This window comes from Budorcas taxicolor, chromosome 20, assembly GCF_023091745.1.
Source record: "Budorcas taxicolor isolate Tak-1 chromosome 20, Takin1.1, whole genome shotgun sequence".
Taxonomy (NCBI): domain Eukaryota; kingdom Metazoa; phylum Chordata; class Mammalia; order Artiodactyla; family Bovidae; genus Budorcas; species Budorcas taxicolor.
This window is the reverse complement of record NC_068929.1, coordinates 38,375,763-38,497,658: the sequence shown is the minus strand read 5'-3', so window position 1 is coordinate 38,497,658 and position 121,896 is coordinate 38,375,763. Positions and strand designations below refer to the sequence as shown.

Genomic DNA, 121,896 nt, shown 5'->3' with positions numbered 1-121,896 from the left:
CAATTTTGTAAGCATTTTGGTTATAGGATGTGGAAGAGTAGAGAAATACTGTAGAGAGAATACAGTCTGGGTAAACATGAGACATGCCAGTCTAAAGACAATGACACCAGTTTTTGGAGGGAGTGGGGTGGTTAAGTGGTTAACTCGAAGTTAAGTGCAAGGGCACTCGGCCCCGGGGTTAGGTTTCCACTTCAGCCACTTACTGGCTATGCGACTTTGGGCAATGACTCAAGTTCTTTGTGCCTCAGTGTCCTTTTCTAGGAAATGTTCGCAGTCAGTAGCAGCAGCCCACTTCATAGAGTTAATATGAAATTAAATTGTTTATTGTTATACTCTCAGAAGAGCTTCTGCCTGTGATAAATGCTGGGTAGGTGTTTTCTGTTATCATTCCATGACTTCTGTGGACCATCCCTGAATCCACTACTCTTGCTTTTCAAATCTGGCAGTGTTGTGCTTGCAGTGCGGTAAAATGAAGAATTGTAAAGCCGTTTAGAGAGTAATTACTCAGGAGTTTCACAGTCCTCCCCTCAGGATCCCTTCAACTGAAATGGCACATCCCTTTGAGTTCAAATTAGGTTTGTATTAGCATTAAAGCCTCCCATGAAGAGACTTGTAGTTCCCTGCCCCCTTCTATTTGATTCTGTTTCGTAACCTCCTGGCATTAACACACAGAGACTAGTCCTCTGCATTCTTTAGCTTCTACTTGCTAGTCAAAGTGCCCCACCATTAATTTTGCTGAGTATGCTCTACGAATGTGCTTCTCTTCTGCCCTTAGGGTGTTGTGGAGTCAAAGACTGCCTCCATCTGCGTTGGGAGGTCAGCCAACTTGGGGTTAAACAATGACCTGGGCTTGTGGGAAGCACATTAGCTAATCCATCATCCATTTCTAAGTTCTCTGGCCAGGACTGGCTTCAAGACCATGTGAGATAGCCCAGGGGTCAACACTCAGGCTTGGTTTAATGCTCAGGCAGCTGCCATCTTGAAATTCTGAAATTTGTGTTGGGACTCTTGTTTTGAAAGTTAAGTTGGATGGTAAAGTGGAACATGTGCACAAGCAGAAGGAATATGCACTGTGCATTCCTCCTTCCATGGCTCCCCATTTGCACAGAGTGTTTATGTTGCCCTGTGAGCATAGGATTCAAGGATTCAAGTGGATTTACGATGTGCGGGAGTTCAGTGAATCAAAGCAACAGTGAGTATAAGTTGAGACATAACGCACTTTACACTTAAAACTGAGTAAGTGGGGGGTTAAGTGAGGGTGGGGGCTAGGTGACACTGACAGCCCTGAGAAGTCACACTCTCTGAACCAGAACTTGCTTCCAACACACACCTGCATGTGTGCTCAGTCATGTCTGACTCTTTGCAACCCTATAGATGCCTCTGTCCATGGGATTTTCCACACACAGAACTCCACAAATGACCAGGAAACATCAGTAAAGGAACACTTTATTACTAGTGTTCCTTCTGTGCATTAGCATCCACGTAACGCTGCAAGTGATGGTTGGGTGGCATCACCGACTCTATTGACAAGAGTTTGAGTAAGTTCTGGGAGTTGGTGATGGACAGGGAAGCCTGGCATGCTGCAGTCCATGGAGTCGTAAAGAGTCAGACATGACTGAGTGACTGAACTGAACTGAACACTGAAAGCAACAACATAGAAGGAAAGAAAAAGATAGGGCAACACTTATTTTCTTTTCTTCTATCTGTTTTACTCATAAGTGAGATATGCTGGTGAGATACACATGCATGAAGAAGTGAATTAAAGACAATCGAGCTAATTTTGTGCAGTGTTTCTAATGGTTCTGGTAGGAATGAAATGCAAGAGGACAGGAGGAGAAGAGGCAACAGAGGATGAGACAATTGGACGGCATCACTGACTCAATGGACATGAGTTTGTGCAAACTCCAGGAGATAGTGAAGGACAGGAAGCTGGGCGTGCTGCAGTCCACGGGGTCACAAAGAGTCAGACATGACTGAGCGACTAAACAATAGCAACATGTGCATATATGACTTATGGAATATAAATTGTATAATTTCAGTGATTCCACATATGAATAGGTAAAATTCATACTAATATTTTAACATTTTAATTTTTCTTTACTTAAAACAACATTAAATGACAAACAAAATACATCATATTAAGAGAGACATTTCATAAGAAAGGAGAGAGCTTTATATTTTACTGCCTTTAATAGGGTTTTTGCCCTGCTTTGAGCCATGGAGATTCCTCCATCTGTATTTTGGCCTGGGGCGCACGAATGAAACAGCCAGCCCTGCCTCTTCCTTAACTCCCTTTACTCTGTTTTGTGCTCAGTTGTTCGGTCATATCTGACTCTTTGTAACCCCATGGACTGTAGCCCCCTCCAGGCTCCTCTGTCCAGAAGATTCTCTAGGCAAGAATACTGGAGTGGTTTGCCATTCTGGTAAAGCTAAAAACTTGGTTTCCCAGCCTCCCTTGCACCTCAAAGTGGCCATTTGACCACATTCTGACGAATGAGCCATAGTTGGAGTCCACTAGAAAGCCTTGGAGAAAACCAAAATGCTTGGTATGAGAAGCAGATATTGATTGCACCACCTTTCCACTTCTGCTCTCCTTGAATGGTTAACATCCCATTCAAGAGCTACACGGCCATCTGTGACCATTAAGAAACAAACTGAAGAACAGAAAGCCAAAGCTACAAAAGTTGGAGTGAAAAGTTAAGAGTCTGTGTCCTTGAGGGTCTTGTTGAGTTGCTGAGGCTGCATCAGCAGCCATCAATCTAGACTTTTATAGGAAAAAAATAACCCCTACTAATTTTAGCCACTATGAGCCTTTCCATTACTGTTGTCTGTTCATTATGAGTGGACCTGTGGGCCACAAACTGCCTGCCTTGCCCAAGGTCTTTCATCAGAAAGAGGCAGTTCCTCCTGTTTTTAGCCCTCTTGTTTCCACCATCAAGACCCAGTGAACCAGGTTCACTGGCCAGTGAGGGAGACAAGAAGGCACATGTCACATTGACCCTTCCTTCTCTTCCTCCTCCTTCTCTGCTAGCTCCTGTGCTCCAGCACCCCTCTTAGCTGCCCTCAAACAACAGGTTCTGTGATGATCCATCAGCGTAAGTAAGTACCCAGTGGAGGCAGCCTCAGACATACTCCAGAAACATCCCAAATCCAGCCTCAGCCCAGTTGGTTGACCCTGTAACTTTTGGAACAGCAATCATTTCCCTTTCTTACAGGTAAAGTAAGATAATAGGGACTGAAGTCAAACATACACAAGAATACACATAAGAACTATACAAAAAATATCTTAATGACTCAGATAACCACGGTGGTGTGATCACTAATCTAGAGCCAGACATCCTGGAACGCAAAGTCAAGTGGGCCTTAGAAAGCATCACTGCGAACAAAGCTAGTGGAGGTGATGGAATTCCAGTTGAGCTATTTCAAATCCTAAAAGATGATGCTGTGAAAGTGCTGCATTCAATATGCCAGCAAATTTGGAAAACTCAGCAGTGGCCACAGAACTGGAAAAGGTCACTTTTCATTCCAATCCCAAAGAAAGACAATGTTGAAGAATGCTCAAATTACCGCACAATTACACTCATCTTACTCCCTAGCAAAGTAACTCTCAAAATTCTCCAAGCCAAGCTTCAACAGTACATGAACTGTGAACTTCCAGATGTTCAAGCTGGTTTTAGAAAAGGCAGAGGAACCAGAGATCAAATTGCCAACATCCACTGGATCATTGAAAAAGCAAGAGAGTTCCAGAAAAACATCTACTTCTGCTTTGTTGACTATGCCAAAGCCTTTCACTGTGTGGATTACATAAACTGTGGGAAATTCTTCAAGAGATGGGAATACCAGACCACCTGACCTGCCTCCTGAGAAACCTGTATGGAGGTCAAGAAGCAACAGTTAGAACTGGACATGGAACAACAGACTGGTTCCAAATAGGAAAAGGAGTACATCAAGGCTGTATATTGTCATCCTGCTTATTTAACGTATATGCAGAGCACATCATGAGAAACGCTGGGCTGGATGAAGAACAAGCTGGAATCAAGAATTCTGGGAGAAATATAAATAACCTCAGATATGCAGATGATTCCACCCTTATCTCAGAAAGCAAAGAAAAACTAAAGAGCCTCTTGATGAAAGTGAAAGAAGAGGGTGAAAAAATTGGCTTAAAACTCAACATTCAGAAAACTATGTTCATAGCATCTGGCCCCATCACTTCATGGCAAATAGATGAGGAAACAATGGAAACAGTGAGAGACTTTATTTTTCTGGGCTCCAAAATCACTGCAGATGGTGACTGCAGCCATGAAATCAAAAGACACTTGCTCCTTGGAAGAAAAGCTATGACCAATCTAGACAGCATATTAAAAAGCAGAGATATTACTTTGCCAACAAAGGTCCATCTAGTCAAAGCTATTGTTTTTGCAGTAGTCATTTACGGATGTGAGAGTTGGACTATAAAGAAAGCTGATCATGGAAAAACTGATGCTTTTGAACTGTGGTGTTGGAGAAGACTCTTGAGAGTCCCTTGGACTGCAAGGAGATCCAACCAGTCCATCCTAAAGGAAATCAGTCCTGAATATTTATTGGAACGACTAATGCTGAAGCTGAAACTCCAATACTTTGGCCACCTGATGGGAAGAACTGATTCATTGGAAAAGACCCTGATGCTGGGAAAGATTGAAGGTGGGAGGAGAAGGGGAGGACAGAGGATGAGATGGCTGGATGGGATCACCGACTCAATGGACATGAGTTTGAGTAGGATCTGGGAGTTGGTGATGGACAGGGAAGCCTTGCGTGCTGCAGTCCGTGGGGTTGCAAAGAGTCAGGCATGACTGAGTGACTGCACTGAACTGAACTGAACTGAACTGAAGTCAAGCAAATAAAAATGAATTGACAGAAAACTCCACAGCTAATGTTAGGGAAAACTCAGTCATGTAGACTCAGAGATGATTTTTGTTTTTATTTTTGTTTCTTTTCTTGTATAACCACATCATCTTTGGTCATGACAGAAGCCCAGTTTCTTTGCCGCTGAGCAGCCACCACGATTGTCTCCCTGGAGACTGGCACTTTTATGATCTTCAGCACGTGGTGAGTGAGTGAAGTTGCTCAGTTGTGTCCAACTCTTTGCAACCCCATGGACTGTAGCCCACCAGGCTCCTCCATCCATGGAATTTTCTAGGCAAGAGTACTGGAGTGGGTTACCATTTCCTTCTCCAGGGGATCTTCCGACCCGGGCATCGAACCCGGGTCTCCCACATTGCAGGCAGACACTTTACCTTCTGAGCCACCAGGGAATCCTCAGCACATGATAGAGGTCTAGTAATTAAGCACATTCAGAGAAGCAAGGGAGAATGAGGGGCTAAGTCCCTCATTGAGTGAGATGATACAAGGCTGAGCCTTGTTCATCAGCACTACTGTAATTAGGACCCATTAAGAGAGCTGCTGCCACCACAGCCTGTGTGTGTCCACATTTGGCATAACAACTTAGAACATGAGACTTAGTTGTTTTTAACAGAGAGAGTTTGTTAAAACATAGCATTTCCCAACAATAATCTAGCATTTTATTATTTAGCAATCTCCTCCAAAGGTTACAATAGCTTAAATATTTACCAAGGACTGTTGGGGAGCTCTTGTCTTTCACTAGGAGACTTTATATTGAACCCATTCCAGGAATACGGGTCAGAGTCCTCACTCATCAGTTTATTGCAGAGTCAACCAAATGGCTGAGTTAGCTACATCCTCTATTCTTTCCCCTCCCTGCTGTCAGCACAGAAAGACACAGAATCACACTCTGGTTCTTGAGACACAGTGTTAATATTTTCATGGAGGAATTTGAAACCACTAACTGAAAAGATCTCCCTACATAGCTGAATAAGACCTCAATAGCCAGAATATGGTCACATGACTACTGCTAGGTACAAGGGAGGCTGGGAGATCAAGCTTTCAGCTTTACCAACTTCTATAGTAAAGGTAGTTAAGACAAACAGTTTTACGGTAATATACCATGGAAACCACTCACTTCAAGAATTGAAGCAGCTTGTAGCCATTTTAAAGCACAATGCCATTCTCAGATGAGCTGGAACAGTAATAGATCCCATCTTGCTGAATTACAGTGGCAAGAGAATGAAGTTATATTGTGTAAATGGTAAAGTACTTCACAAATGCAAGATTATTTTGAGAAAATTAATACCTTCTCTCTTTGTATCGGTTACGTGTGAGAGATTGGAAGGCACACTGGCTGTTGAAGTTCAGCTTTTAGCTTAGATTTATGTGATGCTTCAATGAAACCTTCTCCCAAGGATAACAGTTTTACCGTAAAAGCTGAGTTCCTGGCTTACGGGCTTAAACACCGCTGCTACTGTGCTGCGCTGTGCTGTGCTTAGTCACGCCATCAGGTCTGACTCTTTGCAACCCCCTGGACTGTAGCCCACCAGGCTCCTCTGTCCATGGGGATTCTCCAGACAAGAATACTAGAATGGGTTGCCATTCCCTCCTCCAGGGCATCTTCCCAACACAGGGATTGAATCCAGGTCTCCGGCATTGCAGGCAGATTCTTTACCATCTGAGCCACCAGGGAAGCCCAAAATCCCGGAGTGTGTAGATTATCCCTTTTCCAGGGGATCTTCCTGACCCAGGAATCGAACCAGGGTCTCTTGCATTGCAGGTGGATTCTTTACCAACTGAGCTACCAAGGAAGCTACTGCTGCTACTAAGAGACTCTAAAGAGGTCTGTTTCCACTTCACAGGGACACTTCAGGAGGCACCTCCCTCTGCTTGGTTAACAGCAGTTACTACTGCACTGAAGTGAATGTCATCCCCTTGTACACACGAGCAAGGGTCAACCTCTGGTGAGAGCTTGCTTAAACCACATGGAAATATCACACAGGTTCAATGGGTTAGATACACTGCAGAACATTTGGATACGCCATGTAATTTGTGCAACATATTCTTATCAGCAGCCCTTTCCAGCTCATCTGTGGTTTACTGGAAGCTGCTTACATGTGGAGTCTGTTTCTCTATATTCTACTCAGAAACAGATCAAATGTTTCAGTTAAAAGGAAAGGTAAGGCAATACTATCAAATATCCCAGAACAGTAAATGCCAATCAATGACACTTATTCTGTCAAGTTCATCTGATTACCTGGAGATGTCAAGTTTAACACCAAGACTTCTACACTCAAGGAGTGTCTGCTTTGGGGTCATCTGTTTTGTAGCTCTTGGTCTTGAAATGAATGAGAGCCTTGAATGTCTTTTTAATTTTTTTTAAATAAGGGAGAGTGTTTAAGAGTGTCCTGGTGCTAAAGACATTTGACCATTAGCTTGCCCACCTCACTTAGAAGCTCTTCTGAGTAGCTTACAGAAGCTTAAACCAGTCCACAGAGCTGTGTTTTGATGAAGTCAAACATCACTGAATAAAGAACAGGGGAGGAAAGGGTAAAAGGCATGAACCAATAGTTTACTAATGAATGATTTTTATACTAGACATAATTGAGGTTGTTCTGGCATAGGTCTTATCCACTGGACTCCCATTAAACTCCCAGGAAAGGAGAATGTATAGGTCTGAGAGAGGAAAATTGAGTCTTGGAAAGCATCAGATATTAATTTACCTGTGGTCCTATTTCACAGATTTCTACTTTTTCATTTTGGTGACAATCCAGAATGTGCCATAATTAACATTTGCTCACCTTACACTAGTATATGTTATATCTTGACCCTATCACATCAACCCAAAGCAGGGGTCAAATGAATTGACAGTAACACATGAGATTCTGCTATTCCAGTTTATTGAAATGAGTAAATTTATAGCTTTCTTTGCATACAGAAAAGTGCACAAGGAAATAAGTATGTACAAAACAATTGTGTGGCTGGTCATCAGTTTCAAAAAATTGTCTACTTTCAAAAATTCAAACTATCTAGAAATAATTGCCTCCAGTTTAGCACATTTAGGTATTTGGACATACAAAATATTATTTCAAGTCTGTTGATAATAACTGAGTAGAAAGTCAGACATTGCCATACATGATCAGCTATTACCATTCAACATAAAACCATAGGACTTTAGCTTGGACTACTTGGGGCTAATCAACAGAGGTTCATGAGGCCACCATCTTGTTTTGATCCTGAGCAGTCATCCTCTTCTTCCACCTAAAGATAACATTGTATGTGGTTGATTAACACCCACAAGAACCTGAGCACTAGGGGTCAAGAAATAACATTAGAAACCCAACATAAACAAAATAAAACAAAACTTATTATGGCAAGAACAAACCTTTCAGATCTGTGCCAACAACAAGACTGAAAATGAGCTGGAAGAGTTTCCAAGATTGTGAGGAGAAAAATACTGCCTACATTAAATTTTTAAAGATAACACCAAATACTTGCTCTACAGAATCCACCCCCCGCCCCCATTTATCTTCTGACTGTGAGACGGTGGCATCAAGAAAGCTTTCCAGTTACTGGATAAAGGTCTGGCGTGACCCCAGATAAGCACCTATCATGTTTGGCACAATCACATTTAACTTTGTGATCTGCTTCTCTTAGGAATGCAGTCCTTCATTGCTGAGTCGAGTTCAATTTTTCCTCAACGTGAACTGTTCTGAAACTTCAGCTCGAGAAGATAGCCTCTTATTCCATAGAAAGGATAAAGGTGGTGTGCATTTGCAACTCTAGTTACTGAGATTAGCGATTACTGAGAAGGTAGAGCATAGTGGCTTCAGACCTGTGAATCATTAGATTTTTTTGCCCCATAAAACTCTATTGTTTAGGAAAGAGAGAAGCCTAGGAGCAAAAATCACTGAAAAGAGAACTGGAGGTAAAAGAAGAGGAGAGATGAAAAATGATTGTTCCCTCCTTCGCAATAGCTAGCAAGAGGTAAGAGAAAGGACAATCTCACCCTTGAGAGAAAATGTATCTTCAGAAAGAAAAGTTGCATCCTTGAAAACAGTCGTAGGTGTGTCAGATTCCAAGGAGATTCTCCTAAGGAGAAATTGAACTTGCTTCCATTTTACTTTAAAAATGCTCTGTAAGTGACGGTCTGAAGCAAGATTTAAGAAGGTGCCTTGTTCTACAATCTTTAGGTTTAATGCTCTGAAACAGAACCCCCAACCACTATGAACAGTAGGGATTTCAAAATTTATTCAAAACAGTATAATCTGAGGGGTTGTGGTGGCTGCATCATCCAACCAAAGGGTACATGGGTCACATGGGTTCCAGAAGGTTCTAGGGTCACAATAGACAAGGGTCCAAGTAGGAAAACTACTTCGCTTACATTCGGCTAGGGAGTTTAGGTTCTTAATTTATTTAAAGCCATAGATTCAGTTTAGCGAAACAGAAAGTAGAAGGTATTCTACAAGTGGGCGAGGCAGCAAGAAATAAGGCGATTGATAATATGTCAAAGCTAAAACAAGGGCAAAGGTCAGGACTTGTCTGCCAATTAGCTTTGTCCTTGACGACCAAGGCCAACCTCTTTGTTTCTCTGGAGAGTCAGCATGCCAAGTTCCTAGAGAAGTATGGAGAAGAAAAAAACCCATGGTTAGAATTCTGGGGTCAAATATTTAATGTGTTAAACATTAAGTTATTATCTATGTTAATAATAGTATCTCCTAGGACTGATTCAAGAGGATAAAACAACTGATGTAGAATCTGTAATACAGTGATTAACTCAGGTGCTCAATAATGTTGGCCATTTCGTCCCACGGTAGTTCTTCTACTCACTCCCCAATCTACCATTTAGTAGGGTAACTAGAATTCCCCTTCCTTCATGACCTAAAGAAGGACGTGCTTCCAGAGAGACCTCTAGTCAATTCAATTAGATGCAAACATTCCTCCTAGACTGTTAGTGCATGTTATTCCTTCTGCTTGGTTCATGGGTGCCTCTCCGGGAGAGGAGGCAAGAGTGAGTCCCTGTTAAGATTCAATATATCATACCATTTTATTACATTGCAACTCATCTGGATACTTGCTAAAATAAAGCTTTTCCTCAGCACCAAGGGGGATTCCTCAGGGCTAGGGCCTTTTCAATTGAAAATTTGCCTTTTCAATCATCTCACTCACTGTAGCCTATTTAATGGGAAAACATTTTCAGAAAGACTGTAATTATAGAAGTGGAGTGAGGGAGATAATCCAAATTGCAAATAAACTCAAATCTTATTGTTAGTATCAGACTTAAGATATGTATCTATTTAAAATAATTAAGTTCTACGTGGGTTGAGAGAGAGTTGGGGTCGAGAGTTTGGTAGTCCCACGTGAATGGGGGCCAGGGGGCAAAACTGGGAAAAAAAATGGGTTTGGGTTCTTTTAATTCTTCCTATTTTTCTCCTCTTCCAGCTATCCCTTACTTCCTCTAAAATGCAGATAAGCCTCTTCTCCTCCACAAACTGCAATCTTTTAAGATCAGATAAAGTTGCTTCCACTAACTGATGAGAAAGAAACACACTCCCATCTTCACTCCCAGATCTCAATCTAAGGTGCTGGTGGTGGTTCAATTGCTAAGTCGTGTCCGACTCTTGCGACCCCATGGACTGTAGCCTGCCAGGCTCCTCTGTCCATGACATTCTCCAGGCAAGAATACTGGAGTGCGTTGCCGTTTCCAAGTCTAAGGTGGTAACCCACAATAACTGACTGAGGATAAAACCCACCAGTGGACTCATCTGAACTTGCCTTTCAAGGGGTTACTGGAAGCTGTCACCACTTTGAGATTTAATACCACCAGACGATTTCAGACCAATTGTGAGGCTCCCTTACAAAGAAATGCATATTGAATTGGATGACAGAAGTGTAATCATGATTTGTTTGGCTGACCTCTTTGGTGGTTTCAGAAGGCCTTCAGAATTTGAAGCTTCTATAGAAAACTGAGTAGTTACTAGGAAACTTTGCAATCACTTCAATATGAAGATCAAAAATCTAGAAGGCTGTTATGTGTTATATGGAATTTTACTTCTAAACAGAAGTGAAATGTTAAAAACGCAGGACAGAAACCTATATCCATGAGTATATTACTATTTTTTTAATATGTGTAAGAACTCTATTCATAAATGCTCAGCTTAGTCATTATTGAATTAGTTAGGCATAGTGTTCCATATCTTTTACTTCTCCATTTTAGAAGAACTTTTTCTTTCCATTTCTAAAATTCAAATTTCACCCTTATTCTCTGTGCCACCCTTTCTTACGAAGCCTAAGCTTAGCAGGATCTTCTACTTACAGAAGTTAGGCAAAAGGATTTCCAAATGGATCTCTATATATATCGGATGATGTGGGTTGAAGAGAAGCCATCTATGGAAACAAAACCACCTAGTCAATAACTATAATTACAATGATAAGAAAATACCTATAATTAAGACTTCTCAGATTCCTTTAAAAATCGCTTAGGTCACAGACTAATCAGATATTGTATGGGTTTACAATGATTTGTGTTTTCCTGCTTGTGATTGATATATATTTAATATTTACATCAAAAGCAAGATTCAGAATTATGTTTGGTCCCCCAAAATGCAAAATATTATTTTTATGAGCTAAGTAATTTTGCGTTAGGAAATTAAACGTTTGAAACGTTTTCAAGCATAGTGTTTTGGCTCAATTTTCTTCCAAAGGGCTTTCCCAGGCTAGATTAAGTGAGAGACAAAGGACTTTTCTATATGATATTTGCTTCTCAAATTCAAGAGAGTAGTTCCTGTAAAAATAATCTTTCCCCAGTTTGAGTTGAGGTTTACACTGCAGTGGTTCTTAGTGATAAATCTTATTCAAATGTCCTTTACTGTCAAAGATAACAAGCAAGGTTAATTCAGGAGGTGATAACTCTATGTGGCATGTACTTTGGAATATCAGCTTCTAATAGTTGGTACTTACAGAGGCTGGTGATGAGCGGAAAGAATCTTTAGAGAAGGGGTTCTCAAATGCATTGTCAGCAGATTTGGTAACTGGCGGGGCACTGTGTCGGGGAGCTGGCTTTGGTAGATCTAGAAGGTGAAAAAGTGGTCAGTAAACAAGCTTTCCTCCAATGCAAGCCCAAGTCCTCCAGTCAGGCTTATCTTAGCAATTAAGTTCCATATTTTTGAAACTGACATTGACCAAACAAAAATTATCACACCAAATACCAGGACTTCCAGTGATGATTACAAGCAAAATTCATCCCTTCTTGGAAGAGGAAGCCAGGCATATTCACTTGAAGTGGAAGAGATTCAGAATTCCCTCACTTAAAAACACCTACATGGCAAAACTTCATTAAGCCTTGAGGCCAACACAGAAATAAAGACTTCTAGAGATTCAATTACCTGATAGATTAACTAACTAATAAAAGTACAGCTAGCATTCAAATACTGGTTGCATTTCAAAGCTCTTTCTTTCTACCACGCCTTTTAACATCCCTCATTAGATGGGTAGTATGGTCCATGCATATCTATTAATGAAAAAAATGAGCCTACAGCCCTACATACCTACCTGCAATCCTCCGGGTGCCACAACCCATTGAATTTCAATAGCTCTCGGCAGCCCTTTTAAGAATTGTCACAAGAGGGCAGCACTGGGCCAGTCCTTAGAAATAGCTAACCAAGGTACCCTGTTAACTCCATAAGCTAAATGGTTAAGTTGTCTCCATAACCCCTGATAGATGAAAAAAGCAAGAGTACAGCTATGAGGGGTCTGGAGAGGGTTCTGAGAGACTCTCTGGATTCATACGACTGAAATCCTTGTGGGTGCAGTTGCCAGAGAAGTAGGTAGCTTACCATTGATCTTTCTCAACAGTTGATTAGCGTCCAGATCATCATGGTCTGCGTTCTCCTGAGGAATGCCAACTTTGCTGTTGAAATAACTGGAGAAGGCGCTCGAGGTCCCAGAGGAGTTCTGCTCTCCCTTCCTTGCCGGCACAGTAGGTGGCTGCCGCAGTTGGAAGTCCTTAAACATTTCTTTCACTTCCTTGACTTCTCTGTCCCCAAGAGGGTCCAAGGCAATGAAGGCATCGCTGGGGACATCCTTTGGAGGGCCAGTTCTGGGAGGTGGTTGAGGAGGAGTGACCAGGAGAGAGGAGAGCATAGAGGGGGGCTGGGCGGACACAGCAGGAGCTGGAAACACATTGCTCTGAAAAGGGTTCCCCAGAGGGCTGTTTGCTGACCATGTATTGGGTGTTATGGATGCTGATGTGCCCCAAGCTACAGGGGGTGGAGAGGAAACTGAGACCGCGAAAGAGGAAGGCTGGTTCCAACCCGGAACACTTGGGCTTGTGGTAAAGACGATTGGCTGACTGAATCCTGAAGGCTGACCAGCCATCATAGCGCCCGGGACCACTGAAGGGGACTGACTGAAGACTAAAGGTGCTGGGCTCCATGGCGCTGCCTGAGCGGAGAGAACTGGCACACCACCTGAAGGAAGGAAGCGGGATAGAGGACTTAAATCAGAAGACCAGCTTGAAGCGGATTCTTGAGTTCCAGAAAGTCAGCTCTCTGGAGAGCATTGATAGAGAGCATCTACATGCCAACCTTTATTAAGCCTTGAGGCTGACATGGTTCTTATTAGATTAAATCACTCTAAAGATGAATTGGGCTTCCCTGGTGGCTCAGACGGTAACGAACCTGCCTGCAATTCAGGAGACGCAGGTTCGACCCCTGGGTCAGGAAGATGCCCTGGAGAAGGGCATGGCTACCCACTCCAGTATTTTCACCTGGAGAATTCCAGGGACAGAAGAGCCTGGTGGGCAAAGTATCAGACTTGATCGAGCAACACTTTCACTTTCTTTTCAAAGATGAATTAGCTGTAGCACATATTCAAATGTTTGTTGCACTCTGAAGTCCTTTTTTTCTACCACATGTTTTTAAATTTTCCTCATTAGATAGGTAATACAGTCCACAAGTACCAAGTCATAAAAGAAAATGCCCTTTTCATACCTACATTGATGTAATTCAAACAGCTAGAACAGAGCCTGTCAGTAGTATGAATCTACATGTTGAGTAAATACATTGACATATATAAGCCATGCTTATTATGAGGTAGTTAATTACGATAATCCATTGGATACTCGAGTCACTGATGTAATCTTTTCATTTGGCAAATGGCTCAGGTTTGGAGTCTTATGGAGACTAGCTCCTAGGCATATGCATTAGGCTTTAACATGCTTACATCCTGAAGAAACCATTTCAAAGTTTCTTTTCTTTTAAATGTTGCCAAGGTTGACACAGCTATATAAAAGGATAGTAAAATTTGGTTTATGCCAAGATAGTTTTAGACTTTTACATACAAAAATGGAGGAAAAGCTGGTTATCCTAGGAGAGCTGTTTCAAATAAACATGCTTCCTGCCATGTGACACTCACTAAACTGCAAGAAGTTAAGAGGGAGAGGAGATAACGTGAAGGAAAAACAAAGACAAAACAAAACAAAAACCCCCCAAACAAACAAACAAGAAGCAAAAACACTTCCAGTGTGAGTAACTATACCTGTCCAGGCATCTGCTCTTTGTGGGGAAATGGCTCTATCACCAGATCCCTGCCATTGCTGGTCTGTAATTAATTAAATCACTAAAATCTAGGTCTCTTCAGTGCTCGCCCTCCTCTCCTTGAGAAGCTCATTCCTGACATCTTGTTCTAATACGTAGGACATTTTCTTTTTTGTGTCTTCCCAAGTGTATTACTAATCCAGTTAAACTGTCACCACTAACAGAAAACCTAAATTCAGCCTCATACTGCTTCACAAACGATGTTCTGCTCTCAAAAACCTACTTGCTTTGGGCTTTGGAGCAGAGCAATTCTTTAGTAATGAATACTTTCTAACCAAAGAAGGAAAAGGCCTTCAGACTTGGGTTAGGAATGTTTTTGTTTCCAGAGGGGGAGATATTTTGAAATGGTGTTCAGGGGCTGATGGAGCAAGATATTCTATCTCGAATTTTCTTAGGATTGGAGCTTAATTGATTGGTGTTAATTGATTCAGCTCTGTCATCACAAACCCCCTCCATCTGACCATGAACACACAAGGTGTACTCATGAAGAGTGAGTGGCTTTCAGTGGTGGCTCATCTTATTAAATTAATATGCTTAGTTTTGAGGTGAAGAAATTGGGTAGAAGAATATTAATTATTAAAATTGGGAAGGTCACAGTCTGCAATAGAGACCAAAACTCACGCATACCACTGATTCCAGTCCCTGCCCTCCTGTTCTGTCTCCTTGACATCAAGGAACAGAACTATATTTTTTATTGGAATGTTAATTAAAATGCTTATTTATTATTCTTGGCCACACTGTGTGGCATGCAGGATCTTAGTTCTCCAAGCAGGGATCAAACCTGTGCCCTTGCACTGGGAACACAGAGTCTTAACCATTAGACTGCCAGGGAAGTCCCTCAAATACTTATTTACATGTATACAGAAATTAGACTTCATTTACACCAAAGAATATGCACACAGGCAGACCCTGGAGATATTTCAAGCTTGTTTCCAGACTGTCATAAAAGGGAATATGACAATAAAGTGAGTCAAGCAAGCTTTTAGGTTTTCCAGTGCGTATAAAAGTCATGCTTATATTATACCATAGTCTAGTAAATATGCAATAGTATTATGGCTAAAAAAACAAAGTACATACCTTAACTTTAAAATAATTTATTGTTAAAAATGTTAACCATCATCTGAGCTTTCAGCAAGTTATAATCTCTTGGCAACAGTAACATCAAAGATCAGATCACCATTTAAGAATAAAACGTTTGGAATACTGCAGAAATTACCAAAATGTGACAAAGAGACAAGAACTGAGCAAATGCTGTTGGAAAAATGGTGGTGATACACTTGCTTCACTCATGGTTGCCATAAACCACCAATTTGTAAAAAAAAAAAAAATCCACTGTCTCCAAAGTTCAATAAAATGAAGTGTAATAAAACAAGGTATGCCTGCATTCCTTTCACAACCAATCAAGGGAACGGTTCTCTTAGATTTGATAACACAGGCTTCTCGAAGTAGGTTGAGTTTGAACAAAGTTATTGCTATCATTAAAAAAAAGTAATTTAAACTTTATTAACTGAAGCCAGAGTCACTCACTAATAATTTACTCCAACTGGATGTACAAATTGGGTAAAACCGTACATGCCTTTCTCACAACTACCACATGCCGAAGAACAGAGCTGGGTTCAGAACCCTGCACTTTCATTCAGTGACTTACACTTGATTCAGATTTCACTTACATCCCCTCTGAGGTGTGTATCCCTTCCAAGAGGGGCATTAGTTTAACAGGGGATAATAGGGCTTTGATTTAATAACGACAAGATTACATGGAAGACATGCATTGTTATTACTTTTTCAAATGGAGATGATCTCAACACCATTTCTCCAATGAAACCGGTCTGAGCTTCAGAATCCCTTACAACTGTCTTCAGTAAGCCATGACAAGTTAGTTCAGGTAGGTGCAACACTTGGAAACGGATTTCTTCTCACATGCCAACTCAAGTAAAGAGTTCTGAATGGAGGTGGATTGTACAGAAGTAAAAGTGGAAGAAAGGCTCCCTAGGATGAGGAACTCCTATGGATATGAAGTGCTTTCTTCTGTGAATTACCATCTGATGAAAGCAACAGAGCCAAACCTAACTCCATCTCTAAACACCTACCTAGACCCGGGAGGGGCCCCAGTGGGGCAGGAGCACTTGTTTTGAAGAGATCCAGAGGGTTGGTCTGTAGGGTTGCAGGTTGTCCTGTAGATTGTCCTGGAGGTTCTGAGATGGGAGGAGCAAAGATGTCTGCTGCAAGTAAGTCTTTTGCTGGAGACTGATGGGACAGAGAGGGATATGGAGGAGTTACTCAGGAACAGTGAAATACAGCTCTATTCGGTTTCCTAGTCGGTAACTCGACTTTGGGTACACAAAAAGAAAAGAAAAACTTTTTCCTATTATTGATAAATTACTACCAAAAAACCCCCAAAGACAAAACAAGACAAAAAAGACACAGATCTGGGCAATGGACAGAATATTGGATCTTGGTGACTAATATAATGGAGGAGACTCAAAGTGAAATCTAATTTGCTTGTTCACACATTTGTATCTGTCTGACCTCCTTATCAGCTAAAAGCTGGAAGCTGGCAGTGAAAGGACAACTGTAAGTGAGGAGCTTAAATATTTCGGTCATTCTCCTGGATTTAAATCATTCTGCATAAAGATGACACAGTAGTTTAATCATTGAGCCAGCTTGCATATTCCAATGAGATTTTTAAAATGAAACTTACATAAACCACATTTTAAATTGCTTTTGAATGAAGTGGTAATGGTAAATATATAAGTTTCTTTTAAGACATTGGATTATTCTGGCATTAGTCAGAGGAGACAGACTTGAGAATTTTATACCACCACCTGGACAAGAATGCAATACAAGGGGCGGGGGATGTGTGGGGGGTGTGGGTTAGTATGGGGAGGGTACAAAGGGAATCACAGGAACCCTTGTCCTCCCCTCCCATAACATGACGATCAAACTTACCAGAGGTACAGAAGCATAGCAGCATTAAAAATGGAAAAACTTGTGTTTAGTTAATAATACGTGACAAGACATGCAAACGGAAAGCAGAGGGTGACAAACACTGCCAAGTGAGAAGCTTAAAAAGGATGCCGATTAGAGGAAAGTGTTCCTGGAGAACGATGTGCCTTATCCCACCTTCTATTTTACAGCCACACAGGAAACTACAAGAGCAGCAGGAAAGAGAGCTTGCATCACACCACCCTTTGGTACCGCACATGCATTCTGCCAATGGCTATGTGGAGAAGACAATTCACCTTAGCAGTCCTTCTGCCTCTTCCGGGTTTGGTACTTTGTGGAGGTGGGATAATGGCTATGGAGTCATGTGGTGAGGACTGGACAGAGCTTTCCAAGTCCTGCTTTACGCCATTCGGGATGGGCAGTCCTTTGGGAGGGCTTCCCACAAAAGGGTTCTGGGAGGATTTGATATGGAAGCCGTTCTGTTCTCTTTCAGATACCTCATTGTGAGTTCTCACTGCTGGCTGTGTTTGCGTACTTGATAAGGGCCATGGGCCTGCCTGAGCTTCCTGCTTGCCAGTCCGGTTAGAGATCTGGTCAAATTGCTGACCAAAGTAATCAACATCCCCATTCAGGGGCCCATTACTCAGAGGGGTAGACGAGCTACTCAAATTCTCTTTCTTCTGATCTGGAGATTTGAGAGAATCAGACGAAGAGGGTGTCGATTGGTCTGGCTGTGCAAAAGGATCATCACGGAAAGGATCAGGATTAGGGGTGGGAAAGAAGTTGAGATTGGCAGAAAAGGCATTTTCAGGCAGGAAAGATGCCTGAGGCTTTGGTCGAGGAAGAGAGCAGGAGGTGATGCCATTTGTTAAGAACAGATTTTCTTGTAAAGAATTCTGATTGGTGTCGATTTCAGAGTTTAGATCCACTAACAGGATATCTTTGCTTTCCTATCACATTTGGAAAGAAAAAAAAAGAGAAAGGGTTAGTCCATGGTGCGACTTCAAATGAGAAAGCTACATACTGATGACCAGGATTATAACAATTTCCATTATATTTCAGTCTTACTGGTTGACCCTTACCTCCTCCCATCACGCCCCTGAATATATAGAATAGGTCCTCCTTGCACCTCTCAGGCCCTTTTAATTACGTTTCCACTTCATTCACCCTTCATTCAGTGAAAACTTAGTTGTTTGTTTTACACGTCTCCCCTCACCCTTTCAGACTAACTGAGCTCATGATCATTGTTTCAATTTATGCCTTTGAAAGTCTTAAAGGGAACTGATTGCAAATCATTCCAAGTGGCTAAGTATAATTGAACTTGAAGGAAATGGCCTCAGACACCTAAACCCACTTCATACCTGATGTACATTCCTATTATACCGCTAGAGTCACCTACCATCACCTTTCTCAATAAGTGAATTCACTGGCTTATATATTCATATTTTATAGGTTTGGCTGTGATAAAGTTTAAAGTTAATATATTTCTCTATAATTGGGTTTTCTTCTGGGAGGGGGTCAAAAAAGATTGTCCCCTCCCATCACAGCAGGCTAGGTATGCCTCTTTAAATACTTAAGGATCTTTTTGAAGGTGCTGCCAAGTTGGATCTCTCATTCTCATCATATGAGTCTCTCTTTTGGACATAACTTTTTGTCTACATCCTTCTCAGAACATGATACTCAAAATACTGATGTAATCTAATAATTATATATTTTGTCATAATACAGCTTAGCATTGCTTGTGTTGTGACAGTAATCTCATCTCTTTTTGTTCAGTTGCTAAGTCGTGTCCAACTCTTAGGGACCCCATGGACTGCAGCCCACCAGGCTTCCCTGTCCTTCACTATCTTCTGGAGTTTGCTCAAACTCATGTCCATTGCTGTCAATAATACCATTAAGTAATCTCATCTACTCAGTGGATAAATTCAACTAATTTTAAAGTCATCTTTAATTTATGTATAAGGTGGAGACGTGGGTTTAAGAGTTAATTTGAAAGACACACCAAATTCTATTCCTTCTCTATCATTTTTTCAGATATGTTAATTATTTGAGTTCTCAATTGTCAGATAAGACATTATTTTCAACATAAAAGCAGCAAATTTGATAAATCTGACATATCTTTATTCAGGTCAATGACACAACTAATTAAGATTCACCCTAGGATACAGATGGCACACTGATAGACCTTCCTTCTGATTGACTGATCACTTAAATACTTAACTATGCTAGCCATAGAAGAAAATAAACAATAAAAATTGCCCAACTGAAATGGAAGCTAATTTTCTATCATTAGCCTGGGCAGATTCTTAAATATTTTGGTCATTGGGACAATGATCAAGACATCCTCAAGGGAATATAAAATCCTCAAACCAGCAAATAAAAACGGAGATTGAATAGGCTTTCTCAGCTTTAAGAGAAAAGAATACATTTTAAAAACTTTTAGGTCTAATTGGTATTTATTTTTTGGCTTCCTTTACTGTTAGGGATAAAGATACAATTTGTAAAAAGCCATTTTTTTCTCCTGATAACCAGAAGAACTTGTCAGAAGAGATAGCTTGTGATTAAAAAAAAAAAAAAAAATTAAAAAAAAATCAAAGGAATTGATTGGAAGATCTCAATGTAGGGATCTTTAACAATCAAAAGGTAGGACAAAATGTATTACAAAAGCTTGTGATTTCAATATTTATTCATTTATTCTGAGCCACCTCTGGATTAGAACAGTTGGGTGTTCACAGCTGGTAGAGTTCTCCTTCAAATACTTCAGAAGAAGTTCTGAGGACACGAAACAGGAGCCACAATGTTAGACTTCTGAATAGTCACCCTATAAGTAAAATGTATAAGGCTCTCCTCAGGTTGCGTTTGTCGTTAATTCAAAATTAAAAACCCACTTCATAGACTACAACGGAAAGATGTAAGACTCCTCATCTACGTCCTCCGTCAGCATTTATTTGATTCTGCATTGGACTGTCAGCTGTAAACACTTCATCCACTTGGCTGTCACGTGGGCACCTGAGAGATAAGAACTGGTGATATGAACATGGAATATAGTCCCTGCTCTTAAGAGGCTCCAGTGAAAAGGGCAAGCAGGCAACCAAGAAGGTGTCTGCGCAGACCAGGTTTTAAATATTGAGTTCAGTAGACTAGCTTTCCTTCAGGTAATTCATCTTGCCTAACCATTCCAGTCTACCAAACCCTGGGACTCCCTGCTTAAAGCCTTTGGGGACTTCCTGCCGCTCCCCTATATCAAAATAAACTTCATTAACCAGACTTTCAAAATGACCCACAATGGAGGTGGGTCACTTGCTTTTAGCCTAACTATTACTCTCTACTCTCCTACACACTTCAAAGACCTAACTCAAGTTCAGATTCTTTACAAAGCTTTTCTCCACTGATCCTTCTATTTCAGCTTCACTTGTGCCCACCCATTGCCTCTTATATATACGTGACACTGTGTCTTGTGCCCTGATCCCATCCCCATATCAGATTTGATGGGGGAACCACATCTTATGCCTTTTTTCTTAATAACCAGGCTTTCAAATGGCGAAGTTTTTAAAGTTAAAGGTCTTTTTTTTTTTTTTTCCTTTCCTTCTTCTTTTGAGATACAGTATGGAAAAATATTGTTCAAGTGATTTTGTGATAAAAATTATGTTGTAGGCATGTTACTTAGTTTGCAGCATGAGTTTTACTTGAAATGCAAAAAACTATTTCTATAAATGTTGGAGGGAGGCACAGATGGGTTAAGAAACCATTCATTAAGTCTAGGTAATTTAGATTTCTGCCTCTCTTCATCTCTTTCAGAGCAACTGCTGTGAGATTTCAAAATTTTTAAACAGGTTGGTTTTATCGAGTAGAAATAAATCTATTCATGACTTATGAATATGGAGTCATATGTAGAAACACACTGGCAAAGTCTAATGAGCACATAATTAGCACCATTAACATTCTTTTAACAGATATGATCACTTTGATGTTATTTATCATTTAAATTTACTGTTAGTTTAACTAAAACTTGCATTTTATTTCTACAAGCCAAAAATTCCTAGAATGCACAAAGTCTAATATAAACAAGACTTAGGATTACTCCTGTTTTTCTTCATTTTTTTAGAACTTTGTAGAAGTCTACAGAAGCACATTAAACATTCAGTGCTTCCCTGCCTATCTCATCTCACTGGAATTCTACATACCTTGAGTGTTTTGACCTCTTCCAATATACTAGCTGTTTGAACGTTGTTGGAAAGAAGGTTGTTCAGATGTCAATTTACTTTGGGAAGGAGCTTTTCATGAAGGAGGGGCAAAGTTGCCTAGCAACCAAACAGCCTCAGAGCAAGGATGGACCTTTCAGGATTATCTAATCTGGTATTTCAAAAAATTTATCTTTACAATAGTAACAAACATTACAAAGGATGAAAGGTTTCACAGACAAATGAGTCAGGACTTCTTACCTGGAAGAATATTAAATGAGCTTCTCTATTTCAGGTTTTTTAGGGTTGCTAAAATGCTATGCTATGCATTTTGATTCTCATAAAGGTTGGGGTAGAGATGAATATCTGCAGCCTCTGCTCCTTCCCATCTCACTGGGCTTAGGTATTTGTGTGAAATTTCATAAGCATGCCATTCTCTACAGTACTCCACCAAGCAAGGCGTTTACCACTTCTCAATCCGCTGTTGCTCTAGTTCCTATGACCTTCTTGGTCACAGAGGTTTGCTTGACAGTTCTACAGGAGACTCCCAGATAAACATTCTTCCCATCATTCTAGACTGACACCCTTTTTCTTGAGTTATCTCTAAGTGCTTTCTCATAATTTATGTTCAAGTCCAGAAACTCACTTACTCAGAGGCATTATCTGAACCTCTAAACTAAATAAAAACCTTGTAAGTAACATCAGCTATTAGGCTTTGTGATTATTTTAACATTGATCTCCCTGCTAGACATTAAACTCCATGATGTCACTGAATTATGAATCTCACTTCTGTGCCCTGCAAACAGCAAATACTCAAGAAACTGTTAAATAAATAAAAAAGTTTTAAGAAGTCATTCAAAATTACAAGTAATTTCACTTGAAGCCTGTTTTGGAAGGTCTGAGACTTAGGCTTAAGTCTTAAAACTGAACCTCTGCTTGGGTAGATGAGAGGTTTTTTGAATCACCATTTCCTTGTTTGTAAAGGAAAAAATCGCTCCATTCTCAGAGTTGTTACAGATCAATCATAAGATTTGATATACTTAATATCCTGTAAAGAATGAGCATCTTTTTAAACAAAGACAAGCTTTGCTTAAACATAACTGAGCCTCTTAACTGTTTGTTTGGTTTTACTTTATACCAAGCTTATGCTACCGAATTACAACAAAATAATTAGAAAAAAAAAGAAGAGGCCAGGAGTCTATACGATCAGTCATCTAACAGACATATTTCCTTCAAGTTGGCTTACACAAAGGATTAATATTCAGCTCCTCCTTCTGATGCTAAGTAATACAAACATGGACTACATTGCCTGACCTATTGCTCAGATTTAACTTCTAAGCAATATTAATGTATCTGATGTAGTGTTCTATGGTGACTTAAGATGCAAATTTGTTCTAGTAGCCATTTATACTTTATGCAGAAAAATCAATAGTCACCTTCCAAGTTTCAATGAAATGCTCAAGATTTCTGGTTAATTGCCAATTTGAGTTATAGATGCCATTTCCATTACATTGCAAATTTAAAAACAGACACTTACTGTTGGACTACTTAGGTCAGGAGGTGTAGACATGTCCCCAAACAAATCCATCTGGTCAACACCCTTAAAAAAGTATTTTGATTAGATTCAGATGTGTCTATTAAAAAGGATTATTTTGTATATTGTTGTAATTGTTTCCTAAGCTAAAGTTTAGGAAAACAGTTGTCACAATTGGATTTTCACTTATCCAATATAGATTTGATATTAGGTTAGTTAGGTCCGGTAGTGTAGACAAGTCCCCAGACAAATCCACCTGATGCATACTTTTAAAAAAGTATTTGGATTAGATTCAGAAGTTTTTACTAAAAAGATTACTTAGTATACTGACATAAATGTTATGCTGACGGTTAAAGAGTTGTCACAATTGGCTCTTCATACAGATTCCATACCTATTCGGTATTAGCAACATCTTTAGGAAGTAAAACCTGTGTTCAGGTAAGTAAGAATCACAAAAATTCACATACATACCAATTTCAATTTGCAAGGTGGGTCATCAAGATTCATTAGGGCATCACTCCCATTCTGAAAAGATGGCAAATATTAAAGATTCAACTGGTGAGTTTTCTCTATGCAATTTAATTTCCTAGTGTATTAACTTATTAGCAGTTAAGATTTTGGCACTAATCATTCAACTGTGCATCTTCTAAGACGAGGGGTCATGAACGCACAGTAATAAGCCGGGGGGAAGTCTGCTTGGGTAGATGGCAGATAGGGCTTATACATACGGCACATGCAGTTCACAAGAACAAGAGATGCTCTTTTACCTCTACTGTTTTGTTGGCTTCTTCCATCTAAAAAGAGAGACACAAATTCAATCCTCTTAATAAATTATTGGTGAAATGAGTTCAAAGTGAAAGCGACAGTTGCTCAGTCATGTCTGACTCTTTGCGACCCCATGGACTATACAGGCCATGGAATTCTCCAGATCAGAATGCTGGAGTGGGTAGCCTATCCCTTCTCCAAGGGATCTTCCCATTCCAAGGATCACACCCAGGTCTCCCACATTGCAGGCGGATTCTTCACTAGCTGAGCCAAAAGGGAAGCCCAAGAATACTGGAGTGAGTATCCTATCCCTTCTCCAGTGGATCTTCCTGACCCAGGAGTCGAACGTGGGTCTCCTGCACTGCAGGAGGATTCTTTATCAACTGAGCTATCAGGGAAGCCCAAAGGAAGTTCAAAAGGAGAATAAATATACCTATGGGTTCACAGGCATAAGGCATAAGAGAGTCTTGCCTTTGATTTCTGCCCACATTCCCCGCCCCCCTCATATCAGTACTGGATTTAAAAAGAGCTATTACACTTGGTACTCATGTACAGTCCTTGGGATCAATGTGAAACTTATAAAGAGAAAAGACAAGAGTCAGGGACTGGAAATCAGAAGGGCCTAACTATAACACTCATCCAGTACTCTTAGGAAAGAAGAGAAATGCATTTCCTTACATTTTACACGTTGCAGAGCCACAGAGAAGCCAACTTTCCAGAGAGGACATATGTTCACATAATGTTAGACACAGTCTTGAATATTGTATTAAGTTTAATAAGATCTGTATGAGACAGTACTTGCCTTTTTCTTTTCTTCTTCCTTTTTCTTGGTATTATAGATAACTTGGAAAAGGTCTTTCAGATCAATGACTAATGGCTCGGCCTGAAGCAAGACAAAGCATCTTTATCAGCATTTTAATCTATTTTCTTCCTTTTGTTCCCTATCACTTCTGCTTAGTATTAGTTTTTTTCCTTTCTCTTAAAGGTCTGTGGGAGGTCTCCACCACTCTCACCCCTATCCCCAGAAATATAAAGTATACAGATAAAACAGGAAGTATTAATATAATCTTCCAAGTCCTTTCAAACTTTCTGGGAATAATTCTCTATTGTTCTAAACTCAGCAATGACCTTATGACAATGACAGCCCTGGTGCCACACTTTACACGGGTATCAGTGACACTGAAAGAAGATCCCTTAGACCAATTATAGAGAGTCAACCTTTGAAGCACCGTTTACCTTAGACCAATTATAGAGAGTCAACCTCTGAAGCACCGTTTAGTCCTCCTACATCCAACTGTTTCCAGCAAGTTCTCTAGTTGACAGACAGACACCCTCATGCTTAAGTCCCCCTCCACGCATGCCTCAAGGATCAGAGCTTACCTGTTGCCCCGTTTTTATGGCAAAAAACTGGTGTTGGCCTTCTCCTCCGCACACGTAACCAAATGCTCGGTTGTCTGTCACATCACGGGCAATGAAAGAAATCTTATTTACTGGATGTTCATGTTCTATTACCTTAAAAAAGGAACATCAAAAATGATGTATTGAGAAAACTAGAATCTATTTGCAAGCAAGCAGAACTAAGTATCAGATACCTAGGCATATATGAAAAGACTAAAACATCTGAATATTTTCCCCTCCTAATTGAAGGCTACATTTATCCTTGCTAGGAAGAGGTCAAAATGGGAAACAAACAAATAACAAACAACCAAACAACAACAACAAAAAAGGAAACTAACAACAAAGAATAGAAAACAGAAATAGAAAGAATGATCCTTCTAATACTTCTATACTTGAGACTCTCTATCCCAAAGACATGATGCCAAATTGCAAGGAAGAACTGAGGATTAGAAGACCAAGATTTTCTAAAGCAAAGATGGGGCATATAACCTCTAAAGCATTCCAAGTAGGTCTACTTTCCAAGTTCAGTTCACTTCAGTCGCTCAGCTGTGTCCAACTCTTTGCGATCCCATGGACTGCAGCACACAAGGCTTTCCTGTCCATCACCAACTGCCAGAGTCTACTCAAACTCATGTCCATCGAGTCGGTGATGCCATCCAACAATCTCATCCTCTGTCCTCCCCTTCTCCTCCCACCTTCAATCTTTCCCAGCTTCAGGGTCTTTTCCAATGAATCAGTTCTTCCCATCAGGTGGCCAGAGTATTGGAGTCTCAGCTTCAACATTAGTCCTTCCAACGAGCACTCAGGACTGATTTCCTTTAGGATGGACTGGTTGGATCTCCTCGCAGTCCAAGGGACTCTCAAGAGTCTTCTCCAACACCACAGTTCAAAAACATCAATTCTTTGGTGCTCAGCTTTCTTTATAGCCCAACTCTCACATCCATACATGACTACTGGAAAAACCATAGCTTTGACTAGACAGACCTTTGTTGTCAAAGTAATGTCTCTGCTTTTGAATATGCTGTCTAGGTTGGTCATAACTTTCCTTCCAAGGAGCAAGCGTCTTTTAATTTTATGGCTGCAGTCACCATCTGCAGTGATTTTGGAGCCCCCCAAAATAAAGTCTCTCACTGTTTCCATTGTTTCCTCATCTATTTGCCATGAAGTGATGGGGCCAGACGCCATGATGTTAGTTTTCTGAATGTTGAGTTTTAAGCCAACTTTTTCACTCTCCTCTTTCACGTTCATCAAGAGGCTCTTTAGTTTCTCTTCACTTTCTGCCATGAGGGTGGTGTCATCTGCTTATCTGAGGTTATTGATATTTCTCCCAGAATTCTTTATTCCAGCTTTTTCTTCATCCAGCCCAGGGTTTCTCATGATGTACTCTGCATATAAGTTAAATAAGCAAGGTGACAATATACAGCCTTGATGTACTCCTTTCCTGATTTGGAACCAGTCTGTTGGTCCATATCCAGTTCTAACTATTGATTCTTGACCTGAATACAGATTTCTCAGGAGGCAGGTCAGGTGGTCTGGTATTCCCATCTCTTTCAGAATTTTCCACAGTTTGTTGTGATCCACACCGTCAAAGACTTTGGCATAGTCAATAAAGCAGAAATAGATGTTTTTCTGGAACTCTCTTGCTTTTTCCATGATCCAGTGGATGTTGGCAATTTGATCTCTGGTTCCTCTGCCTTTTCTAAATCCAGCTTGAACATCTGGAAGTTCACAGTTCACGTACTGTTGAAGCCTGGCTTGGAGAATTTTGAGCATTACTTTGCTAGCATGTGAGATGAGTGCAATTGTGCAGTAGTTTGAGCATTCTTTGGCATTGCCTTTCTTTGGGATTGGAATGAAAACTGACCTTTTTCAGTCCTGTGGCCACTGCTGCATTTTCCAAATTTGCTGGCATATTGAATGCAGCACTTTCACAGCATCATCTTTTAGGATTTGAAATAGCTCAACTGGAATTCCATCACCTCCACTAGCTTTGTTCACAGTGATGCTTCCTAAGTCCCACTTGACTTTGCATTCCAGGATGTCTGGCTCTAGGTGAGTGATCACACTATCAGGGTTATCTGGGTCATGAGGATGTTTTTTGTACAGTTCTGTGTGTTCTTGCCACCTCTTCTTAATATCTTCTGCTTCTGACTTTCCCAACTCAGACTCAAGTGAATGGCATTTCTAAGCTAGAGGGATGTTCATAAGGATCCTTTGACAATGGCTCAGACAGGTCAGAGAACCATCCTAAGTATTATTGGGACAGTTACCCCCAGGACATTCTGGAAGTCACCAAATTCTGTCACAGTGAGACAGACTGTCCTCACTTAAATGTTCATGTCATTATCCAGGAGTGTCATATGAAGGGGGCTTATTGATTTAGTAGTGCCTTCCCCTCAGTTCCCTACTCTCATTTATCTTGATCCTTTCAAGTAGATAGTAGGGCTCAACTCTTGAGAGATATTTGTAGGTGCCCAGGATGTGTCTTTGCTTTTGTTTCTCAGTAACCAAGGCCACTGAAAGTTTATATTGGGCATATTGGGAGGTTTGGGAATAAGAGAATGCTTGTGAGGGAAACCTGTCACTATTCTCTGTCAGGCTTATGAAAACAAGAGTCAAAAGATCAGGGCAGTAGAGACAGCAGTGCATGAAGGTAGCAGGGTGGCTAAGCTGTACCAGGATTCCAGGGCCCTAAGTCTGACCAGTGGATTTCTGCATATTAAATAATGGGAATCTCTAGGAAGGGTTGAATAGCAATGGAAGATCTCTGCACAGTGTCCTGATACAATAAACTATTGTGTAGCAATGAAAACTCATTTTAAATCGATGAATCTGATGTTATATAGAGTAGAGGGAAGAAAAAAAATCCCAGAACACTTGAAGTATGATAGTTTTTTGATAAAACTCAAACAAACCAAAATTAAGGAAGACTATTCATGTGATAGAATAACGGCAACCACAGAAAATGAGCAAGCTTATACCTATGGGGTGAGAAGGAAGGGGAGAGGGAAAAATAAAGGAAGATGTTTTGTTCATCAAGTTCACCCATGACCAATATATTAAAATAGACCTATACACAGATCTATGACAGAATCACAAACAAGGGGTAAGGATTAATCTCTTAGTCCACAAAAATACCTGACTGATACTGGTATCTATGGTATACCGGTGTTGAGGTTAGACTTATTGACTTGAGGTTCACATCTATTACAGGAAATAAATTTCAAAGTAAAGTATCATGCCTCCTCACCTCCCACCCTGTCTGTTTTTTGCCTGTTACTCCTGGAAAAGTGTAGCAATATGTACTTTTTTTTTTTTCCTACAGAATTTTGAAAAGGGAAAATGGCAGCTGAAATTTATGCCACAAATTATTTGTCAGACTCAGATGGTCAGAAAGGTGCCAGTGAAAGTGAATTCTTACCCCAGTTTTCTCATCAATGATCTTTATTCCAGAAAGGGAAATGTTGACCCAGATCCTTTGCTTGTGTTGTCCCTGAGACCGAGCAGCTGCCGCCATTCCCTGATGGGATTGGGAGAACAAGAAAAACTCTAGTTAAAAGCACCCTATGATGCCTCTGATTCTAAAATTTTAAACGACAATCAGCTTTGTTTTTAGCTTGGTTTACCATCTATGAAGGGATTAAGCATCCTTCATAAGAGACAGCAGGATTAAATGGAGAACAGCAAGCTAGGAGATCACTAGTTAGCTATATGAACTTGGGCAAGTCCTTCTAATTCCCTTCCCTTCTAATTCTTCTTGTCAAAGACAAGAAGATTGGACCAGAAGATCTTCAAATGTCTTCAAAGATGTTTCTTCTAGGCCTTGTCTTATTTAATGAGTATTACTTCCTTAATGGGGTTCATGCTGCTGCTGCTGCTGCTGCTAAGTCACTTCAGTCGTGTCTGACTCTGTGCAACCCCGCAGACGGCAGCCATCAGGCTCCCCCATCCCTGGGATTCTCCAGGCAAGAACACTGGAGTGGGTTGCCATTTCCTTCTCCAATGCATGAGAGTGAAAACTGAAAGTGAAGTCGCTCAGTTGTGTCTGCCTCTTAGCGACCCCATGGACTGCAGCCCACCAGGCTCCTCTGTCCATGGGATTTTCCAGGCAAGAGTACTGGTGTGGGGTGTCATTGCCTTCTCTGAATGAGGTTCATAGTGCGGCAGTATTAGAATTTAAAAATTTAAATAAACCTAAAGGACTAACACTAAACAGCATTAGTTTCAAAAAAGAGTCCTGAATTTTACCCAAATACCTCCAGGCTCTGAAATTTGGTCTGCTCAAAGGAAAAGGCATCTCGGGTCCTGCTGTACATGACTGCATGCTAAGCTGCTTTACTCATGTCCGACTTTTTGCAACCCCATGGACTGTAGCCCACCAGGCTCCTCTGTCCATGGGATTCTCCAGGCAAGAATAATGGAGTGGGTTGCCATGCCCTCCTCCAGGGAATCTTCCCAACCCAGGGATCAAACCCCAGTCTTCTGCATTGGCAAGCAGGTTCTTTATCACTGAGCTACCGGAAAAGCCATAAGTAAACACAAACTTCTAATATCACTCCCTCTGTTGGACATTTGCTTAACATAGCAACAAATTATGCTTTCCTCTCTTACCTTCAGTTTCATCATAGAATCTTGGCTCATTTTATCCCCTCTTGCATCTGGCACATCATCAATGCCAATTAGCTTGGCCTTGTATTTCACACCATCACCTTTGAATCTTGCCAAAAGATATTCATCTGTCTTTTCAGTGCCTGAGAAAAGAAAAAGTTAGAGGATCAAGTTTATACATGTGCTGAAATATCAGCCCCAGTTGTGACCAAAAATGTCATAGAATCTAAAAATCTGAGTTACATAAATCTTGATTATACTACAACTGATCAATGCAACATTCTACCATTATCCTTATTTCCTCTGAGTTAAAAAAAAAATCTCAGTGTGTAAAACTGTGTTTGGCATTGGGGTGGAGAGAAAGTAAACTCTTAATGATGCAGAACAGGCTGAATTATGGGAAAGTTATGGAAATATGTGAGATAGGATTGGGTGATATTCTGGGACATTCTTCATCATAGTTGTAAAAATATTTTTTAAAAAGAATATAAGAAGGATAATACTTTTTCTAATAAAAGGAAAATAAGCCACTGCACAATTTACTAACATTTTCAAACCGTCAATAAAGCAGAAGAGAACTGTGGGTAAATTCCCTTGAAAACCATAAAGATGATTATTTCATCAATATAACTTCTTTTGCTTCTCTTCTCATTCCCATTTCTAAAGCATGGATGTGAAAGGCAAAGAAATCATGGCATATTCTCAAACTATGTATGATTAAGGATGCTGACACTTTCTAGGGGTACTTTTGCATCAAAAGAAGAGGGTCTTATAAAATAAGGATCTTGATTTTTATAAAACAGCTACTTCAGTAAAGCAAAATCATACATAGGTTACTGAAAGATAATCATGTAATACTTAACAGTTGCATTTCCCAACTGAATAATATCTATGAAAGTTTCCCAGCAAGATCCAAGTTGAGGCAATTACTGGATTCATATATATATATGTCTTATCATAGAGGAATTGAACCAATCTCCTCTGCTAAAGTCTTACTTTCATGTTTAGGAGAACTTGAGACTTGGCTGAGATTGAATCAAGGCAAGGGCCAAATCTTACTCTCCCTTGAACTTCATCCTTCTTCACTGGTAACCACCACTAGCTCCCCTCACAGGGCTCAAGAAGATTTCTCCATACCTTTCTTCTTTTCCTTCTTGGATGGAGCCTTTGGTGCAGCCTGTTGGTCAGGCTGACCATTAGTTGCGCTCGTTTCTACTTCGTTAGACATGGCAAGAAGGCAGACGGCCAGCTCTAGCACCAGCAGACTCTTAGTGACAGCAGGCGATCCCTGATGGAGGCGTCTCAAACAAACATAGCCTGCTACAGACGCCTGTGGGCAGAGTTTAGAGGCACAATGAGATCACAACACAGCGAACCCAGACTTTATGTCCTAATAGGCCCACAACCAGTGGCTGCTGAGTGTAGCTCTGCAGACTCATTTTGTTCTTACTTCTCTGTTAGACTGAACTCTGACAGCACGGGAGTGGGTAGGACTGTTTCCTTTGTAGTTTCCAAAATGGAAAGAAGGCATTTACTAGATTTTTCTTTAAGTAATTATTATCTGGTAATGTGATTATAGGTACGACTCCTATGTACAAAATACACAAGCTACAGGATATATTGTATAGATGGGAAATACAGCCAATATTTTATAATAACTATAAACAGTATAATCTTTAAAAATTGTGAATCACCATGCTGTACATCTTAAACATATAATGTTGTAAATCAACTATATCTCAATAAAATAAAAACTGTTATTATCTGGCTAAGAAATTCATATCGGAACTTTGGATAAAAAGTTAGTGTTAAAGACAGGGATCAAAATATGTCACATGTAGGGGCTTCCCTGGTGGTCCTGTGGTTAAGATTCTGGGCTCCCACTGCAGGGGGCACTGGTTCGATATTTGGTCAGGGAACTAGATCCCACATGCCACAGCTAAGAGCCCACATGCTGCAGCATGCCGCAACAAAGATGCTGCGGGCCACAAACGAGAACCAGCACAGCCAAATAAATAAAAATTACAACATTTTCTTAAATGTCAAAAAAATGTTCTCACTGAGTGAACATACTTTGTGCTATTATTTAGCATTATTATCCTCTAAACAGCTTCCCAGGTGGCACAGTGGTAAAGAGTCAACCTACTAATGCAGAAGTCATGAGAGATGTGGGTTTGATCCTTGGGTAGGGAAGATCCCCTGGAATGGTAACCCACTTCGGTATTCTTGCCTGGAAAATTCCATGGACAGAGGAACCTAGCAGGCTATAGTCCATTGGGGTGCAAAGAGTCGGACACAACCAAGCACACAGAGGGGTGGGGGCCCTCAAAACAGTTTAGTTCTCCATAAAGCTCCCCCATGTATCACAGCAGGTAAAACAAAAAAGGGAAGTCATTGTAAGCACACAGATGTGAATTAACATTTCAAAAGGTTCTGTCACTTCTCAGGAGTGAACATTTCTATACTGCACCAGAGAGCTAGGGAAGGTTAACTTTCTATGTGAAGACAAAAGGCAAAGAAAAGCCACTCACAGTGTGTAATCCTGTGAAGAACACTTGTGGGCTCGTCCACTAGTCTCACCCCAAAAGCTAGTTTTATTCTTTGCAATTTTAATAGTCTTTTGAAACACAAACACACAAACATAAAATCTATGTATGGTTAATGTTATCTGAATTATTGTATTTGACGATTTAATAGTTGATTTTGCTCAAAGACACCTGACTGGTAGGTACCTGGGGAGACAGTCTATTTACAGGTAACATTAGCGGACTTGAAGTCCTGTTTACCCATGACTCAGTTGGGGGCCAGGCACTATTAGCTCTTTAACTTCATTAATTCCAGAACTCATGGTAACCCTGTGAATAGTATGATGCAGTATTATTTCACTTTTCCAGAGGGAAAGCCAAGGCACAGAGGTTTTAAACAACGCAGCTGCTGAGTTAAAACCAAGTCTCCAATCCAGGCTGTCTGGCCCCAAGCCAGAGTTCCTCAAATGCTACACTGATGAGTCTCATACGGGAAACCTCATGTTGGCCACGGAGATGTTCTATTATATACTTGTAGTGTCCCTCACCTCCCTGTAAAAAAGATACACCCAAGTCCTGACCCCTGAACCTTTGCATGTGACCTTATCTGCGTAAAGGTTATTTGTAACTGTCATCAAGTGAAGGCTCTTGAGTTGGGATCATCCTTGATTTGGGAGGGTCCTAAATTCCATAACAAACGTCATTACAAAAGAAAGGCAAGGGGAGATTAGAAGCACAGAGACACACTGCAGAGGTGAAATCAGAGGTAGACACTGGATTGATGTGTCTCCAAATCAGGAATGCCAGGATGGCCGATGTCCCCCAGGTGCTGAGAGACAGATGTACAATGAGTACTCTCTCAGCACCTTCAGAAGGAATAAACCCTGATGACACAATGATCTGGGGCTTCTGGCCTCCAGGACCATGAGAGAATAAATTCCTGTTGTTTCAAGTAACCTAGTTTTTGGTAATTTGTTACAGCAGCCCTTGAAAACTAATACAACACCTCTGTTTTTGTGTGTGTCTTAGTTGATTTCGAGTGGTTCCAAGATTTATTTTCCAGCAATGTGATAAATCTCCTAGTCATATTCCTAGTCTTCTAATTTCAGGAAGCCAATAATAATGCTCTTCTTTCAAATCAAGAGGATATTTCCCCATATTAACAACATCAGACAGTGAGACCAAGCTCTGATCTAAGGAGAAACATCAACATCCATCCTCCTGCATCCCTTTCCTTTCTTAGTTGCTCATCGTATCTTAGAAATAAGGAAAACACTTCATGTGACCCCGTAGTCCTCCAGTTACCACTTCATGATTTAAACAGCTAAAATTGGTGCTCTCTTCCTCTCAAAGGACTGTTCATCTTGATGCTAATCTCAGAAAGTCAGCTCCAACTGCTAATGGCTCTTCTGACCAAATCCAATTACTTTGCTTTCATTCTTTTGAGTGTATCTGACTGCATGCATCATACACCTGCACCTTTTTGTGAGCCCCTTTCCCCCCATTTTTTTGCTCCTATGACAATCTTGAAGCTCCAGTCCATGCATGGCTTATGTTCATTGAATTAGGATAATCTGAATTTTTTCTTAATGATGGCATCCTACATTTTAAAGTAAAGCTTTCCCACTTAATCTTGGGGTTCCTCTTGCACTTAGGACAAAGATGAGACATTGTCATTTTATATTAAATATTTTACCCCTTGTTTCTGTCGTTCAGTCGCTAAGTCGTGTCCAACTCTTTGCAACCCCATGAACTGCCGTACACCAGGTTCCCCTGTCCTTCACTATCTTCCGGAGTTTGTTCCAATTCATATTCCTGCATATCTTTAATATTCTTTTCTTTCATTGTTATATAGAAACCCCAATATTTCTCATCTCTTTCAGAAATTTTTTCCTTTTTGACTCCTTTCCTTTTCGAATTAGCAGAGCTGCCTTATCTCTCATTTTCCTATCCATTCCTGTTACTTGTTTGTCCCTGAAGACTTTCACTCCTTCCTGCCCAATTCCGGTAGGAAAGAACCTGGCATAAGAATTTGTTGCCCCATCTTTGAAGTCTAATATCATACTTTTCTGTAGGATATTATTACTGACAAGAAAAGTCTTAGCTCATTAAACATGGCGAATTTTATTCAAAAGTGAGTATTTTAAAGGAATTTGAGAAATGCCACAAAGCATTTTGAGGGGGCCTGGGAGAGGGAATGGTGGTGTGTGGTTTAGTCATAAAAATGATACAAGATGTAACAACTTATAACTCAAGACCAGGCATTAAATCTGGTGTCAGCAGACAGCTTTCAAATGGAAGAGGTCTACAGTGGGTGGTGCTACCATGGTTTTACAGCAAAAACTTCTTTTGTTAGACACTGAAGTTCAACATTCATAGCAGTAGGATTGTTTTAAGGTACTTGGTATTCTTTGACTATATCCTTTCATGGTTTGGGGATGAGCAGTTACAAGAAGCAGGGGAGGAAAAAAAGATATAAAATGTTCCTTTAGCATCTTGGCGTATTTTTTGAAGAAAAGGGATGTGTATGTTGGGTTGTAATAGCCAAGGGCAGGTCTCTATTGCAGGCTATACAATTTAAAAGTTATCTGTGCTCCCTGAAATGATTGGAAGGTAGATTTTGCCCACAGGCTCCAAGACTCAAAGATAAATCTCTTTATAAAGAAACATTAAAGGTTTACCGAAAAACTTTTAGCCAAAGCGTACAACCAGTTATATGTATAAGAGAGTGATAAACACTCACCTTTCTCCACAGGTTTAAAGAGAAATTCCCTCATCTCAGACCTCCCAAATGCCCAAGTTCCCATTTGACCTGCAGGGAAACAGAGGAAGTCTTGCTTCCAGACTAAGGTCCCTCTGTACGAATAATCAACTTAAATCCAGTGTTTAAAATTCAAATACATACTCCTTCCAACAGTGTTACAGAATTGTCAACTGTGCTCATAAAATCTCTAATAGGTTTTATAATGAATTGATTTTGGGGAAGGCTTTGGGTCTGAAAAAGGAAGCGGAGGACCAGAAGAGGCCCTACCATTTCCTGTGACTACTTTCCCAAATTAGGCTATCATTGAAAAAAAAAAAAAAAACCTGGCATCTATTTTAAAGCTTTAGTAAGGTAAAAGAGATTTTTAACTTTTATTTTTAAAGGAGAACCACTGGGTGTAGGACAACCACCAAGGATAGCCCTTCTGACTAAGGACCAAAACTGACTGAGGAGCAGGAAACACACACAAAGGATGCTATCATAAAACATGGATTACTAATAAAGTCCAAAAACATAATCAAAAAGTCACATGGACTGCCCCCTCACACCATCTAAACCTAGCTGGTTTGTTATTCTAGTTCTTAGGAATGATCTGTTTACTTCTTTAGAAGCCTGAGAAGAGAAAAAAGATGATACATATAAAAACAGATGAGAATCTAAAGTTACTGTATATTTTGACCCCTTTTTAAGATCTAATACAGAATAGAAAGTTGTAAATGAAAACTATGTTAAGTCAAAAAATGAGCTTCATTTGAGTGAAGATCTCTAACTTGGACTTTGGACTTCATGCAAACCATGTGGGGACTTCCCCTTTTTTGCCTCAAGGATCAGATGATCAGGAGACATTTTGCAACATTTTTTTTTTTTTTGGTTTCTGAGAAAGTTTTGAGAAATGTATACCAGAAGACTGTGTGAGTCACCTTAAGATGACTATGTCCTTTGCACTAGAAAACAATCTGTTATAGTTTATTTAGCACTTAAAGTGATTCATGCAAGTATTTAGAACCTTGGAAAACTGAGCATAGGGACACACTTGTGCAGGGACAAATTTGGCTGGTGCCTCCTTATTCTTCCTCACCTTTTCCATCAGGAGGAATAGTACTGGCATCAGCAATGATTCTAATGAATGACTACAGGGTTCTAAAGCAACATCATGACACAATTTTGCCACCTCCCTCTCAGTCTATCTTTTTACCTATTATTCGGAGCAGATAGGAATTTTCCTGGCCAGTCTCAATGCTGGTAAAAGGAATAACTTCAGTTAGAAACTTATTTAAAGGTGGCTCCATTCTACAAATGATAGAGGACCTGTTTTTAATGTTAAGGGGAATAGTACAAACCCCTAACCTACCAAGCCCTTCGAACACTTGTCCTGGCAGCTCTGTGAAGAAAATGTATCTCCATCTTATGAATACTGAAATAGACTCAGCAACACAAGATCAATCACTAATTAGCTGATGGGCTTTCATTGAACATGATCTGTGTTCCCTTTCTTTTTATATATGCTGCTGTTCTTATCTTTTTTTTTTTAATTCCACTGATGTTAACCTGTATTTTTCCGGCTGCTTTCAGAGTCATAATCCCATGGATTTTCACATATCAGCTAACTTTCCAGAAAGAGACACATAAAACAGACACAGGAAAGGGAGTTAAGGAGAATCAAGGACAAAGCAACGTCGATGTCTTTGCTAGTGTCCAGCACTTTGGAAGGGTCAGAAGTGTGCTTCCTTGTCCTTTGGAACCTTTTGCTTGTCTCAGCTGAGATACTGAACTAGAACATGTGAAATATTAACCTCTAGGGCACATCTTGGGGTCCAAGAGGGCAGCAAACAGCCTTCAGCACTATCTTCAAAGCAGCCTTTTGAGAATAAGGGACCTTGCCAGAAATGGTGCAGCCAAGTTTCTGATATTTGGTGCAAAACTAGTCTCCCTTTAAGGAGTCTCATTAATGAGACTCATAGTCTCATTAATGAGTCTCATAGTCTCATTTAATGCTTGAATCCCTATGCTTTTAGGAAAACTGATCCTACCCTGCAAAGACCAAACTGAGTAGACAGTAAGATTTTGCAGACTATTTAATTGTGGAAATGAGACTATGTTAACACACGTTGAAAAGGAGTCCTTAGGAGATTTTCTTGTAAATGCTGACACTGCTGTAGGGGCCTCAGGAACAAAACGTGCCTGAGTTGAGGAGGTATGTACTGGTTAGGCATTTACAGAGAGCACATATCATTGCCTGTAACCCCTGGGAAGGATGCTGCAGAAAGATAGGACTTAGAAAGCTCTGAACTGGAAAACTTCTCCCAGCCTTTGAAACCAAGTCAGACCAGAGTTAAAAGTTCCCCAGACAGTTAATTTGGGAAAGAGGCCAGATAGTGTAGCAGGTCAGAGTTCAGGCTAAGAAGGCTTTCACATTTTCACTACTTTCTAGCTCTGTGGCTTGAGTCAATCTATCTAATATTCATTTCTTCACCTGTAAAATGGGAATATAATTTATAGTGTTGTTATAAGAAATCAATAATAACTGATGTAGAGACCTCAGTGCCTTGAATACAGAAAGCTCTCAACAAGTGGCACCTATGATTAAATCATATCTAGGTTTCATGGACAGTTCAGTTCAGTCACTCAGTCACGTCCAACTCTCTGCAACCCTATGGACTGTAGCAAGCCATGGATTATGTGTCAGGTATGCAGTCTCATATTATAGTTGACATTGCTTTTCCACACCAAGTGTTTAAATGATTTTAGAACAAGTGGGACCGATAAGTAAATAGCTAGTAAGTAGAAACACTGTTAGAACCACCTCCTGTCCAACTCTGGCTTTGTGACTGTAGAAGGTAGGTTCTGACAGGAATGGGATTCCCTGGTGGCTTGATGGTAAAGAATTTGCCTGAAATGCAGGAGACCTGGGTTCAATCCCTAGGTTGGGAAGATCTCCTGGAGAAGAGAACTGTACCCACTCTAGTATTCTTGCTTGGAGAATCCCATGGGCAGAGGAGCCTGGTGAATTACAGTCTATGGGGTCACAAGAGTCAGACATGACTGAGCGACTAACATACGCACCTCTGACAGGAATAGGACTATGGGAATAAAAACTACACTAAGTTACCCAGAGGGGCCTGTTCTAATGAATTCCGAGTCAAATCTAGGCCTCCATTATCACCACTGGCAGTGTAAAAGGTCCACCTCACATCCCCTGGGAAACTTTTATGAGGAGGTCTTAAGATGTCCAAGTCCGTGACACACCCAGATCCATTAAGTTGGAATCTATGTGGAAAGAGATGCGAGCACCAATATATTTTAAAGATTCGCAGATGATTCTAATGCACTGACAAGTTTGAGGTATAAGTCTAACTTCCACAATCCTTTGTTGCCTTAAAGAAATAAATACCAAGTGGGTTAGACTACTGAACTGCAAGAAACCTAGCGAATAATTTTGTCATACTCTTTCATTATATGGATTAAGAAACCGAGGGCAAGAAAGAATATGTAACTTGTCTAACTGTTAAACAGCTGGTTGTAGGTAAGAGTTGGTACCAGGAAAAATCTAGATCCTAAAATGAGACCAGAGTGTCCTATTTTTAGAATGTATGAGTCTTAAAAAAAAAAACACAACAACAAACTATTTTTAATAAGTCCATACAAGGCCCATTATATTGAGACTGAACCAAGAATTAAATAATAGATATAACAAAGAACAGAAAGATAAATTAGCAGAATAGCTTGAATAGATGTTTTCTGAACCAAAACATAAAAAGGAGTTTATGGGGTCTAATGATAGGGTATCACTAGATCCTCTTGCTGGGTAGCTGGAGTCCTACCTGGTCAAACTAGCTCACAAATGCTAATTTGGTTACTTGGAAGAAAGTATTTGGCTAGGCTTGAGACGCAACTCACAGATCAAAGAATTCACATTATTTCAGTACATTCTCTGCTACTCAGTACTTGGCCTTATAGTTATTTTTTCTAAAGCCTGATAGGAAGTTTGAGTTCTTCAGATGGCAACTTCCAATATTCTTGACTCATTGTGACCTCTCAATTTTGTACCCACCTCCACCCATTTTGTTTTTAAAATAAGTTTTTATTAGGAGTATTTCCTAGCAGAGCCTAAAGAACAGTCATCATAATAAAAGTGTTTAGGAGAGATTAAGACTTTAAAAATAGGCTTGCATGTGTCACTTCAGTCGTGTCTGACTCTTTGTGACCCCAAGGACTGTAGCCCTCCAGGCTCCTCTGTCCACAGGATTCTCCAGGCAAGAATACTGGAGCTGTTGCTGTGCCCTCCTCCAGGGGATCTTCCCAACCCAGGGGTTGAACCTGAGTCTCTTATGTCTCCTGCATTGGCAGGTGGGTTCTCTACCACTAGTGCCATCTGGGAAGCCCCTGAAATAGGCTTAATGTTATTATCTGAATAATAACAGATATGTAATATCTGAGATGTTATTATCTGAATGAAGGCCTATTCCTTAGACTGTGCAATGCAACCAATTCACTAAAAATGTCTAAAAATTACTCACAAGGTGAACTGAAGTATTGTAGATGATCAATTTTACAATCACATTACTTAGTTGTTCAGTGCAAAGACTTATTTTGAAGACTTTACTAGGATTAGAAAAGGTAGAATGTGTAGATTCACTGAGTAACTTGTGCAAGCTGGGCACAAGTTAATATGCTTGTGCAAACAAAGACACAGCAAACTGACTCTAGAATCTCTCCTTACACTTAGTCAAACTCTAGGAAAGAAGGTACTGTTGGAATATCTCTATGGTCTATGGACCGTGTAGAGTTTTCATGAATACAGATACATGATGCTTAGGATTGGATTAATTGACCTTACAGAGTATGCCTGTCTCAATGTTAACATCTCCTTTTACTCATGCCTCAGGAGCTATGTGGCGAAGAGAGGTAATGACTGCATCCTTGAGTCAAGTTCATAGATGGTTCATTAAGCACCATCTTGAACCACCTTATTAGCTGCTTCTCTATTAGATAACGAATCACCTATGGAAGGGGCCATGAGTGATTCTCATTAATTCTAAGGAAAGGGATTCTCCAGGCAATAATACTAGAGTGGATTGCCATGCCCTCCTCCAGGAGGTCTCCCCGACCTAGGAAGATCTCTTATGTCTCCTGCATTGGGAGGTGGGTTCTTTACCACTAGCGCCACTTAGGACTCCATTGTTCTGGAGGAAAGGAAATTATGCCTTTTGAGGGGGTAGGAGGGGCTTGGAAACAAGGTTACCCTTCTCCATACACCTTGGGCTTTAGGCTCAGAGGTAGCTGGCAACTCAGTAGGTAAATTTGTTTATCAAGGTAAGACATATCTGGGAAACGGCCAGTGGATTGAAGTGGTCCAACATGGAGTGGGAATGTGGGGGGAGTTATGGGAGGAAGGGGAGGGAAAACTCCTTATGTTTGAGGAACAGATAGCCTTCATGCCTAGAGGCTGTGCTCCACAACAAAGGAAGCCACCACAATGAGAAGCCTGTGCACCACAGTGAAGAGTAGCCCATGCTCTCTACAACTAGAGAAAGCACAGCAATGAAGACCCAGTGCAACGACCCCTCTCCCCCACCCCACCCTTCAGGAAAGACCGGGCTCAAATGTCAGGGTCCTTAGCTAACCCAGTCAAGTAGACATGCTGGCACTTTGGGGAGGCTTCAGTACCCTGGTTCAGGTGGCGCTAGTGGTAAAGAACCCACCTCCCAATGCAGGAGACATAAGAGATCTTCCTGGGAAGGGGAGATCCCCTGGAGGAGGGCATGGCAATGCACTCCAGGATTCTTGCCTGGAGAATCCTGTGGACAGAGGAGGCCGGCGGGCTATAGTCCATAGGGTTATGACTGAATAGATTTTTGAACACACAATACCCTGGCTGGTGGGTGGTACGTATGAGCACACTGAAAGAGCTGTGTGACTTGAGGGCCTGTGGGGACATGATAGAGCCCTGCAGAGCACTTCTCCCCTGACCCTGGGACAGCCTGGCGGGACCAGAGACAGCAGCCCCTGCCTCAGTCACCAGTGTACTTGCTTCAGGGACAAAAGTCATCACGGTGTCGTGGTAGCACAGTAACTCACCCTGGGTGTAGTTTTAAAATCTGAATTCAGAAGAACTCTACTTCATACTATTAGATAGTAAAGGATACTATATTTCATTCTGCTTTCCTCCCATCCTAAAGGCAAAAGAAGAGAGTAGAATACTCTGTTTAGAATAGAGAATAAACAATCTATGAAATATTTTTAAGGTTTTTCTTTTTTTATTTTTTCCTTTAAGGACCAAACTACTAACATGGAAGCCTCTGAAATTCTTCTATTGCAGGGCCTCTGGGGCAGTAATTTGAGAAGCATGATGGAGCTGATACAAAATCACAGAAACATATGATTTTTACTTTGAATTTGGCACCTAAATGCACAGTGGATATTATGCTTGTCCCTTGCAAGAAAATGTAGTCAAAATACTAATAAATCAGAACAAGGGAAAAGGACTGTTGTACATTCGATTTCTAAGCCGATACACTAGCACTGTTCACACTTTCTTCAATAATCTTCCCTCATATCTACATATACTTTTCCCAATTGACCAGTAAATACCTCACTGCTCTCATATCTATCCTTCCCAAGTTCATTTAACAAAACTCATCCCTCTTCCTAATTTCAAGCTAGCTTTTAAATAAATCATACAGATGAAACTTAGCAGTTTGTTTCCTAGAACACACAGCATCAAGTTGTGCTTTCTCGTTCCCAAATGAAGTAATCCTGAATGAAGTCAGCCCAGCACATGGACTTCAGGATACCTGGTTTATACATTTGAGCCCCTCTGTGATTTCACCTATGATGCTTGTACACATAAATCTTAATTGTTAAACAGGTCCCACTTTCTACTTGAGTGCCATTACAACAGTCACCTTGAAAGTTAGAGGAGTCATTTTGAATGTTAGAAGAATTAAAAAAAAAAAAACATTATTTAGAAGCACCTGTATTTTATTTATCTACTTTTTTTTTTGCTTCTGCATCTGCTTTATTTTATTCAACATAATATTTATGAAGTTCCAGCTATGTTGTATCTTGTTCATTATCATTACCACATATCTCATTATATGAATATACCACAAATTTTATCCAATTTGGAGCTGTTATGAATTGTGCTTCTGTGAACATTCTACTACATATCATTTGATGCATATATGTATGCACTACTTTTTACATTGTTTTATTTATTGTAATATAGTTGATTTACAATGTGGTGTTAGTATCCGGTGTATAGCACAGTGATTCAGTAAGTTAGCTTACCGTTAACTATTACCTGTGTACTTGATAGATTAGTTATCACTCTAAGGGTGGTGCTTCATGATTTAGCTGATTTCCTTTAGGAAGATCTGGTTGTTTTAAATAAGATAAAGGAAAAATGAGTCATTTAAAAATAAAAAGGAATTTTCTATCTATTAATATTTGTTGAATTTCTGGTTGACAGAAAAACAGCAACCTGATAACCAGCCTTCTCCTCTCCCAACATCAGTGATCTACCTTGCTGAAGGTTAGGAAGTCACCAGAATGAAATCTAAAAGGTCAGGGGAACTCATCTGGAAGAAATATGCATTTGCACTCATTTGCTTACTTCTTGGTTACTGGCCAAATTAGATAAGTTAACAGATAAGAAATCCCTAGGTAATTGCAGGTTCTGTTAGATAAGCAGAAAGGTGAATCTACCAACTTGCTTTCTTGCTTCTTGCAATGATATATTAATATTACCTAAGTGTTGAAAATTTAGGTGACAGGTTCTAAAAATGGTCTGAAATAGCTAGACCACCTGCTTTGAACTTGTGAGCACACAGATATTCTAAGAAGTTGCTGCAGAGTGAGAATGGAGGAAGTAGTGGAAATGCACAAGCATCCTTGAACGAAGCTTCACACTCCATCATTATTCCCTCATCTTTTGGGAAATGGTATTGGACCAAATAAGTATATGGGGATAAATCAATGCATTTTTAAGCCAAGGGGTGGAAAAATTCTAAACAGCAGCACACTAACTCATGCTAAACAAAACAGTTTGGGGATTTTAATTGTTGTGCAGTTGAAGCAACTACATTGAACAATGTCTGTAATAAAGTGTTCCAAGTATCAAAATATGTGTATATGGTTCATTCACTACAGAGATAGATGAACACAGGAAGTTCCAATTACAAGAAAAAAAATCTACCACTTAATATCAGACTTTCACTTCTAAAGTCTAAGTAGGTGAGACACTTTGTTTCATGAATTCTATACATAAATCCATGTGAAAGCAGCCAAATTAAACCTGTTACTATTAGGTAAATCATCACCATTAATTGGTCCTCCCTTCCCCAAACATTTCTAGGCATCTACCTTAGCAATCCTGATGTATAATTTGCACGTTGTGAAGAATAATTCATGGATACTTGTACCTACTAAAGCCTTTAGGTAAAAGCCACTCCTATATATTCCAAACATTACATGTTAATAATCTAAAGAAGTTTTCAGGAATTCAATTTCTATTCCATGTTTGGCAATCATTTAAGTGACTTCTGCAAATTAAGTTAAAATGGAGGTGGTATTTCAATGAACTAAGTTAAAGAGTTGTTAGAAAATGAAGATACAGGTTACTAGTTTTCTTTCTGGGTTGTAACCATCAAGGAATACAAGGAAAGATCTCAAGTATCATCTTTATCTGTCCAGATGTCAAAAAGTTTACTCTGGGATTTAAAGAGTGACTTTGAAGACTTTTTAACACATATAGTCCGCTGGATTGTTTCCTTAAGTCATGTCTTCTAATATTAAAAGCATCCCAGAGCTCGGTGGGTGGGGAAGGAATGGCAAATTTGTGCCAGCTGCATTAAAAAAATGGGTACTTAAGAAAATTGTCCTGGTTATGTCATTATACATATTTTCAAAAGCTCAAGTCTTGAATATTTCATGTACTATTTTCTCTTTTTCAAAAGATAAGTTCCTGAGGTGGCATTAACCAATGATATTTTTCTTGTCCAGTTCCAACATGATTGGTTTTTACTGTTGATCTAGATATTTATCTGAAAGATTGAAGAAGTAATCAGTGTCTTAACTTTATATTTACATGAAGTAATATTCAATGCAGTATGTTGTTTCCTATAAACCTATACTATTAGCCTGATTAAACAGCATAGTTTGGGTATCTAATGGGCCTTCTCTGGTGGCTCAGTGGTAAAGAATCTGCCTGCCAGTGCAGGAGACACAGGTTAGATCCCTGATCCAGGAAGATCCCACATGCTGTGGGGCAACCACTGAGCCACGGTGGCACCATGTGCCACAACTACTGAGCCTGCGCTCTAGAGCCAGGGACCTGCAACTTTTGAAGCCCAGGAACCCGAGAGCCTGTGCTCTGCAACAAGGGAAGCCTGGACACCACAACTAGAGAGTAGCCCTCATTTGCCACAACTAGTAAAAGCCCTTGGAGCAATGAAGACACAGAACAGTAAAAAATAAATACATTGCTTTAAAAAATTTAAAAAGGCAATAAATGCATTAACTAAATAAACCATCAATTCGTATACAAGCAAAGGAATCGCTATTTCCCAAAGAGCTTAACATATTTGAAATGATAAATTTATATACTAGGACAATCTACGGAGAAGGCAATGGCACCCCATTCCAGTACTCTTGCCTGGAAAATCCCATGGACGGAGGAGCTTGGTAGGCTGCAGTCCATGGGGTCGCTAGGAGTCGGACACGACTGAGTGACTTCACTTTTATTTTTCACTTTCATGCACTGGAGAAGGCAATGGCAACCCACTCCAGTGATCTTGCCTGGAGAATCCCAGGGACAGGGGAGCCTGGTGGGCTACAGTCTATGGGGTCACACAGAGACAGACACAACTGAGGCGACTTAGCAGTAGCAGTAGCAGCAGGACAATCTATATAATTTTTCTGGCTTTCTGGACTATAAAGACATTTATTAGATCTGTCTCTGTGTCTGTTAAAATGTGTTATTCACCTGCAGCTTAAGATAGTGTGAATCTAACACTGGGTAACCCTCTACTCCTTTTCAATTAGATGAATTTGACAAGTTAATAGTGGGAGTACTATATTGTCTAACAGTTGTGCTAAAAGCCTGTGAACTGTATCTATTTTCTAGTTCTCAGAGCTTTGACTACAAATTTTAAGAAATTAACACAACATTGTAAATCAAGTATATTTCAATAAAATTTTTTAAAAAGGAAACTGTGTTGAATATTTGTCCTTTGCATTAAGTTATCATTTATAATCTGCCTAGCACTCATAGTTACCAAGTATCGCCTCATGGTCAAGCCTTGACTTTAAGGCAAATAATTGGTCAAAAATTTAATTTACTATGGGAAGACTTTCCCAGAATAAGCTGATGAGATGGGAATCCTCCCTGCTCCCAGGCCTGTTGCGTGTACACCATCCTTGTTGGTTTTCATTGCCTTCTTAAGATGACAAATCATGGGTGTGCCACACAGCTATACAGATTTAGCATGAGATGCATGGGTAGACTAGAGCTAGTAGGGCTTCCCAGGTGGTGCTAGTGGTAAAGAACCCACCTGCCAATGCAGGAGATGTGAGAGATGTGGCTTTGATCCCTGGGTCAGGAAGATTCCCTGGAGGAGGGCGTGGTAACCCACTCCAATATTCTTGCCTAGAGAATCCTATGGAGAGAGGAGCCTGGCGGGCTATAGTCCACAGGGCCGGAAAGAGTTGGACATGACTAAAGTGACGTAGTCTGCACGCACAAACTAGTGGACATGGTTCCTTATCACCAGCCTCTTTGCTGGGCTTCCACTGAAACCTTCTGACCCATAATAAGGTATATTTATATTCAACTACAAAAGGTTCTGATTAGTCTTCACTGTCAACATCAATGATTCACTGAGCAAGTGGTTTCATTAGCATTTAGAGCGATCTCATCTGTTATCTGAACCATTAACGACCTGTTGCAAAATTGTGTCTGCTAGGCAATTGACATTTAAACACTTAAGGAAATGGAGAAGGAAATGGCAACCCACTCCAGTATTCTTGCCTGGAGAATTCCATGGACAGAGGAGCTTGGCAGGCTAGAGTCCGTGGGATTGCAAGAGTCGGACATGACTTAGCTACTAAACCACCAACACCGCTTAAGGAAAACATGAATGGATACAAGTGATTAGAAAGGGACTCCATTTGTGGCTTCTCTCTATGATCCTTATTATACATGGTCATTAAATAAAAGGAACTTTAGTTGGTCCTTGAAGCTTTAGAGTCACTCCACAGTGGCATCTGCTATTTTCTAGTCTCATTATGTAGGCATTTTTAGCATGAGAGAATGCAATTAGATCATTTGTTTCCTTAGCCGAACTCTATAGCCCTGTGCAAAGACAAGTCTTTGAAAGCCACTATTAAGTTCCTAATCCAATCTTTATTAAAAAGACTCAATATTGTACACAAGGAGGTTAAGACAAGTTCTTTTTAAAAAAGCAATGATCAAGCTTTTCTATAATCCAATGATGTCTTCTACTGCAGTAAAACTTGAAATTAGAAATATATTTATAGTTTTAATCTTTTTTATTTTCCATTATGGATAATTACAGGATATTGAATATAGTTCCCTGTGCTCTATAGTATGACCTTGTTGTTTATCTATTATATATATATTAGTTTGTAATATAGTTGTAATCTCTTTAAAAACCAGAATGTATAGAGGCATGTAGACAATGAGTTTCACCAAAGAAAACACTGAGAAGAACAACAATAACATGCTTTCTTAGTCTCTCTAAGATAAGCAAAGTTTTACTTTTAAGATTAATTGTCAGCTCAGTTGGTAAAGAATCCACCTGCAATGTGGGAGACCCTGGTTCAAGCCCTGGGTTGGGAAGATTCCCCTGGAGAAGGGAAAGGCTACCCACTCCAGTATTCTCCAGGCCTGGAGAATTCCATGGACTGTATAGTTCATGCGGTTGCAAAGCGTTGGAAACAACTGAGTGACTTTCACTTTCATCACAAGTAGGATGTGAATAACATACCTGGTCATTCTCTCCAGAGTTGAGGCTCTCTAACTGAAATTTCATGCTACATTTTCATCTTTAACTAAGAAATTCTCTTAGGAGTCAAATGCCACCCCTGCTGACTCTTAAGAGCGTTGTGCTTACTCAGAGTGACTCCGCAGACGGTAAATCATTGGCTACCCTAGATTTTGCCCTGAAGCCGTGCTACTAGAAAATTCAAAAGGCCTTCAAATACAAGCAGCTTCTTCTTCTTCTTTTTTTTTTTCTTTTTGCTATTGTTGAAAGCATAAGGGTTTAGTGATTGATACCTGCTCAAAACCATTACAGTTTAGAGCCTGGAAACAAAGTTAACCCCCGAATGCCAGTGATTAGTGCCAACAAGTTAATTCACGTAATAAATCTACATCCCCACTATGTGCCAGGCACTCTTCTAGCACTTGAGATACATCAGTGAGTGAAATAAAGATCTATTCCCTTATTGAGTTTATTTATTAAATTTCTTTATTTTTAATTGGAGGATAATTGCTTTACACTATTGTGCTGGTTTCTGCCATACATCTACATGAATCAGCCATAGGTATACATCTGTCCCCTCCCTCTTGAACCTCCCTCTCACCTCCCATCCCATCCCACCCCTCTAGATTGTCAGAGTACTGTGCTGAGCTCCCTGAGTCATACAGCAAATTCCCACTGGCAATCTATCTTACATATGATAATGTATATGTTTCAGCACTCTTCTCTCACTTCTTCCTACCCTCTCCTTCCCGCTGCTGTGTACACAAGTCTGTTTTCTGTGTCTGAGTCTCCATTGCTGACCTGCAAATGGGTTCATCAGTACCATCTCTCTAGATTCTATGTATATGCATTAATAATGCAATATTTGTTTTTCTCTTTTTGACTTACTTCACTCTGTATAATAGGTTCTAGGGTCATTTACTTCATTAGAACTGACTCAAATTCATTCCTTTTTACTTACGGGGTTTACACTCTAGCACAGGAAACCCATAAATGGACTGTGGGTTTCAGAAGCTGACAGGTGGTCTGGAAAAAGATAGCAGACTAAAGTAGGTTGGGAGTTCAGGGTTGGGATGGCTTTAACAGGCCTTTTAGAAACACAGAAGGAATACCATATTTTTAAACATTAAATTTATCGAATATTTATTACTTGCCCAGTGTGAAGCTATGTATCTCTTATTTAGTCCTAGAAGAAAGTATTGTCATCTCTATTTGACAAGCGTGGATGCTGAAGTACAGAAGTCAATCAGCTCCCTGAAAGTCACGTGCGTCTAATATCTATGCTCTGAATTTCTTCGTTTTAGAACAATACAGGCAAAAAGAGAGAATTTTGTAGCTCTTCTGATAGGTGGAATGCATGTTAGCCAGATAAGACATTTGGGAAAGAGGAAGTGATATCAATGAGAAAAGGATATTTATGTCATCTTGGCTAGAATACTGGACCCGTGCTGGGTTATATTATGACAAAAAGGTTGAAAAGTCAGATTGGATTAGAGTGGATTTACAGAACTCTCTTTTGTCTAGACGGCGCTGAGAAGACTTGTAGATTTTGAGCAATGGTGTGGAGGTCGAGGTGGTGACAAGTCTGTGTATGGAGCCACGGCATCAAAGAGCCAGATAGCTTTGTAGTAGAAGAGTTGCATGAACTTGCCATTTTGAGTGATTCAGCACTGCCGGTTTCTTTCATTTATTTATGTGGCTAATCTTTTGGAAACAAAGCCTTTTAATTGAAAGGTTAAGGTCTAACAATCTTAAATGTCAGATTCAAGGTTATCCCATCTTACCAAGCTAAGATGCTTGGTGACCCTCAAACTTCAAATAAACAGTGTGTCCTAAAGATGGCTTTAAAAAAAAAAAAGGGCAATACGTCTTATAACTTTCATTTTAAAACCTAAAAGAAGAATTCTCAAGTAAGTTTTATAAAAATTTATGTAAGTGAAGTGATATTTGCAATTTGAGCACCTAAAGGGACAACTTTTGTAAAAGGCAACTGTGGACTGAAGTAGTCATGTCATTATAGCTCCTTGTTTAAAGCAGAATATATAGCATTTTCCCATTGTGTATGTTTCTCTATAAAACTGCTGAGAGACTAGAAGGATCAATACCAAGGAAATGCTGGCTAAGAAGAGTGATAGTAGGGTGAGAGACAGATTTCTGCTTCTAACAGACTTAGAATAGTGATAGGGTGACATGTGCCTTTCTGTATTTCTAAAATGAAATTCCTTAGAGAAGTGCTAATTTGTCATATAGCAATATTTAAAATGCAGGCAAATCTATAGTCTAACTTGGGCTAAAGACAGAATCATGAAGCTACTCTAGGATCAGTCACCTGAAATTAAACTCAAAAGCTAAAAGAACCTACAAATTGAACTTGAACATCTCTGGAAGCATGTGGAATGCTGCCCACAGCAAGCTTTCCATAATCTTAGACTTCATTAACTGATGTTTACTTATCCAAAGGTGTTGAGGAAAGCTCTTGATACATTAAAACAAATGAACAGTAAGTTTTGAATCAAACGCTCACTATGGCTTGACAAAACTCCTATGCTAGGATTTTTAAAGTTGGTCAGAGTATGGCCTAATGCCAATTTCCAGATTCGTTTCCTTAGATCCAGTGAGGTCTCTGTAGAGATCAAAGTCAGCATTTAAAGAACCTGCTGCTGCTGCTGCTGCTGCTAAGTCGCTTCAGTCGTGTCCGACTCTGTGCGACCCCATAGATGGCAGCCCAGCAGGCTCCCCCATCCCTGGGATTCTCCAGGCAAGAACACTGGAGTGGGTTGCCATTTCCTTCTCCTTTAAAGAACCTAATGGATATCAAATATTTACCTGTAATATAGTTGCACACACAAATTAAAACCCAGCTTTCCTTGATTTGAGCAGAAATCGTGCTGTGAAAGAGATAACCTTAATTACCCAGTACTGAGCCAACAGTTTCATTTATTTTTCTCAATTTCTATTAGCTCTTTAGTAAATAGTTTGGTGGATGCTTTTAAAAGGAGAAACAGGAGAAGAATAAGAAGCTGTCCTTGGAGGAAATACCAGGTTGAGAACTATTCACCACTATGATTATTACCAGCCAGTGATTGTGTTCATGGGGTCAGATAGATTTGAAGGCCGTGATGAACATTCCAGTGGTAGAAGTTAAACCAAGGACTTGAAAAGACTACACTATCTGTTAAATTTCAGTAACAGTTTGTTGGCCTTTCTCAGGCCCCGTGCTGATATAACTTAGAGGAACCTAGGGATATTGCTTATTATAAACAACCTTAAAATTAAAAAAAAAAGACAAAACTATTTTGTTTATACCAAATATAAGGCAAGCTGAAGCTCCCCACTCTGCTCAATTTATAATAAATTCCAAATAATGTTGCAGATGAGTAGCTTGAGTCACTCATTCACCTGGTGAATGTTTATTGAACACCTGCTGTGTACTAAGCACTGTATTATGCTATATATACAGTGACAAAAATAGATACGGCTCTCAAGGGGCTTACAGTGTAGGCAGGAGAGAGAAAATAAGCATGTAAAATAAGCTGAGTATTTTAGATGAAATACTTCCAATTAGACTATAAAGTTTTACTGCCATTAATAACGTTTAGTAAAAGAAGGTAAAATTAGACTACTTCAAGGAATTCTATAAATTGCTCTCTTTTAAATATTGACCATGGAAAGATGAAAATTTTGTCTATATTTTTCCTTTTCAAGACAGTTTAACATGATGACATTTACTTAAAACATTAATTAGATGGAGGATATTTACATTGAATATTAGAGAATATTCTATAACAATATTGGGCTTTCTTGGTGGCTCGGATAGTAAAGAATCTGCCTGCAATGCAGGAGACCCAGGTTCGATACCTGGGACAAGAAGATCAGTTGAAGGAAAAGAATGGCTACCCACGCCAGTACTCTTGCCTAGAGAATTCCAAGCCTCCTCGACAGAGGAGCCTGATGAGCTATAGTCCATGGAGTCCCAAAGAGTTGGGACACAACTGAGCAAATAACACTTTTCACTATAATAATATTGCAATCTGGAAGACAATATTGCATCTCTGTGACAGAGCCAGTGGGAGGAAAAAAATCTTGTGATATGTTAGATCATTAAGGAATGTCAACAATGTTTCTTGCAAAGTTATCTTAAAACTAGAGCCCTGAATCAACGCTGTTTTCATAAACATAGGAAAGAAACACCATGCTCCTTTGACAGCAGTTTTGTCACTTCAGGAGCACAAGCAATTCAGAGATGACACAAACCACTATATTCCAGAACCAAAAATAGTCTGTGTCACTCTTAATTACAAGATTTTTCTAAGAGTACAACAGTGTCACTTTCAGATCAGGCCAAACAACTGAACTGTGGATGTAAATGAATATTTTGAAAATATAACCATGGGTCCTTACTAGTATCTTTGGTTCTTTAAAGAGCACTACCTCGTTTACAAAAGTATTAGCAAGAGAATATTAGGTAACATTTGGTTAAGGTCAGCCTTCATTAAGAAAATGGCTTTAGTATGACTCAGGGAATTCAGATCAGGGCTTGGTAAGAACCTAGAGAAGTGAAAAGGGGAGGGAAGCAAGAGGGATGTTCAAGTGGGAGGGGACATGGATAAACCTATAGCTGATTCATGTCGATCTTTGGTAGAAATGAACACAATACTGTAAAGCAATTATTCTTCAATTAAAAGTAAATAATTTTTAAAGGAAAATGGCTTCCCATCACCCTGAATAGCGAGGCCCTCAACAAGTGCTGGCTGCATGAAATATAAGAATCTGGATCCTAAAGCAGTGCACAGTTGCATCCACTGTTTCTATTAGAGCATTACAGAGTTTTTGTATGGAAAGCTGAACATTTGTGTCTCTACACACTATCTGGAAACAGAAGTACAGATTTTCTTTTGTTCATGGATATACCTAAAAGATCCACAATGAAACTAAGATTGTATCTTAGACTGTTCACATATCCACTGAATGTGGCACACTTCTGGCCTTCTATTTTCTATAAGTGCTCTTCATTTTCATCTCTCCTCCCTCTCCACCAAAAATGAATTTGTTTTTTACTTACTTCTGGCTTTCCTTCCCAATCTTTCCTCATCACCATTCTGAACTCCTGCTTCCAAAGAAGGTGTACTACCTTGTGTCACATACCTTGCTCCTCAAAATTAGCCAACTCTTAACACAGTGCTATTTTGATATTGTTTTATACACACAGGACTATGTTTTTCCAGTAGTCATGTATGGATGTGAGAGCTGGACCATAAAGAAAGCTGAGCACCAAAGAATTGATGCTTTTGAACTGTGGTGTTGGAGAAGACTCTTGAGAGTCCCTTGGACTGCAAGGAGATCAAACAGGTCAATCCTAAAGGAAATCAGTCCTGAATATTCATTGGAAGGACTGATGCTGAAGCTGAAACTCCAATACTTTGGCTACCTGATGCGAAGAACTGACTCACTGGAAAAGACTCTGATGCTGGAAAAGATTGAAGGTGGGAGGAGAAGGGGATAACAGAGGATGAGATGATTGGATGGCATCATCAACTCAACGGACATGAGTTTGAGCAGGTTCCAGAAGTTGGTGATGGACAGGAGAGCCTGGCGTGCTGTAGTACATGGGGTCGCAAAGAGTCAGATATGACTGAGTGACTGAACTGAACTGAACTGATACACAAAGTACAGGTATTTCATAGTAGTAGAATATATGAAGTAAAGAAGATTTATGTGGGGTGACTTCTACCTTTCATCTTCTCAAAAGGATCCAATGAGAATCCAAATTGTAAGAGACTTTAGTTGTCCCTGACCTATTTTCATGGTTGAATTCTTGTAGTGGTGCCCTATCAGACCTCAGGGTTTCCTGATTTTGTATTAATCAGGCATTACTGTTCAATTCCTCCATTCAAAGTCAACCTGAGATTCAAAGCCTTGCATAATTAGAATGCACACTAAATATATACATAGCCACCTGTTCCCTGGAGAGGCTGATCACTTCCATTTACCATGGACACTCACACAATGCCTTATTACCTCCCTAGGCTGTAGCATTTGCTGCCTTCACCTACTTGTATTCTTACCCATCATTCAAAGTCCCTCCAAGATGTGTCTACTATGAACAAAATAGATAACTAGTGGGAAGCTGCTATATAATACAAGGAACCCAGCTTGGTACTGTGATGACCTAGAGGGATGGCGGTAGGGTTGGAGGGAGGCTCAGAGGAAGGGGCTGTTTGTTGTTCAGTCGATAAGTCCTATTTGACTCTTTGCAACCCCATGAACTGCAGCATGACAGGCTTCCCCATCCTTCACTATCTCCCAGAGTTTGCTCAAATGCATGTCCATTGAATTGGTAATTCTATCTAACCATCTCACCCTCTGCCACTCCCAAAAAGCAGAGACATCACTTTGCTGATAAAGGTCAGTATAGTCAAAGCTATGGTTTTTCCAGTAATCATGTACAGATGGGAGAGTTAGACCATAATGAAGGCTGAGCACTGAAGAATTGATGCTTTTGAACTATGGTGCTGGAGAAGACTCTTGAGAGTTCCTTAGACTGCAAGGAGATCAAATCAATCAATCCTAAAGGAAATCAACTCTGAATAATCATTGGGAAGACTGATGCTGAAGCTGAAGATTCAATACTTTGACCACCTGACGCAAACAGCCAACTCACTAGAAAAGAGGACGAGGGTATATATATATATAATATTATGATTGATTCATGTTGTACAGCAGAAACCAATACAACACTATAAAACAATTATCCTCCAATTAAAAAATAACAACAGGTCTTCACTGACCTCTCACTAGCCCTACTATTTCTCTACACTTGACCTATTGTTGCCCTCTGATTCATGTAGAAATCTTCCCCTAATTCAACGAAATGTTGAGGTCAGGGAATTATTTATCCTACTTTCCTAGCCCCACCCCATCCCACTCAATATGCCAGCAAATTTGGAAAACTTAGCAGTGGCCACAGGACTGGAAAAGGTCAGTTTTCATTCCAATCCCAAAGAAAGGCAATGCCAAAGAATACTCAAACTACCACACAATTGCACTCATCTCACATGCTAGTAAAGTAATGCTCAAAATTCTCCAAGCCAGGCTTTAGCAATACGTGAACCGTGAACTTCCAGATGTTCAAGCTGGTTTTAGAAAAGGCAGAGGAAACAGAGATTAAATTGCCAACATCTGCTGGATCATCGAAAAAGCAAGAGAGTTCCAAAAAATCCTCTATTTCTGCTTTATTGACTATGCCAAAGCCTTTGACTGTGTGGATCACAATAAATTATGGGAATTCTGAAAGAGATGGGAATACCAGACCACCTGACCTGCCTGTTGAGAAATCTGTATGCAGGTCAGGAAGCAACAGTTAGAACTGGACATGGAACAACAGACTGGTTCCAAATAGGAAAAGGAGTACGTCAAGGCTGTATATTGTCATCCTGCTTATTTAACTTATATGCAGAGTACATCATGAGAAATGCTGGGCTGGAGGAAGCACAAGCTGGAATCAAGATTGCCGGGAGAAATATCAACAACCTCAGATATGCAGATGACACCACCTTTATGGCAGAAAGTGAAGAACTAAAGAGCCTCTTGATGAAAGTGAAAGAGGAGAGTGAAAAAGTTGGCTTAAAGCTCAACATTCAGAAAACTGAGATCATGGCATCTGGTCTCATCACTTCATGGCAAACAGATGGGGAAACAGTGGAAACAGTGGCTGACTTTATTTTTCTGGGCTCCAAAATCACTGCAAGTGCCAATTGCAGCCATGAAATTAAAAGACACTTACTCCTTGGAAGGAAAGTTATGACCAACCTAGATAGCATATTCAAAGGCATTACTTTGAATTACTACATTACTACATATTCAGAGACATTACCTTGCCAACAAAGGTCCGTCTAGTCAAGGCTATGGTTTTTCCAGTGGTCATGTATGGATGTGAGAGTTGGACTGTAAAGAAAGCTGAGTGCCAAAGAATTGATGCTTTTGAACTGTGGTGATGGAGAAGACTCTTGGGTGTCCTTTGGACTACAAGGAGATCCAATCAGTCCATCCTAAAGGAGATCAGTCCTGGGTGTTCATTGGTAAGACTGATTATGAAGCTGAAACTCCAGTACTTTGGCCACCTGATGTGAAGAGCTGACTCATTGGAAAAGACCCTGATTCTGGGAAAGATTGAGGGTAGGAGGAGAAGGGGACGACAGAGGATGAGATGGTTGGATGGCAACACTGACTCAGTGCACATGGGTTTGGGTGGACACCGGGAGTTGGTGATGGACAGGGAGGCCTGGCGTGCTGCAGTTCATGAGGTCGCAGAGAGTCGGACATGACTAAGTGACTGAACTGACCTCACCCCCACCCTTGCCCCTCCACCCCCAGTCTGGTAAACAGCAGTGCCGTTAAAACATTAGGGGTAATACAAGGATGCCATTTGTTCCTTAATATTAAAATCTTTACTTTTCTAATTTTTCATGAAATACAGGTTTTTTTTTCAACTGCTGAGCAATCGCCACTCAAACTCTTACTGCCAAGATAGCTAGCTAGGTTAATTGATCTGAGTCAGCATTATGGTCTCCTGATTTAATAAAGGAATCTACTGCTTAGCAGATAAAGACCTAAGTTCTTGCCCTGACATCCAAAGCTCAGTGCAATACAGCTCTTGTTTTCAAATCTATCGCCTCTGACCTCTCTACCATTTTGTACTTTCTGTTGGTCTGGCCAGGCAGTATTCTTTGGGCATACATCTGCATGATATATTTATGAGCTTCTGCCTAGAATGCATTTTTCTTCCTCGCTTTGCCGATCTGACTTCCACCATTCGTTTAAAGGTCAAGTCCATCATCACATGAGTCCTTTCCTTTCTCTGGACTCTGCTGTATACCATTTAATTATAATAAAACAATATATTACTTGAGTGGTTGTCATTTTTTCTTAATTTCTTGTAGGAAGCAATTGTTGACAGTTATATGTTCCCTAGTGGGTGTTACCGTTTAGATGCTAACTTTAAAGTTACCATTTAAAATTACCACTAGAAAGTAAATGCAAATACTTTTATCCAAATTTCAATTACAATCAACAAAAATTTCAGACCAGCTGACAAATCAAAAACCCCAAGAACAAGTTATCAGGCAGCCAAGCAAATATCTATGCATCAATATATCCTTCAGAAGACAGGTTGGACATTAAATAAAACTATCATTTCAATTCAAGTACATGAACACTTCTGAAAAGTTTCAGCTAACAGCTGAACCTTGGTCCAGGGAGCAATCAATATTAAATCTCCATACTGCAAACCACCTATGGCAAAAGAGCTTGTTCGATCAGTTACATATTTGTTTTCTACTTTGAAGTTGGGGTTTTATTTAAGATGTCTGACTTCAGAGGCAAAGGTTTGAAAAAGAAATCCCCAAAAAAAACTCCAAAATCACACCACCACCACTCAATGCTGATGTAGTAAAGCACAGCTGATTATTTTCTTTGAAAGGAGATTTGAGCACCTACTATATGTACCATTCCAATTTCTGATCCTTTGGTCTACAAGTTAAGTTATATGTTTTCCATCAGGATTAACATTGCGTCCCAAAGACAGACTGGTTCAGCAATCTTCACAGGACTATGTGAACCCTCTGACAAATATTCACACACATGTGGCTTATTTCTGCTGCACTAAATGGTAACAAAAAGCATGTTAGAATCTGCATTACATATTATAGAAGATTAGAACAGGTCTTGTTCCCTTAAAAGGGCACTTAAAATATGAAGAATAAGTGAGGTCACTGGGTGAAATGTTTCTTAATAGAATAAGGAGGGCAGTTGCACTCAGCACAGATCCATTAATGAAGTTATTCTTCACTTTCTAGTTCTTTGGGCATAGATTAATGCTAACCTCAGGAGGACTCAACTGCCCTGCCCAGAGAACATTTGAGAGGTGCCTTAAGAGTTAACATCTGTGTGCCTGTACTGGTCTATGAAGCGTTGCCACATTTTCTTGCTTGACCCTCACATTTAATAGTTTCACGGTATATAAGAAAGATGGGCTTCTCGTTTGCAGCCTGATTCCATTCATCTGTAGATTTTAGTTTGCCTAAAGACCACAAACAATGAAAACAGGACCATTTATATCAGCTTAGTTACTTCAGACACAGTCATTTGTGGTTCAGAGCCCAGGTTCTTAACCACTAACCTCTGCTGCCTCTTCAGAGTTCCAGTTCTCTCCTACATCACACCCTTGTATCTTTCAATCTAAGAAGCGACCTCTGCTAAACACCAGTCTCTCTGATTAACGCCAGTCAGTCTTAGGACTGTTGTGCAAGGTGAGTGAAGTGACTCCGGGTCAGAGACATTGAGTATCATGCCTAAGAAACAGCCATGCTGTCGTCATTCCACTGCAGGACTAGAGTCTACTGTCTTTCCTTTACGTAACTCAGACTTTCTTCTAGATTCTACTCACTGGGAGTTCTTCCATTGCTAGCCTCGCCACATACTTCACATAAAGGTATTTACTAAGTATTCTGATAAACATCAAGATTTTAATCATAAAGATTCATGCTTTTATTCTGACTCTACCACTTAACTGGAATGACCTTGGGCAGGCTGATATCTATTGATCACACTGGAGCAAAGAAATGGAGATATTGTTTCTACCTTAAGTTATTTAAAGTGAAAGTCAGACGGGAGAAGAACAGTACTGCATTAACCATAAAGCACTATAAAAACCAAGTGCAACAGATTCATTTACCATGATGGGCAGGGCTTCATCTGTACTCTGGGCATGGCATGAAAAAACAAAATAAAATGTTTTATAGGTTAGAGAAAACCATCTGGCTCAAGAAGAATGATCTAGTTTGCTGAAATCTTTTTTAAAAAGAAGTAACTGGGACAGTTCTCTAATAAATGGAGATTAATTATGTTCCTTTAAAACCCCAGAAGAGGGAAAAGAATTTGGAAACGAGGTGGTAATATAGAGCTAAGGAGTAGATCGGTTTTCCTAGAATCAAAAAAGCAGTACTTGAGATAGCAGGAAAAAAATCAGGATCTGTGTTTTTTCATCTTTTTAAGATTCAGTTAAACTGCTGCTGCTGCTGCTGCTGTTGCTGCTGCTGCTGCTGTTGCTGCTGCTGCTGCTGCTGCTAAGTCGCTTCAGTCGTGTCCGACTCTGTGCGACCCCACAGACGGCAGCCTACCAGGCTCCGCCATCCCTGGGATTCTCCAGGCAAGAACACTGGAGTGGGTTGCCATTGCCTTCTCCAATGCATGAAAGTGAAAAGTGAAGTCGCTCAGTCATGTCCGACTCTTCGCGACCCCATGGACTGCAGCCTACCAGGCTCCTCCTTCTGTGGGATTTTCCAGGCAAGAATACTGGAGTGGGGTGCCAAACTGAGCTCTGTTTAAGTGCTTTGCTTTATTATTTCCATGATTGTAGGAATTCAGTTACTTTGTTATGCTTTCCACTGAACAACTGAGTTATGAAAGTTTCTCTTAGATCATGTGAAGGGTTTGTTGGAATACAGCTGGATGGACCCTACTGCTCATATTTGGTTTAGTGGGTCTGGGACAGGAACCAAGAATTTGCATTTCCAACAAGTTGCCAAGTGATGCTGATGTAGCTGATCTGGGGACTACACTCTGAGAGTTAGTCTGAGATGAGTTCTTTCTAGTGTGAACTACACACTCTAGCGAAGTGTCCAACACTGAAAGAATGAATGAATTTAACTGTTAAATGAGAACTTCCAGCAGTTTACCTGTCACACAAAGATCTAAGTCTGTTTCAGAGTAACACATTGCTAGAGAGAAATGGGGTCACTTTTTAGCCAGAGGAAACATTCAATCATAAATTCCTCGCCCAAATCTCTTCCAGGTTGGAGAATGTTTCAAACCCAGCTTTTCCAGTATTTTTACTTTCAAACCCAGCAGCTCCTTCTCCTTTGTGGTTACCTAAATATCTAAGTGACAGCCTTTATGCATTCTGCCTCCTGGTAACTTCCCTGCAGCTGAACATTCATTCGGGCTGCTCTGTTGACACAAAGTTCTTACCAGTTTGAAGAAGTTAAAGGTCACTTGCCTCTAGCTATCCTAGAGGCTAAGTTATAACTTATAGCAGCAGAGAGACACTGCCGGGCTGCTTCTACATTGAAGCAGCAGCTTTTATGTTCCTGAAATTTTATAAGTCTTAAGGTTGTTTCTTTACTGTGATGATTTAAGTATGAGCTGGAGTTGGACAATTAGGAGTAAAGTTTTGGATTAAAATAAATTTAGAAGGGAAAGATGAGGTAGGTAGAGAGGACATTCTATCTCACATAAGAAAAAAAAGTAACTTCCATTTTTAGACCAGGAAGCAATTTGTTCAGATTTTGCTTACCCTAAGGTAGCTGGGAGAAATATCAATAACCTCAGATACGCAGATGACACCATCCTTATGGCAGAAAGTGAAGAGGAACTAAAAAGCCCCTTGATGAAAGTGAAAGTGGACAGAGAAAAAGTTAGCTTAAAGCTCAACATTCAGAAAACGAAGATCATGGCATCCGGTCCCATCACTTCATGGGAAATAGATGGGGAAACAGTGGAAACAGTGTCAGACTTTATTTTGGGGGGGGGACTCCAAAATCACTGCAGATGGTGACTGCAGCCATGAAATTAAAAGACGCTTACTCCTTGGAAGAAAAGTTATGACCAACCTAGATAGCATATTCAAAAGCAGAGACATTACTTTGCCGACTAAGGTCCGTCTAGCCAAGGCTATGGCTTTTCCTGTGGTCATATATGGATGTGAGAGTTGGACTGTGAAGAAGGCTGAGCGCCGAAGAATTGATGCTTTTGAACTGTGGTGTTGGAGAAGACTCTTGAGAGTCCCTTGGACTGCAAGGAGATCCAACCAGTCCATTCTGAAGGAGATCAGCCCTGGGATTTCTTTGGAAGGAATGATGCTAAAGCTGAAACTCCAGTACTTTGGCCACCTCATGCGAAGAGTTGACTCATTGGGAAAGACTCTGATGCTGGGAGGGATTGGGGGCAGGAGGAGAAGGGGATGACTGAGGATGAGATGGCTGGATGGCATCACTGACTTGATGGACGTGAGTCTGAGTGAACTCTGGGAGTCGGTGATGGACAGGGAGGCCTGGCGTGCTGTGATTCATGGGGTCGCAAAGAGTTGGACACGACTGAGCGACTGAACTGACTGACTGACTGACTGAAGGTAGCAGGCCTCCTTCCAAGGTAGGAAAAAGATTTGGGAAGGGGAGTAACCATGCCAACCTGCCCAGCTCTGTGGGCAAGGACAGTATGGGGCCCTAGGTACTTAGAAGGCTTTTTATTTCTAGTCTAGTTCCTCAGTTTAGTACAGGGGTCCCTCCCTTCCCCCTTCCTTCTGCTCCAGTGCTGACTTCTTGGGGAAAGACTGCTCCCCCTCTGTAGGGAGTCTGGGGGTGGGAGGAAAGACTGAAATGAGACCAGAGATCAGCTTGACCAAACCAAACTGCAAGCTCCAGGCAGAGAACAGAGAGTAACTCCCAGTTGGTTTAGCGTAAGCACAGCAAATTCTCTGGCTTTGTTCATATGAAGAGCTTAAGGGATTAACATTTTTCAGGTAGATGAGCGGTGTCCAATTTTGACAAAGATATTCCCCATTCTGCCTATAATTTTCACTAAAGATATGTAATTCAGCAGTTCAGGAGGCAAAATGAAAACAAAACAACGGAATAAAGGAGTCTAAGCATATTAGATTAACGGTCTTCTCAGCAAAACTGTGGGTAGGTATTATTCTCTTCGGATAAGAAAGCTTAAGTACAGAGAAGTGATGCAATTTGCTCAAGGTCGCACAGGCAGCAGTGCAGTCCCTGGGATTTGAACTGAGGCCATAGGACTGCAGAACCCACTTGCTTACCACCACTCCCTGGCTTAGCTAGGTGGGAGGCAGAAACGACCTATGGGCCAGCGCTTTGTGTTCACTCTCAGCATATTTGTTCCTCTCACAGGAAATCAGTGTGTTCTTTGTAGAAGAAGGGGACTCCAAGGCCTGCTTTCCTTCTGAGTCACAGGATTAATCCGGTCAGGATACATAACCATGAGTTAGGTTTCCCTTAAATACAGAGATCTGGGGTTACAGCTATTTCAGCTAAATGTGATTTTGGCCAACCTCTGTGCAATTCAGTGGCACAGCTTCAACTTTAGAATTACACAGCAACACCAGAGAATTTTTAGATATCACATCCTGTTCCTCAGGTGTTTCATACTGCCAGTCCTCATTCTGGTTCTGCTTGGAGGGTGTGTGCATGCTCAGTCATGTCCAACTCTTGTGACCCCATGGACTGTAGCCCGCCAGGCTCCTCTTGTCCATGGAATTCTCCAGGGAAGAATACTGGAGGGGGTTGCCATTTCCTACTGCAAGGATCTTCCCAACCCAGGGATCGAAACTGTGTCTCTTGCACTGGCATGTAGATTCTTTACCACTGAGCCACCAGGGAAGCCCCTGGAGGGTAGAGAACCCTAGAAAGTGAAAGAAAGAAAGTGAAGTCGCTCAGTCGTGTCCGACTCTTTGCAGCCCCGTGGACTGTAGCCTACCAGGCTGCTCCATCCATGGGATTCTCCAGGCAAGAATACTGGAGGGGGTTGCCGTTTCCTTCTCCAGGGGATCTTCCCAACCCAGGGATTGAACCTGGGTCTCCTGCACTGCAGGCAGACGCTTTACCCTCTGAGCCACCTTCCTGGGCCTTAGAGAGCCCTAGGCATTTGGTCAGATACCAAAACTTCCTCAACCAGAACACTTTCAAGTCTTTTCTCCTTAGGGCAACTTAGCGCCCTGGAGCTCTGTCTTTGGTGGCCTTTTTAAGTATTTAAGTATCTTAGATTTGTCTCTAAGAAAAACACTGATTAAACCCTCAAGTTAGGAAAGACTGAGGAAGGGAAACATACGGAACCTTCAAAACTATGGCTTCCCTGGTGGGCTTCCCTGCTGGTCCAGTGGTTAAGAATCTGTCTGCCAATGCAGGGGACACAGGTTCGATCCTTAGTCTGGGAAGATCCCACATGCCACAGAGCAATTAACCCCATGTGCCACAACTAACTGAGTCCACACTCTAGCGTCTCTGTTTCACAAGAGACGCCATTGCAATGAGAAGCCGACACACCACAAAGAGTAAGTAGCCCCCATTCTTTGAAACTAGAGAAAGCCTGCACGCAGCAACAAACATAATGCAGCCAAAAACAAAAAAAAAACAAAAAAAACCAAAAACACCCAGGTGAAAAATATCTGTGGTAGCTAGTGTAGGTTTACAGACATATGAGGGTAGGAAGAGAAATAAAACGGCACTTACTGGCTCTACCACCAAGGGTCCACGTTTCCACAAAGCCTCCTACTGACCAGGAGCCATGACCAAGACTTCCGTCTTCCCCTCTGTAAATCCTCAGGTAACAGAGGCATGGCTGAGCAGGAAAATAAAGGTCACCCCAACCGGCTGGACAGCCGCTTCCTGGGGTCCCTTCATGCCAACAAGCGTCTCAAAAGCAATTCTGTTCAACCCAAACAAGGTGGTTGAAAGTCATTTGACCTTTCAGGCAAAGCAAGGAGCCAGCCTAAGGCACAGGAATTTGGACTTTTAGTTGAATCCACAACTATAAAAAGTCTTGAGTGGAAATGCAGATCCTAATTTCTGCCCTTAACAATGAGGCAAGGCCTTGAACAAGCAATGGGACCCCCTTCCCTCTCTCACATCCTAAGGAGAAAATCAGCTTGTGTCTAAGACCACCAGAATGGCAGCTACCTATGTGTCAGAGCTGGAAGCTGGGAGACAGTCCTCTACCTTCTATTTTGAAATGGAGGAGGGTAGAGCTTGAGAAGGGCATCCATTCTAGGGCATCCATTTGGATAAGAAGGAAGAGAGCTGGGAGTGGGAAGGGAAGGGAAAATGAAGTTATTCACCATCAACAGGAAAAAGAATCCAGTCTGCCTTAGGAGGAGACTGACGAGGGATTTAGAAGTAATCTGTCCCAGAAATACACACTGGAAAGAAAACCACCAGGCCTCTTTTGTGCTTTTCTGACAAGATTGCACATTATATTTGGTATAGCCACATACCTAGCACTTCAACCAAAAGGGGTGAATTCTCATGGCAACAAAGTTTCTTACAGTGTCATGGAGGCCAATCTCCCCTCAAAGAAGAAGAGACAGAACCTGGTGAGAGGTAGGGTGGGCACCGGGCCCGGAGAAGAGTAGCCTACAAGGTCTGGCTGCTGGTTTAAGAAGCCAGGTGGAGGTGAGACCCAGAGCAAGGGAGACAAGTCTTTTGATAGCTGTCAAGCTCCCCCATTCCCAGCTAGTTTTTCCCTCACCAATAGCCAGGAGACGCTCCTGTGTGGGGAGCCAACCTCAAGCCTGCAGGAAGATCAATTAAAATCCCGTCAAAGCCATTTCGAGAACCTTATTGGACATCTCGAAGGCATTTTTTTTGCAGCTGCTTTCTCTTCCTCAGCCATTCCTTCTATTTGAGTTACTTCTGTCTCACCTCCTTCTACTCCACTCCCCTGCTTTGTCTGATTAGAGCCAGAAATTTTTTCATTAAGTCACTTTATAGTGCAATAACAACATTTACTATTCATGAAGTCGCCCCTCCAGAATTTTTAAGTCTTTCCATGTGTCTGGAAGCTGATTTCTGCTCTTCTCGTTTTACAGAGCGCCTCTCTTCCTTCCAAACACAAACTTAAAAAAAAAAAAAGAGGATAAGGTGGGGGTGGAGATAACATCCAGATTCTTTAAGCATTTTTAATCCAGTTAGATTTCCCTTTGGACTCAAAGGGCTCCCTGCTAAAACTGACTGCGGACCTGAATTCCTTGCTAAGAATTAAGTCAAGAGGGAAGGACAGCCCGAACAAATAACACAGTCAGCTCCATGCTATGAAACCCGCTATGCTGACTGGGGCTCCACGGTGTTAACCCATTCATTCTTTTCCCCCCTTTCCTAAAATTCATCCTTAATCTTTTTAGATTACAGCAAGCAGGCAAACACCTTTTAAATCCCCAGAGGATTTCAAACAAGTTTGTTCAGTCTCTTGGGCAGATACTTTCTTAAGAATGCGGGTGTAAGACAAAGTTCACATTTTAACGCCACACGTTGTCAGTCACTGGGAAAAAGCTTCTGGTGGGTACAAACCAAGTCCCCAGCCTTTGTCACACGGCAAAAATAAACACTCTTAGAGGAGTTAATTAGGCGGTCAGTAGCCACACCAGTGGGGCTTTTGAACAAGCAGACAGACAGACACGCACACACACAAGGGAGGCGCTTGTTACATGTCACTAGCTGGACATCTGGAGTCCGACCCCAAAGGTAAAGGCTTTCCGTGGAAGCATTCCTCGGATGTCAGGCCACAAAAGCGCCTGTCTGCCCAAGTACGCCGCCGTCTCCTTAATAAGACGCCCCAACAGTCCCAGTTTTGCATCCCAAGAGGGGAAAAGAGCAAAGGAGGGAGGGAGGTCGCCAAAAATGGGGCCAAAGGGAAGAAGGAACCAGAGCTACTCACAGTCTAGCTAGCGCCTCTGCGATGCGAGCATGACTCCTCGGTGCCCGAGCCTCCTGGCTGCCGCGCTGCCCACACGGCTGCCGCGCTTAAATAGCCGCCGGCCCGGGAGCCTCGGAGCCGCGGGCCACTCCCGGCGAGATATGGTTCTAATCAGATGCTGGCAGCTTTGGACTCCCCAGGAATGCGCCGGGATGTTTTTGCTGCCTGGGTTGGGTAACTCCCCCTCAACGTGTCTGCTGAGTCTTCCAAACTTAACTGTTTATTAACTCGAGCTGGGGCCGCGCAAAGTAGCCGGCTCCGGGGAGCCGGGAGCCCCACCAGCGGGGGGCGATCGCCCCGAGCCCAGCGAAGGGGAGGAGTAGGGAGTCGGGGCGCCGTCCGCAGCCCAGGCTCGCGGGGCTGAGGCAAGGGACCCGGGAGAGTGCGCTTAAGGACAGGAAAGGGAAACCCCGCAGGAAAGGGGTGGGACCCAGCGACCTTCATCTCAAAAATTCCTTCTCTGGACTGCCGCTTCCAGTGATGTGGCTTCCCAAGTCATCCGAACCCGATGGGGCCCTTGGAACAAAGGGCTGCCTTTACTCCTGACTTTCCTGGCTAGAGGCAGTGGATGCTAGCTCAGAATCTGCTGTCTCTACAGTTGCACGTGTGATCGCACTCCCACCCCCGTTAAAGGAATTCATGTCTCTTTCATGGCAGATGTGGGTAATCTGTGTGTATATGTAAATTGGTGGGTAATCTGTGTGTATATGTAAAACACACTGCATTTGTGTGTGAAATATAATCCTGTATATACACATAAAATAATACTCTCTCTATGAAATTGATACAAACAAAAATGTGCAGGTCTATATAACCTATCTAAGTAAGCTATATATTCGATGTAAACAGATTATTTCCTGGCTTCCCCCACAGAATGGGCATCCCTGTGTAGACACTTTAATATGACTTTATCTGATTTCCATAGTGTTTCCTATACCTCTAAGAAAAATCTGAAATATGAGAAATAAAATACTTGAAAAGGGACTTCCCTGGTGGTCCAGTAGTTAAGACTCCACTTTGAATGCAGGGGTCACAGGTTAGGCACCTGTGGGGGAACGAAGATCCAGGAATCCCACATTCCTGGTGGGGGAGCTAAGATCTCACAAGCCTCCTGGCTTGGCCAAAAGAAAGAAAGAAAGAAAGAAAAAGAATAGAAAAAAACCTGAAAATATTGATATGCATTACTAAGCAGTAGAAGGCATTCCATAGTTGTATCTTAGTGGACCTTAACAAGCTGGGGATTCATCTTTTCTATATTTTAAAATCATGAACAATTGTAAAAATCCCAGAAGCTTTGCTGCTTTTTAAGAATTATGAAATTATCCTTGTGAAAATGTATGTTTCCTTCCTTTTTTAAAAAGTCTGAGACAGTGTTTGGCGTGCTTGCTCAGTTGTGTACAATTCTTTGCAACCCCATGGCCTGTAGCCCACCATGCTCCTCTGTCCATGGGATCCTCCAGGCAAGAATACTGGAGTGGGTTGACATTTCCTTCTCCAGGGGATCATCCCCACCCAGGGACTGAACCAATGTCTCTTGCATCTCCTGCATTGGCAGGAAGACTCTTTACCACTGGCGCCTCCAGTGTGTAGTAAATGTGAAAATACTAAACTGTGACTTGGATGGGAGGGGGTAATTGATTTTATTGAGTAAGCAACACACTGGATTTGCATTTTATCTCTGGAAACTGGGGGCTCAAATCGGGCTCATGGGACACCAAGGATGTATTTTGTGGTTCCAGCTTAGCCCTGACTGCAAAGCCACTGTGTAATTTGGGACAAATCTGTATGAGTGACAGTCCCTGCTCTCAAGTAGGTCAGATTTGGAACCGCCTAGGAGCTAGGGGTGCAGAGCAGCAAAACAATGAGAACACTACCTCTTAGGACCTTTACTGTTTCCGCCACCTGTCTCACCCCCTCACATCTGGGGGTGCAGGGGAAGGGAGGGTGGTGATGACAGTTTTCAATATTCCTCCGAGGTAATTTACTATTATTAAGAAAATGATTTTGTGTGAATGACAAGAGGTATATAAAATTCAGTCTTGGGACTATTTATAACTTTTATGCAGAGAACTTTAATTCTGGTATATCTTAGGACCTGGTGCTTTATTTCTAAGATTCAGGAGTGCAGAAGGTTGGTTTCATTGCCCAAAGCTAAGTAGTTAGAAAAGTGAGAGCAGATTTCAGGCACATACAGGCTTTGATAATTTGAGGGGGAAAAAAGTTTCTCTCTTTTAACCTCACTATGTAACACTTTTTCAGAAGTGACCACCCGCATCTATTTTTTTTTTAATTAAAAGACTCTTATCAAGAAATGTTGATTTATGTTTGCTCTACTCTACCAAATGGAAGGGATTTGTCTAAGAGGCCAGAGAAAATGATTTCATCTTCCATGAGTTGCAGTTTCAAGAGACGATTTTGATGAAAACAATTCATTTTTGAGCAGTGGGCTCATACATACAGCTTCAAGTGGACAGCTCTATCATTTCATACAGAAATCTTGAGTCGACAGTAGAGAACTCTGATTTGATTTGAAGTGTGTTTTTATATTTCTAGGGCTCTGATATTGCTTCTGGCAGTAATTCAGTGTCCTTCTCACATTAAGAAAGAAAGAAGAAAAGACAGAGAGAAGAATGAAAATAAACACAACCCTTTTTATCCCTGGTAGGACAGGGTCCCCTGTCCCATGGAAGCTGTTGGCTTTTCAGTGGATCTAAAATGAACACGCTCGCAGCTGGAGAATCACACCCAAGCCCACCCTGATGGTAACCCTGCATAAACCGTGGTCTTTTCTTATCACTCCTGAAATGAATGTTTGGAAAATTAAGGTGAGGAAACTTGAGTGCAGTGCTTGAAAAGCTATGGTCCTTGCATGACTCTCCTTGCACAAAAGCTGCTTGGGAGGGAGAAGGAAGAAAAAAAAAAAAAAATCCTAAACTGACGACTGTTCCCAGCTGAGGAAAGGGGTAGTTAATCTCGTGATGGCTTGCTGAAGAATGCATGGTTTATTATTAAAGTAATCTCTTAAGATTTTCCTGGAATGTGCTTCCACAGCAACTCTGCCTGTGTGAGCTATCCTATGTGTATGTGTCTTTTCTTCCATAATTAAGCTGGCTTTTTCCCCCCTTCAACTCACAGACCTAAGGCTTTCTTTTTCCTTTCTCCTGGCCTTCTTCTATCTGCTTTCTTACTGTTCTCATCTTCCTTAAACATTCCATTTGAATCCTGCCATTTCCCATGAATTGTAAACAGTTCTTTAGACTTGGCCATGGGTAAGCCATCTGTGCATCTTGGTGCCTTGCTGGATGCTTCCAGATAGTCTAATCAAACACGGACTGGTTGATGTCTGTGGCTCTAACAAGGTCACTTCTTTTTTTCCTCCCCTCCTCAGTGTTGTAAAAAAAAAAAAAAAAAAAAAAGAAAAGAAAAGAATGGTTATTGTTCCCAGAAAATGTTCTTTGACCTTCACTTGTTCTGCACCTTCATAGATGCAGATAAACTGGCCCTATCAGATTTGGCTGTTGGCAAGGCAGGGCAAATATTGGAGAGTTTTCCGTATTATCTATCTCTTTATCTAAAATCTAAAATATGCGGAGGATAGTCTTAATGAAGGCAGGCTATTTCTGCTTTGCTTTGTTGGTTGCTTTTACTTGTTTTCTTGGTTATACCTGTACGTGTGTGACGTGCGTGCTCAGCTGTGTCCAACTCTGTGTGACCCCATGGACTGTAGCCCACCAGGCTCCTCTGTCCATGGAATTTTGCAGGCAAGAATACTGGAGTGGGTTGCCGTTTCCTGCTCCAGCATCTGTATAGCACCTCACAACTCAATATTTGTTATTTGCTTGTGATGCGAAACACTAGTGAAATGCAATTGTTCCTGGAAAGCTAGAATGATAACGCGAAGAACATTTAAAAATTCCATGTGATAGATTTACATAGCTTGTTACATTTTGCTAATAATATAAATTTTTATAATGAGAAGTTGTAAAAGGAAAAAGAGTTCTCATGTGAATTATGCATTAAAATACTACCTTATTTGGAAAATAAGTTAGAAAGTTGTTAAAAATATGTGTAATCCTGCAAAATGCTAATATCAATTATTATTGTAGCAAATGCTTATACAACTCTCTATCCTGTGAACAAGAATCCAACCCCTAGAAGTAAAACATACCTAAAAAATACAAACACGTTAATTGGTGCAGTGTCCATAGCAGCTGGAATCTAAGAAAAAATTACGTCTGTCAATAAGGGAATGAGTGAATAATTTATGATTCATCTGCACTCTGAAATCATATGCAACCATTTAAAAGAATACATTGGAGCTGAACCTTGTAATAAGAGAGGATTTCTATTAGGCAGTATTAAGTGAGAATTGCAAATATAGAAAAAATGTAAAATATGTTTCTATTTTAGTAATACAAAAAGCAACATTCATCTATGTAGATTTGAGTGTGTGTGTTTGTGTGTCAGTCTGCATACAGGGTTATCAGGGAGACCAGATACTGGACTGCAGTACAGATTACTGGGGACCCAATGGAGATGAGGATAAACAAGGAGAGGAGATAGGGAGAGTGCTGCTAAAAGGGAAAAATAAAAATAAAAAGAGTCTTTATGCAGATATAGATCACATTTGTGCATTTAAGTGAAATGATATATGCATGGGCTTCGCTGGTAGCTCTGACGGTAAAGAGTCTGCCTGCAATGCAGGAGACCCAGGTTCGATCCCTGGCTCGGAAGATCCTCTGGAGAAGGTAATGGCAACCCACTCCAGTATTCTGGCCTAGAAAATCCCATGGACAGAGGAGCCTGGCAAGTTACACCCCATGGGGTTGCAAAGAGTCTGACATGACTGAGCGACTAACACACACAGTAGATATGTGTGTAGATTTACACAATTAAAAAACATGTACTCCCGGTGGACCTCCCTGTTGGTGCAGTGGATAAGAATCTGCCTGTCAATGTAGGGGACACAAGTTTGATCCTTGGTCCCGGAAGATCCCACGAACAGTGGAGCAACTGGGCCTGCTCTGCCACAGCTATTAAGCCTTTGCTCTACAGCCTGCGAGTCACAACTCCTGAGTGCTTGGCCCAGACGCCTGGAGCCTAGGCACCATAATGAGAAAATCTTAAACCACAACAAAGAGGCTGTAGCCCTCGCTCACTGCAACTAGAGAAAGCCCGCGCAAAGCAAGGAAGACCCATCGAGGTAAAAAATAAAGGTGAAAAAAATACACCAAGTATTTTTCAGGTCAGGAAAGAGGAGAGTTGTAGAAGAAACCCTATCAAATAGGATTTCTCTGAGGCGTTTTCCTCAAGGTCTTTCAGAAGTGGGTTCTCATCAGTGTTTTCCTCGTCTTTGGCCCCTAGAACAACAGTTCTCAAACTTTAAGGTTTACCACCCGCCTCCTGGGGACTTGCTCCAGGGAAAATTCCTGGGCCCAGCCCCAGAGCCTGGAAAGGTGTGTGGGTGGGTTGGTGGGGGAGGCGAGGCACTCAGTACACGCGAATCTGCATGTTTAACCAGCTCTTCCTGGTCATTTGGAGGCTGTGGTCTTGGGGACCCTCTTGAGAAACACCGTTTTTCTCCTTTGGTCAAGAAGACACTCAGTTTGTTCCTCTCTGAGCCCTGAGAACTGTGTGTCAAGGGAAAACAGTGAGGGTGAGAGGAAGCCAGTGCTATTGGTCTTTTCATCTCAGTTCAGTCGCTCAGTCATGTCCGACTCTTTGCGACCCCATGGACTGCAGCATGCCAGGCTTCCCTGTCCATCACCAACTCCTGGAGCTTACTCAAACTCATGTCCACTGGGTCGGTGATGCCATCCAGCCATCTCATCCTCTGTTGTCCCCTTCTTCTCCCGCCTTCAATCTTTCCCAGCATCAGAGTCTTTTCAAATGAATCAGTTCTTTGCATCAGGTGACCAAAGTATTGGAGTTTCAGCTTCAGCATCAGTCCTTCTAATGAATATTCAGGACTGATTTCCTTTAGGATGGACTGGTTGGATTAGATATGCCCTTTCTCCCTCCCCTTGGCTCTCTGCATCCTCAGGTGGTATCCTGGTTCTGGTGGTGACTTCTCTCCCTGCTGCCTCCTATCAAGACTTGTTTTCAGAGGAAGACCTGGCATTAGCCATTCGCATGCACCTATACCCAGGTATTTGCATTTCCAACCCTGACACTGTGAAGTGAAAGGCACTGGCCAGTGTTAAATCTATCTTAGGCATCCGTTAGTGAAGGAGAGAATTTTTCCCTTTTTTGAGCAAGTGGAGGTAATTGTTAACTCTGCCCTGTACCCAGTTTAAGGCCATCCATAAAGAGAGAAGACTGGAGGACCTCTGACTCCTGGGATGGCCCTCTACTATCCCTGAAGTCACTTTACATCTTGCCTTCAAAGAGGCCATTTGAAAATTAAAACTATATTTTATGTATACAATTGTTTTCCTGATACAGCAAAGAAACGTGGGATTTAAGATCAGATCTGGAGTAAAGTCCAGGCTCCATCTCCTACTAAACTGCAAATGTCTGTAAGTTTTCTAATTTCTAAAGGACTCAATTTTCTTATGTATAAAATGGGCATGTCCTGTCATCCCTTCCCATTTTGGCTTTTGGTGGGGAGAAAAAGAAGTTATGTACATTCCTGGGAGAAGAAGTTATGTATATTCCTTTGGGTAGTTTGAGATTATATAAAAACCATGCATGCATGCTCAGTCACTAAGTTGTGTTCAACTCTTCTGTGACCCCATAGACTGTAGCCCACCAGGCTCCTCCATCCATGAAATTTTTCAGGCAAAAATACTGGAGTAGCTTGCCTTTCTGGGGGACATAAAATTATGTAAAAATTATGTAGAAAATACATTATTTGAGGGGACAAGAAACGTGCTTTTTCCCCAAATTTTTTCCACCACCAATATCAGAAATTCTATTACTAGTAACTCATGTGTTTAGATACTGATGCTCCTCTGACTACAGTGAATTTTCCTAAGACTGACCCCTTGGCTAATCCCAGACCCTAATTTTCTAGAAAATTAGTGAGGATTACTTTCATGGATCAGTTTTATCCTCTCAGAGAGAGATGAGTGAATTTCTGCTGAAATGGAGATATTAAAGGGGAGAGGGGGAGGCAGAAAATATGAAAATGGGCACCAAACTCTTCTACTTTGGAGATCTGTAGACAATTAAATACAGAAAAATTTCCACTCTGCTGCAGCTATGGCCACATGTTGTGCTGGGGTTCCTGGGTTGGCTTAGTAACCTCAGTTCTAAACTGGAGCAACCACTTGGGAAACAAGGGGGAATACTATTTGTTATACTCATTTAATGTTCAGGTTCAATATCATCTCTTAATTAAAGAATGAAGAGAAACTGTGTCTGGACTCCAGGGTAATTTTTTCCCTAATTATTCTGAAACTTAGGTATATGCATGTGCCCATGCTTCTGTGCATTTTCTGGGGAGGTGAACCATAGATTTCACTGGACAATCCAAGGACCCCATGGCATGAAAGAAAATTAAATTCTATTGCATTGTGGTTGTTTAGTCACATTCTTCCTGTTCAGTTTTATCTGAGTGATTTATACCAATCTGATGTGTGTTCTCACAACACCATTGTCAAACAAGTTAGGGCAAGCATTTCTTTTTCTAAAGGTTAGGAAATTTAAGCACAGAAACCTTGATTTACTTCTGTTTACAAAGTTGGAGACAGAGCTAGAACTATTATTCAACTTTCTTGAATGATCTAGAACGTATGGCTTATGTAGTCATGACCCAATCGTAACAATAGTGGTTAGCACAACGCTTAGGGTTTACTTGGAGAAGGAAATGGCCACCCACTCCAGTATTCTTGCCTGGAAAATCCCCTGGATGGAGGAACCTGGTAGGCTTCAGTCCATAGGGTTGCAAAGAGTCGGACACGACTGAGCTGCTTCACTTTCCTTTTTCTTTCCTTTAGAGCTTAACTGGATCCTGTACTGCTCTGTCCAATATCTGTTGTAGATATTCCTTCATGTGAAAGACATTGGCAAATGGAAGGGTGTCCAGATAGGGCTGCTTGGATAGTGAGGGAATTTTCTTGGTGACTTAGAACTACTGGGTGCTCAGCCAGCATGGCCTGACTGAATTGGGCACATGTGGCCAGGGGTCAGGAGTGGAGATCTGTGTATAGTAGAGCTCTTTCTGAGTATCAGAAGGCTTGCTCTGTGGAAAGTAGATTAGATTCTTCTCTTTGGCCACAGATGACAGAGGGGAATCCTTTGCTGGGTTGTATAGTGTTCCCCCACATAAAATTCATGTCTACCCTGGAACTTCAGACTGGGTCTTATTTAGAAAGAGGGTCTATGTAAATGTGATTAGTTAAGATGAGGTCATACTGGATTATATGAAGTCTCATCTCCTGCAATTAAACTTTTTTTATCTGCTTTGTGATACTTTTCAGACAGAACTTTTGGCTTTTTTTTTTTTTTTTTTTTTTTTACTTCATTTTCATTTAGCACAACTCTGGAACTGGGGGCTTCCCTAATAGCTCAGCTGGTGAAAAATCTGCCTATGATAAAGGAGACCCCAGCTCAATTCCTGGGTTGGGAAGATCCGCTGGAGAAGGGATAGGCTACCCACTCCAGTATTCTTTGGCTTCCCTGGTGGCTCAGATGGTAAAGAATCTGTCTGCAATGCAGGAGACCTGGGTTCAATCCCTGGGTTGGGAAGATCCCCTGGAAAAGGGATAGGCTACCCACTCTAGTATTATAGCCTGGAAAATTCCATGGACTGACTAGCCCACAGGGTCGAAAAGAGCCAGACATGACTGAATGACTTTCACTTACTTACTTACTGGAACTGGTGTATCTAGGTGTGAATCCAGTTGTGAGATCTGAGAATTGCTGAACTTACCCTCAGTAAAGTTAGGGAAATAACATCGTACACAGTATTGTTATAAGGATTAAAGGTGAGTCTGTTAAAAGACTTGCAGTAATTGTTAGCACAAGTGTAGTGCTGATGATAACATGATTTTCGTTTAAATATCTTAAAAGAATAGTTTTTTGCTTTGTTTTTTGACCTCAATGTGTGGTATGTGGGATCTTAGCTCCCCTCAGTTCAGTTCAGTTCAGGTCAGTTGCTCAGTTGTGTTCGACTCTTTGCGACCCCATGAATCGCAGCACGCCAGGCCTCCCTGTCCATCACCAACTCCTGGAGTTCACCCAAGTGCACTCATGTGCATCAAGTTGGTGATGCTATCCAGCCAACTCATCCTCTGTTGTCCCCTTCTCCTCCTGCCCCCAATCCCTCCCAGCATCAGGGTCTTTTCCAATGAGTCAATTCTTCACATGAGTTAGCCAAAGTATTGGAGTTTCAGCCTCAGCATCAGTCCTTCCAATGAACACCCAGGATTGGTCTCCTTTAGGATGGACTGGTTGGATCTCCTTGCAGTCCAAGGAACGCTCAAGAGTCTTCTCCAACACCACAGTTCAAAAGGATCAGTTCTTCGGTGCTCAGCTTTAGCTCCACTGCTAGGGCTCAAACCTTCCAGTGAAATCATGAAGTCTTATTACCACTGAGTGCCAATAACCTTAAAAGAATAATTTTTTAAAATATCAAGTAAATTTGAAAGAAGCTCACCTTAAACCTCAGAAATTTCACTTTTAAATCAGCTTAGAACTCTAACTCATTTGCTAAGAAATACGTCCAAGAATGCTTAGAATAACAAATAATATAACAACTTAAGTGACTACCGACAGGAGAGCAGATAAATAAATCATGGTACAGGCATCCATTGGGAATACTCTTAACAATAATAGGAATGACTTGGATATATGACCCAGAACTGCTTATATCAACACAGATGAATTAAGTAAGCAGAACAAGGAACAGATAAATACATAAAGCACAAAGCCTTTACATACGGTTTAAAATATAAACAATAAAATTATGCATTACTTAAGAGATACAACTATTCATATAAATGAATATAAAAATGCTTCAGTTCAGTTGCTCAGTTGTGTCTGACTCTTTGCGATCCTGTGGACTGCAACATGCCAGGCTTCCCTGTTCATCACCAACTCTGGGAGTTTATTCAAACTCATGTCCATTGAGTCAGTGATTCCATCCAACCATTTCATCCTCTATCGACTCCCTCTCCTCCAGCCTTCAATCTTCCCAGCATCAGGGTCTTTTCTAATGAGTCAGTTTTTCACATCAGGTGGCCAAAGAATTGGAGTTCAAGATTCAGCATCTGTCCTTCTAATGAATATTCAGGACTGATCTCCTTCAGAATGGACTGGTTGGATCTCCTTGCAGTCCAAGGGACCCTCAAGAGTCTTCTCCAACACCACAGTTCAAAAGCATCAGTTCTTTGGTGCTCAGCTTTCTTCACAGTCCAACTCTCACATCCATACGTGACTACTGGAAAAACCATATCTTTGACCAGATGGACCTTTGTTGGCAAAGTAATGTCTCTGCCTTTAAATATAATGTCTAGCTTGGTCATTGCTTTTCTTCCAAAGAGCAAGCGTCTTTTAATTTCATAGCTGCAGTCACCATTTGGAGTAATTTTGGAGCCCAAGAAAATAAAGTCTCTCACTGTTTCCATAGTTTCCCCATCTATTTGCCATGAAGTGATGGGACCAGCTGCCATGATCTTAAGTTTCTGAATGTTAAGCCAACTTTTTCACTCTCCTCTTTTACGTTCATCAAGAGCTTCTTTGGTTTTCTTCACATTCTGCCATAAGGGTGGTGTTATCTGCATATCTGAGGTTATTGATATTTCTCCTGGAAATCTTGATTCCAGCTTGTGCTTCATCCAGCCCAACATTTCCCATGATGTACTCTGAATATAAGTTAAATAATCAGGGTGACATATATAGCCTTGACTTACTTCTTTCCTGATTTGGAACCAGTCTGTTGTTCCATATACAATTTTAACAGTTGCTTCTTGCATACAGATTTCTCAGGAGGCAGGGGCTTAGGGATGATGAATCTCAATTTCAAGATTGGGGTTTCTTTTGAGAGAAATAAGAGGAATAAATAAAAGAGAGCTCCAATCATGATAGTAATTTTTATTCCCTGAGACTTGATGCAGGATACATGGATATCTATTATTTTACTTTTATGGCTTTTTAAAATAGACTTTTCTAAAAACTTTATAGACATTAACTTACTTAATCCTTGTAATAATTCTGTGGGTTAGAACTTGCATTATTATTTCCTTTTTGCAGTTTAAGAAGCTGAGGCAACTGATTAACATCACAGAGCTAATAAATGGCAAAGCAGGCTTCAAAGCCAGGTAGTGTGGGTCCAGGGTCTGTGACTTAACGCCTATGCTGTCTTGACTTCCCATAGAATTTATGAGGAAATGAAAAAGCTGCCAGAAATGAAGTGAAAAAGCTACTCTCCAGTAGGGCTCTGGAAGGCATGCCCCTTTCTTCCACCTCCTCATTCCTGGCTCTGCTCTGAGTCCTCTGCTTTCCAGACTTCTGGTCCTTCTGTGCTCCAGTCTGGGTTCATACCTCAGTTCACCTTGTTCTCTCCTTCTTGGATCTATGGTCTCATGTGGGTTCAATTTTCTGTCTTTGATTATGACCTTAGCATCCTTTCCAGGCCATCTCTAGTGTCTGGACGTTGACTATAAATGGAAAGTTCTGTCTTGACTTTAAGCCTGGGTCTGGCCCTTTTGGACAAGGGTTATGAGAGGGGAGAAGAGAAGAGAAACGGGGAGCTTTCGCTCTCCAGCTGAGGACTGCAGTGTCAAGGCTGTGCAAGGAGTGTTTCTGAGAAAGGTTTTAAGAGAGACTGGGTAGAAGTAGAAGTAGTCGCAGATGTGTGTATGTGTATGCATGTGCGTGTGTGTGTGCGTGTGTGTGTGTGTGTGTGCATGTTGGTTCAAGACGCAAGCTGCTGATTTCTACAAGAAATACTGGTAGAAGATACAAGATATGGGGATGATTCAAAAGAACCAGTAACCCTCAAACAATTTGTACCTGGCTTTCAGAAGTCATCACCCCATCTGATTGGAGGTAATCTGATTTTTTTTCCATGGCAAGGAAAGCATACTTATTTTAGTTAACACTCAGGCTGATTGCTCTCCTCAGGCTCTCCTTGGTGAAAGACATTCTTCCAGGCCAGCCAGGCAATAGGCCAGCCTCTGCTATGGCTTTGATTTTCTGTGGAGGAAATGAGCCCACCAAGGTGAGCTTGCTGGAAAAGTCCCACCAGCCAAGGCTAGGCTAGGTGTGTCTGGGTGGAGGAGGAAAGCTGGTCTAGAACTCTGCAGCTGCAGCTGACTATGTCTAAATCCTAAAGTCATTTTGTTGAGGTGAACCAGGAAACGAGTAATCATAAACTTCAAATGTATTTATCTGTCAAGCGGACACTTTGTTATTTCATTTTATATTAGTCAGTTTTTAAACTACTGTTAGACATTAACTCTACCTAACAATTTGATAACAATCTCCTCTCTCTCTCTGTGTCTCTCCCTCCACACTTTTATAGTTAGTTGTGATTGGAGTCTGAGTTATAGGTAATAGTATATTGGTAAACCAGTTCTCTGAAAAAGAAAGCTTTGTTTTTATTTTGGATAGTAGATTTGCTTTTGTGACTTAATGTTTTCCCTTTTTCACCTTGTATTTTGTATAGTTGATTAGGGTGTAGCTGATTAACAAACAATGTTGTGACGGTTTCAGGTGAACAGTGAGGGGATTCAGCCATACATACATCTGTTTCCATTCTCCCCCAAACTCCTCTCCCATCCAGGTTGCCATGTAACCATTGAGCAGAGTTCCATGTGCTATACAGCAGGTCCTGTCAGCTATCCATTTTAAACATATTAGTGTGTAAATGTCCATCCCAAACTCCCAACCATCCCTTCCCTCAGTCCTTCCCCTGGCAACAATAAGTTCATTCCCTAAGTCTGTGAGTCTGTTTCTATTTTGTATTACTTTTTATATTATTTTATTTCATACTGAAGCATAGTTTAATTTACAATGTGATGTGAGTATCAGGTGCATAGCACAGTGATTCAGGGGGAAGGAGTAGCTGGGGAGAAAGCTCTGCTTTATTATGTTAGCTGATTTGCATGAAGTAAATACCTCTCTGCTACCCCTTGGATTGTACAGTCCATGGGATTCTCTATGTGTGTAGTTACTGTACCAGTACAGATCCATTAAAACAAACAAGACCAAAAAGACAGTGTATATATTGTTTAATTTAAGGATTGAATTTCTAGTAAGTCTAGAATATGGATGTGCTATACTTGGCATGTTGGTGAAGGAAATGGCAACCCATTCCAGTATTCTTGCCTGGAGAATCCCATGGACAGAGGAGCCTGGTGGGCTACAGTCCACGGGATTGCAAAGAGTTGGACACGACTGAGTGACTTCACTTATACTTGGCATGTAGGCAGGCCAAATTGACTTCTGCCATTTGGTGCTTTTTCAAAGATTTCATGAGATGCTCTAGGAAGTATTCAGCTAACTATGAAGTACATTTGAAGTAGACTGATTCTACACAATCCTCTAGCTACATCTACCAGTTTAGGGAGGATATACATATAGGGGATCAAGTTAAATGACACCACTTGATGCGAAGAGCTGACTCATTGGAAAAGACCCTGATGCTGGGAAAGATTGAAGGTAGGAGGAGAAGAGGGCAACAGAGGATGAGATGGCTGGATGGCATCACCAACTCAGTGGACATGAGTTTGAGCAAACTCCGGGAGATGGCGAAGGACAGGGGAGCCTGGAGTGCTGCAGCCCATGTGGTCACAAAGAGGCGACACGACTGAGCGTCTAAAAAGCAACAACAACAACAACCAGTCATGAGCCAAATCCAGAGTGTGGCACATTCTATTAAAAAGCCTGCTTTTCCCAACCAGTCAGCAGTATTAATAAAATGGAGGGGGATGGTGGAGAGGCCACAATAGATTTATGAAGGCAAGGAAAATACTGTGCTATTTTGTGAGTCTTGTATATATTCTGATTCTAGCAAACAAACATTAAAAAATATTTTTGAGACGGAAAAATTTGGATTTTAGAAGATATTAAGATGTTACTAATTTTGTCAGTTTGTGTGCATGTACTGTCCTTATAAGTTAGAGATGTTAAGTGTTTATGGTAAAACGATGTGGTATCTTGGATTTTCTTTAAAATATTAATAATCTACTCCATTCCCCAAACTGAGGGAGAATAGACAAAACAAAATTCTTAAAGCAGAATGATGGGTATATGAGGGGGTCTGTCTACAGTTCTTTCTGTTCCAGTTTATATTTTAAAATTTCCATAATAAAAAAATTAAAAATGACTGCTACCATTAGGTATTCCATGGAGTTTATTCACTCAATTTTTCCATGTTCTAGTTGCTGTGGAGTTACAAATGGGTGCTGTGGATAAACAAGGCTTAACTTACTCTTAAGATTTCCATGATTTAGCTCAGAGAGCTTTTCACGTGGAACTATTTCATAGGAAAATGAATATTCTGTCAGTGTTGAGCTCAGAAATCAGACTCTGGATATAATAGCACCCCTTGTCTGGAAGGGTGACTCTTTTACCCTAATTCCTCTCTGGAGGGGACCCAGACATCTTTGTGTTGGAAGAGTGCCTTCTGGGATCAAGGATCAAGTTAATCATATGCATTACTCTCCACTCAATATTAGGCTTTATCAGCAGGCCCAGGCCTGGCCCCTCTTTGATGCCTCTATGCTTCCAAGATTTTTTTCCTCTTGGTTACTGATTGCAAGCTGGAGTCAGATGATTTGGGAAATGACCTCGTCTGTCCTGTGGGCTTCACACCAGAGGGGTGAAAACAAATAGGTACAAAGTCTGTTTGGCTTCTGAGCCCTAGAAAGAGGCCCATATTGCTGTCATGTGCTGGTCTGATAAGATGTTCCCGAGTTTGTTTTTTTCTTTTTTCTGACTTCATTAAGTCAGGAAATTACTCGACAGTGCTTCAAGTAGATCTGCTTTCAGGGGTCTCTTTGGTAGTCAGGATGCAGCCATCAAAGCATTTCTACATCATGAAGTTACTGCTGATATTTGGGGCAGGGAGAGGGGAGACGTTGCTTCTCTTCCTTATTATTCTGTTGCTCAAGAGTTGTGGTACCTCTACCAAGGGCAGAAAAGGAGTGAGATAGAACTTGGGAATTAGTTTGACTTTGATGAAGATAATGCTGGTTATGCATTTTTATGCATGTAACTTTCTAATTTAGTAAACTTTCAAATATATTCTTATTTGATCCTAATAGCCATCTTGCAAATTAAACCAGTTTAATTGCCTCCATTTTAAAGATGATACAATTATATCTCAGAAAACTCCAGTGCAATTAGATTGCTTGTGAAGGTGCCAAGATTCAAATCAATCTTTCTAAGTCTTATTACCCCACCCAGTGACCTTTCAAATACTCTGTATGACTTAAACATTTGATGAAAAACAAGGAAGAGGAATATAGATATTAGAGTTTTAAAATTATAATGTCTCCATAGCACAGATGCTATGAATTTAGCTATATTTTATCCTTTTTTTTCCTAGATACATACTCACTTTAATTTACAAGAATCTATGGGTGTTTTAATGTAAAATCAGTTTTCTATTTCACCTAAAATATTTTCATTGGATCAGAACATTATTTTGGTACGGTATATATGGCACAATTCAGGGCTGTCTTCAAAAAAGTTGATTTCTTGCTGCACAAAGGTAGGATCCTTGTGGCTTATGCCTGCTATCAATATAGGAAAATTGTCCTTAGTTATTTGGATTAACGTTAAGTCTCAGAGCAAGTGGTAAGTCAGCACACTTGTCCTCTATGAAGGAAGATTGCCCAGAGGACATGTGAGGGGAAGATTAACTTCTCTTCATGGCCATCTGGTTCTTCTTAGGTGAGGAATGTTCACTGATCATGGCAGTCCTAAGCAAAGCCCATAGGAAGAGGCAGAGTCTTCCATCCAAGCAAGGAAAACAGCATGAGGTTGGCAGAGAAGTGTTAGTCACACAAAAAATAAAAGCCTGAGATGAATCAGGTAGAAAACTTACTGTTTGGACTGGGAAACTTTGGGGTTGAAATCACGTTTTTGAAGAATTTGTACTCTTTATTATTATTGAATAGTCTCCAAGCTGAACTATTAATAAGTGCAGACACAACAAAAATGCAAGGATTTTTTTAAAAAGAAACAATAAAAGTACGATGTTAAGTAAAGAAGTGAGTTAAAATACTTGTTATTTATCTGAATAGGTCTTCTTAAAGTATATTAGTAGACACTCTAAAGAACACAAATGGTAATGAGGACATGAAATCATAGGATAGTTTACTTGTAACAAGGAAGGCTGAAGTTTGAGATTTCTCAATAGAAGAGATACCCTTTTTAGATCAATAGAAGATACACTGGGCTGAGGTAGAGCTGATGTCGTGATTAATATCGACCCAATTACTACTTTGTGTCCTATAGCAAATGACCTGTCTCTATATGTGACATTCTTCAATTTGAAAAATACCTGTTCTGCATATCATGATAAAATAGATAAAATCAATCATGACAGAAATGTTATATAAAATTATTCTATTGTTATGCATTTTTGATGTGAAAGGAGAATTAAACATATCAAGTTTGCTTTTGTAAAAATATATGTAAATCATCAAAATTTTAAATTGCAGATAATTTGACAAAACTCTGAGTCTTGTAAGAGATCATCTTACTTTTTAGGTCAAGACTTTTGTTTATTAACCTTTCTCCAAATTACAAATGAAAGACCAGACAGAGGAAGATACTGGTATTGCATTGAATATGCAATATGTGTACAGAGGCAATGGCACCCTCCTCCACTACTCTTGCCTGGAAACTCCCATGGATGGAGGAGCCTGGTAGGCTGCAGTCCATTGGGTTGCTAAGAGTTGGACATGACTGAGCGACTTCAATTTCACTTTTCACTTTCACTTTTCACTTTCATGCATTGGAGAAGGCAATGGCAACCCACTCCAGTGTTTTTGCTTGGAGAATCCCAGGGACGGGTGAGCCTGATGGGCTGCCCTCTCTGGGGTCACACAGAGTCAGACACGACTGAAGCAACTTAGCAGCAGCAGCAGCAAATAAATACATGTCCCAAAGCAACCAGCACAGTGAAATTGAAAGTGGATTGCATGCATGCTAAGTCTCTTTAGTTGTGTCCAACTCTTTGCAATCCCATGGACTGTAGCCTGCCAGGCTCCTCTGTCCGTGAGATTCTCCAAGCAAGAATACTAGAGTGGGTTGCCATGCATTCCTCCAGGGATCTGCCTGACACAGGGATCAAACTCGAGTTTCCTGCAGCTCCTGCACTGCAGACAGATTCTTTACCACTGAGTCACAGGGAAGCCCTGAAAGTGGATTATGGCTCTTTTAATAATGATATGAGATAATTCACATTTGTCTCCTAGCAACTAAATACTATGGATAGGTAAAGAGAAATTCTGAATACAACTTTAATCATCATGATTATTATCATATCAGATGTAAATAGAGTATTTAAAAATGTATCCAAAATACTATCTCTTTTCAGTTATAAGCTTTAGGGCCTCCCTGGTGGCTCAGATGGTAAAGAATTTGCCTGCCATGCAGGAGACCCACCCCTGTTCTATCTCTGAATTGAGAAGATCTACTGGAGGAGGGAATGGCTCAGTTCAGTTCAGTTAAGTTGCTCAGTCGTGTCCGGCTCTTTGTGACCCCATGGACTGCAGCATGCTAGGCCTCCCTGTTCATCATTAACTCCCAGAGTTTACTCAAACTCATGTCCATCAAGTCGGTGATGCCATCCAACCATCTCATCCTCTGTCGTCCCCTTCTTCTCCTGCCCCCAATCCCTCCCATCATCAAAGTCTTTTCCAATGAGTCAACTCTTTGCATGAGGTGCCAAAGTATTGGAGTTTCAGCTTTAGCATCATTCCTTCCAAAGAAATCCCAGGGCTGATCTCCTTCAGAATGGACTGGTTGGATCTCCTTGCAGTCCAAGGGACTCTCAAGAGTCTTCTCTAACACCACAGTTCAAATTACCAAATACCAATCAGTGTGTCAGAAATTTTTGATTTAAATTTCAGGGTTTACTTCCTCTTCAGCTTAAAGCTATTTGGGTGGTGGGATGGAGTGGAGTGGGTTGGGGAAGGAATATTCCTTTAAGAGTTTCTACAGCAATACGATTTATCTTTGAAACTGCAAACATTAATGAAGGCTTGGAAGGTGACACCTTACAGAAATATTTCAGTTATTTTGAATAAGACTGGAAACATTTCTACATTTAACTCTGGATGAAAGCAGGAGGCTTGGGCATACAAACAATGCTACTTCTATTAGAAAGCAGCCCGAAAATGAGCTAAAAATCATACTTTCATTGCCCTCCCCCATTCTTTCTTGCTCTATCACTCAACAGACAAAAAAAAGAAGAAGAAGAAAAAAAAGCAAAGAAAGAAAACCAAGCTGAATCAAACAAAAACTGTCTGGACATTTTTGAGGAATGTTGCATGCATATGTGAGTGTGTTTATGATCGTGTGGGTAAGTGTATGTTGGATTTCAGCTAGAGAGTATTTTTTACATCTCTGCAATTTCTACACCAGCTTGAAACCAAATAATATTTAATCACTTCCATAAAAATGCCAAAATAAGAAAAACATGCATGAAAAAGGCAGGATTAAGAAGAAGGCATGCTATATATGTTATAGCTGACCACAAACGTCATTCACAAAACAAGCAAGTGGCCTAACTAGGAATTTTCCAAATGCTTTTTTTGGGTGAAGTTAACTCCCATACAGAGAGCTTCAAAATAGAAGAGGAAAATGACAGGTTAGTGCAGACCCTTTTTACTGATTTACCCCTAAAATAAAGACCACATCTTGAATTAAAATGCCAGTCACCAGAGGGTGCTTATGAGAAAGCTTCATAAATACAAATAATAATTTAGCACACCAGCCCTTTTCAAAGAAATAAACCCTACTTCCGACTAGGAGGAGACCTCCGTTGTAAGAGGCTGGGCCTGGCTCAGCCCTCCTGGTTTGGGAAGATTTTTATTTCTGTGTCTGTTCATGTCTCCTTTTGGTGTTTTAGAGAATGATAGAGTTTATCCAATAGGAAATATTGGAATAGTTTTTGCAATACCTTTATTTCTCCACCACTGGCTTGAACAAGGCTATCATATGGTGGTGTTGAACTTTGCTAAGAGAGCTATGAGGCATTAAATGTAAAATCAGTTAAACTTTAGCTACATTTGGGGAAAATTGAAATAGTCTGCATAGTACACAGAACCACAGATTTTCAGGATCTTAAAGAACCCCACCCAGTCCCATCTCCTATCTAAGTCTTATATTTCTTCTACCATCCCCTTCATCCCAAGAACTCACCCTAAAACACTCTCAGCAAAAGGGATTTCCTGAGGACTCTGTTGTGTGTATTCAGGTCAGTTCAGTTGCTCAGTCATGTCCGACTCGTTATGATCCCATGGACTGCAGCACGCCAGGCCTCCTTGTCCATCACCAACTCCTGGAGTTTACTCAAACTCATGTCTATTGAGTCGGTAATGCCATCCAACCATCTCATCCTTTGTTACCCCTTTCTCCTCCTGCCCTCAGTCTTTCCCAGCATCAGGGTCTTTTCCAAGGAGTCAGTTCTTCCCATCGGGTGACCAGATTATTGGAGTTTCAGCTTTAGCATCAGTCCTTCCAATGAATATTCAGGACTGATTTCCTTTAGGATGGACTGGGTGGATCTCCTTGCAGTCCCAGGGACTCTCAAGAGTCTTCTCCAACACCACCATTCATACTTAGCTTAAATACCTTTTCTGCTTGATCCTCAGCAAAAGCAGATACAATAGAAAATTCAGTCTCCTTTCGCAAGTTTGTTTGCCTTTTTTAAAAGACTCAGAGACATTGCATAAAACCAACTCAGATGTCAGCTGATGTATTGTGAACTTAGAGTGGGAACCTTGAGTTCTTTCCTATCTCTCTGTGGATTCTGGAGGGGAGTTTATTTACAGTTTTCTTGGCTGACTTGGAGTTCGTGTTTCTGCCACTTTTTTTTTTTTATTTTTCAGTTCATGGTTCACCCTGCTGTTCCTTGTCTGACTTCTCTGTTTTGTACCACATCAAACTCAACATCCTTCCTTGATCAACTCACACTATACCATATGAAACACACTTAAATAAAGATCTTTGTGAGTACAGTGGTCTTTTCTGAAGGTGTATGGAAACAAAATGGGATTTATTTTTTTAAAGGTTTTCTTTACTTTTTGTTCTCTTAATTGTATTGAGATCTCATTGACATACAGGACTGTATAAGTTTAAATTGTACAGCAGAATGATTTTACTTGCACCATAAAATGATCATCCCATACATTTGGTGAACATGCATTGTTTCATACAGATACAAAACTAAAGAATTAAAAAATTTTTTTTCCTTGTGATGAGAACTCTTAAGATTTATTCTGAACAACTTTAATATGTAACATACATACGACGTTCATACATAACAGATAGCAGTGTTAATTATATTTATCATGTTGTACATTACATCCCTAATGTAACTCATAACTGGAAATGCCTTCCTTTTGACCACCTTCCTCCAATTCTCCCTCCCCCTCCTCCCTGCCTCTGGGAACCACAAATTTGATCTCTTTTCTATGAGTTCTTTTGTTTGTTTTCAAAGTATAGTTTATCTATAACACTATTTTAGTTCTTGTCACACAACAGAGTGATTTGATATTTCTGTACATTTCAAAATGATCACCACAATAAGTCTAATTATGATATGTCACCATACAAAAATATTGCATACTTACTGACTATGTTCTTCACACTGTACATTTCATGTCTGTGATTCATTTACTTTGTGGCCGGAAGTTTGTACCTCTTAATCTCCCTCACTTATTTCTTTCCTCCCACCCCTCTCCCCTCTGGAAACTTCTTATTTATTCTATGTATCTATAACTCTGTTTCTGTTTTATTAGGTTTATTCAGTTGTTTTTTTTTTTTTTAGATTCTACATATAAGTGAAATCATACAAAATTTATCTTTCTCAGTTTGACTTATGTTGAAATACATATTTTATATGACACACATATATTAATTAAATATGTATTATATACCTTGCACGTGTGCTAAGTCACTTCAGTCATGTCCAACTCTTGCAATCCTATGGACTGTAGCCTGCCAAGCTCCTCTGTCCATGGGATACTCCAGGCAAGAATATTGGAGTGGGTTGCCGCTTCCTTCTCCAGATCTTTCCCACCCGGGGAATTGAACCTGGGTCTCTTACATCTCCTGCATTAGCTGTGGGGTTCTTTACTGCTAGAGTCACCTGGGAAGCCCCATTATATACCTTAATAGATATTAAAATGCATATATATGTTTTGACATACATACAACACAATGTATATTTGAATATTAGAATCCTTATTGTTGAAAGTCTTATTCTTTGCTCCTTTGTAGAGTCATACTCTTTTTCCTAAGCCCCAATTCCTATTCTTTTCACATGAAGAGTATTCAGAAATCTTTTCTGTTTTCTTCCTAGAGTCTCTGCAACCATAAAACTAGCAGAGAGCACAGGCAGAACAATCTTTGACATAAATTGTGGCAGTATTTTTTTGGATCTGTCTTCTAAGGCAAAGGAAACAAAAGCAAAAATAAACAATTGGAATCAAATCAAACTGAAAATCTTTTGCACAGCAAAGGAAACCATACACAAAACAAAAAGAGAAGGTATTTGCAAGTGATATGACCAATAAGGAGGTAATATCCAAAATACATAAATAGCTTAGACACAAAATATCAAAAAAAAAAAACCCCAAACAATCCAATTAAAAAGTGGGCAGAAGATCTGAATAGAATTTTTTCCAAAGAAGACATACAGATGGCCAAAATGTACAGGAAAAGATGCTCAACATATTTAATCATCAGAAAAAGGTGAATCAACACCACAAGTGAGGGATCACCTCCTACCTGTCAGAGTGGCTATCACCAAAAAGACCACACATAAAAAATGCTGGTGAGGATGTGGAGAAAAGGGAACACTTGTAGGCTATGGGAGGGGATGTAAATCGGTACAGCCCTGTGGAAGGCAGCATGGAGGTTTCTTACAAAAGTAAAAACAGAACTACCACACGATCCAGCAATTCTGTTCTTGGGTGTATACCTGAAGAAAATGAAAACACTAAATTGAAAATGTACATACAACCTAATGGTCATAACAGCATTATTTACAATAGCCAAGATTTAGGAGCAACCTGTGTCTCAACAGATGAATGGATAAAGAGAATGGAATACCACTTAGCCATAATAAAGAATAAAATTTTGCTATCTGCAAAACATGGAAAGATTTGGAAGGTATTATGCACACTTCTAAATTCTTGTTAGTGACATGCTGATATATCTTTCCCTTTTACTTCAAACCTCTCCATGCCCTTAGGTTCTTTTCATCCATCCCAAAGGTTTATCAAGACATTTTAAGCTATCCTCTAACTTCAGAGAATAAACATATTTATCTGAATTTTTTTTGGGTGTCTGAGACTCTTTCCAGGTGTTGCTCCATTTAGAGTGCATTTATTGAGAAAGTTACAAGGAAGATGGAAAAATTCAAACAACTGAGCAAGCAAATGGTGAGTTCTGGATAAATTTGCTGAACGTACTACAAAATGCAGATTTTTAAGCCTTAGGTGTTGGTTCAGTTGTGCTGTGCCATATATGAAAAAGTAAAAAGATATATCCTTCTGAGCTAAGAGTGGAAAAGTTGGCCCTTATCTAGATTAAAGATACATCTAAGTCTAAAATTGGATGTACTAATTCCTTGGAGTATTGGTGAAACTACTCCGGAGGAAGAGAGTGAGAAAATTGAGATTGGGAGTGAGAGTTTCCTGGGTTCAAGTTTTGCTGATGAATTATTGTTCTACTTTGGCTTATGACTTTAGGAAATTTAATTAAGGCCATAAAAAGTATGAAAATGAAGCATTTTCAATTGAAAATGTTAATTAGGAGCTATGATTGTACACTTCTAATTTTTCAGGGTAGCTCTGATTTCAAATGTTCTGCCATTCTGTCTCTTATAATGTTCTTATCATGCTTATTAATTTACAGATCAGAAAATATGTTTATTCCATATGTAAGCTTAAGAAATTGAGTTAAAATATTGCAAATCTAAATTGCAAATATAGCATTCAGTTAAAGAAGACAAATTGAACTCACATGTTACCTTCCCAAACCCCCACTAAACTATTATTAAATGAGTAAAAGGCTATACATTAAAGAATCTGCCTGCCAGTGTAGGAGATGCAAGTTCACTCCCTGGGTTGGGAAGACCCCCTGGAGAAGGAAATGACAACCTACTGCAGTATTCTTGCCTGGGAAATCCCATGGACAGAGGAGCCTGGAGGGCTACAGTCCATGGGGCTGCAAAAGGATGGGACACGACTTAGAGACTAAACACCACCACCACCACCAAAAGGTGGAAACCCCAAAGGACAAAAAGAACGGGAGAAGGCTTCAGCAGGCAAGGTATTTGAACAAACCATTGATTGATAGATAGTGGGATGAAGCTGTAGATATTGATTTCTTAAGGCCGAAGAATCTAGACCTCATATACTGCAGGTAGCACAATAATCACAAAGCTGCAGCTGACGCTGCAGAACCCTGGAGAGACTTACCTCATGGCAGTTGCTGGTGAGATATCCGGAGGGTAGAGGCATGGGACTGGATCAGGGAAATAGATGATAAGATAATATAAGTTGATTCTCTCTCCAGGGAATAAAACACTAACAATCAGGTCCTTCCAACTCTCTAATGCCCACCGTGGACAGAACATTCATAACTACAACATCCCCGATTTTGTCCATCATTATCATAAGACACCAGGGACAGCGGAGGATGAGTGAAGGCGAAAAGTCACAGTTCAGCACAAGGAAACTAATACAATCTACTCTCATAGGAAACTAATAGAATAGTTTTATCCCACCAGTCCCCTTTTCCTGCCTATGCACACAATATCACAATCAGGAAGCTTTCCCCAAGACAAGAGATTAGGTGGTCTCTACAAAAACTGAAAAACCCCCTACAGGCTAGTGCTTAGGAAGCTCTAACGGAATGGCCAGCTGCCTACAAGATCTACCTGGAGGGAAATCAGCTAACTCTGGCCATGTGCACTGAACTTCTACTCAGGTCTTGAAGCTCCACTCTTAAATATGAATGAACAACCTTGGATCATCAGAACATAAAGAATTGCTATTATGTTTAAGGATGGAGAGAGAAAAACCAAAGTAAACCAGGTAAAAACAGAGAAAGAGAAGGAAATAGAGATAATGTAGGGGTAATGTATATGCTAAAACTCTTTAATTGTATTCTTGGGGAAATGTGAAAAGCTATTAAGTTTATAAATAACAACAGATTGTTGTAAAAAGAAAACCAAAAGCATTCTTAGAAATTAAAACTAGGATCATGCTATCTCTTCCATAAACAATGAGTGTTAGGACTAGAGGATAAATTCTAGGAAATGTTTCCTGAAGTAGAACCATAAGATGAAGAGAAGAAAAATTTGAATAAGATAAGAATCACAGAAAATCAGTTTAGGGAATCAACAACCTAAGTTGTAGAAATTTCAGAAAGAAATATTAGAGGAAGAAAATGATGAAGAATGAAAGGAAATTTATCAAAATGGATAGATAGGCATCTCTAGAAGGAAAAAACAAAACTGGGTATTCAATACAATCTCAGTGAAACTTCAGAAGCCAAGGATAGAAAGATTATGCACTTATTCACGGTTAATTTGATTCTTATCAAATACAAAGTGAAAGACAAAGTAAAGTAAAAGGTTAAATTGATCTTTTTAGTTTATGCTTAAGACCTTCATTGGCTTGCCAATGTCCTCTGAATCGATTTTCATCTCCTCTGCACAATAGGCAAGGCCATTCACCAGCTGGTCCTAGATCAGCTCAGTTATTCCTGTTGTATAGTTTTATAGACACCTCTGCATTTGCCAGAACACAATGTTAAATTTCTCTTGCTGCGTTGTCCTTTCAAATGGCTAACTCTTCTTATTCATCTTTGAGAGCGTGGCCCAGAAGCTGCCTTGCTCCATTGTTCTCCATAACTTGTGTATTTTTCTTATTTTTTAATTTTTTTTAAACTTTACAATTCTGAAAGGCTGAATAAGGTCCTTTCACTGTGTTCTCATGGAGTTCTATGCTTTTGGCTAGTATAGTGATGGTCACTCTATCATAATTTTCTAGCTGTTTCTGTATCCATTTCCCAAACCAAAACTTCTTAAGCTCAAAGACTCTCTCTTATTTGTTGCATATCCTCAGTAAATAGGTACTGAAGACATGCAATAATACATGGTAGGCACTTTTTTTGTTAGAGTAATGTAAAAATCAAATGAAGGAAGAGATAGGTAGGGCTGTAGGCAATCAGTAAATCAAAATGAAAGGTAGTTCTGCCTTTATAAGGTTATTTAAAGTTATTCCCTTTTTATCTTGCTTTAAATTACTATATATAGTTCATTGATCCCAAGACAATTTTTTTCATGTTTTAATATTTCTGGAGTTGGACTATGTCATGCATTTGATGGCTTGCATAGATTTTTAAATTGGTAGCATTATCGATCTTTTTAGTGGTAGATAAAATGGTGCGTATTCCAATCAAGGAGTCATAGAGTTCATGAATCATGGCACATATAAGTTAAATATATGTATGTATGACATGTGTGGGGCTTCCCTGGTGGCTCAGATGGTAAAGAATCTGCCTGTCAAAGCAGGAGATAAGAGGTCTATCTCTGGGTTGGAAAGATCCCCTAGAGAAGGAAATGGCAACCCACTCCAGTATTCTTGCCTGGGAAATTCCATGGACGTAGAAGCTAGGTGAGCTACAGTCCATGGGGTAGCAAAGAGTTGGACATGACTAAGGGACTGAGCGCACATACACATGACATGTAAATGAAGTCTGGGAAGGAATAGAATGGGAGTCCTGAGTTGGACTTATGGAGCGTGAGGAATAAGGACTGTAAGAACCTGGAGCTATCAAAATTTCCTGGCTCAGAGAGAAAAGAGGAAACAGAGTCACAGAAGAAGAATGGGAGCAGTGTAGAGAAGTTCTGGGGGTTTCCTAAATAAAACAGATATGTTACAGGTTGATAAATCTCCTTACCTCAGTACAGTCACCTAGATATATGATAGAGTCAGTTGTAAAGCTTAGGTTGAATTATTGTTTAGCAGTGTTGAAATAGCAAGTTTTAACTACGTTTCACAGGCCACCCTCCCAGAAAGGAGAACAAGTTATTGAAAAGAAAAATAGGATTCTTGTTTCAGGATGCGTCATCAGTCAGTTAAGAAAACTTGGAAAGTGGAAACCCTCCATGTTCTTATAGGCCACAATGCCAAACCAAAACCCAAATTAGCCACTGTTGGGCAAAACCCCTGATTTTGCAAAACCTAGTCCCAAACCAATTCTGGCTGAGTACAATCAAGTGACAGACAATATTTAGAAAGTATTTTTTAGAAGAATAGCAAAATGTTCAGTCCATGAAGAAAATACCCTACCATTGAACCACTACTGAAATTTAGTTACAGCAGGTTGCAATAATATTAGACACTTGATTAGGCTAAAAAAATATATAGTTTGGCAATTTGTGAGCAAATTAATAGCATATATTTCCAGATAAGCAGCACTTCCATCAATAACCTTTGTGAGTGACTGATGTAGGAAATATAGTAATCTATATTACTTGGGACAGAATTTAATTGCTATTCTGACTGCTTTCACCATCATTTTATTAAGGTTTCTGATCTTTTACATTTTGTCTAGATTTTGTTTAGTTCTCGATGTACACCTATGAATAGTTCTAAAAAAATAAATCATTAAGTGGAAAACAAAGAAATAACCAGCAAACACTTTGTAATGCATGAATCCTAGGACTTCCCTGGTAACACAGTGGATATGAATCTGGTTGCCAATGTAGGGGACACAGCTCAATTCCTGATCCAGAAAGATACCACATGCCACAGAGCAGCTAAGCCCGGGTGTCACGACTGCTGAGCCTGCGCTCTAGAGCCCCAGCTCCCCAATTACTGAGCCTGTGTGCTGCAGATATTGAAGCCCATTCGCCCTGGAGCCAGTGCTCCGCCAACAAGAGAAGCCATTCAATAAGAAGCCTTTGCACAGTAACCAAGAGTAGCTTCCACTCATAAGTAGAGAAAGCTCGTGCAATGCAACAAAGATCCAGTGCAGTAAAAAAGAAATAAATAAAATAATTCAGTGTTAACAAGTGTTTTAAAAAATTGTGAGTTCTAAAAGGGCTAAATAATATCTCTTTTTAATGTTGAGTCCACTGATCTTTCGCAATAAACAGCTCACCCCTAGGAACTGAATCAACTGTTCACTGGTAACAAAATTCTGTTAAAGTATAGCAGAAGAAGCCCATGATTAAGTGTTCCTTATCCAGTGGGATATATCATTAACATGCTCACAGATTGTACAACCATTAGCTTTTATCACAAGTCAGTCATAGATATCATAAAGGTAGAATGTTTATCTTTTACGTGATACTTTTTTTTCCCCCTACTGTGAAGTTATGATTCCAGACCTTAATTATCAGGGAATATTTTCTTGAAATCACAGAGATAATGAAGAAATGGTATCCTTTACAACGATTAAAGAAAAAGGGTAAATTTAAACCCTCAATTTTCTGAGCTACCTCACTGTACAACTGGGTGGCAAAAATCCTTTGATACAGAACTTTATTTTTGCAGTACATTAGGTTTGATTTTCTGACAGTTTTTGGAAAGTCCAAGTGACTCACGATTGCACTTTCCTATATGATTTCTGAGAGTTCTGGAGACATTTCATATTTCCAAAGAAGCATCAATGTTGTTTTTGCCCAGGTATAAAGAGTTTTGTGTGAATTGGTGCTGCAAGCAAACAACATGTATCTACAAATTGTCGGTGTTTCTTAGACAAAGATGGCTATTGTAGCCTCAAACAAATCCATTTATTTGAGTGAAGGGAATATCCTGTGAAGGAATGACAAGCTGACATACATTTATTAATGTCTCTCATACTGTGTGACAAAATCTGGCAGAGTAACTGAATGGAACAATTTGTCATGATTTTATGGAATCCTTTCACACACAGAATTCATGCCTTTGTTCAAGCTGCCTAAAGTGTTTAAGTTTTCTAAAAGATTTCTTGGGCAAAATTCCCACAAAACTTCCCCTCTTATTTTCAAGGCTTTCAGCTCTTCCATATATACATGAGATAACTTTCCTGTTTTCAACATTTAATATGTGTCTTTAGGAATATCTTGGAAATAAGACGAGTCGTCAAAGAAAAGCTGTATAACTTTTAAATTGGATGTTTTCTTAATCATGTTAATCAAATTACATGATGAGTCTTTTCCATGCACAAATGTATTTGAAAGGATCAATGGCAATAAGAATGTGACCATTTACTGTTTTTTAGATAGCTGATTGCTTGTGTAATCAAATGCTTTCATTTTGGCATTTTTCCTTTCTATGGTTACTACTTTTGTTGTTTTGATATTTAACTCTAAGAAGTGGTTGCAACTGCCGCTCAAATAAGACACAGGATGGAGCCTAAAGAGTCCCTTGATATATTGATAGTTGTAATATAAATGTATTTTTAATATATTTTAATACATTGTATAAAACATATATTCACACACATACATATACACATATATGTACACACATGTACTTTAAAATATTAAATCTGCATGTAATTATGCAAAGCTTAGATGTCTGATCACACACAGATTGGTGAAAATTTTAGGAAGGCAAAACTTGGCTCAGTATCTGCTTTCTAACCATCAGGACTGCCATGGCACAGAAATGGCAGCTTAAGAGAGCAGTAGGTTTTTCATTCCTAGAGGTGTTCACATAGAGATTGGGCTCTTTGCTGATACTGTCAAGCCCTGCAGGCATACACAAGAGGATCTCTAAAGTCCCTTTCATTTCTGAAATTCCATGAAATAAAAATATTTTTTGAGGGAAATTGAGTTTTAACTTCCTGTTCTTTTCCACCAAAAGGAAGCCCTCCAAATAGAGGAGAGAAGCATTGTTAAAATTAATTGAAAGTTGAATGCTGAGATTCGGACAATCAGTTTATATAACATGGTATTTGTTGTCCAAATGTTTATCTCAGAAGGGACAAGGACCATAAATAACACTTCATCATCCTTGTATCACTGAATTAGTAGTCTTTCCTTATTAACAAATTTTTAGGTTATACTCTAAGCACGGATGTCTATATCCTTCAGTTATGGGTTGAATTATGTCTCCCCAGAAAGATATGTTGAAGTCCTAATCCCCAATACCTCAGAATGTGATCTTATTTGAAAATAGGATTGCTGCAGATATTAAGTAAAATGAAGCCATTCTGGATAAATGGATAACTCTGATACAATTATTATTCTTATAAAAGAAGACCACATGAAGACATGAAGGCATGGGGAGAAAGTCATGTGATGACAGAGGTAGAAATGGGATTGACACATTTAGAGACTAAGGAACACCAAGGATTGTCAGCCTTCAGAAGCTAGGAGAAGGGCATGGAACAGATCCTCCTTTGCAGAAGGAATCTTCAGAAGGAATGAACTTGGCCAGCACCTTGATTTCTGACTTCTAGACTCCAGAACTTTGAGAGAATAGATTTCTGTCATTTTTTAAGCCTCCCAGTTTGTTATAGCAAATTTTGTTATGGTACTTTGTTATAGCAGCCCTAGGAAGCTAATACACTTTCCTTATAGTCAACCGCCTATAAAAGGCATGTATTTATGTTCTTCCAGAAAATTCCTATGCATAAGCACACATAAATATCATTTTTTCTTTCCAGTATATGTCGGAAGCATATCATAACAGCTCTATACTTGGCCTTAGTTTTAAATTAACATAATCGAAGATTTTTCAAAATCAATACATGCAATGTTACTCTGGTCTTTTGAGTGGCTGTGTACTAAGCCACTGCATGGATCTAATAATATATTTGACTTGTCCTTTACTGATGGTCATTCCAGCTCTTTAATTACAAACAATGCTGCAGTGGACATTCTTGGATAAATGTCTTTGTGAACTCATTCAAATACGTGTATATGATAAATTCCTGGAAGTGGAAATGTCAAGTCGGTTTTTTAAAACATGACAGTTTTTGGCAAAACTACTAGAACTACTTCAAAAAAAGTAGTTCTAGTTAACATTTTAGCTACATATGACAGTGACTGTGTCTCACTGAATCCACACTTTTGATTTTTTTCCCTTCTTTAATGATGAGTGAGATTAAGAACGTTGTCATATGTTTTGGCTGTTTGCAATATTTTCCTTTAAAATTGGCTAATTTTTTCTAATGGGCTCTTCTTATTTATGAGTAGTGGTAGGATTAGGAGTTCCTTTAAAAAATTTATTTCTTAGCCCTCTTATATTGGTATAAGGGATATAATGCAGGTGGCAACTATTAAGTGTGAATATTTTTGTCTTGAAAAGAGTTTTTGTATGTGAAGTGAAATGAACTGAAAGTCAGTCAGTCGTGTCCAACTCTTTGTGAACCCATGCACTGTAGTCTGCCTGGCCCCTCTGTCCATGGAATTCTCCAGGCCAGAATACTAGAATGGGTTGCCATTCGCTTCTCCAAGGGATCTTCCCAACCCAGGGATCAAACCCAGGTCTCTTGCATTGCAGGAGGATTCTTTACCATTCGAGTCAGCAGGGAAACCCAAGAATATGGGCGTGGGTAGCCTATCCCTTCTCCAGCGGATCTTCCTGACCCAGAAATCAAACCAGGGTCTCCTGCATTGCAAGTGGATTCTTTACCAGCTGAGCTACCAAGGAAGCCCTATTCAGAGATTCACTTTTGCTTAAAAATGTAGCATTTAATCTATTAAAGTTAAAAGTCTGAAGCCATACTTAAGCTTTTATTTTTTAAATAGGGTTTTCTTTTTATATAATTTTGTTTATTTATTTTTGGCTGTGCTGGGTCTTCTTTGTTCCTGGGTGGGCTTTTCTCTATTGCAAGTGAGTTGGGGCTACTCTCTAGTCAGGCTTCTCATTGCAATGGCTTCTCTTGTTGCAGAACATGGGCTGTAGGCATGTGGGCTCAGGAGTTGGGGCTCTGGGGCTCTGGAGCACAGGCCCAATAATTATGGCACACAGACTTAGTTGGGCTTCCCTGATAGCTCAGCTGGTAAAGAATCCTGCAACGTGGGAAACCTGAGGTCAGTTCCTGGGTTGGGAAGATCTCCTGGAGGAGGGCATGGCAACCCACCCCAGTATTCTTGCCTAGAGAATTCTATGGACAGAAAAGCCTGGTAGGCCAGTCCATGGGGTGGCAAGAGTCAGACACGACTGAGCAACTAAACACAGCACAGCACAGGCTTAGTTGCTCCGTGGCGTATGGGATCTTCCTGAGCCAGGGGCTGAACCTGTGTCTTCTACACTGGCAGGCAGATTCTTTACCACTGAGCCACCACCCCTTACTTAGACTTTTAAATTCAGTTTACAGGTTTATTATTCTATTTGTAAATCTGGATAATTTTAGTAATGATTTTTAGGGAAATTTTAAATGTGTATAACCACATTTATGCACTGAGTTAACCAAATTCCTTCATATATTTTAAAGTTAATATTGTAAAGTTCATCTGCTTGAGTTCCTTTTCAAGTATCTCAAATGTCTATCGAAAAAACTTCCCCAATACTTAATATTTTTAAAAAAATCTTAAAAAAATCCAAGCACATACACATAGTGAAATTTATTTTTTTTCATACTCCAAAGTTTTTATATATAGTATATGAGTTAAAATTTCAAGTCTAGATCAACTATTTCATTACACATTTTAAATTGCAACTACCCACCTCATTTCTCATTTTAATATGCCAAGTTCCTTTCAAACATGGATATATCACTTAATCAAAAACATTAATAAGATTGTTTTGATCCTTTTAAATACTTCTATACTTAATTCAAAGTTTTTTGAGAGTTGGAAGATGCTTAGCTACTAAAGGAATTATGTCATCTAATATCACTTTTGGAGCTGACTTCTCAGCTTAACTGAGGTTGCTTAACAACCAGAAATTTAGGTCAGGACATTCACTGAATTCTGACAGAACATACTGAGTCCTGTTTAAGAGTTCATAACAGGGACTTCATAATTTGAAGGCTGATATTTTAATTCTACTTTGTGTAGCAGAGGTCTATGGTTTGTTGAAAGGAGTCCTTATCTCTCATCTACTTGATTACTTGAGAAATTTAGCCATTTTTTGGAGTTTTAAGATAGAAACTAATGGAAATAGTGAGAGGCTTTATTTTTGGGGGCTCCAAAATCACTGCAGACGGTGACTACAGCCATGAAATTAAAAGACGCTTGCTCTTTGGAAGAAAAGCTATGACCAACCTAGACAGCATATTAAAAAGCAAAGAAATTACTTTGCCAACAAAGGTCCATCTTGTCAAAGCTATGGTTTTTCCAGTAGTCATGTATGGATGTGAGAGTCAGACTATAAAGAAGGCTGAGCACCGAAGAATTGATGCTTTTGAACTGTGGTGTTGGAGAAGACTCTTGAGAGTCCCTTGGACTGCAAGGAGATCCAACTAGTCTATCCTAAAGGAAATCAGTCCTGAATATTCATTGTAAGGACTGATGCTGAAGCTGAAGCTCCAATACTTTGGCCACCTGATGTGAAGAACTGCCTCCCTGGAAAAGACCCTGATGCTGGGAAAGATTGAAGGCAGGAGGAGAAAGGGACGTCAGAGGATGAGATGGTTGGATGACATTACGGACTTGATGGACATAAGTTTGAGTAAGCTCCGGGAGTTGGTGATGGACAGGGAAGCCTGCCGTGCTGCAGTCCATGGGGTCATAAAGAGTCGGACATGACTGAACAACTGAACTGAACTGATTTTTCCTACTTAATTCTATTAGAGTTATTTTATAACTCTATAGGTTATAAAACTTGGTGGGAGCCTGCATTCTTTATATATACTTCCAAGCATAACTCTTCTATATATTAAAATAATATCAACTGAACCTGTGTATTGTCTCACAGCTTTCCTTCGCAACCTCAAAGGACAATCTGCTGACAAGAAGGCTGAGTGTTGGTTTCAACCCACCTGAATCTTAATTACCTTTGTTTAATTGCTTGTGATTTGATCGAAAAACCTCATATATCTTGATAATACGGTCACCAAATGAATGTCATATATGTGTCATATATACATATTCAAATGTATCCACAAAAACACACATCTAAAAATGTGGATGGCAGTATTGTTTATATGAAAAGGATTGGCATCAATCCAAAGGGCCACTGATGGAGGATAAATTCTGCTGCTGCTGCTGCTAAGTCACTTCAGTTGTGTCGGACTCTGTGCGACCCCATAGACGACAGCATACCAGGCCCCCCGTCCCTGGGATTCTCCAGGCAAGAACACTGGAATGGGTTGCCATTTCCTTCTCCAATGCATGAAAGTGAAAAGTGAAAGTGAAGTCGCTTAGTCGTGTCTGACTCTTAGTGACCCCATGGACTGCTGCCTACCAGGCTCCTCCGTCCATGGAATTTTCCAGGCAAGAGTACTGGAATGGGTTGCCATTGCCTTCTCCAGGATAGGTTCTACCACCTATTAAAAGGCACTTAGCATTCTGCTGCACATTTCAGGACTAAAGATGACATATTATTTGGCTTTAATGCTTTAATTTCTGGCAAGCTCAGCACCAAACCCTCCTGACTTCAAGATTCTTGGCTTGCAGGAAAAGAGTCTGAACTGCTGATATCATAATACAGAGAAGTATGGAATGTATTTGGATGGAAAGAGTGATCCTGATAATTATGGCATCACTACCAGTATTTCATCTGATTTACTTTTCTGCAATGTGGTATTTGTGATGAAAGAATACATGGTATTTGGAAAGCAGTAAATCTGAATAACTTTTACCCACAATGGGCAATGTTCGGGGCCTAGAAACAGGAAAGTCTGTTTTTCTGAGTATATACTTCAAGTTTTTTTTTTTTTTTATTCTTTTCCCCTAGGATTTGTGTTTTTATTTTTTAATATTTTAAAAATATTTATTTATTTATTATTTTTGGCTGTGTTGGGTCTCCATTGCAGTGCATGGGCTTTCTCTAGTTGAGGCAAGCAGGGGATACTCTCTAGATGTGGTGCCTGGGCTTCTCATCTCAATGGTTTCCCTTGTTGCTGAGCACAGGTTCTAGGCACATGGGTTCAGTTGTTATGGCCCATGGGCTTAGTTGCTCTGAGGCATGTACGATCTTCCCAGACCAGGGATTAAACCCAGGTCCCCTGCACTGGCAGGCAGACTCTTAACACTGGACCTCTAGGGAAGTCCATCTGCATATATACTTTAAAAATAGGGACTATCGAGGCACTAGGCACAACTTTGACTTCAGAAATTTCTGATCAGAAGGAAGAATGTTTGTCTATTCTGATAAAAGTTTATATTATGAGAAATAAAAGGTTAAAGCCAGAAGAAATCATAAACTTCCTCTTTGTATGAATAAGATAGAACCCAGAGAGCCTAAATGATGTTCTCCAGGTTCCACCAGTGGAGGTAGTACTCTGAGTGCACTCAAGAACCATGGGACATGAGTGAAAATAATCCATTCTGAGGATGGTGTAGACTGAGGATGAAGAGAAGTCCAGTTTTTTCTGAACCATAGGCCTGAATCCAACCAATCCAACCAATAGTGACTGAATCCAAACAGAGATAGTTGGAAAAAAAAAAAAAAAAGAAATCTAGAACCTATAGCAAAAAGATAAAGAAAAGCAACGGCCTCCCCACCCTCCCACCCCCGCTGCTTTTTTTTCTTAAAAGTTTGTGAAGTTGGTTTGGATGAGGTAGGATTTCAGGAGTCAACTGATGAGAATGACAGGATTAGTAGCATGGTTTGGGGTTGGGCAGACCAGGGAGCCACATTTCCCAAGTTTTTTTTAAAAGCAAACACAATACAGATGGGTTTCTTAAATATAGGGCAGTAAATAAAATCTTGAAATGTTATGCAAACTTTTACATTCATATGAGTGTTTTTCATCTGGATGGAAGATCCACAGTTTAAAAAAGATGCTGAAAGGTCAGTGGAACTGGAAACAGTTAGGCATCCATAACGATTTCCTCCTAGATACTTTGACTAAAATTCTCTGCTTGGCGAGGAATACGGCAGCAACAGGTAATCCTTTCTAAGACGTAGACCACTTTCTCTCAAGGTTTAGTTCACAAGTCAGTCAAGGCTCATATTTTTTTTCCTATAGAGATTGCAACTTTTTCATAAAAAATTAATATTTCAACAAGGATAATTGTAAATTACTGTTTCTACAAGCTAAAAACATACCGACATGACATAATAAGAGACATCAAGATGAGACAGTGGGAGAAATTATTTAATTTCCAACAGCTACATTGGAAATAAATAATTTCCCTCAATGAATTTTACCATCATTAGTGTTAATATAACCCATAGGTCAAGGGGGTCATCTCTCTTTGTACTTAAGATTTGAATGCAAACTGGTTCTACTCTTCAGTCCGTATTCTTACTGTTCCTCTAAATACATCCAGAAATTGGTGGTGTGGTGGAGGAAAGCTTAGGTTTCCCTTCCTGTCTCATTCAGTGAAGCTCCTCTTTTCTCTCTGTTCCAGGCCATTCTAAGCTTGAATCAAGCCTGTTACTTGATAATTTTCTAAAGCCTTGGTGCACACGTGTGGAGCAGATTTTTTGATGGTTTAGCGCAATGTGGGGGATTTCCATTGTGGCACTACAGATGGTTTTAAATGGAGCATTAATGCTGCTGTTCACAAATGACCTCCAGTCCCCCACCCCTGGGCTTTCTCATGGAGCCCAGCTTCTAGAGGATCTGCTGCCTATTGTGTTCCTGAGTCCCTTTTTCCTTCTCTTAATTTTCATCCCTCTTTTCTCTTTGTCCTTATCCCGATCACTAAATAACGGTTAGCTGTTTATGAAGAACAATTTCTCTAACTCTTTAAAAGTACTCTCATTTCATACATCATGTTTTGGAAGAGGTCTTATTTTCTCTACCCAAAGAAACTTTCAAGGTATATTCTTAGGCAAAACTAGTTGATCTCTTTAAGTGACCTCCTGTTAAAATTACATTTGTAGGACTTCCCTGGTGGTCCTCTGGTTAAGACTTCACTTTCCAATGAAAGGAGCTGTAAATTTAATCCTGAGTTGGGGAGTTAAGATCCCACATGCCTTGGGGCCAAAAAACCAAAACATAAAACAGGAGAAATATTGTAACAAATTCAATAAAGACTTTTCTTAAAAACTTTTAATTTGTATTGCAGTATAGCTGATTTACAATGGTGTGATAGTTTCAAATGATTCAGTAAAAACTTAAAGAATAGTCCACATTAAAAAAACCTTTAAAATAAAAAAATTACAATTGTACATATAATTTTAATAAGAAAAATAAATAATAATTTTAATTTTTTTCATCATGTTACCCTTAACTTTCCTCTTTACAACCACGAATTTCTTATTTCTTCTCACCTTTTGTTTATCCAGCTGTACTATTTGGTATGTTAACATTTCCTTGCTTTCATCTAATGCTTGGTTTTGAGACCTCTTGAAGGTCTTTTGAAACCTCCTACTGTTTCTCAGTTCTCAAAATGTACATTTCTCTGTCAGAAATAGAGTTGTCTTATGATCTTTGGGAAGCCTTGTATTTATCTTTTCTCTACACTTAGAGTACCTTGAGTTTTTTCATTTTTCTTAGCATGATCAGAAAAGTATGGGGGAAAAGTCTTACTCTCTACATTGCTAAATCCAACGTCCAAACCTTAGATGCTTTTCAATTAGGAGAAAGCAGCCAATAAACAACAGGGTTTCCCAGTTAGTGAAGTGGTAAAGAATCTGCTTGCTAATGCAGGAGACCCAAGAGATGGGAGTTTGATCCCTGGGTCAGGAAGAGCCCCTGGAGGAGGGCATGGCAATCCACCCCAGTACTCTTGCCTGGAGAATCCCCTGGACAGAGGAACCTGGTAGGCTACAGTCTATGGGGTCAGAAAGAGTGGGACACGACTGAGTACACTCACACACACAGCCAATAAATACATGCCTGACTCATCCCTTTCACTTTTCCTCTCCCCACAGTATCAATACTTGATTTGCTTTGCAGTGTCTTTTATAATTCTATATCTTTAAAATAAACTTTGATCATTACTTTGGGGCTACATCTTTTATTCTCTGAATGTTTAAAAACACATGCTAAACAAAGTATAGCAAATATTTTACACTGAATCACCTGATATCCCATGGATATAGGCAGCTTGTGATGTTCTGGAGATGTCTGAGAGGTTGAGATTTCAGGTAAAACAGTGTGGCTGCTCTGGAGGACTAGAGACCCAGAAGATGTAATCGGGAATGAATTAGCAAGCCTTTCTAGGATTTTCAGATAACAGGACGAGATGTGGCTCTGGGAATGGCAGTGAGAGCACTTATGAAGGGAATGGTGTTGAGAAGGGGTTTCCCAGCAGGAGGAAGGTGATCCTGATGAGATATGGTGAGAACCACAGGGTTAGAAGTGTAGCATCTGGACTAAAGAAGAAGAGGTATGAGCTACAGAAAGCACATGTTGTGTTTGGTTAACTAACTGAACACGGAATGCCAAAAACTGTGAGAAGCTGAACATTTCTCATCACTTGAAAGATAATCCATTACTCGTTTTGGTAGGGTACAGGAAATGGAGGATGAATTGTTAAAGCTTTGTAGTTTTCCGGGTTGGTTGATATTTGTACACTCATTTCAGACAGTGCATCAAACATGACTGATTTTCTGGGGAAATTTATGTATCTGAGAGAAGAGAGTTTCTAATTAGGGTCTGTTTCACTTAGACCATATACGATGCAAAGACCATTCAGGCAATCTGTCATGTGTCCTAAATTATTTGAAAAGCTGTCGACATTAATCAAATTAATTATATAGGGCTAGCCTTTAGATTCTTAGAATATTTTTAAACACACACACACACAATGTTTCTCTTTGTTCTTTAGAAAGTCTATTTTTTAAAACATGGTCATGTCTACTGACTTTTTCTCTTCATAATCCTGTGTTTAGAACAATTACTGATGGCTTGCAATAAATCATTTCCAACTTCACTCTCTTCTTAGGCAACATTATCCAAACGTGTGGTTTGAAAAACCATTTATATACCAACAGCTCCTCAAGCTATTTCTCCATCTCTAATCTCTCTCCTGAACTCCAGACTCAAATACCTGCCTCCTCTTATACATCTCTTTTGGGAGGTCTAAGAGGCATCGCAATCTAACAGGACCAAAGCAGAATTCCTAATTCTATCTGTTTCTCCTTCTTCAACTTGCTTCTTCCTAATTTTTCTCAATTGATAATGCCAGGATCCACTTGGTTGCTCAAAAATTTACAGTCATTTTTGGTTCTTCTTTTTTTCTCTCATTCTTAATATTGACACTACTAATGTATTGAGTTTACCCTATCTAAACATTCTTTGTGACTCTTCCCACTTTTCTTCATCTCCTTAGCTGTTATTCTGGACAATCTTCCCTTCCAGTACTGAATCCAGAGTAACTGTAGCCAGAGTAATCTTTGAATCATATTTGTTCAAATCAAATCAAATTATATCTGTTTATCTCTCTCACACTTAGAATAAAAGCCTATGTGAACCTGCATCTGTTTGTCTCTCTGGCTTTAACTGATCATTGCCCATGCTTACCTGATGATACACTGGACTGTGTTATGCTTCTTAGAAAGTCCAAGGTTATTCATTCTTCATGGACTTGCATGTTTATCAGCCTGGACTGTCCTGTTTTAGAGCATCATATGTCTGGATCCTTTTAGCTTTCCAGTTCTTATCTTAAATCTTGCTTCTTCAGTAAGTTCTTCAGGATCTTACCTGATCCTCTGTTACAGTTAGAGTCTACCCAGGAAAATGAAACTGCTCTTAAATATTTTAAAACAGGACATTTACACACAGTATTGTTTACATATACTGTAAACAATATGTGGTGGAAGAGCTGAGAAAACAAATAAAAGATGGAAAAGCAACCCAGAGCTTGGCAACATCAGAAAGCTACTACCAACCCTAGGTTGGAGGGACGAAAAGAGGAGGTAGTTTTACTGAAGTCCAGGAGCACAGAAGAGGCTAGAACCACATGACTGACAAGGGCCAGGGAGGAGATGTAGTCTCCGATGGAGACATAACCTGAGGCAGGGAGAGAGAGACAAAACACACTGGTTTCTCCCTTCTTGCAATGCTCCAATCTCAGTGATTCCATTGATTAAACCTAGCCATATGTTAGCTGAAATAGGGGCCTGTAGAATGTAACCTGTAAGGTCAGGTCTACTCGGGTACTGAGCAAAGTAGAACAGAGGAGAGAAATTAATCTGAATGGAATCAGATGAGAGATGGTTATATCACCTATCCTAAAGTAGTCACCCTTCCCCAGACACATCCTAACCCATCATTCTTTTTTCATCAGAGCATATACTCATTCTCAAAAGTTTCTTATTTGTTCATTTTCTATCATTTGTCTTTCTTTTGTTCACATGCAACCCAGCATCTGGCATATTTTATGTGCTCAAAAATGAATACAGGGAGGAGGAATTTTTCTGTATAAGTTTGCAAAAGGAAAGTTACATAAGGAAGTCCTCTAATAACTTTCCAAATTTGTGCACAGTGTAACTAGAAATCAAAGCTGGGTTTTTCATTAAATCAGTAGTAGATACACATTCCTTATGGATTTTCTATCTTAACAGTGAAGGATGGTGCTATATATTTCGGGAGAGATAATTATAATGCTTTTAAAAATAAATACTTGTTGATTCATTTTTAGAGTTTAGTTTTTATCAGCTTTCTTCTTTAAGGAAAACTATATGGTATAATATGCTTTTAAAATACTGTAGAATGTTTTTCAGTTCAGTTCAGTTGCTCAGTCGTGTCCAACTATTTGCGACACCATGAATTGCAGCACTACAGACCTCCCTGTCCATCACCAACTCCAGGAGTTCACTCAAACTCATGTCCATCTAGTTGGTGATGCCATCCAGCCATCTCATCCTCTGTCGTCCCCTTCTCCTGCTCCCAATCCCTCCCAGCATCAGGGTCTCTTCAAATGAGTCAATTCTTCGCATGAGGTGGCCAAAGTACTGGAGTTTCAGCTTTAGCATCAGTCCTTCCAATGAACACCCAGGACTGCTCTCCTTTAGGATGGACTGGTTGTACCTCCTTGCAGTCCAAGGGACTCTCAAGAGTCTTCTCCAACACCACAGTTCAAAAGCATCAATTCTTTAGCACTCAGCTCTCTTTATGGTCCAACTCTCACATCCATACATGACTACTGGAAAAACCATAGCCTTGACTAGACCTTTGTTGGCAAAGTAATGTCTCTGCTTTATAATATGCTGTCTAGGTTGGTCTGTGTTATGGCTCAGCTGGTAAAGAATCCGCCTGCAATGTGGGAGACCTGGGTTCGATCCCTGGGTTGAGAAGACCCCCTGGAAAAGGGAAAGGCTACCCATGCCAGTATTCCGGCCTGGAGAATTTCATGGACTGTATAGCCTTCTTCACAGTCCAGCTCTCACATCCATACATGACTACCGGAAAACCATAGCCTTGACTAGACGGACTTTGTTGGCAAAGTAATGTCTCTGCTTTTGAATATGCTGTCTAAGTTGGTCATAACTTTCCTTCCAAGGAGTAAGCGTCTTTTAATTTCATGGCTGCAGTCACCATCTGCAGTGATTTTGGAGCTCCAAAAAATAAAGTCTGACACTGTTTCCACTGTTTCCCCACCTATTTCCCATGAAGTGATGGGACCGGATGCCATGATCTTCGTTTTCTGAATGTTGAGCTTTAAGCCAACTTTTTTGCTCTCCTCTTTCACTTTCACAGAAAGGCTTTTTAGTTCTTCTTCACTTTCTGCCATAAGGGTGGTGTCATCTGCATATCTGAGGTTATTGATATTTCTCCCGGCAATCTTGATTCCAGCTTGTGCTTCCTCCAGCCCAGAGTTTCTCATGATGTACTCTGCATAGAAGTTAAATAAACAGGGTGACAATATACAGCCTTGATATACTCCTTTTCCTATTTGGAATCAGTATGTTGTTCCATGTCCAGTTTTAACTGTTGCTTCCTGACCTGCATATAGATTTCTCAAGAGGCAGGTCAGGTGGTCTGGTATTCCCATCTCTTGAAGAATTTTCCAGTTTCTTGTGATCCACACAGTCAAAGGCTTTGGCATAGTCAATAAAGCAGAAATAGATGTTTTTCTAGAACTCTCTTACTTTTTTGATGATCCAGCGGATGTTGGCAATTTGATCTCTGGTTCTCCTATCTTTTCTAAAACCAGCTTGAGAATGTTTTTGGTTACAGGTAAATATTTATGAAATCAAGAAACTGTAAGACTTAAAATTATAAAAATTTCTGAGTTCCTCCATTTTCTTCAAATTATCGATTCCTCTAGTCAGTTCAATCACTCGGTTGTGTCCGACTCTTTGTGATCCCATGGACTGCAGCACGCCAGGTTTTCTTTTGCATCACTAACTCCCGGAATCTGCTCAAACTCATGTCCATTAAGTCGGTGATGCCATCCAACCATCTCATCCTCTGTTGCCCCCTTCTCCTCCCACCTCCAATCTTTCCCAGCATCCGGGTCTTTTTCAATGAGTCAGTTCTTCGCATGAGGTGGCCAAAATATTGGAGTTCAGCTTCAGCATCAGTCCTTCCAATGAATATTCAGGATTGATTTCCTTTGGGATAGACTGGTTGGATCTCCTTGCAGTCCAAGGGACTCTCAAGAGTCTTCTCCAACACCACAGTTCAAAAGCATCAATTCTTCAGCACTCAGGTTTCTTTATAATTCAACTCTCACATTCATCAGAGAAGGCAATGGCATCCCACTTCAGTACTCTTGCCTGGAAAATCCCATGGATGGAGGAGCCTGGTGGGCTGTAGTCCATGGGGTCGCTAATGGTTGGACATGACTGAGCGACTTCACTTTCACTTTTCACTTTCATGCATTGGAGAAGGAAATGGCAAACCACTCCAGTGTTCTTGCCTGGAGAATCCCAGATACGGGAGAGCCTGGTGGGCTGCCGTCTATGGGGTCACACAGAGTTGGACATGACTGAAGCAACTTAGCAGCAGCAGCAGCAGCAGCTCACATTCATACATTACTACTGCAAAAGCCATAGCTTTGACTAGACGGACCTTTGTTGGTAAAGTAATGTCTCTGCTTTTGAATATGCTGTCTAGGTTTGTCATAGCCTTTCTTCCAAGGAGCAAACATCTTTTGATTTCGTGCCTATAGTCACCATCTGCAGTGATTTTGGAGCCCCCCACCCCCCTCCAAAAATACAGTCTCTCACTGTTTCCATTGTTTCTTCATCTATTTGCCATGAAGTGATGGAACTAGGTGCCATGATCTTAGTTTTCTGAATGTTGAGTTTTAAGTCAACTTTTTCACTCTCCTCTTTCACGTTCATCAAGAAGCTTTTTAGTTCTTCTTCACTTTCTGCCATAAGGGTGGTGTCATCTGCATCTCTGAGGTGATTGATATTTCTCCCAGCAATCTTGATTCCAGCTTGTGCTTCTTCCAGCCCAGCGTTTCTCATGATGTACTCTGCATATAAGTCTATTTCTTCAGTTAATAATAAATACGTACATCCATGCTGCTTATAACACTTTCCGCTCAAAGATCGCAGAGCGACTGCAGATACAAAGTTACTGCTCTCCTATTTTTCATTGAGAAACATGAGATTTAGGGATACCAAGCCATTTTTCTCAGAATTACAGCATCTGAGGACCAAAGGACCCTTACCAAGATAATCAAATCCACTCTCTTTGCTTCTAAAGTATGCATTGAATTATTGAGCTAAAACAGGATTATATCTAAATTCTCATTGGTTAGCAAGGGCTCTTGGGGAAGGAGATTGTAAATGATCCCATTTTAATAGCATTTACTGTGCATAAATATTTCCTGATATTTATTCTATATCCCTCACACTATAATTTAAGCCTATTTGGTCTCACTCCTTCCTGACCTCCCATAATACTCTCAATTTTGAATGGCTTTTAAACTTTTTCATACACAAAAATCTCATCTCTATAACAAGATCATCAAAACAATTACTTTGCTTGACATTGGTTCAGTTTGCCCCAGAGTGCATGTTCAAGGATGTGTTAGTTAGCTGATGGACTGTAGTGTTAGAATCTATTTCGAGTAGAGAAAGTGAGTGACTGAGTGATGTTCACATGATATTGGGGCATAAGGACATGTAATAATAACAATAATAACAACATGAAGAAGAAGCAGAAGAAGAAAAGTTAACCTCTACGGAGTTCTTTTTATGTGCCAAACAATCTTCTAAGCCCTTTTACATATTTTAACTTGGTTAATTTTCACAATGACTCTGTGGGTTGGCATTATTATTAGCCTATCCTAAAAAAAGAAAGCTGGTGTACAGAAGTGCTAAATGTCCACAAACATGTGGTCAATAAGTTGCAGTGCTGACGTTCAAATCCTAGAACCCATGTTCCTAACCTCTAAACTACAGCTTCTGTGGGGGAGGGGATGGGGACTTTAATAGGAAGTGTCCAGGAAATGGCATATGGTGGTTCTGGTTTCAGTTCTCACTACAAGAAGAAGTGACTGTTGCTTGCGACAGCAGACAGAAGACCACTGCTCTCCCAAAGGAAACACAGCTGCTGGGGAGAAGGCACATACAGACACAGAATATAGTGCAGCAAAGCCATGGTCAGCATTTGAGGGTGAGCAGAACTTTATGAAGAATTTCATCAATAAAGAGTAGCTATGGCATGAATAGTGACCTTAACTAAGAAATAAGAACCTAGCACAAGAAAGGAATGGACGTTCCAGCCCAAACCAGACATCACATTGTGCAAATAAATGCATACACACAGAAAAGCATCAGACAAGATCAGATCTGTTTCCATAGCCCTTAGCCATGTAGACAAGTCTTATGACTAGTTGCTTAGTAGAACAAGTTGACTGCCTTCTATACATCATCACTTATAATCAAAAAACTAAAGTCCATAAGATTCTTATTTAAGAGTGTGTATGCTTTCATTTTAGGTACATTTTTTTTATCATCTAACAAAAGCTCCAAGTCAAAAGAGTCATTTTTTATATTGCTAGATATGAGTTCCTGATTGGAAGAGTAGAATGAACACACATTCTAACTGCAGAATTCTTTTATTGTTAACAAGGTTTCCAAGCTACCTGCTACAGATATACAATATATGTTAGTATTATCACCTGGTGTTAAGCTTGAAATGGAAGTTTCAACAATTTCCCCAACTAATTAAATAAACATGCCTGTACACACACACACATATATAACCATACATACATACAACCATACACTATATAGCCATAGATTTTCCTACAACACACTGACCTCTCTCATTCTTATCTACTCAGTTGACTGTCAAACTCTTCTCGTGGTCCTGTCCCACTATACTGAATAGATACTATTTTATAATTTTTCCATTATTTTCTGCAGATGCAAAATGATGCTAAGTCATCCACACCCCTTCAGCTTGCTCTTGTTGCTTTGGCCAGGAATGACCTTCCAATTTCCAGATTTATGCAAATCCAGTTACTCTTTAAGTCAAAATTTCTCAAGTGATTTTCTCTATAAACGCCAATCATTCCCATCTCTGACCTCCTTTGGTATCTCCTGTGAGTGACACTTTGGTAATCAGTCAAATGGCAGTCTGCACATTGCTCTATTTCATGTATGTAAGACTTGTCTGACAAATCAATCATATACTTATTGGACCTAGGAACTGACTCTTAAACTTCTTGCCCTTGCACATGTCCTGGGACAAGGGCAGATACATAGCTGACTCTCAATGCACAATTGTTGGAGATAAAATGAATTGAAAGTACTAAATTGTTCTTTTTCAGACTAACTGACGTCAATAAGTAAAGTATTTTTGAAGGATTGTTTCCCCACTGTGTTCTAGAAGGACCTGTGGGGCATGCTATATATCAAAAAGAGTCAGAGTTCCCTTTAAATCCACTGCTTGTTCAATGAGATCAATTGAGTATGTCCTCTTCTTTATACATGCTTTTTAATCCGGGTAATTTATGCACCTATAATGTTGGACAAAAAAGCACTTCACTGGAAAAGAAATAGAGGGGGACAGTCTGATTATTATAGAAGCATGCAATCATTTGAGAATAAACTTATTTTTATGACATTTCTATAGCTGAATATTCCCACATGGAGTTAATGCTTAAGTCATGAAAGTTTGAGTCTGCTATGTTCAGAAATTGGTGCAATTCTGTCTTATTGGCGTTGGTATTTGTGCAGGCAGCCTGAATGGATTAGTGAGAAATAATGAGCATAAAATATAAGATCTACCCAATGGGTTAAACTCAGTGATCGTAGGCCACAGTGGTATTTCCCAATCTCAAACATGCTAATCCACTTTGAGAACTGCAATACCTGTGAGTCCATCAGCTATGCAGTTACCTAAAACATTTTCCAACTAATGTGTTCTTTTAGTCTCCTAAATCACCTCCTGATGTGATAAGTTTAGTAATACTAATATTGCCAGCAGATAACATTTAGGAAATATAATAGACCTATAATTATCTCTGTTAAAATCCTTACAACAACCCTGTGTAGAGGGTACTATTACTACTGTCTATTAGTCATTCTTTGGGCTTTATCTTTTCTTTCCTCAGTTTTCAGTATTTTGAGTGAAGTTTTAGGAGATGATCTCTAACCCTCAGTGATACATTATTTCATTTGCATGTCTATGGTGATTATTAAGTCCTTTATGTGCTTCTTAAAAAAGGCAGGCTAAAAGGAGAATGATATTAAAATCACATTTAGAGAGAGATGTTGTTTATCATTGTATGGGAAAGTATAAGGATTCTTAAAACTATTTTTCACATGTTCAACACCATGCTGGCTCCCTCAACCTCTAGTTTTATTGAGATAAAGTTGACATTACTTTGCATTAGTTTAAGACATACAACATAAGTATTTGACATATGTATATATTGTGACATGATCACCACAGTAAGTTTCAGTTCAGTTCAGCTCAGTCGCTCAGTCGTGTCCAATTCTTTGCCACCCCATGAATCGCAGCATGCCAGGCCTCCCTGTCCAGCACCATCACCTGGAGTTCACTCAAACTCACGTCCATCGAGTCCGTGATGCCATCCAGCCATCTCATCCTCGGTCGTCCCCTTCTCCTCCTGCCCCCAATCCCTCCCAGCATCAGAGTCTTTTCCAATGAGTCAACTCTTCACATGAGGTGGCCAAAGTATTGGAGTTTCAGCTTCATCATCGTTCCTTCCAAAGAAATCCCAGGGCTGATCTTCAGAATGGATTGGTTGGATCTCCTTGCAGTCCAAGGGACTCTCAAGAGTCTTCTCCAACACCACAGTTCAAAAGCATCAATTCTTCGGTGCTCAGCCTTCTTCACAGTCCAGCTCTCACATCCATACACGACCACAGGAAAAACCATAGCCTTGACTAGACGGACCTTAGTTGGCAAAGTAATGTCTCTGCTTTTGAACGTACTATCTAGGTTGGTCATAACTTTTCTTCTAAGGAGTGAGCGTCTTTTAATTTCATGGCTGCAGTCACCATCTGCAGTGATTTTGGAGCCCCCAAAAATAAAGTCTGACACTGTTTCCACTGGTTCCCCATCTATTTCCCATGAAGTGATGGGACCGGATGCCATGATCTTCATTTTCTGAATGTTGAGCTTTAGGCCAACTTTTTCACTCTCCTCTTTCACTTTCATCAAGAGGCTTTTTAGCTCCTCTTCACTTTCTGCCATAAGGGTGGTGTCATCTGCATATCTGAGGTTATTGATATTTCTCCCGGCAATCTTGATTCCAGCTTGTGTTTCTTCCAGTCCAGCGTTTCTCATGATGTACTCTGCATAGAAGTTAAATAAGCAGGGTGACAATATGCAGCCTTGACATACTCCTTTTCTTATTTGGAACCAGTCTGTTGTTCCATGTCCAGATCTAACTGTTGTTTCCTGACCTGCATACAGATTTCTCAAGAGGCAGGTCAGGTGGTCTGGTATTCCCATCTCTCTCAGAATTTTCCACAGTTTATTGTGATCCACACAGTCAAAGACTTTGGCATAGTCAATAAAGCAGAAATAGATGTTTTTCTGGAACTCTCTTGCTATTTTGATGATCCAGTGGATGTTGGCAATTTGACCTCTGTTTCCTGTGCCTTTTCTAAAAACAGCTTGAACGTCAGGGAGTTCACGGTTCACTTATTGCTGAAGCCTGGCTTGGAGAATTTTGAGCATTACTTTACTAGCATGTGAGATGAGTGCAATTGTGCAGTAGTTTGAGCATTCTTTGGCATTGCCTTTCTTTGGAATTGGAATGAAAACTGACCTTTTCCAGTCCTGTGGCCACTGCTGAGTTTTCCAAATTTGCTGGCATATTGAGTGCAGCACTTTCACAGCATCATCTTTCAGGATTTGAAATAGCTCAACTGGAATTCCATCACCTCCACTAGCTTTGTTCATAGTGATGCTTTCTAAGGCCCACTTGACTTCACATTCCAAGATGTCTGGCTCTAGATTAATGATCACATCATCATGATTATCTGGGTCATGAAGATCTTTTTTGTACAGTTCTTCTATGTATTCTTGCCACCTCTTCTTAATATCTTCTGCTTCTGTTAGGTCCATACCATTTCTGTCCTTTATCGAGCCCATCTTTGCATGAAATGTTCCCTTGGTATCTCTAATTTTCTTGAAGAGATCTCTAGTCTCTCCCATTCTGTTGTTTTCCTCTATTTCTTTGCATTGATTGCTGAAGAAGGCTTTCTTATCTCTCCTTGCTATTCTTTGGAACTCTGCATTCATATGCTTATATCTTTCCTTTTCTCCTTTGCTTTTCGCTTTGCTTCTTTTCACAGCTATTTGTAACTTAACAGTAAGTTTAGTTAGCATCAATCACTACACGTAGTTACACACTGATTTTTTTCTTGTGGCTTTTTAAAAAATTCAGGGACACACACTTACCAGTGACCTTAAGGAGCAATGACTACCACAACCCAGTCTAAAATAAGTGCTCACTAATTATATGTGAAACAAGAAAGAATGAGGTAAATAAATATTTTCTGTTTCCTTTGCTTGAGCCCTCCATTATTCATTCACAACCATTCATTCCATAATTGTAACTGAATCCATGAGACTCTACCCCCCAGGCCTCACATTATTTCTGAACTCAGTGAATGACACACCATCTTTTCAGTTTTTCAGACCAGAAATCCAGGGGCCTTCCTTGATACCTCTCCTTTCTTTGTCTCTCTGTCCTTCTATGGTTTTGCCTTTTAGATTTCTCTTAAATCATTCCACTTACCCACAAACCAGCTTCCCAGATAGCCCACCCACATCTCCTCCTTCTTCTCCTCCCCATCCCATTTCAACAGGTAGAATATCTATTTTAAAAAACAAATCTGATTGTGATACCCTTCCCACTGGCTTAAAGTACTCAATAGTTTCCCTTTGACCTTAAGATAAAAGCGAAACCTCTCAGTTGGTCTTAGAACTCCCTACGTTGCTTAGGTTCCTATCCCATCTTGCATGGATGACTCTGTTCTCTCTTTATGACAACCACCCCAGCCTGCTTGCCTTTATTCATATGTGTCATGCTTCCTCCCTTGCACCTGAATTCCCTGCACAGTCTTCCCTCTTTTCTTCACTCAAAGAGCATCCTTCAGAAGTTAGTTTTATTTAAGGTCCTCTTCCTTGACAACTTTGACTATGTCATATCCTTCTACATTCATTCATTCATTCATTCAAATAATTCAAGAAATATCTATTGAGCAACTTCTCTGTGCCAGGCTTTGTGCCAAGGGCTGCAATACAACAGGAAGCAAGGCACGTGTGGTTCTTAATCTTGCTGTCCAAATAGAAATCAGAGCACAAGTCTGTCTTCTTTCACAGGACTTATTGCAAGCACAATTTAACGCCTATTTTTATTATTAGGCTTGCATCTGTTTCCTGTGTAGACTGCAGGCTCCATGCTGGCAAGAATTTTTCCCCACTGTTTTGTTTCTAGAATCTAGCACCCTACCTGAAATATAATGTGCACTCAATGAATATATATTGGTTGAAATAATTTTAGAAATGTAAATGTAAATACTCACATTAAAATGTATCTGCCACATATGCACTTCCTAAATCTTAAAATATTTATTTTTTGTTAGTCTTGTCATTTCATAAATTGTGGTTTTATGTCAGTCACATTTTTCTTAATTTATTTTTGTTTATTTCATTAATTTAATTTTGTATTAATTTATTTTAGAATGATTATCTATCACTCACTGATCAAAGCTAGGTCATTTCTATCTATAATCTCCCCATCTATCTGCAATGCAGGAGACTCAAGTTCAATTCCTGGTTTGGGAAGATGCCCTGGAGAAGAGAATGGCTACCCACTCCAATATTCTTGTCTGGAAAATCCCATGGACAGAGGAGCCTGGTAGGCTATAGGCCATGGGGTTGCAAAGAGTCAGACACAAATGAGTGACTAACACTACTATGCATACCCACTGAGTTTTCTATTTTTAAGCCTTATTTAGAATTTCGTATTCATATCTAAACACTGCTTCCAATTTCATACTGACTGAAATTCTAAAACAAATTTTACAATGATTTTCAAAATCTAAAGATATTATATATACTTGTTACTTCCTTTCATTTCTTGCAAAAACAGTACTTCTCAATTTGTGTTCTAAGGGTGCCATGGTCAAATACTACTGGCTTAAACACAGCAGAACAAATTTTTGCTGAAGCATTTTATAGAGTCCTAGACCAGTTATTTTGTACTGTAAATTCCCAGATGTGCATGTGTGGCAAAGGCTGGAGGGAGTGTAGTGTTACATATTCAGAACACCAGCTTTTTCAAAAACATTTGAGAACTGGACTCCTCTTTCCAAGAGCTCTTGTTCAAACACTTTGGGAAATGCTCCTTTTAATTCAGCATGATTCTAGATGTGGGATAAATGTTGGCAGACCACTCTTTTGATTATCATTAAAATAAATGAACTTTTGCAGTTTTCTCTGGAAGTCAACTGACTCGTGAAAGAACATGTGTCCAATTCCACCCACCAAACGGTTATTGAACATCTTTTGTCTGATTGTTTAGTACCGGCAGTTCTCTTGACCAAGAAGACCACAGTGACATGCCTGCTTCTGTGGATGCAGAAGAGAATATTTGGGGGACTGAGTCCTTACTATGTTACAGCCTGCTGCAATGCCAATACATAGCACTCCTACATGTGGAAGTTCTTATTCTCTGTGATAAGACATGGGATGCTCAGGTCACACAGTTAGCAGACAGGAGAGCTGAAAATCAAACCAAGGCCTCCTTGCTTCTAAGCCTGGTGGTCTCTCTTTCTTGGCCATAGCATCCTGACTTACGTACAATTTTGTATGAGAAGTTCACTAAAAATAACGTCAATACTGTATAAATAAATGAGTACTAAGGAAAACATCATGGCTGTTTTCCTGTTTCCAACAGATGGTATTCTTCCCCTTCCCTAGACTGTGTTTTTGCCCAGAATTTGAAGATTGTTTTGAAGAAATATGTTGCTAGCAAACGTCTCCACTGCTCTGTCTCCTTTAAGTAAATTGTGAAATTTCCATTAATGCAGAAGTAGAACTACTTCTCAGCAGAAATTCCTAGCTTGTGTTTGTGGTTTAGGTTGGTGGCAGATGTGATTTCCTTCATAAAATCTTAGAGCTGGAAGGAAGTGAAAAGATTGTCATAAGGTCCCACTCGTGTACAACGAGAACAATTGAAACCTGGAAAGAGTTACTGATTTGTCCAGAATCACATAGGAAATAATAATACAAGTAAACATTCATGAAGATGCCAGGATCATTGCTTTTGTATATTGAGAATATACCATTATAAGGTATGCATTATATAGTATATATTACCCCTATTTTCAGATGGGGTATCTGAGGCTCAGATAGGTTACATGACTTATCCAAGGACACACAGTTAATAGGTGGTAGAACCTCTGCTGAAACTGTCAGTCTGACTTTAAGGATGAGGCCCTTTCTGCCACACTGCTCCCAGTCTCTGCACTGCGGGCTCATCAAGATAAGCAATAAGGAGTGATTCAGTCTAATCTCACTCAACCTCAAATCAAATGAAAAATTTGAAGGGCCCAAGAAAGCCTTAAAATCACATCATTTACATGAGGTATGACTGAAGAAAAATGGACCTGGATTTAAAAAAAATGATGTCAGAGGTCATTGATCCAAAGAAGGGCATTTGCTTTCCATACTCATCATTAATTGGATGGATTCATTTCAGCAGTAGTGCCAGAGCCTGAAATCACTTTGATCTTTCTTTTTATGCAGTTATTGTTGTAACCTGCTGTATGTTCTTTTTTTGCATAACTTCATTAGAGGTTTGAAAGCAGGTTTAATTTTTCTCATTTTCCTTTGAGAGCAGGTTTAATTTTTTCCAATGTTGGAACTCAACTTTGTGAATAAGTGATAATGGTCAATATCATATGATGAGACAAGTTTTCTTGAGTGACTTGATCTACAGACTCAGAAGGTTTTAACTAAAGTTAAGCTTGATCCTTTGAATCAACAGCAGTGCCAGTGGAATCCAATACTCAGATCTGCATGGACTCTGAGAGAGTTTATAGACTCAGCTTATACGTCCTGTATGAAAACAAAATAATTGAAATCAGGTACATATAAATTAAAAAATTCTTTATTATTTTTTATTTCAAGTAAATGTAAGATTATGATGATTATTATATTTTTTGTTTAATTTTTTGTTTGTTTGTTTAATTGGTTTCTTCTTTTGAAATTATACCTATGTTTGAAAAGCCCAGCTGTATCCTACTTGGTTTGAGACAACACCCTACCAAGAAGAACCTCTGAACCATTACCACATTTGCTCTCTGTTCCAATTTCTTAGAATCGAGTTAAATACTACACGGCATTTTTATATTACCTTTCATGGTGCCTGTCTTACCTTCCTACAAAGACTGTAATATTAATACTTTTTAAGGAAATAAGCAATTCAGTTTTTAAAGTTCCTTTGTTTTCTTATTTTGTTTTGATTCGCCCTGTGGTAGACGCATGGTAAAATGGATGTTTTTAAGATGCATCACTTCCTTGTTTTTGTGTGTCTGCTCTCTTGGTATAAACTGAATTCCTGGGAGATTATCCATGTTCAATATCTTCTTCCCTTTGATCTTTCTCACTCTGATTTCAGTTTTCCCTGAAAAGTTCCATTTGCTAACATTTCTTTCTTTTTTTTAATGTGAGGAAACTGGAATGACTATGGTTATATTCAGTGGTTGACTGAAGTATAAAGTTGAGCTATGTTCAAGTGTTTTTGGTCAATGGACACAGACTTCATCACTAATTTAAGCCCAATCTTCTACAGAAAGTCTGCATATTCAAACCTGGAAAGTTTTCTGGGATAAACAAATCTTCTTTTCTACTGGATTAAGAGGCAAGCCTTTCTTGAATTTATGGCCTCAGGACCGTCTGCCACATGGTCTGTTTTTTCTGTTTGATTAAGACAGAGGTCAAATCAAAGGTATTTGTTGAAGTGTGTTTATAAAACACCTACTTTCTGCCCAGCACTTGTAGGCATTCTCTTTTCAGCAGTACTAGGTTGACTCATAGTTATAATTCCATTCTGAGAGAGCCTCAGAACAGAACAAGGCAGCATGAGTGAGCACCCAAATCCCAGAGTTTAAAATCCATCAACTCCAGGGAGAGGGAGTTGGCAGTGAGACGGAAGTGGACTTTTCTGCCAGTGGATAAGCCTTCTCACTGCAAAGGAAGTGTGCTTGGTTATAGAAAACTGGGGGAAAATGCAGAGAGGATGTCTTTCTACTTTTTCCTTAATAGATAAAAAGTAAATCGAGAGGCCTAGGGCCTCACAAATAATAAAATATTGCTGGCCAGTGGCAATAGACACATTTGGAAATCAGGATGCCAACCTTCTGTTCCAGCAGTGGTGTCAGGGAAGGACACTCCAGCTCTGGAAGCCCTGTGGGAGAGCAGGGAAGTCTGTAATGCTTGCTAATAGGAAACCTTCTGAAGAGTCAGTCCCAGGGGAGAGACTAGAAAAGTGAGGTGATATATTATAGTAGAGATCTATAATGAAACTCAGTTTTTAGAAACCTGATATCTTTGTTTTTCTTCCTGGTTCCTCATAAAAACATGCATGAGTGTTCACAGAATATATCTAGCAAGGAATTCCAAAAAGCCAACACACAGATTTATAAGATCAGTCTTTATCAAAGCAGGCTTACTACCTCATAAAAAGTCGACAGAGAAAAACCATCTGGAAAGTTAAACTGGAGTTGTGTTGTATCAAGCAAAGTCACCCCTTCATGGATCATAGCCTTGTTGTGGTGAAGGGGCTTGCATAACTTAACGGAGCTATGAGCCATGCCACGCAGGGCCTCCCAAGACACATGGGTCATAGTGGAGAGTTCTGTCAAAAGGTAGTCCACTGGAAGAGGGAATGGGAAACCACTCCAGTATTCTTGCTGAGAGAACTCCATGAACAGAATGGAAAGGTAAAAAGATATGACACCAGAAGACAAGCCCCCCAGGTAGGAAGATGTCCAATAGGCTACTGCAGAAGAGAAGAGAGCAATTACTAATAGCTGCAGAAAGAATGAACTAAAGAGACTCTTGATGAGAGTGAAAGAAGAGAGTGAAAAAGTTGTCTTAAAACTCAACATTAAAAAAAAATAAGATTGGGTTTCCCCAAGGGCTCATTGGTAAAGAATCCACCTACCAATGCAAGAGACATGGGTTTGATCCCCAATCTAGGAAGAGCCCACATTCCATGGAGAAACTAAGCCCATTCACCACAGCTATTAAACCAGTGCTCTAGGGCCTGGAAGCCTCAACTAGAGAGCCCATGTGCTGCAAATACTGAAGTCCATGCGCCTACAGCACATGCCCCACAACAGAAGAAGCCACTGCAGGGAGAAACCTGTGCACCTCAACTAGAGGGTAGTCTCCACTTGCTGCAGCTAGAGAAAAGTCTGCATAGCAAAAAAGACCCAGAATAGTAAAAAATAAATAAAAAATAAATAAAGGAAAATTATTAAACAAACAAACAAACAAAACTAAGATCATAGCATTTGGTCCATCACTTCATGGCAAATAGACTGGGGAAAAGTGGAAGCAGTGACAGACTATTTTCTTGGGCTCCAAAATCACTGCAGATGGTGACTGTAGCCAAGAAATTAAAAGACACTTGCTTCTTGGAAGAAAAGCTATGACAAACCTAGACAGTGTATTAAAAAGCAGAGACATTACTTTGCCGACAAAAGTCCGTCTAGTCAAAGCTATGGCTTTTCCAGTAGTCATGTACAGATGTGAGAGTTGGACAATAAAGAAGACTGAGTACCGAAGAATTGATGCTTTCAAACTGTGGTGCTGGAGATGACTTCTTGGACAGCAAGGAGATCAAACCAGTCAATTCTGAAGGAAATCAACCCTGAATATTCTATTGGAAGGACTGATGCTGAAGCTGAAGCTCCAATATTTTGGCTACCTGATTTGAAAAGTCAGCTCATTGGAAAAGACCCTGATGCTAGGATAGATTGGAGGCAAAAGGAGAAGGGGGCAGCAGAGGATGAGATGGTTAGATAACATCACCAACTCAATGGACATGAATCTGAGCAAACTCTTGGAGATAAGGACAGGGAAGCCTGGCATGCTGCAGTCCATGGGTCCAAAAGAGTCTGACATGACTTAGTGACTAAACAACAGCAACAACAATCAAAGTGAAGGTGATATTCTCAATAAGATTGAAAATAGTCCGACCCAAATGGCACAACTTAGTAGTCGATTTATTTTAGCAAACTAAAACATGAAGTATCAGAATTGTTCCAGAGTTTGGATGGTACAGTGAAGAGATTTCGCATAAAGTATCCTTAAATTACAGACTTCTGCCCCTTATCACCACATCACCAAACCCCTCCTTCACCAACGCCCATCCTTAAAGACTCTGATTCAATCCTTCTGTATTTAGGAATCTGTTTTCAAAAGGATTTAAACAGCCATATTTGGGAACCACTGGGCACAGCAACAAACCAATCAGGATAATTTCTGCTGGTGGGATTCCATTCTGAATGCATGTTGAGCTACTTGGGGGCACTTTTATTTTTTATTTTATTTTTTTAATTTTAATTTTTACTTTACTTTACAATACTGTATTGGTTTTGCCATACATTGACATAAATCCGCCACGAGTGTACATGAGTTCCCAAACATGAACCCCCCTCCCACCTCCTACCCCATATCATCTCTCTGGATCATCCCCATGCACCAGCTCCAAGCATCCTGTATCCTGCATCGAACATAGCCTGGCGATTCGTTTCTTACATGATAGTATACATGTTTCAATGCCATTCTCCCAAATAATTCCACCCTCTCCCTCTCCCTCAAAGTCAAAAAGTAGGCTCTACACATCTGTGTCTCTTTTGCTGTCTCGCATACAGGGTCATCATTACCGTCTTTCTAAATTCCATATATATGTGTTAGCATACTGTACTGGTGTTTTTCTTTCTGGCTTACTTCACTCTGTATAATCGGCTCCAGTTTCATCCATCTCATCAGAACTGATTCAAATGTATTCTTTTTAATGGCTGAGTAATACTCCATTGTGTATATGTACCCCAGCTTTCTTATCCATTCATCTGCCGATGGACATCTAGGTTGCTTCCATGTCCTGGCTATTATAAACAGTGCTGCAATGAACATTGGGGTACACGTGTCTCTTTCAATTCTGGTTTCCTCGGTGTGTATGCCCAGCAGTGGGATTGCTGAGTCATAAGGCAGTTCTATTTGCAATTTTTTAAGGAATCTCCACACTGTTCTCCATAGTGGCTGTACTAGTTTGCATTCCCACCAACAGTGTAGGAGGGTTCCCTTTTCTCCACACCCTCTCCAGCATTTATTGCTTGCAGACTTTTGGATTGCAGCCATTCTGACTGGTGTGAAGTGGTACCTCATTGTGGTCTTGATTTGCATTTCTCTAATAATGAGTGATGTTGAGCATCTTTTCATGTGTTTGTTAGCCATCCGTATGTCTTCTTTGGAGAAATGTCTATTTAGTTCTTTGGTCCATTTTTTGATTGGGTCGTTTATTTTTCTGGAATTGAGCTGCATAAATTGCTTGTATATTTTTGAGATTAGTTGTTTGTCAGTTGCTTCATTTGCTATTATTTTCTCCCATTCAGAAGGCTGTCTTTTCACCTTGCTTATATTTTCCTTTGTTGTGCAGAAGCTTTTAATTTTAATTAGATCCCATTTGTTTATTTTTGCTTTTATTTCCAGTATTCTGGGAGGTGGATCATAGAGGATCCTGCTGTGATTTATGTTGGAGAGTGTTTTGCCTGTTCTCCTCTAGGAGTTTTATAGTTTCTGGTCTTACGTTTAGACCTTTAATCCATTTTGAGTTTATTTTTGCGTGTGGTGTTAGAAAGTGATCTAGTTTCATTCTTTTACAAGCGGTTGACCAGTTTTCCCAGCACCACTTGTTAAAGAGATTGTCTTTACTCCATTGTATATTCTTGCCTCCTTTGTCAAAGGTAAGGTGTCCATATGTGTGTGGATTTATCTCTGGGCTTTCTATTTTGTTCCATTGATCTATATGTCTGTCTTTGTGCCAGTACCATACTGTCTTGATGACTGTGGCTTTGTAGTAGAGCCTGAAGTCAGGCGAGTTGATTCCTCCAGTTCCATTCTTCTTTCTCAAGATTGCTTTGGCTATTCGAGGTTTTTTGTATTTCCATACAAATCTTGAAATTATTTGTTCTAGTTCTGTGAAAAATACCGCTGGTAGCTTGATAGGGATTGCATTGAATCTGTAGATTGCTTTTGGTAGTATACTCATTTTCACTATCTTGATTCTTCCAATCCATGAATGTGGTATATTTCTCCATCTATTAGTGTCCTCTTTGATTTCTTTCATCAGTGTTTTATAGTTTTCTGTATATAGGTATTTAGTTTCTTTAGGTAGATATATTCCTAAGTATTCTATTATTTTCATTGCAATGGTGAATGGAATTGTTTCCTTAATTTCTTTTTCTACTTTCTCATTATTAGTGTATAGGAATGCAAGGGATTTTTGTGTGTTGATTTTATAT

General features: G+C 40.1%; 1 protein-coding gene across 2 annotated transcripts; it reads right to left on the bottom strand.

The window, feature by feature from the left end:
* Nucleotides 1-7,772: 7,772 nt before the first annotated feature.
* DAB2 (DAB adaptor protein 2) lies at nucleotides 7,773-64,846 on the bottom strand. 2 transcript variants are annotated; one of them, XM_052659083.1, is made up of 15 exons: nucleotides 64,706-64,846; nucleotides 31,047-31,239; nucleotides 29,913-30,052; nucleotides 28,723-28,821; nucleotides 25,284-25,415; nucleotides 24,706-24,786; nucleotides 23,906-23,932; nucleotides 23,610-23,663; nucleotides 23,142-23,204; nucleotides 17,720-18,373; nucleotides 16,568-16,724; nucleotides 12,717-13,349; nucleotides 11,842-11,951; nucleotides 11,198-11,268; nucleotides 7,773-9,496 (listed from the first exon to the last, which is right to left on the bottom strand). In XM_052659083.1, exons 2-14 carry the CDS (start codon nucleotides 31,135-31,137, stop codon nucleotides 11,203-11,205), a joined length of 2,307 nt encoding a protein of 768 aa, XP_052515043.1. In that variant the 5' UTR covers nucleotides 31,138-31,239; nucleotides 64,706-64,846; the 3' UTR covers nucleotides 7,773-9,496; nucleotides 11,198-11,202. The 2 variants fall into 2 exon arrangements, with proteins under 2 accessions (XP_052515043.1, XP_052515044.1); XM_052659084.1 differs by lacking the exon at nucleotides 23,142-23,204.
* Between the last annotated feature and the right edge of the window lie 57,050 nt (nucleotides 64,847-121,896).

Coding starts and splice junctions, on each gene's coding strand:
- DAB2 (XM_052659083.1), bottom strand. CDS start 31,137: ATGTCTAACGAAGTAGAAACGAGCGCAACTAATGGTCAGCCTGACCAA. Junction 24,787..25,283: donor CCATAAAAACGGGGCAACAG/GTAAGCTCTGAT, acceptor GTCTTGCTTCAG/GCCGAGCCATTAGTCATTGA. Junction 13,350..16,567: donor GGGGCCCCTCCCGGGTCTAG/GTAGGTGTTTAG, acceptor TCCTTCCTTCAG/GTGGTGTGCCAGTTCTCTCC.